A 144,179-nucleotide genomic window follows, 5' to 3' on the forward strand; every position below is an offset into this window, starting at 1 on the left:
CCTGTGACAAAAAAAATAATGCCCCCACACAAAGATGTCAGATTGCTGCACACTCAGCATGCACGTCTCCAACCGATTTGACAATGGTTACAGGTAGGGTCTAATTAGACACCTCGTCTTTCCACAAGGGAAAATAATTTACCCTACTGTCCTATTAAAATTAAAAACTCTGAGCCTACTCATGGGTATTGTACTCTGGTGTCCCACCACGGGTGTTATTAGTTTATACACCCCTTACAAAAGCCTGTACTACAAGTTAGTGTGGTAATGAAGTGGTACTTAAGTTTTACCACTAGATGTCGCTATTATCTGTATATGCACTTGTATATTGCACAGCTGAAGTGAACAAGGGGTTATTGTTTTTCTATGATCTGCACACCAATAAGAGCTCTCTTCTCCACCTATCTCTATTCTCCTTTTTCTCTTTACACTTTCTTCACCACTCACAGGAGACATTACTCCTCCTGTAGGAAGTTGTCACATTGGGAGAGGAAGTGCACGCCCACACTTAGTGAGTCGTACCCAAGTCTTGGTGGAGAGAGGACGCAAGACAAGACGGTCCCTGCTGTGGTCCAACTGGGCCCTGGCTTTACCAGGTCCCCTCTCCAGTCAGTGTCCAGTGTAGTCTAGTCAGGAGTGTGGTAGTGGACGGCCGCACATGGGAGAAGGAGAGACTTTTCTTTTAGACGCTATCTTTGGTCCAACTATGCAGTACTAAAGTACTTGAGAGATGACAAACAGCAGAGGTGTAACCAGGTAATTTGGCCACCTTGCTCAACTCAGGTGACAAGGTCTGGGGCTCAACAAAGGCCGAAACAAGGGCACAAGTATACTTCTATTTTCAACTTTTCTTCAGTATTCTACTTCTAAAGTTCCGTCAGAGCACACTTCTACCCTGGGTTGGGACTCCCCTGGGTAGAGAATCCTCTCCACTACTCTGAACTTGCAGCACAAACTCCTCTCTACTGTTCTCAGCTCACTCTATTTCTCAGCACACAACCAAGTCAGCTCAGCTCTTCTACTCCAAAGGCTCTTAGGGCAGATTCTGTTCTGTTACGTCTGCAGTCTATGATCAACTACGCTACAAAGTATTCTCACAGTAAAGATTTTATTTATAACAGGAGTTATTATTGTTCCGGCACCTACACAGTCACTACTCTATCCTTGGGTCATCCCCCCTTTCTATGGGTGGTGGTACTGATAGTCCGTGTGGGTCACAGCTCCACTCTGGACCACCGTAATAAGTATCCAAGGGACCTCCTCGCAGGTGCCCAGCAGGTCACTGACCACAGGGGTAAGGATATAGCCAGCCACCTTAAAATAAAAGTATGTGTGCCTCCCTACCTGTGTGCCCCACTGGTGTCACAACAATCTACCACCTGGCTCCGTTATATCTCAACCAACCACCACCATAGTGGCGTGACTCAGCACATCTGGCAAGTGACCGGTTGTCCACACGTGGGTACCACAGTACCTTTTGGTGAAATATTGATGACTGCTAGATCTGCATTGACAGGCTTTGAGAGGTGACGGAGGCAAGCAGACTTGTACACTATATAGGCCGTTCTGAGCTATAAAGAAGTGTTGGGAGCGGGGGTTACGTGAGGGCTTGTAGACATGGTGAACAGGCTGCAGATAGCCCAGACAGCCACCTATAGAGAGGATTTGCTGACAAGCACAAGCAGCTTACACAGTTTGCTTGTCCACTATCAAGACACAGAGGTAGCAGCTCTGTCCTTATGCAGACCAATTCCAGACACTTAACAGAAGCTTTGGTGTCATGGAGTCCATTACCTACCCTTATTACATAACCCATTTTGCATTGGTGTCGTGAATGAGAAAACTGCGACTGTAATGAGCAGACAAGCACGAAGAGGGTGATCCTGCAGATCACCGAGGAGTGCTGGCGTCCCTTCTCCAAGGAGCAGAGTCTAAGGAGTTCCCGGTTTTCACCAGTGCTCACCGCAAGGTCAGTTGGACTTCGCTGTGGAAGACTCCCAGGTCGCTACCCTCAGAGAAGGACCACAGGGACCGCTGAGAAGAACTGGAATGCTGGAGTCGGTAATAGATGCTCTTCCTCTGGTATAAGTGCAGGATGCACATTAGGTGATCGTTCAGACAGAACTGGGTTGCAGCTGGAAAGGAATAGAGATCCACATAACTGAAGATAGCTTGGAAGTTGCTGGAAGCCAGGGAGCACTGCCGTAGAGGGATGGATGTGGAGACTATATATACCCTCAGGAGAACTTGCCAGAAGTCTCCAGAACCTGTGGGATGGGCCATAAATACTGGAGAAGAGGCGCATGACTGCCACTAGAGGGAGCCCAAACCAGCAGATGATCAGCTCAAGGCAAGAAGGGCAAATGATCACAGCCGCATGCCGTTACCGCTATAGACTGAACCCTATTGCCTTTAGCAAGGAATCCAGGTCTATTTGGCATCTGACAAGCGTTGGGTGGAGGTATGGAGGCCTTGTGGTGAGCACTGCAATCCTGCCTTTGCTGTGCACCAATACGGAGAGCCCTTGCATATGACTGTTGGTCACCCCTAGCAGTGATATTAGAGGCACTAACAGCTCAGGACATCCTGCGGCCACATGTTAACTCTCATGGCTTCCGACTGGTATTTTTCGCAGGATAATGCTCACCAACACACAGCAAGGGGTTCCGAGGAATGTTAGACCCAGACTGCAATGCTTCCTTGATCTACCCGGGTGCCAGATTTGTGAGAGCCGGTAAGGCAACCTAGCAATTTGGAGGATCTACAGACCCAGCTGCAATATCTGTGGGCAATGTGCTACAAGATGCCATACGGAACCAGTCCAGACATCTTGCTGTCTTATTTTCGTCAATGAGTCCAGTGAAATTATTTGATCCCTTACTGGTTTTGTACATTTGCCCACTGACAAATACAGGAACAGGAATTGGAGGTTCATTTTAACAGTGGGAGGTAGAATATCACCAATAAAATCCAGAAAATCACAATTTATAAATTATATAAATTTATTTGCATTTTGAAGATAGAAATTGATCCCCTCCCAACCATTACAGACCTGTCAGACTCTCCGAATCCACTTGTTTCCTGTATTATAGCTGCCTTACATTGTCACCTGTATAAAAGACTCCTGTCCACAGACTCAGTCAGTTAGACTGTAACCTCTACAACATGGGCAAGACTAAAGAGCTTATCTGACAGATTATTGAAGCCAAAGCCAGAAATGGATCTGAAAAGATGAGAGATCTCCATCTTTCCTATATGACCTGTTCTCTGTTTATAGTCTGTTCCTGTCTTTGGCTTCAATAATCTGTCAGATAAATCTGTCTGTGTAAACGCAGCCTAAGTAAGTTTACTTACTTACCTTGTTTTTTTAGGTAAGTTAGACTTTGGAGGAGTAATACTTGGCTTGCACAGAAGGATTTCTCTTCTGAGGTTTTAGGTAGATGGCTGGATAGTAGGCGATTGGGCTACTAGGAGGGCCGGTGTAATTGGTTCAGTACTCTGTCTGGGCAATTCTTACAAACGTGGCTGCAGTTGTGTGACTTGAATAATAGAGAAAACCCTACTCATGGCTATTATGTGTCACCTAAGGGCCCTATTCCACCGGACGATTATCGTTCGCATAATCGTTAACGATTAACAATCTCAAAACGACCTGAAAACGTTCACTCATTTCCATGGAAAAGGCTTCCTCTTGAACGTTTGCTCTGTGATTTAGGTCTGCTCAGGAACAAGACTAACTCAGAACCCTTCCATATGACCATCTCCACCCCGCTTACAGTATAGGACTGGGACCTATCTCCTACCTGGAAAGCTTATAGTTTAGAACCTTCTAAAAACAACCTCTGGCTAATGGTCGTACGTGTAAACGCAGCAAATGATCAAGCGACGAGCGAGAAACCGTTCAATTTGATCTCTCAACAAGTTCTCAAGTCGCCGTTGATCATTCGCAAAAAATTCACAGATCGTTCCGTGTAAACATTCTTTCAACGATTTCACCTATGTGTCAGATAGGCTTAAGCGATCACAAAATGATCGCATAACGATTTTTCCGTACGATGTATCGTTCCGTCTAAACGCTGATCGTTATAAAAAAAAAAACATTGTTCATTCAAAATCGTTAATCATGCGATCGGGCGAATTATCGCTCCGTGTAAAACCACCATAAGGAAGAGAAAGAGGGAGTCAGCTGGCAATCATCCCCTCATGCAGTACAGAGAAAATAACAGCTAATGCCATCTTGTGGCCAAAAAGCAGTACTACACCTTCCATTAAGAAACATAGGAGAACCCAGAAGAACGCAGTAGCATTCACTGCTACTTGCAACAAGAGCTTTTTCTCCCATGAGGCAAAATGAGTTTATTGCTCAGGCAGCAGATTTTTAGGGGCGGCAGATTTTATGGAGTGGCCATAAATGACACTGTCTGCTACATATCACTTCATTAGCCCCATGACCTGCAGATGATAGCTGGATACAGACATAAAATGCAAAGAAGTCAGGACTGGTAACACTCTGCAGGTATTGTTATTTGTGTCACACATCACTGCACTACAAGTGACAACTGCCCCTGTATATGGAGCACAAGGTGTAACGGTAGTATAATGGTGGTATAATGGTAGTATGGTAGTATAATGGTGGTGGTGGTATAATGGTAGTATAATGGTGGTGGTGGTATAATGGTAGTGTGATAGTAGTATAATGGTAGTATGGTGGTATAATGGTAGTATTTTTGTATAATGGTAGTATAATGGTGGTGGTGGTATAATGGTAGTATAATGGTGGTGGTGGTATAATGGTAGTGTGATAGTAGTATAATGGTAGTATGGTGGTATAATGGTAGTATTTTTGTATAATGGTAGTATGGTAGTATAATGATGGTATGACCATGAATAAGATCACCAGAAGTAGTCACAATGAACTGACTATATGTCAGGGGCTTTTATTCTTGGAGAAGCAATAAAGATGGAAGAATTACTTACACCCTGGTGAAAATGTAAACTAAACTTTTCTGTCTTGTCCTTCACAAGGATGGAAGGTTGTGCTGGGACAGGGTGCATACACAATCCAGCTCCATCATGCTATTATAGGCTGCAGGTTTTCTGCACACGCTTATGGAGCGGTGTGCGCATGGGGGGCACAATTTCAGGTTTCGCGTCAGGCAGCAGAAAACCTAGAATCGTCCCTTCTTGCCACTAAACAGTGGCACGTGGGTTCTGACGCTGTTATCGCATTGCCTACCTGTCTGCCTCAGTTGTGAAACCACCAAAAATCTATTTGTTTTGGGGTCTTAGCTCTGTGTTTCGTGGTTGTGATTGCTGGTTCAGCAGTTTCTCAGTACTACAAGTCCCAGAATGCAATGCTTTCCCCCAGTTCTATATTACAACTCTCCGACCTTTCCTACTCCCATCCCACAGTATTCTTGCCAGTTCCCCACCTAAGGCTGTTGCAGAACATCTCATTTTATTGTAGACTATTGCACAGTTGCAGCACCTGCTCCTTTCACTCCCTGTCTGTTCTTCTGCTTGGCAATGCTCTGCACAAGGCATCATGCTTTATAGAATACCACAATGCAGCACTACAAATGGGCAAGGCTTTTTTTACTTGTATATATACTCATAATACTTTCCATTCAAACCTCAGCATCTATGAGTGAACTGATCCAGAAAATGCTGTTATAAATGGGAAATATCTGCAGTGTGCGGACACCAGACACCAAGCTGATCAGCGATCTTGCAGAGCTGCTGCTGTATGTCCTGCAGGAAGTGGTGTATTCTCTCCAGTCTGACACAGTGCTCTCTGCTGCCACCTCTGTCCATGTCAGGAACTGTCCAGAGCAGCAGCAAATCCCCATAGGAAACCTCTCCTGCTCTGGACAGTTCCTGACATGGACAGAGGTGGCAGCAGAGAGCACCGTGTCAGATTGGAGAGAATACACCACTTCCTGCAGGACATACACCAGCTGAGAGTACCGTAAGACTTGAGATTTTTTAAATAGAAGAAATTTTACAAGTTATCTATATTATTTTCTGGTACCAGATAATTTTTTGTCGGAGTACCCCTTTTAAAGATTCCCCCTGCAGTAAATGAAACTTTATTATGAGATCTCCGTTTCTTCTGAGACTGATCCCTAAGAACACCCGTATGCAGAGTGATTATATTAGCGCACAGTCCTATAATAGTTTGGGAGATTTTAAAGGTCAGTAAATGTACAGAATGTTTCTGCGCCCGCGGATGATCCGGAGACAAAGTAATTAAAATCTTCTAATCAGCCGGCGTGTCTTGGTCCTCGGTGGTTTGTGGATCGGATTGGTCGGGGAAGAGCGGAATTCCACCTCTTATCTAGATCTAGATTATTTTCTTTTCATTTCCAAAACTTGAAAAAAAACCCACATTTAATGGACGTAACAATTGTAAAGTCCCAGGAAGGAGGGTGAAAGTGCCGATTTTATTAAAGATGAAATCCCTTTTCACTTTGTTTTGTCCATAATATCGTCCATTGTTTGCTGCTTGGCCTCCAGATCCTGTAAATGGCTCACCAAGTAGCGTGAGATGATGTGACGGCATCGGCGAGAGATGATGATGTGACGGCACCGGCGTGAGATGGTGTGCTGACGGCACTGGGGTGAGATGGTTTGACTGCATAAGTGTGAGATAATGATGTGACGGCATCGGCATGAAATGGTGTGACTGCTCTGGCGTGAAGTGGTGCAACGGCATTGGGGTGAGATGGAGTGGTGACAGCACCGGGGTGAGATGTTGTGATGGCATAGGTGTGAGATGATGATTAGAGATGATCGAACATCATGATTTTGCAAGTTCGAGCGAACTCTAACCTTCTTGAACCTGCAGCATTTGATTCCCGATGCCTTCCCAGTCCGTGGGGAATGAGAAGCAGGCCCGGGTACCGTCTAGAATTCCAGGATACAACCTATTACCTACACTGCATCTCGGAATTCCAGGCGGTACCCGGGCTGTCTACTCCTTCTCCATGGACCGGAAAGGCATCGGGAATCAAATTCGGAAGGTTTGACAAGGTTCGAGTTTGATTGAACCGAAGATTTTCCGATCATCTCTAATGATGATGTGACAGCACCGGGGTGAGGGTGAGATGATGATGATGTGACGGCACTGGGGTGAGATGATGATGATGTGACGGCACCGGGGTGAGATGATTATGATGTGACGGCACCGGGGTGAGATGATTATGATGTGACGGCACCGGGGTGAGATGCTGATGATGTGACGGCACCGGGGTGAGATGATGACGATGTGACGGCACCGGGGTGACGATGTGACAGCACTGGGGTGAAATGATGATGTGACGGCACCAGGGTGAGGTGACGATGTGACGGCACCGGTGTGAGATGACGATGTGACGGCACCGGGGTGAGATGACGATGTGACGGCACCGGGGTGAGATGATGACGATGTGACGGCACCGGGGTGAGATGATGATGTGACGGCACCAGGGTGAGGTGACGATGTGACGGCACCGGGGTGAGATGACGATGTGACGGCACCGGGGTGAGATGGCTTCTACCTCTAGCCTCGCATCTAGGAGACATTGCAGAAGATCGGTGTCATCCCCGCATGGACGCAGCATTGCATCTTCCATCTCCATAGGGAATGCTAATGAATTCACATTTACACTAAGCTAATTAGCTGCTTAATTACTTGGCATAACATAATTAGCAGGGCGCTTAACACTAATTAGTGACATGAAATCTGGAGCTGCTCTCAAATCAGTGAAAGCCGTATTGATGTTACATGCGGAGCCAGGAGGAGCGACAGCAGCAGCAATGGATGGAACAATGTGGGACAATGGGTGGGTATTGTCATCGGCATAAATAGTCATGTAACAAATGCAATCACAGGGGGTGGCAACATTGTTTCTGCCATATACTACAAAGCAGATGGCCCTATTAGTCAGGCACTATAAGTCCTATAAGAACCTGCTGGTACACCCAGAAGAAGAGGAGGCAGAAGAAGGGTGGTGAAGGCACCAGGGCCACCCACTGTATGCGGGGGGGGGGGGGGGGGTTCATGCTGTACATATAACTGCCCCTCCCATCATTTGTTTCCCAAGGACAGGGATATAGTTGAATACTATAGGAAAAGGGAAGTCCTACCCCTTTACTTGCTGATGTGGGCACAGTGCGCTCAGCACAGGCAGATGGCGCGTAGTATGGACCCTGGCCCATAGAGGTGATAGCCAGCCCCGGGACAACGAATACTTGGCCCATAAGAAATATCCAGATGACTAGATGAGAAGAGTTCACAAAAGGCATGGGACCTGATGGAACACAGTGTGTGGGAGGTGTGTTAGGGGCTGTAATCGCACACATTGATAGCTGTATAGCAAATTTTCATCTGGTTGAATACCTTTAAAGGATACCTGTCACAGGAGAGTCCGATGCCCATAGAGAATGACGGAGCATCGGACTCCCCATTCATTCTCTATGAGCGTCGGACTCTGCTGTGTGCGTGCGCCGGGCTTCGGGAGCTGAAATCTCTGTGACCCGACTGGAACAGGAAGCGGGACCTGGCGCGATTAGGTGAGTATAGGGGGAACTAGCAGGGGGTCAGGAGCCTGTCACCCCGGCACGGGGGGGGGGGGGGGGGTGACAGGTCCTCTTTAAGGCAATTATGCAACTTTCCCCAGTACTTCACCTGGCATTTAAGCCCAAATTATATTATAAATATAAGCGTTTTTCTGTGTAATCTTTCTATATTTCATTAGAACGGCACCAAAATGGCAGCTACATGTCCCAGACCTTGACAATAACAGCAAACAACGTTCCTGACCGTCTGTGGCTGTTTTGGGGTAACTGGCCATAAATGCCTAACCACAAGGTCTGTCCCCATGCCTCCTTTATGGACTTCCTTCACCCCCTTATAAGGAACATGTGTGGTGCAATGCTGTGAGGCTCGACCGGTCACTTGCCAGATGGTATTGAGTGACGCCACTGCTGTGGTGGGTGGTCGAGATATGGCTCAGCCAGATGTTGTATTGTCATGACGCCAGTGCCAGGTGGGCACACAGGTATGGAGGCAGACCTGCTTTTATTTTAGAGTGGCGAGCTACACCCTTTCCCCTGCCGGGCTGTGAAGGGGCCCTTGGGTGCTTATCACACTGGTCCGGAGTGGAGTTGCGACCCCCCCGGAGTATCAGTACCGCCACCTACAGAAAGGGGAGATGATCAAAAGATGTGGTATCTACTGTGTAGGTGTCTGAGTAATAATCACTAAGTCCAGTTAGCATAAATAGATCTTCTTTACTGAGAGAAAACCTTATACAATAGCTCATAGCAGACTTTAGAATTGACAAGATAGAAGCTGTACTTTAGAGTAGTAGAGCTGAGAATAATTGAGAGGAGTTTGTTCTGAGAGTCCAGAGTAGTAGAGAGGAGTAGGTTCTGAGAGTCCCAAGTTGTAAAGGGAAGTTTATACTGCAGGTTCAGAGTAGTAGAGAGGAGTAGATCGTGGGAGTCCCAACCCAAGTAGTAATGTGCTCTGCCGGAACATTAGGAGAAGAAGAAATAGTAGAATACTGAAGACTTGAAAATAGAAGTTTATTTGTGCCCGTGTTTCGACCTATGTCGCTATGCCACCTTTTGCCTACCAGTGTCGGGTGACTTTGTTACCTGGGTTGAGCAGAGTGGCCAAGATTTCCTGGTTACACCCGTGCTACGAGAGTTACATAGTTACATAGTTAATACGGTTGAAAAAAGACACATGTCCATCAAGTTCAACCAAGGAGGGGATGGATACAGGGAAGGGGGAGGGGTGATAGGTTCTATACATATGCAATTATATTAATTTGCTCTAAGAACTTGTCTAGGCCGGTTTTGAAGCCCTCTACTGTTGTTGCTGTGACCAGATCCTGTGGTGACTGTTCCACAGATTCACAGTTCTCATGGTAAAGAAGACTTGTCGCCTCCGGAGATTGATCCTTTTTTTCTCTAGGCGGAGGCAGTGCCCTCTTGTCCTTTGAGGGGCTTGAGAGTACATAGGCTTCTAGCAACTTTGTTCTATCTGGATCAGTTCCCCTTGTTATCAGCATACTGTTGTGTTCTCGGCGTGGGTTGGGTTTTTTCTGACTTGTCCTCTCCTTGGAGTAGCTTAACACTGCATAGTGTGCAGAAGTGCTACTTTTAAGAAACTGGTGCCTGCGTCTCCCATGTGTATCTGTTCTGCACAGGAACCTGACTAAGACTGCAGACTAGTTCTTGAGTGGGGACCTGGCAAAGCCAGGGCCCAGCTGAACCACAGCAAGGACCAACTTGTTTTGCATCTTCTATGCTCAACAACCAGACTAAGACTGACTAAGAGTGGGTGTATACTTTCTCTCCCCATGTGGCAACTTCCTACATGAGATGTAATATCCCCTGTGAGTGGTGGAGAAGAAAGCATAGAAAGAAAGGAGCTCAAGGATAGGTAGAGAAGAAGAGAAGGTCCTCATTGGTGTACAGATCACAATAAACAATAACCCTTCAGTTACCTGCAGCTGTGCAAAATACAAGTACAGTTACATACAATAGGAACATTTTGTGGCAAAACTTAGGTACTAATTCATTACCACAGTTACTTGAAGTACAGGCTTTTGCAAGGGGTGAAACATACTAATAACACCCGTGGTGGGACACCATACAGTCTTACCCAGTTTAGAGGTCTGCTGCTTCCTTGGGGCCGGCCGTGTAGATCTTGCATCTTGGAGAAAATCCTCTGTATTTAGGTGCCACTCGACAAGTGCGACCACGTGATCTGCATCACTGGACTCCGCTTGTCCCTCACAGCGCTGAACCGGCTTGCACAAATTGGTGCAGGACCAGTCTTTCAACCACCTGGGCTGCTGTGGAGACCTCGGGTTGCAGCCACTTTTTAGCCTTGTTGGTTTGCATTAGCTTTCTGCAGCTGAATGTTACCATGGACCAGCTGCTTCACCGCCTCATCCTTGTTGAGCACAGCCGACAAAGAGATCAGCTCACGGGATCACCGTCGCCTGGGTTAGCCGGGCGCTGTTTGGCACAGAACACAATCCACCCCAGCAGGTAAGGTGCAGCCGGCCGCAACCAGGTTTATTTTCTTTAAAGCAGGAAAAATAAACAATAACAAAAAATAATACGAATAAAGAAACCCTGGTCTGCCCAGCCACTAACTACACTCCACAGAGCCTGGTGCACGGCTCTCCTACAGGATGGAGTCCAGCAGAGCAGAGAGAACCTTGTGAGCCATCATCTTCTATAGCACACCTCAGCCGTGCACCTAAGTAGCCGGAGTCACTCCTAATACCTGGAGTAGGAGCCCACCCATCCCCCACCCTATTCCAAGCAGCCAGGCCCTGTGTTATTTGGTCTTTGCTAAAACCTATAGCAAGGAAACAGATTCTCCTTACTTTCTATGGGTGCCTTTACACAGATTTATCGGACAGATTTTTGAAGCCAAAGCCAGGAACAGACTATAAACAGTGACAGGTCATAAAGAAAAGACTAAGATTTCTCCTCTTCTGACATCCATTGGCTTCAGTAATCTGTCAGTGTAAAGGCCCCTAACTCCCTTTTTAGCACACATGCCAGGCACCTTGGTGACACGTCCTGTATATTCCATCCGCCACTTTACCCTCGCCCTGTCACACCCTTTAACAATGGCAGAGTTTTGTATTGATGGTAACATGGCTGCTCCCGGGCAGTATTCCTATAGGTTGTACAGCAGTGTGCAAAGTCGCAGACAGATCAGTGAGAAGGTGCAGAGAGTGATCCGATTATAGTGCAGCTTATATGCAGGATCTTCCGAATGGCTCAGACAACCTACACGGCTCAGGTTTGTGGCATTTTTCTTTTATATTATGTCCTTTTTATGTTTTATACATTAGATACGTCGTCTTCCCTCCCTGGCACTAGGTTCACATTGTAAGCGCTCCTGTCTGGTTCTCATCAGCTCAAGAAGAGAAGCACAGACCGCAACATTCCATGCAAATCTCCAGACAGTCAGCGGATTCACAGCAGGCGTCCACAATGCCGCAGTCAGTGCTGCAGGAGTCGGCGCAGTCCGGGCACCCGGCCATGGAGCAACACGAGCAGCAGAACCCAGCAGAGTCGGCTGAACACGAACCACATGTCACCACATCCAGTAGCAGGTTACACAGGGAAAGAAACTGACAGAATAACAGGGCCAGGGTGCAATGCACACAGCAATCTGGGGGAACAAAAGAATTATGGAAAAAGCAAGACATTGCACGTCAATACAAACATCAAAAATGGGCACCGTTATATAGTTCCTAATGTTTGGACGCATCTGTATAAGGCAGCACACTGTACTGGTAAACTACGCTTCAAATAGGTCACACATACGAATGGGAAACAGAAGGTCACTAAGTCTATAATGGCAGAAATACAGAAAGTTAAAATAGCTAAGAAACTATGTTCTAAATACAGTCACGAGAAAAAGAAAGATACATGGCTACATGTAATAGTGATGGCTACGTGTAATAGTGACACATGGCTACGTGTAATAGTGACACATGGCTACGTGTAATAGTGATACATGGCTACGTGTAATAGTGATACATGGCTACGTGTAATAGTGACACATGGCTACGTGTAATAGTGACACATGGCTACGTGTAATAGTGATACATGGCTACGTGTAATAGTGACACATGGCTACGTGTAATAGTGACACATGGCTACGTGTAATAGTGACACATGGCTACGTGTAATAGTGATACATGGCTACGTGTAATAGTGACACATGGCTACGTGTAATAGTGATACACGGCTACGTGTAATAGCGACACATGGCTACGTGTAATAGTGACACATGTACTTAAAGGCTTTGCGAGTTGTGAAGATGTCATGACTGTGCTGTGCTGACTGTCCTGGCTGATGGACTGGCTGCTTAACCAATCAGTAACTGGGGTGGGACATGGCTCCTGTCACTGTCCATCAGCCGGGACAGACATTTTCTTAATGCCAAAATGCCTTCCGGTGGGGGTCCCGAGGCCGTTCCCACTGCTCACCGCAGGCATGGGGGGAGGTAAGTTCCTACTCGTTATCAAATTCCCTCCTGCCCCTGCTGGCTGCAGGACTTCTCCTTTAATTCTCATTATGCTAGTGATATGCTCTCTGCCCGTATTCTACAACTGCAGTCCATTCCACTGTCATTCCAAAATTCCAAACAACTTTGCAGAAATCCATAGAACAAGTGATTTTAAGAAACTCTGTAATAGGTTTTATAAGTCAAAAGTAGAGATGAGCGAACCTGGAGCAGCTGGAGTCAATCCCAACCCGAACGTTCGGCATGTGATTAGCGGTGGCTGCTGAAGTTGGATAAAGCCCTAAGGCGATGTGGAAATCATGGATATAGTCATTGGCTGTATCCATGTTTTCCAGACAACCTTAGAGCTTTATCCAACTTCAGCAGCGCCCGCTAATTAAATGCCGAACGTTCGGATTCGGATGGACTCGAACCAGGTTCGCTCATCTCTAGTCAAAAGCGTTTCCTTCTGTAGTCACAAGGCTGCCCCCCCCCCCCCCCCCCCACACACACACACCTCTTATCTGTTGCAGAGAATCCGTGTTAACCTATGTAGGGGGGAGGGGCTGAGGGGGATGAGTGATGAGGGAGAGGAGAAAACCAGCCTGTGCAGTTTGCAGTATAGGAGCCAGCACAGCACAACTTCCTACAATCTTACCGCACCAAGTTCCCAGACCAGTTTCATGTTATATTAATTCTGTCCATATCCTGCCCTAGAGGGTTTTCTGATACAGTCTGTTCTTACGCTGGTTATATAGAATCCAATTTTTTAATTGCCGCATTACATGGCCCATGGTGATCTGGTAGGTTGGTTGGTAGCTCGCTTAATAAGCCCATATACAGCTCGGTAAACGTGCAGCAAGAGTGGTATATATATTGTGGGAATAAGCTGTGGTATACGCAGGATTGACTCATTTGGCAGACAGAGACAGGGACACTCAGGCATAAAGTCCAATAATAAAAGTCCAGTTTATTGTGGTGCCGGCAAAATAAACAGCCTTTACACATCAGGCAGGTTCAATGGCAAAACACAAAACAAAACCTGCTCGTCTGAGCACTGGCTAACCATATCACCTCTAACTAACTCCAGCAGCTCACTACCAGGCACTGGTACAGCTCCTCACATAGTAACTTGGCACCTTCAGGCACTGGTACAGCTACTCACATAGCGGTTTGGCACCTTAAGGCATAGCTCCCAACTGTCCTGGATTCCGCGGGACAGTCCCGTTTTCGGGGGTTCTGTCCCGTGGTCCCGGAACAGCACCCAGTGTCCCGCATTATATGTGGCCCCACCGAAAAAAAACAATAAACCAGTAACTCACCTGTCCGCCAGTCCCAGCAGCTCCTCTCCCGGCAGAGCGCGCACTCCTGTCATCCTCCGGGGCGGGCAGCGGGGTATACAGACACTGACTGTGCCGGAAGTGACCTGCAGCCTCTATTATGAATTACTTCCGGCACAGTCAGTGTCTGTATACCCCGCTGCCCGCCCCGGAGGATGACGGGAGTGTGCGCTCTGCCGGGAGAGGAGCTGCTGGGACCAGCAGACAGGTGAGTTACTGGCTTATTGTTTTTCTGGTCGGGCCACACAAATGGGGGTACTATGTGGGGCACTATATGGGGTATTGGATACTATGTGGGGCACTATATGGGGTATTGGATACTATGTGGCGCACTATATGGGGGATTGGCTACTATATGGGGGATTGGATATTATGTGGGGCACTATATGGGGGATTGGCTACTATGTGGGCACTATATGAGGGCATTGGCTACTATGTGGGGTACTATATGGGGGGATTGGCTACTATGTGGGCACTATGAGGGCATTGGCTACTATGTGGGGTACTATATGGGGGGATTGGCTACTATGTGGGGCACTATATGGGGATTGCATACTATGTGGGGCACTATATGGGGGGATTGGCTACTATGTGGGGTACTATATGGAGGGATTGGCTACTATGTGGGGCACATTATGGGGATTAGCTACTATGTGGGGCACTATATGGGGGCATTGGCTACTATGTGGGGCATATATGGGGATTGGCTACTATGTGGGGCACTATATGGGGGCATTGGCTACTATGTGGGGCACTATATGGGAGCATTGGCTACTATGTGAAGCACCATATGGGGGCATAGGCTACTATGTGGGCCACTATATGGGAGCATTGGCTACTATGTGGGGCACCATATGGGGGCATAGGCTACTATGTGGGGCATTGGCTACTATGTGGGGCACTATATGGGGGCATTGGATACTATGTGGGGCATTTTGGTGGGGTTTGGATACTGTATAGGGCACTATAATTGGGTTTGGATACTGTATAGGGCACTATTCAGTCAGCAGCATGTGGTGACTGTAGGGGAGTGGCTTTGGAGGGTTGCTATGGGGGCGTGGCTATGGATGGTCACTATGGGGGCGTGGCTATGGAGGGCCGCGGCGCACATGTCCTTCTTTGGGCTTTGCAAAAGTTGGGAGGTATGCTTAAGGCACTGGTACAGCTCCTCACATAGTAACTTGGCACCTCCAGCCATGACACAGGACTGAGGAGGAGGCTGAACACTCTGCCTGGCTTCTCTATATGCAGCTGATTAGGCCTCAGCCTTGTCCACTACCACTGGACTATGGATTGGGGAACCCGCCCAACTCTTCCCCAATCCAGAAAACTCCAGGCCCTATTTTGGCTTCCTTACAAAGCCAGATAAGGTTTTATCCAAACACGCTGGGCACTCCCTGGAGCTATAACACGTATGACAGAAATCTGGGAGAAACCTACCTGCCATCTATTATTTCCCCAGTCACTGTCTCACATACCCGCCTCCTCTGTTTGAACCTGTGGGGTCGGACAACTTACGCTACAAGACAGTGAGATCTGGACAGAGCGTCTGCATTTCCTTGTAGCTTCCCTGCTCTATGTTCCACCGAAAAATTAAAATTTTGTAAAGTGAGGAACCACCTTGTGACCCGGGCATTTCTTTCTTTTGCTTGGCACATCCACATAAGAGGAGAGTGGTCTGTGATAAGTTTGAAGTGACGACCCAATAAGCAGTATCTAAGTGATTCTAGGGCCCAACATACTCTTTAGAGTTTTATTAAAACGTTCAACCAGACCATCCGTTTGCGGGGGATACACAGAAGTGCGCAGATGTTTTATTTTCAACAGTTTACACAGTTCCTTCAAGATTTTGGACATGAAGGGGGTACCCTGGTCAGTGAGTATTTCTTTGGGTATGCCAGTACGGGAAAACACGTTGAACAGTTCTCGGGCAATGGTCTTGGAAGAGGTGTTTCTCAACGGGAATGCCTCAGGATAACGGGTGGCGTAATCCAACACCACCAGGATATACTGATGCCCCCTAACAGATTTAAAGGGCCAACTAGGTCCATGCCAATCCTCTCAAAAGGGACCTACGGGCAGAGGAACCAGAGGACTCCGGAAATGTGGCATAGGAGCAGTCAGCGGACACTCAGGGCACGACTCACTGTACCTCTGCACTTCAGTATATACACCTGGCCAGAAAAAACGCTGTAGAATGAGTTCTCTGGTTCTGTTGCAACCAAGGTGTCCTCCGAGCACATGCTTATGAGCTAGGTCTAACACCATTTTACGATATGGCTGTGGAACTACAAGCTGGTACTTGGTACAACAGCTCATGGTTAAGAGCCATGTGGGGGAATGTTTTATCAGCCCCTGGAAATTGTGGCACCCCATTTAGGACTTTCACATTTTCCCTGGCTTTTATTAACGTGGGATCTCTGAGTTGTATAGTACCAGAATTATCACGGGAGACCTCTAACTCAGGCATCTCCCCACTATCCTCTGTATCACCAGCAAGAACCTCTAGGGGAACATTATCAGGATCAGAGGTCACCCCTAGTGCTGGCACTTCTACATCTGTGGTAAAGGGTTCAGGGCTTATCACAGGGCACACGTTGTCATCACAAGCACTTAGGGCCCTATTCCACCGGACGATTATCGTTCAGATTATTGTTAAATCGTTCGAATCTAAACGATAATCGTTAGTTTGAATAGCAGTTAACGATTAACGACCGAACGAGAAATCGTTGATCGCTTTATAAGACCTGGACCTATTTTTATCATTGCTCTTTTGCAAAACGTTCGCAAATCGTTCGCATTGAATAAGACGTCGTTCGGTCGTTTGCAGTAGATACGAACGCAATAGCGAAGAAAAAACTATCGCAAATATGATCATAAGTAACGATTATCGTTCCATGGAAATGAGTGAACGTTTTCAGGTCTTTCTCAATAGTGGTCCTTTGAGATCGTTAATCGTTAACGATTATGCAAACGATAATTGTCCGGTGGAATAGGGCCCTTAGTCTCTAGGGTGATCAAGGCTGCAGGATATTCTTTAGTATCCCCATGTATGCACAAACCCCCTATGCAATGTCCTCTGATAGTGTCAGGGTCTAACAGGCTGGCATGCACCAGAGTCCAGTAGTGCACGTACCGTACACCCATTCACTTTTACTAAGGCTGGGTTCACACTACGTATATTTCAGTCAGTATTGTGGTCCTCATATTGCAACCAAAACCAGGAGTGGATTGAAAACACAGAAAGGATCTGTTCACACAATGTTGAAATTGAGTGGATGGCCGTCATTTAATGGCAAATATTTGCTGTTATTTTAAAACAACGGTTGTTGTATTGAAATAATGGCCGTTATTTACTGTTATATGGCGGCCATCCACTCAATTTCAACATTGTGTGAACAGATTCTTTCTGTGTTTTCAATCCACTCCTGGTTTTGGTTGCAATATGAGGACCACAATACTGACTGAAATATACGTAGTGTGAACCCAGTGACTGTGCACAGATGCTGTTCAGTCTCAGCAGTACAGACAGGTCGAGCAAACAACGATAGTCGTCTTGCTGAATCACCGTCCATAGGCTCAGTATCCAGGGGACAGTTTACAGCAATATGACCATATCCACGACACCGCCAACACTGTATGCGGCCCTGGTCCCCAACCTGAGAACCTGGTCTGGACATCTGAGCCCCTCTGGACCCTCCACGCTGCTGCTCCCCCTCTGAGCCACCTCCCTTATCAGCGTTTTCACCCCTTTAGTAAAAGGAACAGTCTTACCGGGTGATCCGGACATTTTGCTATTCCTGGGGTTACCACGTCCAGGAGGCACTTCTTGGAGTAGATCTTCAGTCGCTCTGTACCTCTCAATCAGGTTGACCAGCTGATCAGCATCTTTTGGATCTCCTTGACCGACCCAGCGTTAGATCTTAGGGGGTAAGGAACGGATGTACTTGTCCACCACCACTCTCTCCATCATCTGTGCAGGAGTTGGCTCCTCCGGCTGTAGCCATTTTCTCACCAGATGGATGAGGTCATACATCTGTGACCTAGCAGGTAGGTGCTCAGCAAAAGTCCTATGTGCACCAGTCGTGCACGAACATTTAAGTGGACACCCAGACGGGCCAGAATCTCTGCTTTAAGCTTGGTGTAGTCCTTGGCATCCTGCTCACTCAGGTCAAAATAGGCTTTTTGCGACTCTCCAGTCAGGAAAGGGGCCACAACGTCAGCCCACTGATCTGCAGGTAACTTCTCCCGCTCCGCCACCTGCTCAAAGACCATGAGGTAGGCCTCGACATCATCTGTGAGGGTCATCTTTTGCAGCGATGTCTGAACTGCAGCACGGACTGTAGGAAGCCCTGGTTGGGGCCTCTGAACTCTCTCAGCTACAGTCTGCATTTGTTCCTGCAATTGCTGATTAATCTGCTGCTGTTCCTTACAGGCCAGTTTATTGGACTCCAGCAGCAAGGAATTGGTTTCTGCCTGGGCACGCATGGCTTCCTCATGTACCCGCCGCTGGGTAGCGTTGGCTTCTCGTAAGGTTGCACTGACCTACATCTGGTTGGCAGCAGCCTGTTGGAGACTTGCATTAGCCATTGCTTCAGTATATCCTCCATTTTTAGCATACTGCAGCAAAAGTCTCTTAGTGCTGTGTATGTCTCTTTAAGAGTCTGCCCGCATCCGAAGCACCATATGTGGGAATTAGCTGTGGTATATGCAGGATTGACTCACTTGGCAGACAGAGACAGGGACACTCAGGCATAAAGTCCAATAATAAAAGTCCAGTTTATTGTGGTGCCGGCAACAGAAAATAAACAGCCTTTACACATCAGGCAGATTCAATGGCAAAACACAAAACAAAACCTGCTCGTCTGAGCACTGACTAACCATATCACCTGTAACTAACTCCAGCAGCTCACTACCAGGCACTGGTACAGCTCCTCACATAGTAACTTGGCACCTCCAGCCATGACACAGGACTGAGGAGGAGGCTGAACACTCTGCCTGGCTTCTCTATATGCAGCTGATTAGGCCTCAGCCTTGTCCACTACCACTGGACTATGGATTGGGGAACCCGCCCAACTCTTCCCCAATCCAGAAAACTCCAGGTCCTATTTTGGCTTCATTACAAAGCCAGATAAGGTTTTATCCAAACAGCGCTCCCTGCCATCTATTACTTCCCCAGTCACTATCTCACATAACATATATATATTGTTATCTATGTTTGACATATATTGATTGTTATGACAATTTCACGTTATTTTATGTACTGGGACTGTGTTAGTGTAAAAGAACAGGGATACTGAGGTGTTCTAAAATGTATGAGCAGTAGTGTATATATATATATATATATATATATATATATATATATATATATATATATATATATATATATATAATGAGTAACCTTGTACAGAGTCTCCACTTACCCTCTTGGGCTCCCGGTGGGAGGTACGGGGCCTCGCTTCCTTCATTACTTGTTTGACTGGTCTGTTTCTTAAGCGATGGCTGGGAAGAGACCTTCTTCTTAGAACTGGTCTTGGGGTTGGGAGGGAACATGGCGTCTGGGTGAGGATGATATTGTGTTCCATTGGTGATTTTTGGTGCTTGGGTCACCGGAGTTGGCAAAGAAGAATGACCTGCAAGAAGAAGCCAAGAGTATTCGCTGCAAATTCCCATAGATCAGCTCTTTTTATCTATTGATGTTTTGGACACATAATTTTCCTTTGTTTAAAAACATATATTAAATAGGTCTACAAATATTTTTTTTGTGGTGCCAAGGTTTTTTCAATGGACTCAGGGTACTAGGGGACACGAAATTCACAGATTCTATTACTTTTGCTGAACATTAGAGATGAGCGAAGCAGGTTCGAGTCCATCCGAACCTGAACATTCAGTATTTGATTAGCGGCGGCTGCTGAACTTGGATAAAGCTCTAAGGTTGTCTGGAAAACATGGATACAGCCAATGACTATATCCATGATTTCCACATAGCCTTAGGGCTTTATCCAACTTCAGCAGCCACCGCTAATCACATGCCGAACGATCGGGTTCGGATGGACTCCAGCATGCTCCAGGTTCGCTCATCTCTACTGACATCATTTACACAGTTTTTTTTTCTGTGACTTTTTCCGATACCTTTTTCAGGCATTTCAGCTACTTTGTGCAACTCTTCCACATAGTCATCATTTTTCTTTTTGGCCTAGCGTTCCAGTTATACAAGGAGGGCCGGGATATGTCCTTTGGGCTTCTTCAGGCCTGTATGTGTTGGCATATATTGTAGTGTTCTGTTTATATTGCAGTGTCCAAAAAAGCCAGAGCAAATGCAGATATGATGACTTCTATTCCGGTGCGCTGACTATTCACATCCCCGCTATCTAGGCGTAAGGGCTGAGACCAGGCCACAACTAGTCGCGGCTCTCTGTGCCGTTCCGGGACATAAAAGTCTCTTTGCCTGTCAGCCATCCCTGCAGAGTGCGCTCACCCGCAGAGAGATGCGACTAGTTACCACCCGCTAACTGCCCCAAAGCCTAGATAACGGGGATCACATACCCCACTGAACGGAATCAAAGACATGTAACGTTACTGAATAACAGAATGAAGATATGGTAGGAAAGGGTAGGAAGGAGGTTTACTGGCCTGTGGCCGTTTTGGCATTATGCAGTCATAGGCTGCCCCTGCCCCTAATACAGGTTTCTTATCAATAAAACTAAGAATCTTCCGGAAGGGAGGCAGAGTTTAGTAATAGCACAGTTAGTGATTGGTGCTTAGACAGAGGTAATGGCAAACAGTGATGAGCCTGGGAGGAGACATGTAGGCCAAAGGAGCTCACCGCCTTCACTAGGAACCCAAGGCTCTCAGCCTAGCCTAACAACATGGCAGTTTAAAGGGGTCCAAGCATTATACATTAATAGCATAACCTGCCACCGACACTTGGCACCCCCATCGGTCAGCTGTTAGGGCGTCTCATCTGTCTGGCCGTGTTGCCGGCCGTGTATTGCACAGAGGGCTATGGCTAATTGGATTACAGGCAGACCCAAAGGTGCAATCCAAATAGAAATAAAATACAATAAAAAAAGATGAAAGAAGATCGCACAACCTGGCTCCCCACTCACAGGTCCCAGACGGTCGTGTTCACCAGACACTCTATGGTGCTCAGTCCCAGAAACGACAATATAGTAATAAATCCAAAAAGAAGTGTAGGACGGCACTCACCGATGTGAATAAACAATCCGGCTTTATTATGGCAACATGAAGCAACATGGGGGAGAGAGGTCGGGTGACCTCGGTTTTGCTAGAGCGCCGCTTTGTACAGGACCGAAAAAGCGGCGGTAGCCGCAAAACCGAGGTCACTCGACTTCTCTCCCCCATGTTGCCTGAATAAAGCCGGATTGTTTATTCACATCAGTGAGTGCCGTCCTACACTTCTTTTTGGATATAGAAATAAAATAATGTTCCTGTGGCCGATATGGCGGTATCGGCCACAGAAATATGTTCAACAGCGTCCATTGTTTTACATAGTGTGAACATAGCCTCATACTATATTTATAATACATCTGCATCATAGCTAGTGTATATATACACCAGCCAGACCAATGCTTTACAGCAGAGAGGTGGTCGGTAACTTAGACACCGAGCTGTCAACAATGGGAGGAAAAACTTGACAAGCCCTACAAGCTTAACTATATTAGCCGGGATGAGAATACCTCTTTAAGAGTAAATGAAGGTGGAGGACCCTAGATGGTAGAGACCCTAGATGATAGAGGACCCTAGATGGTAGAGACCCTAGATGGTGGAGGACCCTAGATGGTAGAGTCCCTAGATGGTAGAGGATCCTAGATGGTGGAGGACCCTAGATGGTAGAGGACCCTAGATGGTGGAGGACCCTAGATGGTAGAGACCCTAGATGATGGAGGATCCTAGATGGTGGAGGACCCTAGATGGTGGAGAACCCCTGGGCATGGATGTCTTTTGCTCTCTGATTTTGTAAATAAATTGTTTATCTATAAATTATCCTACATGAGAGTTGGAGGGGCTCTGCAGGTTCTGTTGAATCAGATGTCCCACTTATCGATTCCTTTGGTTTCATTTCTTCCATTTTTACCCCATGAGATGTTCGGAAAGTCTCTGAGAAAACAAAAAACAAACCATTAGTACAATCAGATTAAAATGACGGAACTAACATAATTCAATTTAAAGTGATATTGTCCCCTCCCCCACACTTTTCATGGATGGCGTCCTCAGCAACAAGCTGGACCTTAACTCCTGCACATCTCATATCAACCCATATAACACACGTCTTTGTTTTCTCTCCAGTCATAAATGCATTTGATCATTGTTGGACAATGTCATCTGGGCGGGGCGTCACAGCTGTCGTGCCCCATCTCCCCACCTACATAGGCGTCATAGTCCCCGCCCCCTCTGTAATTGGCCACTCTGCCAGTGCGTTTGCACGGGGTGCTGGTGCAGGTGTTGTGCCTGCTGGTGGGCTGTGGTGTTTTGGGGTGACTTGTCACGGTGGCCAGGAGTGGTAACACTCACCCCCGGACAGATGGGCTCTGGACCTTTGGTCAGACTAGTGTGAGGTGCAGGTGCGGTGACAGAGATGACAGAGTCCCACATAAACAATGCTGTAACTTTACTTGAAAAACATCTTCAGTACAATATAGCAGTGTTTGATACTCAGAGCAATACAAGTATATATCTCAGTAGGTAACGTGAGGTGAAGGTAAAATAGGAATAAACTGAAGTAGTAGATAGGGGCCGGATAGGAGCCATCGCCTGATTAGTGCAGTACTCTTCTGGGATGTGTGTGAAGTGTGTATCTTGAAGAATCTACTTGTACTCAGATTTAGATAAGTCTGTGTTATCTGACCGCCTTCTGCCGCTCAGTATCAGTGACCACCGTGGCAGGTAGTACGAGTCCCAGGCCTTTGTCTCTGGGTGAAGCTAACTAGTGAAAGTTTTCCCACATAGTCGAGCGTAGTCAGTAGAGAGTGGCTAACTTGCATCTGTGCCCTACTGCGGATCAGTCCCTCTGCCTTTTCTCTCTAGGGGGTGACTGTTCTGAAGTGAAGAATCTATGGCGTAGGCAAGGGGGTTGGTTCCAGCAGTGCACTCTGGAACTAGACTACTCAGAGGATAGCCCTGGACTAGAACTTCTGCCTCTGGCTGGAGCTTCTCTGCTCCCCAACTGAACTAACCAGCAATCCCCGTAGCTTATATAGGGACGTGTGACAGGAACGGTGTGTAAGACAATGTGAACAGGCTCAACCTTCTTACATGAACTGCAGCTGTGCACAGGCAGAGTGAGACACCTAGTGGCTGGATTAGGGCACAGCCACTACATAACCTAGCTGTGGCACCTGAGTGAACTAGTTTAACCTGGGTGTGTATAAGACAAGGAGAACCCCCGTAGTGGGACACTATATAACTACACAGTAAAACTTTTCACCTGAATCTAGGTTGGACGTAGACAGGTCTTCAGGTGGCAGCTGTGTCTTCATGAATGTTTAAACGTCTAAAATAAAAACAAAGTTATAATCAGATCAAAAATAGGGTAAGGGTTCAGTACTGTATATCTAGTAATTCCACAAAGCATAGACAGATAGAAGATCATCAGTGGGAAGAGCACTCGTTCATCTTGTTCATTTTTTTTCAATCAAGTTATACAGACTATTATTACTGCTGTTTAAAAATCTCCAGTCTTCTAGTACTTATCAGCTGCTGTATGTCCTGCAGGAAGTAGTGTATTGTCTCCAGTCTGACACCGTGCTCTATGCTGCCACCTCTGTCCATGTCAGGAACTGTCCAGAGCAGGAGAGGTTTTCTCTGGGGATTTGCTGCTGCTCTGGACAGTTCCTGACATTGACATTGGTGCCAATTCTTTGAGTGGAGAGCGGAGGCGTGTGAGAAATCACAATCAGTTAAAGGTACATTGCAGTGTGGGCTTCACTTGTAATTCCACCTCTTTTGCTCAGTGTGATCAGGCCCTAAAAGGGGAAGCGATCAGACAATGAATGAGCAAACGCCCTTTTGTGCGACCCATCCAATGCACCACACACGGCCTGATGTAACAGGTGCAGCCAACAATAATGCACTGAATGGGCCAAGGGAACGACGCAGCAATCAGTCTGGCCGCACAACTAGTCCTGCCTTGTAAAAATACAGCAAATGTCTGCTTACTTACAATAATACAGCTGTAAACACACGGCAGTATTTGTGCCAAAACCAGAAGTGGATTCCAATGGGATGGAGAAAATACAGGGAGGAGGTGGCTTCTCTTTTCTGTTGGATCCACTTCTGGTTTTGTCACAAAAACTGCCGTGTTTTTCCAGCCTAAATGCAATACTGCTGTCTTTAGATTTATCATTCATTGTGATACAATCAGGCAAAACCAAATACAAAGACCCCAAGTAAGCCCCCAAACTGCAGATTTTTAGTCACATCTGGAAAAATTTTAACTAAAATTGATCAAAAGTTGCACACACGCAAGCAATATGTGTACATGCAACATAACAGAGAAGTTTTACACACATTTCTTTGTTTTAAAAGGATTAAATTTTAAAAAAAACAGTAAAATAAGAAAAAAAGTTATATGTTTCCTATCGCTGTAATCGTACTGACTTGAGGAACATAGATGAGCAATGACGAAACCCTCATCCTTCCCCAATTTCAAATCATTTTTTCTCGGTTTTGCAGCATATTTTATGGAAAAGGTAAAAAACGAGTTCTGTCATTGCAAACTCCAGCTCACGTGGGTGTACCGGTGAAACAATGAAAGCGCTATGGCCTTTACACACAAAGAGGAAAAACGAAAGTGAAGAGAAACTAAAATTGCCTCGGTCCTTTATGGGTTTATAGACCTGGGTCCACGTGTCACACAAGTCAAAAATTGCATCCAAATAGTGCATCAATTTTCTGTAAAGTGCAGGAGGTTTTGCTGCGTAGTTACGGTCACTAGATACTAGTGTGAACTCTAATCACGACCGTCTCAATGACGCCAAAAACCTTCCATCTGAAGACTCTGACAATAACTTAGATGAAGCAATCGGAGGATTATAACGTAGACATCTTATTTGGACGTTAACGAGAATTCAGTGGCGCAATATAATAATAATAATAATAATAATATAATTAATCAGAATTAAATGGAGTAGAGTCTCGCGATTTTTCTTTCAAGCGTCTCTGTTTTTTTTTATTAAGGGTGTGTTCACACGTACAGGATCTGCAGCAGATTTGAAGCTGGAGATTTAAAGCAAATCAAATCTGGGCCATCAAATCTGGAGCGGATCCTGTATGTGTGAACACACCCTTAAAAGGATTTTTTTTTTATGTTTTGCAAATAAAAAACTAACCAGTGATCAGCACCCAGTACAGTGGTCCCCATACAGTGTCCTAAGAGGAAGACTGGTCGGGAGGCAGATGGCTGGACAGTCCTAGGATTCTCACCGGTAACAAGAACCCTGGTGCTTTTGGTTTCCACAAGCCGTACTCCTCAGAGCCGTGTACACATCTGACAATCATTCTAAAGGCAGCGATTGTTTTCTATTTACCTTTAGTGATACTTCTATGGTATTTTGGCCTCTTCTTACTAGTTTCTTACTCATCTTTCTACAATCTTCTTGCACATTTCCTTAGTTCAGCAGTCGTTTTGTTAGTATCATTACTATTGCTTCTGCATCACGGTGGCTCTTCCCTTTCCCCCTATTAGTTCCTCTCTTGCCGACTACAGTGATAGACTCCCCACTCACCTCTACTTCTCTGCGTTCTTCATTCAGATGTCAGGTTTTCTCCTTCCTGGCTGTAAGTTCTCCTCCTCGGCCGCGGACCTCTGGACTCTGGAGACGTCTACTTACTTTTCCTGTTCCTTCTCTCGCTCGCTCGCACTGGAGTCTGTGAGTTTCCTCTCTGGGGACAATGTGGGAGTCTGTGTGACCTTAATAAGCAGGTTCGGCACTCCAGCTCCATAAATATACACTTGTATTTACAGATGTAAGGGGCTATTTTAATTCCCTTGCACATCGCCTGAAGTTTTCACAAATGTTACAGAACCTGCTCATTTTTTACCTAAAAAGTCAGAATGTTCCCAAGTTTGTAAATGTAAATGTGATGTTCATTTCGGATGTGATTTTAATGACTGAAGATGTATAGGATCAGTTGTCTACAGATTAAGGCTATGTTCAATAGTAAAAGCGATTTTAATAAACTCTATAATAGGTTTCATCAGCCAAAAAAGCCTCCTTCTGTACTCAAGAAGCAATCTCCCAGCCTCCCCCCCCCCCTGACTTCTTATCTGTGCATTATCAGGCAAACACGTCTTCATTACAGAGAAGCCAGTGAAGACGGGTTCTGCTCTCTCCATTATATCCTATGGAGGGGGGAGGGGCTGAGGGGGATGAGTGAGCAGGAAGGAGACACATGAAGGTCAGATGTTTGTAGACTGTCTGGGCACATAAAACGCTGTTTTCAGAGGTCAGAAAGGTCAGAGCTTATCTACGAACGTGCTGAGAGAAGATTGTAGGGTGCTGTGCAGGACTGTTCCGTGCTCACTCACTCCTCTCAGTCCCTCCCCTCTCAGTAGAGCATAATGGACACAGAAATCCTGCTTCTTCTGAAGTCAGGGGGGAGCTAAGAAAACAGCTTTTTCAGTACAGAAGGAAACTCTTTTGCTAAATAAAACATATTACAAAGTTTCTTATAATCACTTGTACTATTGATATTTATTGTTTTCTGAAAAAAAGACCCTGAAATGACAGTTACACTTTAAACTGTTAAGGACGCATGACGTGTCGGTATCTCATGTGTCCGCAAGAGGTGTTCAGAGCGGGGCCGCGCGGCAACCCCGATCTGGTCCCGGGTGCCGCGTGTAGCCCGGGGCCGCGGCTATTAGCGGACACGGCCCGAATACAGTAATCAGATGCAGCTGTCAAAGATGACAGCTGCATCCGATTACCGGACGCAGCACTTCCCTGGTGTCTAGTGGGGTGGATTGCTCCATGCAGCGATCCACAGCGATCCACACATCTGTACCGGACAGGTGCCAGCTCCAAAATGGCGCTGATTGCGGCTCGGCACTCAGAGGCTTTCGGCTGCAGCAGCTGAAAGCATCCGAGTTCCGATCTCATTGATCTTTGCTGTATTACTATACAGCAAAGATCTCAATGAGAGATCTGTGTACTTATACTAGAAGTCCCCCAGGGGGAATAACCCTAACCCCAGGGGGGCAATAACCCTAACCCCAGGGGGAATAACCCTAACCCTAGGGGGGCTTCTAGTATATGTGTAAAAAAAAAAAAAAAAAGAATTATTAGTAATAAGCCCCCTCCCCTAATAAAAGTTTGAATCACCCCCCTTTTCCCAGGTTTTAAATAAAAATAAATAAATAAACATGTTTGGTATCGCCGCGTGCGTAATCGCCCGAACTATTAATCACATTCCTGATCTCGCACGATAAACGGCGTCAGCGCGAAAAAATCCCAAAGTGCAAAATTGCGCATTTTTGGTCGCATCAAATCCAGAAAAAATTTTATAAAAAGCGATCAAAAAGTCGTATATGCGCAATCAAGGTACCGATAGAAAGTAAACATCATTGCACAAAAATTGAAACCTCAGACAGCCCCATAGACCAAAGGATAAAAGCGCTATAAGCCTGGGAATGGAGCGATTTTAAGGAACGTATATTTGTTAACAATGCTTTGAATTTTTTACAGGCCATCAGATACAATATAAGTTATACATGTTATATATCATTGTAATCGTTACGACTTGAGGAACATATATAACAAGTCAGTTTTACCTCAGGGCGAATGGAGTAATAACAAATACCCCCCAAATAAAAGAAATGCGTTTTTTTGTTTAATTTTACCACACTTAGAATTTTTTTCTGGTTTCGCAGTGTACTTTATGCAAAAATTCAGCCTGTCATTGCAAAGTACAATTAGTGACGCAAAAAATAAGGGCTCATGTGGGTCTCTAGGTGAAAAAATGCAAGTGCTATGGCCTTTTAAACACAAGGAGGAAAAAACGAAAACGCAAAAACAAAAAGTGGCTCCGTCCTTAAGGGGTTAAGTCTGTGTTTCCACTTTGGGAACATGGCGGGCAGAGGCGGCCATCTTGTTAAAATCACAGCCACAAAAAATGATCATGAACATTATTCATGGCCGCCTTTTTCTGCTATATTCCCAAAGTGGAAACATAGCCTAAACAGCTCCAATTAGTTTTATAGTAAAGGGCTGTCAGTATTAAAGGGAAGGTGGCCCCGAGATTTTCTGTTACTGATTAAAGTCAGATACTAAAACTTGATCTTTTATTCTATTCTGTTTCTATTTTGTGACTGTAATTTTTTTATTTCGCTTTTTGTACATTGTTATGGGGTGGCCATATTGCCTGAAACAGCATTTAGTGACATGCTTTACAGCAAACCTCATGGACATAGTCGACAATAGACAGACACTGTCCCCTTGAGATGAATGTGAGACATTACTGAGCGCGCGCTGTGACCTGTGAAGAGGTCATTCCACAGGGAGCTGCTATTGTGTCCTGTATCTACTGGTGTCACATGACGCTGCAATGCTGTACAGATCACTTTACAGCAGCCTCCTCTTATCACCACAGACAGAACAGGAAGTCTCAGCTTAGTTTTAGTCCCAGTGGTGAGAATGAGAACTGCAAGATATCACGATTATTATATAATATAGATAGAAAAATGGAAAATTAGAAATTCTTTCAAAATCTGTTCACCATAAAAACTTTATTTATACAATAAGTCATTTTCTGGTGACACTGTCCTTTTAAAGAAACCCCGCTGAGGCTGTAGCCACACATTGTATGTGTTATTTTTCCTGGCATTTTTACCTGTATTTCTTTGTTTGAAAAACACTGCGTTTAGAAGTTTGGTAGACAAAATGTACAAAACTACAGGAAACTATAGAAAGTACTATACAGCTCCTTTAGGGCCCCCAGCTTTTTGGTGGCCTTTTTCTGTCCTCCAAAATAACGCCAGAAGAAAACTTTCAAAGATTATCCACCAGTTTTTTCTGGTATTTTTGATTTTTTCATTTTATTGAACTCTATGGGAGAGAAGTGCCACAATTTGCAGAAAAAAAACGCCAAACCGTCAGCGTGCTGCGGCTTGTAAAAACGGCCAAAGCCAAAAAAAATCACAAAAAGGAAAAATAAGTATAAACGGCATTTCATAAATGTCCATTGACTCTTAGCTAACATCTGGCTGTAAAGTCAGGAAGCAGCAACTCTCCGTAGAAAATCTCTCCTGCTCTGGACAGTTTCTGACATGGACAGAGGTGGCAGCAGAGAGCACTGTGTCAGACTGGAGAGAATACACCACTTCCTGCAGGACATACAGCAGCTGATAAGTACTGGAAGACTGGAGATTTTTTAGAAATAGAAGTAAACTACAAATCTTTATAAATCTTTAATACCAGTTGATCTTAAAGAATTTTTTTCACTGAAGTACAACTTTAAAGGGGCATTGCCATTTCAACTTACATAGTTAAAGGGGTTATCCATGATTAGAAAAAACACAGCTACTTTCTTTCAAAAACAGCGCCTCCCCTGTCCCCAGGTTGTGAGTTGTATTACAATTCAGCTCCATTGATGGAACCGAGCTGCAAACCACCTACACTGGAAGACACATGGACAAGCCCTTTAAGTTAAATATTTTTGCAGATACAACCATTTAGCAGTCTTGCCTCCTCCTCCGCCTGATATGTGGCTCTTTCCCAGTATCATGCCGCACCAGTGCTCCCCTTGCATTCTGAATTCCACGGCTCCAGGTTACTGGTGTCATCGTAGATTCTGGCGCCTCCTTTTTCGCCTGCGGAGTTGAATTTTAGACTGAATCCTGGCCGTGTATTTTGAGACGCGCACAGACCCCTCTTTGTTCTCCGTCCTGCTCGCAGTCACATGACTTAATTGCTACCAACTCTCTATTTGTTTTTGCAAGTTTTCGGAAATTATTATTTTTATAAATGCATTTCTCTGTGAGATTCTGTATGAGACATGAGTGGGGGGAGGGGTGGATTTCAGGAAGTATGAAGTCTATGTGTGTCTTTATGAATGTACTATTCAGTGTAGGTAGTGCCGCACAGGGTGGAGCATTAACCCTAAATCTTTATGGTATAGTACCACTCCATTTATTTTTCTGAATGATTCCTTATGTCAAATAGAATGACATTGTTTCCCGCCTCAGGGCCCGATCAGGACGATTATCGCTCTGTGTAAGGGTCCATTTACACAGAAAGATTATCTGACAGATTATCTGCTAAAGATTTGAAGCCAAAACTAGGAATGGATTTGAAAAGAGGAGAAATCTCAGTCTTTCCTTTATGACCTGATCTCAGTTTATAGTCTGTTTCTGGCTTTGGCTTTAAATCTTTGGCAGATAATCTTTCTGTGTAAATGGACCCTTATTAAGACAATGATCAACCGAAAAGCCGATCATCAGCTGAACGTTGTCCTTTAAACCTGCTTAAAAATCATTGGCTGCCAGCTACACGTAGCGATGCACGGCCGACGAAAGAGTTAAAATAATAAAGCTTATGTAGTGTCCCAGCACAGGTGTGCCACTAAGTTTCTTATGCACCTGGGCAAAGTAACTCACTCAGGTTCTCACAGTGGGATGAAGGAGAAGGGTATTATGTGTTTTTTTCCTAACTAGGTGTCACTACTGTACAGCTGAAGGAAGCAATGGGTTAACTTGTTTTATGTCACATGTGTGTTTTCAGCCTATTAGAGGTGCAGATGTTTTCCCTCCTTTCTTCTATCCTAGCTCTCCTTTCTCTATACCACACAGCCTCACGAATCACAAGTAAGTTTAGTTTGCCTCTATAAAAGGGAAGCTAGTTTCTGGTAAGGGAAGTTCTCTAATCAGTTCACAGATAGAGAGAGCAAGACACCGAGACAGAGTGCTGTTTACCACCACTACCAAGCAGTGCTAGACCCCTCAGGAAGGACGTTCTCTGAGCATCACCTTGTCCACACCAAGGATATTCTCTTCAACAGTGCTTCTCAATTCCAGTCCTCACCAACAGCTCATGTTTTGAAGAAATCCCATACAAATATCACCTGTGATAACACCTAATGCTTTGAGTATAATTATATCACCTTTGAAATACTAAGGAAATCCTCAAAACATGACCTGTTGGTGAGGCATGAGGACTAGAATTGAGAAGCACTGCTCTACAAGATACAGGGCAGTATACCTGAGTATGGTACTGACCCCAGTAGGACAAAGCTGCAGTTAATGCCTACGTATCCTACTGCAACACATGGCTATTCTGGGAAACCCTGGGAAAACCCAGTGCAGGGACCTCCTACTACCCTAGCAGGAAGGGTATTGCGACACTATAGGGCATAAGGCAGTCAGACCAACAAGGGATCTATACGTGAGTGCGAGTATCTTCTTGTCTCTTCTACTGCACTATCCTGGCAGAGTACACCGCTACATTGGACAGGGCCTTTAAGACGCTCCTCTACTCCACTCTACTCTTACTTACAAAGTCTATGCAACTACCTCCTGCAGTTACCAAAGTGTTATTATTGTATTGCACTGAAGACTTTAATTAAATGGACATTATCCTGTTTAAGCTACTGGTCTCTGGTATATTATGGAGAAGTAGGAATAAGATATTTATTATATTTTATATTAGGGCAGCTCTATATATAAAGTTTTTAAGCATTGGTGTGCTCGTTTAAGATGCAAATACATTTGACAGTGTTGTTGTCCCTGTACAGTACAGGGTTAGGTTAACCTGCCCTGCTCCCGGATGCACACTGCATGGTATACTAGATTATCAGCGGAGCACACCACGGAAAGAGGCCCAACAATCCCAACAAGTGGCAATGGCTTGTCTCTTCCCTTACAACGGGGTTGGGCGTGATTTTCTAGTGGTAGTCAGTGGCGGTCCAGAACGGCCCTATACCTGCTGGACTGACGACTGAATCTACCGGGAGTGGCGGGTTCGGCTGATACTAGTATAAAGTGTATGGGGGGGGCATTAGATTTCACACACATATTTCCTACCTGACAGGCAGACCAGGAACTTAAACTCCAACTTTTTGAGAAATAGAATGATGGCTCCTCCACTGTGGACGTGACCAGCCCCTTTCTTCTTGATACTATTGATGGTCCCATTGGGAGGATTAACCTTTGTGTATTTATTTATTCGAGAACAATAAGAAAAAGTTTTCGTCACTTTGATATAAAAAAAACACAACAAAGTACAAAAAAAAGAATTGTTGGTGCAGCGTGGTTCTTGGCTTACACAAGTAGCAGACGTGTGACAGAATCATATTTATTGCATTTTATATGCCAATGTCCATACATATTTGTTTCATGCACCTAGAACCTATTGTACACGAGGATTCTGTACCAGGCGGAAACGGGATGCCGGCCCAGCGTCGGATCCTTTATACACAGACCCCTGCACGGATGAGGTAACAATTCTTGCCTTTCCTCTCCTCTTCCTCCTCCCACCAACCAGCAGCATAGTGAGACAACATATGGGCACTTCCATGGGACGTGGGGTACAGCCGGCAATGTGCACGTTCTCACGCTCGCGGCCGTACACGCACAATACTAATTACATTTCTAAACACTGAGCATTTATACCTCTAAAATGTGTAAAAAATAAAATAAAAAAAATCATACATTCATCTACCGCTTTCACACTTCGTGTATCTGGGCACAACATTATCAGTGTGTAACACACTTTCAAACTAGGATATGACTTCTATATGATTAAAATGAATATTTTTCTAGCCGTGCTGTCTACAAACATACACGATTAACAAATGTTACCACAATCGACAATGGCAGCGACTGATGAGGCATCAAACCTCACAACGTAGATCGAAGATGTAAAATGTGAGGCGGCTCCAGCACGGGGGGATTAGTGGTGGTGCCATGTAGTGTGGATGATACGCGAGCACCTTTGGCCTGGGAGGGGGGTGCCATGTAGTGTGGATGATACGCGAGCACCTTTGGCCTGGGGGAGGGGGGTGCCATGTAGTGTGGATGATACGCGAGCACCTTTGGCCTGGGAGGGGGGTGCCATGTAGTGTGGATGATACGCGAGCACCTTTGGCCTGGGAGGGGGGTGCCATGTAGTGTGGATGATACGCGAGCACCTTTGGCTTGGGGGGGGGGGGGGTGCCATGTAGTGTGGATGATACGCAAGCACCTTTGGCCTGGGAGGGGGGTGCCATGTAGTGTGGATGATACGCGAGCACCTTTGGCCTGGGAGGGGGGTGCCACGTAGTGTGGATGATACGCGAGCACCTTTGGCCTGGGAGGGGGGTGCCACGTAGTGTGGATGATACGCGAGCGCCTTTGGCCTGGGGGGGTAACCTCCATACTTGTACCAGGAAGAGAAAGTCGAAGTAAGAGGTGATTTTGGTTTGTTTGGCATGGAGAGGTATCTTTGGTCAGGGAGGCATAGGAGACACTGTGGGGCATTCGGTGACGGCCACGTGCACATTAAACAAGGGAACAAGTCTTTAAATTTTCAACAGAGATAGAAAAATAAAGTAGTGCGCACCGGCTGTAAATGTACAAAAAGAAATAATAGAAACTGAAGGTTTCGGTTTTGTCCACCATGCACATCATAATTGGTCCCAAATCCAGTAACCGTCTCAGTATGTCCCCTTCTGAATGCCTAATGTCACCAGTAAATTTAGTATTGAACACTAGTGCACTGTGTAAGGCCGGGTTCACACTGTGTTTTTTGCAGTCCGTTTTATGCAAAAACAGACTGCAAAACACGCAGTGTGAACGCAGCCTAATCCCGAGGCAAGTGTATGAGGCCGGATACAATCACAGCACACATCTTAGCACTCTCATTTGTCTAGGGAGCCAACAAGGAAACCATTTTATACAAAAACTATCTAGTAAGGTTCTACAGACGGCTCTGCAAACCTTTAAGTGCTGAGTGTGCAGCTAATGAATGGACACTACAGGTTGTCGGTGTGTAATCACTTAATTTGCACTGTTCCTGGAGCAATATATCTAAACTAGTATAAAAAAAAAAATACACGGAAAGATTTTGAAGTGACGATAAATCTTGGTGGGTTGCGTGTTTATGGTCTGGGTGGTCGTGTTTATGGGTCAAGGGGATCTTGTGTCTATGGTCCGGGTGGTTGCGCATCTACGGTCTGTGCGGTTGTGCGTCTATGGGTCCAGGTGATCTTGTGTCTATGGGTCTGAGTGGTCGCATGTCTATGGCCTGGATGGCCGCGTGCTTATGTTTTTTTTGTAGATAGAGGAAGCAGCATTTGTCCTGTTTTATGGTGCACACATCCCTCCTGGTGCACAGGACCCTCCGCCGCTCTCGATGATCCTCCGCGTGCATTGGTCTACCAGGGACGTGTGAGTTGGCTGTGCGTTAGGCCGGGATGCATCTCTTAGTGTACGTACCATATGCTCACATGTCGGGAATGCCAGCAGTAACATTGATCCAAAACAAGAATAGAAAATAAATAACAAAGTCTGTTTTTGTTTAGTTTTTTTTGGTACCTTCGGAAGTGATCAGAGAAAAGAGCTAGAAAAGGTGATTTGATGGGGGAGGCCCGATCCTGCATGCTTAGTGGGACAGAGAGAAGAGTCCAGGCATGCTCCTCTGAGCCATCTATAAAAGTAGTCCATATTTCCCATTGTGTGCAGAGGGGGGGAAGACACCGCGACCCCCTCTGCTATTATTATCTGGCCGGATAGCATCAGTGCCCATTCCATATCTACTCGGTTAGATCGGGGGAATATCCCTCCTAGGTCCATAAGTCACTGAAGTGCTGCCCGACTGAGGAAGACCCAAGGGCTAGTGAAGAGTCACGGTCAAGTCTCATTCAGTTTTAACTGAAACACTTTAGGGGTAAAAGGGCCGACCTGGTCTCTGATGGAAGTGCTGGACTTTGGGGCAAGGGAGGTAACACGAGGGCACTAAAGCTATTAGGGCATGTCTTCCATAGCTGTTTCTGGTTCCAGGTCATGGTCTTCTGGTGGCACTGTGTTCTGGCTTGTAACTGAGAGAGAGGCTGGTCGGACGTCCTCTTCAGCCGGCTCTTCTTTTACATGAACAGACTGACTACAAAGAAAAGGGAGACATTTTAGTAAAAGTTTAAAGGGGAACTCCAGTGAATTTTTTTTTTCAAATTAAAGGGAACCTGTCACCCCCCGTGCCGGGGTGACAGGCTCCCGACCCCCTGCTACAGCCCCCTATACTCACCTGATCCCGCTTCTGGATACCGTTGGGTCATGGAGATCTCAGCCGCTGCAGCCTGGCGTGCGCTGAGAGATGAGTCCAACGCTCATAGAGAATGACAGACAGTCCAGCGCTCAGTCATTCTCTATGAGCGTTGGGCTCATCTCTCAGCGCGCGCGCCAGGCTGCAGCGGCTGAGATCTCCGGGACCCGCCTGGATCAGGTGAGTATAGGGGGCTGTAGCAGGGGGTCGGGAGCCTGTCACCCCAAAACGGGGGGTGACAGGTTCCCTTTAAGTGGTTTCAGAAAGTTATATAGATTTGAAATTTACTTCTATTTAAAATCTCTAGTCTTCCAGTATTTGTCAGCTGCTTTATGTCCTGAAGGAAGTGGTGTATTTTTTCCAGTGTGGAGAGCAGGAGAGGTTTTTTTTATGGGGGATTTGCTGCTCTGGACAGTTCCTGACATGGACAGAGGTGGCAGCAGAGAGCACGGTGGCAGACTGGAGAGAATACACCACTTCCTGAAGGACATACAGCAGCTGATAAGTACTAGAAAACTTGAGAATTCTTCCAGAGAAAGCACCACTCCAGTTTGACTGCAGGTTGTGCAACTTGGTTCCATTGAAGTGAATGAAGTGCATTAATTGTAAACAGCACCTGAAGTGGAGACAAGAGCGGTGCTGTATCTGGAAGGAAGCAGCCATGTTTTAGTAGTGCTGGAGAACCCCTTAAAATAGAAGTAAATTATAAATCTTTATAAATTTCTGAAACCAGCTGATTAGAGGGAAAAAAAAGAGTTCCCCTTTAAATTGTTTTGATTTACTAGCACAATTCTCTAAAATTCCAACATGGAAGCTGAACTGCAGGTTAATGTGAGTTGTTCCCATAATTGTTACCTGTATTGTGGAGAAAGGCGTGGACTGCTCCCATTGCTGTTTCCAGGTTCCCCGGTGCTGGTGACATCATCATGGCCGCCATGGATTCCGCTGCCTGAACTGTTGTGCAGCGGGGGGCTGTTTAGCAGAGGGAAACTACTTTCTGCAAGTGCAGCCTGGGTTGGAGCAAAGACACATAGGTAAACATTTTTTAGGTAATTTTTTTTTTTTTTTTTTGTAATTTGTGTTAAAATAATCCAGAAATCTTGAAGTTTTTTTTATCCTGACCACTAAGCCTAACAATAGGCTGACACTTTTTTTTTTTTTTTAGAGAAAATGCCTCTTTATTATCATTGCAGGTAGGATTACAATAAGATGTGGCACCAATATATGGGTAAGATGGAATCAGGCGACTCACAAGAGGTGAGACCCCCCTATAAAGTGACCTCTGCACGGGTCACAGAGAAGGCCTAGAAAATTCTCCTACGTAAGTTAAAGTGACTCTGTACCCACAATCTGACCCCCCAAACCACTTGTACCCTCGGATAGCTGCTTTTAATCCAAGATCTGTCCTGCGGTCCGCCCGGCAGGTGATGCCGGTATTGTCCTAAAAAACAACTTTTAAACTTGCCGACTGTGCCAAACGGGAGCATCTGTGCCCTAACTTTGCTCCACCCCTCTGTCCCTCCTCCCCACCCTCCTCATCATTAGGAATGCTCCAGGCAGATTGTCTCCTATTCCTCACCTGTGTCAGCCCGGCACATGGGCTGGATCGTTAAGGTACCTGTGCAATGTTCAGCATGGAGAAAATGTTCCAGTGGCATTCCTAATGATGAAGAGGGTGGGAGGAGGGATGGAGGGGAAGTGCAAAGTTAGGGCACAGATACTCCCGTTTGATACAGGGGTTCAAAGTCTAAAAGTTGCTTTTTAGGACAATAACTGCATTCCCTGCCGAATGGACAGATCTTGGATTAAAAGCGGCTATCCGAAGGTACAAGTGGTTTGGGGGCTGATTGTGGGTACAGAGTCACTTTAATTAGTCTCCTACAATTTATTGCTTCCTGTGTCCATGTAGCTGCTGTTGGCTGAGGAGAGTAGAAGCCCCTGCAATATGGCCGCACCACAATGATTACCTGGTAGCTTGCATTTAGGGCTCCATACCCAAGGCCCGAAATCATATTCTTAACAAGGGTTGGACTCCTGTAGTCAAAATAACAAAAAAGTCAATGTAAAAGCTTACAAAATAAAAATAGATAATTTATCAAGAAGCAAATATGGAAAAGTGGCAACCAGGCAGCGATGGTTTACACCGCAATCTACACAGAGGTTTTCCATATACCATGCGGTCAGCGTTACACTTCTGTATATGCTTCTATGTGTATGTGCAATGGATCTCTGCTGCCATCTGCTGGAGACGCCTGGTATTACACTGTCATTCAGCTTCCCGCTGAGGCATCTGTATCAGTAACTTATGGAAGGAGTATCTCAAATCTATGCAGAAAATCATCATTTGTGCAGGAAGTAAAAGCAAATCATTATCAGTGAATAATGTGCCAGCTCCTCCTGGTTTTAGTTGATGTTGATAAGTTTTCAGGTTGGGTGCAGGTTCAGAAAGATTATCTGCCAAAGATTTGAAGCCAAAGCCAGAAACAGACTATAAACAGAGATCAGGTCATAAAGGAAAGACTGAGATTTCTCCTCTTTTCAAATCCATTCCTGGCTTTGGCTTCAAATCTTTGGCAGATAATCTTTCTGTGTAAATGGAGCCTTATTGTGCGTTTACACAGAGAGATTTATCTGACAGATTTTGGAAGCCAAAGCCAGGAACAGACTATAAACAGGGAACAGGTCATAAAGAAAAGATTGAGTTTTCTCCTCTTTCCAAATCCATTCCTGGCTTTGGCTTCCAAAATCTGTCAGATAATCTTTCTGTGTAAACGCACCATTAGTCAGTTCAATTGAAGTGAATGAAGCTTAACCGCACCTGACCTGGGGACAAGAGCTGGATAATGCTGGATAACCCCTTGAGGCCTAATTCACACGTTCCATGCACGGACCATATTTACGGACTATGTGCTATGATGCTGTGAGAAATAGTTAAATCTTCGCGATACTGTACTGACACAGCCACGCATGGAAGGTGTGAATCAGGAACGGGTGGTCAGGAAGGATTAACCTTCTGGATGATTCCAATGAGCCGGTTACCTGGAATGTGCAGTGACCCACTAGAGCGGGGGGAGGGGGGTCACACTCAGCTCTCCAGCTGCTGCAAAACTACAACTCCCATCATGTCTGGGCAGACAAAGCTTTAGCTCTCCAGGCATGATGGACATTGTAGTTCTGTAACAGCTGAGTGTGACACCTGTGCATTAGTGGGAGGCCGCCATTACCCTCTGTACCTAGACACAAAGGAACGGCCAAACAGCTTGCTGCCAGGTACTTTAAGGTAATGAAACGTATCCTTTTGCAGGTGCCATTGTGAGGTATTTTATGCAGTTTGAAGCCCCTCCAAAACGAGGATAAGAAGAGAGAGGAGCAGAACCGTACCAATATAATATCCCCCACCGCTTACAGTCCACGCCCGGCCCACTGTAACAACTGTTAATGGGGGAGTTCAGCAAAAAAAAAAAAAAAAAACTCAACTGGTGCCAGAAATATGTAATCCCTTCTACTAAAACTATAAAATCTCCAGTCTTCCTGTACTTATCACCTGCTGTATGTCCTGCAGGAAAAGGTGTATTCTCCCCAGTCTGGAGAACAGGAGAAGTTCTCTTATGGGGATTTGCTGCTGCTTTGGACAGTTCCTGACATGGACAGAGGTGGCAGCAGAGAGCACTGTGTCAGACTGAAGAGAATACACCACTTCCTGCAGGACATACAGCAGCTGATAAGTACTGGAGGACTGGGGATTTTTACACAGAAATACCCCCCGGCTGATATGAAAGAAAACATGTTTTGGTGAACTTCCCCTTTAATAAGCTCCAGTTTGCAGCAAAACCCTCTAAGTTATGTGAGAGTGCTTAAGTCTCCAGAACTTACCCGGTCATCTTTGGTGGTCTCCTCTTTTGGTATTCCAGCTCATCTACCGTCCACACGGCCCCTTTCACATTCTCCACGCGCACAAAGCACTTGTGTAAGCTCAGGTTGTGCCGCACTGCGTTCTGCAATAGAAGGTGACATAGTAACATAGTCCAGAGCTCCGCGCGGGCAGTGCGCCGACTCCATGTCCCATCAGGGTTCACTATCTCATTTCTATATTACAGCCAAGTGTAAGGCCGGGGTCACACTGCGTTTTTGCAGTCCGTGGAATATATCTGTTTTATGGGGAAAAAACAGGTGCAATTGTGCGCCATCAATTTGGATCCGTTTTCCATTGACTTCCAAAAATGATCAAAACCGATGTACACAAAAATGGGGTTGACTTTAAAAGTAACCATGTAAAAACGGATACATTAAACGGACTGCAGAAGTGCAGTGTGACCCCGGCCTCAGCGTCAGCCTCCCGTGTACAGTGTGACCCCGGCCTCAGCGTCAGCCTCCCGTGTACAGTGTGACCCCGGCCTCAGCGTCAGCCTCCCGTGTACAGTGTGACCCCGGCCTCAGCGTCAGCCTCCCGTGTACAGTGTGACCCCGGCCTCAGCGTCAGCCTCCCGTGTACAGTGTGACCCCGGCCTCAGCGTCAGCCTCCAGTGTACAGTGTGACCCCGGCCTCAGCGTCAGCCTCCCGTGTACAGTGTGACCCCGGCCTCAGCGTCAGCCTCCCGTGTACAGTGTGACTCCAGCCTCAGCGTCAGCCTCCAGTGTACAGTGTGACCCCGGCCTCAGCGTCAGCCTCCAGTGTACAGTGTGACCCCGGCCTCAGCGTCAGCCTCCCGGTCCAAAGAGACACCATCTTAGACCGGGTGACTGTAAAGCTTGGCAGCTATGGGCTCGTCTGGGAAAATGTGCATCACATCTAAAGCTCCAATCTATCCGAAGAGATAGAACCTGTCCGGAACAGAGGCCTATGGGGCAGCCGGAATCATGGAGCCCTCCAGACCCACAGCTGGGAATTGTCTGGAATTCTGCTATCCAGCCAGTGCCAGCAGCTGGGCAGGTGCCGCCGGGTGGAGGCTGGCCCTTTAACTGTACCCGCTCCTAATACGGAACACATGCAGCGCTGTGTATACCTCTGGCCAGAAAAGTGACTGACAAGACCAGGGTAATAGTGTTATTCCAGAAGAGGGCGCCCTTCTCACCCCCCAGCATTGCAGAAAGAAGAGACGCAGACGAACAGCCAGAGGGGACGGGAGTCTCCGGCAGGTGAGTATAGATTTGGGTTTTTTCCTCCACCATTTTTATGGCGAGTAAAGACTGACGGTTTCAGAAGTCTCCGAAAAGGTTTCCTTTTCATAAAAATGGCCCTATATATATATATATATATATATATATATATATATATATATATATATATATACACATATATATACACACACACACACACAGTGGTGCCTTGGATTAGGATGGCGCTTGTAATCCAAATCCACTCTTACACCAAGGCAAATTTTCCCATAAGAAATGACTAATCTGCAGACATTTGGTTCCACACCCCAAATATAATAATTATTCTGAATAACATGTAAAACAGATGAAACAAACATTCAGAAACAGCAGAATCTGTGATATTATAAGTTACTGTACAGTAATGGAGAGGATGGGAAACACAAGGGCAGACAGACTGCAGGGAGCATGAAGGAATGAGCAGGACAGATGTGGGCACATACATGCAGCACTCTCTGTCCGGGGAGAGAGGGGTTACAGCTATGGAGAGATTACCCCCCCCCCACAGTCCTGTCCTCTGATGTAAGCCCCAGCCTGAAGTGGATCTGCTATGATTTGGAAGGTGAGGGAGACTTCCTGGTCAGAGTACAGGGCTGTAGACCCCACTATGCAGACCATGCCCCTCCCCCACTCCCCCTCCCCCTCAGTACAGGGAGCTCTTACACCAAAGCAATGCTCTTACACCAAGTCACAATTTAGAAAAACTGTGAGCTCTTAAACCAAAACGCTATTAATCCAAGTTACTCTTAAACCAAGGTACCACTGTATGTATATATATATGTGTGTGTGTGTGTGATGGAGCAAGCCAAAAACCCTGCGAGCTGCGTATCCTGCTGTTTTTGTGGTCTCACTGCAGTTTTCTGGCGTTTTCCTCATTTTAGTGCCAATTACTATAGGAGTTTTCTGCTCTTACATTTTGTCCTGTGTTTTTTTTTGTGTTTCTATATCATGTGATTTCAGGATTTCTATTAAAAGAGGAAAACAAAAACAATAAACAAAACCGCTAATCTGCATATAGACAAGAGGGGTCTTTCTCTGGCATCTTTCCCTCCTACAGAAATCAATGGGAAAAAAACACCAACGTCTTGTGAGAAAAACGCCAAATGCCGACCCTGCAGTGATTCACAAAAACTGCAAATGCACTGAATAAAAAAAAAAAAAATCAGATTTTTTTTTTTTTTTTTTACTTATTGCCCATTGACTTTCAGCTAACATCTGGCTGCAGCTTTTTTGACCCCCAAATATCCCCCCCCCCTCCCCTATACACAAAATCTTTTTTACCCTTTGAGGTAAGTGGTGCTGCTGGTGTGAACAATTCTGCTCCCTGTAACTGTAATGGACTCCCCCGACCCCCCCCCCCCCGGTAGATTGGTCCACCGCCGCCGCCTTTTCTGATTGGCGAGGAGTTAATAGCGGGCGAGGACGGCCACACGTGTGGATCACCACCCCGTCCTGACGCTCCCACGCTCAAATGATATGACCCCAATTTCAAAGCAGAGCCCCTTCCCTCATTGTGAGCTCCGGCTGGAGATGAGAGACTAATTCGTTAGGCTAAAACATTAACAGCAATTTGAGAGGTCAGAAGGGGGTCAGGCAGCCGGAGCCGAGAGCCGGGAGGGGCGGGGGGCTACACCGAGGAGAAGGAGACAAGAACACCACAAGAAATCACCATAGTAGCCGAAATACTGCGACATATCATGTATACACCTATAGTCTATATACACGCATACCCCTATAGGCTATACACAGAGCCATGTATCACTATTACACATAGCCATGTATCACTATTACACGTAGCCATGTGTCACTATTACACGTAGCCATGTATCACTACTACACATAGCCATGTATCACTATTACACGTAGCCATGTGTCACTATTACACATAGCCATGTATCACTATTACACGTAGCCATGTATCACTATTACACGTAGTTATATATCACTATTACACGTAGCCATGTATCACTATTACACGTAGCCATGTATCACTATTACACATAGCCATGTATCACTATTACACGTAGCCATGTATCACTATTACACGGAGCCATGTATCACTATTACACGTAGCCATGTATCACTATTACACGTAGCCATGTATCACTATTACACGGAGCCATGTATCACTATTACACGTAGCCATGTATCACTATTACACGTAGCCATGTATCACTATTACACGTAGCCATGTGTCACTATTACACGTAGCCGTGTGTCACTATTACACGTAGCCATGTGTCACTATTACACGTAGCCATGTGTCACTATTACACGGAGCCACGTATCACTATTACACGTAGCCACGTATCACTATTACACGTAGTCATGTATCACTATTACACGTAGCCATGTATCACTATTACACGTAGTTATATATCACTATTACACGTAGCCATGTATCACTATTACACGTAGCCATGTATCACTATTACACGGAGCCATGTATCACTATTACACGTAGCCATGTATCACTATTACACGTAGCCATGTATCACTATTACACGGAGCCATGTATCACTATTACACGTAGCCATGTATCACTATTACACGTAGCCATGTAACACTATTACACGTAGCCATGTGTCACTATTACACGTAGCCATGTATCACTATTACACGTAGCCATGTGTCACTATTACACGTAGCCATGTATCACTATTACACGTAGCCATGTGTCACTATTACACGTAGCCGTGTGTCACTATTACACGTAGCCATGTGTCACTATTACACGTAGCCATGTGTCACTATTACACGTATCACTATTACACGTAGCCACGTATCACTATTACACGTAGTCATGTATCACTATTACACGTAGCCATGTATCACTATTACACAGAGCCATGTATCACTATTACACATAGCCATGTACCACTATTACACATAGCCATGTATCACTATTACACGTAGCCATGTGTCACTATTACACGTAGCCATGTATCACTATTACACATAGCCATGTATCACTATTACACGTAGCCATGTATCACTATTACACGTAGCCATGTATCACTATTACACATAGCCATCTGTCACTATTACACGTAGCCATGTATCACTATTACACGTAGCCATGTATCACTATTACACGTAGCCATGTGTCACTATTACACGTAGCCATGTATCACTATTACACGTAGCCATGTGTCACTATTACACGTAGCCATGTATCACTATTACATGTAGCCATGTGTCACTATTACACGTAGCCATGTATCACTATTACACGTAGCCATGTATCACTATTACACGTAGCCATGTATCACTATTACACGTAGCCATGTGTCACTATTACACGTATCACTATTACACGTAGCCATGTATCACTATTACATGTAGCCATGTGTCACTATTACACGTAGCCATGTATCACTATTACACGTAGCCATGTGTCACTATTACACGTAGCCATGTATCACTATTACACATACTGATGTATCACTATTACACGTAGCCATGTGTCACTATTACACGTAGCCATGTATCACTATTACACGTAGCCATGTATCACTATTACACGTAGCCATGTGTCACTATTACACGTAGCCATGTATCACTATTACACGTAGCCATGTATCACTTTTACACGTAGCCATGTATCACTATTACACGTAGCCATGTATCCCTATTACACGTAGCCATGTATCACTATTACACGTAGTATCACTATTACACGTAGCCATGTATCACTATTACACGTAGCCATGTATCACTATTACACATAGCCATGTATCACTATTACACGTAGCCATGTATCACTATTACACAGAGCCATGTATCACTATTACACGTAGCCATGTGTCACTATTACACGTAGCCATGTGTCACTATTACACAGAGCCATGTATTGTTATTACACATAGCCATGTATCACTATTACACAGAGCCATGTATCACTATTACACGTAGTATCACTATTACACGTAGCCATGTATCACTATTACACGTAGCCATGTATCACTATTACACATAGCCATGTATCACTATTACACGTAGCCATGTATCACTATTACACAGAGCCATGTATCACTATTACACGTAGCCATGTGTCACTATTACACGTAGCCATGTGTCACTATTACACAGAGCCATGTATTGTTATTACACATAGCCATGTATCACTATTACACAGAGCCATGTATCACTATTACACCTAGCCATGTATCACTATTACACGTAGCCATGTGTCACTATTACACGTAGCCATGGGTCACTATTACACAGAGCCATGTGTCACTATTACACGTAGCCATGTGTCACTATTACACGTAGCCATGTATCACTATTACACACAGCCATGTATCACTATTACACGTAGTCATGTATCACTATTACACGTAGCCATGTGTCACTATTACATGTAGCCATGTATCACTATTACACGTAGCCATGTATCACTATTACACGTAGCCATGTATCACTATTACACGTAGCCATGTATCACTATTACACGTAGCCATGTATCACTATTACACGTAGTCATGTATCACTATTACACAGAGCCATGTATCACTATTACACATAGCCATGTATCACTATTACACGTAGCCATGTATCACTATTACACGGAGCCATGTATCACTATTACACGTAGCCATGTGTCACTATTACACGTAGCCATGTATCACTATTACACGTAGCCATGTGTCACTATTACACGTAGCCATGTATCACTATTACACGTAGCCATGTGTCACTATTACACATAGCCATGTATCACTATTACACGTAGCCATGTGTCACTATTACACGTAGCCATGTATCACTATTACACGTAGCCATGTATCACTATTACACGTAGTATCACTATTACACGTAGCCATGTATCACTATTACACGTAGCCATGTATCACTATTACAGGCAGTGATGAGTAATTGGCAGCCGATAATCTTGGTCTTTATTACACAGCGCGATAATCCTCTGAATCGGCTGGATAACTAGCAGATTATCACTTTGTGTAATGAAGCCCTTTATTAAACCCTGAGTTACAAAAAAGGGACAAAATACAGTTTTTATATACAAGACACTCTCATTACCTTCCATGTCGCCGTGTTTCTTCTGAAGTAAGCGAACATGCGAGTGAACCAATTGTAGATCTCATTCAGAGTCAGCTGTCTGTCCGGTGTATCTAGAATCGCCTGATGAAGAAGAGTGAAACACGTCGGTAGGTTGAACTTGCTAGATTCTTGTTTTCTTTCAACCTTCACACTGAGATTTTGCAATCAGTTTTCATCCTTTTTTTTTTTGCAAAAAACGGATGAAAAAATGTGTGCATCCGTTTTGATCAGTTTTTCCATTGACTTCCATTATAAAAAATTGATCAAATTGGATACACAAAGACATTGTTTTCATTTTTCTGTCCGTTAAAAAAAAAAAACGAATGCCTTTTTTTATAATGGAAGTCAGGGGAAAATGAATCAAATTGGAAAAAAACGCAGAGTGAATCCAGGCTTACGTAAAAAAAAAAAAAAAAAAAAGTGTAAAATCCCATGGCCCTTCTATACCAACATCCCGCTGTGTATATATAAAAAATAATAAGACATCAATAGATGCGACACGAGTCGCCAGTCCTGTAATCCTTTAGAAGTCCATAACAATGTAGGAGAAGGTTACAGCTTTATTCCATCATGGCAGAAATATAGCAGCAACGTTTCGACCTTGGCGCTCTTCCTCAAGCTGATGTGGACCAAGGTCGAAACGTTGCTGCTATATTTTTCCATGATGGAATAAAGCAGGTTATACCGCCTGGATGCTGTAACCTCGGCTTCATCTCCATCTCTTACCTGTCGGATGAGCGAGGCGTAGGTGAAGGGCGGACGGACCTCAGCGTTTTTATAGAACTCGTGGTTTTGGGCAAGTTCTAAAAATGAGAAAAGAAGAGGAGACATAAAGCCCCTGTGAGTGAGAGGGGACGGGACAGGGCTGGGGTGTGCGGGGAGGCATGGTAGGACCATCTTTAGGCTTCGGCTGTACGACTGTTGTTATTCTTAATATCCCGCGCCATATTACACTCACCGGGGTCCAGGATGCTGTGGAAAGTGGAGATGTATGCGGGGGTCCTCACACTGTACAGCTGCTTCTGGGCCTGCAGAACTGACATGGATGGAACAAGCTAGTCCCCGTGAATTGGTTTCCTGACTAACAACAGGACGACTCTGCGCTGCATGGGGGGCTCTAAGGAGGATGAACATGGTGTCTATCTAACTACGGAGCCTGCAGAGTCACTATGTTAGTCAGGGAAAACTAGTCACTGGTGACGTCTCTGTCCCTCCATGTAACAGGGGGGCTAACAGACAGATGAAGCAGCCCCTACATGCAAACACCCCGCATAGAGACCCTGCTCACGTCCAAGCTCCTCAGACAGGTGAGGAGCAGGAGATGGAGGGTTAAAGGGGTACTCCGGGAAGAGGTTTGTAATGTTCAAATCAGCTGGTGTGAGAAAGTTATACAGATTTGTAATTTACTTCTATTAAAAAATCTCCAGTCTTCTGGTACTTATCAGCTGCTGTATGTCCTGCAGGAAGTGATGTGAGCTCTCCAGTCTGACACAGTGCTCTCTGCTGCCACCTCTGTCCATGTCAGGAACTGTTCAGAACAGGAGAGGTTTTCTATGGGGATTTGCTGCTGCTCTGGGCAGTTCCTGACATGGACAGAGGTGGCAGCAGAGAGCACTGTGTCAGACTGGAGAGCTCACATCACTTCCTGCAGGACATACAGCAGCTGACAAGTACTGGAAGACTGGAGATTTTTTAAATAGAAGTAATGTACAAATCTATATGACTTTCTGGCACCAATTGATGCAATAAGAAAAAAAATCACTGGAGTTCCCCTTTAACTGCAGTTAACATTGAAGTCTTTGGTTAGAAGTGTGCTATACATGATACTGCCATCTTCTTGTAGGATGTGTGATCTGCAGATAGAGGGCAGTGTGCCATGGAGTGGGGGCTCATAAGGATCTGGTTACACTCAGGTTATACCAGGAGCCTTCTGGGCACATTGTTATAGGACGGCAGAGGACAGACATGTTAGAGCATGCAGAGCTGTGTGACAGCGGGGGGCAGTGGGCAGTGAGGGGCACTCACCTGAGGATATGGGGGTGCAGAACTTGTCCACTATCCTTCTGCGTACGGGACCCATGCTGGGCAGACTAGACGAGCTGATCACAGACGTGCCGGCTCTCATCGGGGTGATGGGGGCCGTCGCAGAGGTCGGAGGTTGAGGTAAGCCGTCTGGATAGGTGTCTGGAGACATTTTGGTGTGGGTTGCACTGGAGACCAAGTTGAGCTGGGAAAAAAGGACATGAGGGCTGAGCAAGGAGAAGGGGAGACATAATGGGGACTGGATGGAGCTATGGTGGGGACTGGATGGAGCTATGGTGGGGACTGGATGGAGCTATGGTGGGGACTGGATGGAGCTATGGTGGGGACTGGATGGAGCTATGGTGGGGACTGGATGGAGCTATGGTGGGGACTGGATGGGGCTATGGTGGGGACTGGATGGGGCTATGGTGGGGACTGGATGGGGCTATGGTGGGGACTGGATGGGGCTATGGTGGGGCCTGGATAGGGGTATGGTGGGGCCTGGATAGGGCTATGGTGGGGCCTGGATAGGGCTATGGTGGGGCCTGGATAGGGCTATGGTGGGGCCTGGATAGGGCTATGGTGGGGCCTGGATAGGGCTATGGTGGGGCCTGGATAGGGCTATGGTGGGGCCTGGATGGAGCTATGGTGGGGCCTGGATAGAGCTATGGTGGGGACTGGATGGAGCTATGGTGGGGACTGGATGGAGCTATGGTGGGGACTGGATGGGGCTATGGTTGGGGACTGGATGGGGCTATAGTGGGGCCTGGATAGGGCTATGGTGGGGCCTGGATAGGGCTATGGTGGGGCCTGGATGGAGCTGTGGTGGTGCCTGGATGGAGCTATGGTGGGGCCTGGATGGAGCTATGGTGGGGCCTGGATGGAGCTATGGTGGGGCCTGGATGGAGCTATGGTGGGGCCATGAGGACAACTTACTGGCTGACTGAATGGCTTTGGTTCTGTTGGTCTCATGTGCAGATGCGTCATCATTGCTTGGAGACGTTCACTCTCTTTCGCCAGCTAACGGAAAGAACAATGTCCTATAGTAAAGGCTGGTGACAACAGGCGGCAAAGTGACCATGGTTACCTGCTCGGCCACTATCGCTGCCTTACGAGAGCCGTAACACTTACTTTCTGTTGATATAACTACAGGATGAGGGTATTTTAATAGAACCAGTTAAAGGGCGTTTTCACGATTCTCCTATCCCCAGGAATCAGGATCCGCAGCTCTATTCATTCTCTATGGAGCTGCCGGAGGGAGCCGAGTACAGCGCGGAGAACGAAAGTGAATGGAGCTGCGGGTCACATGCCGATCCACGGCCGGATTCATAATAAAGGATAGGGGACAAGTAAATTTAAATCAGCCAACCCTTTACAAAGGGTACTCTGGCAATTTTTATTTCTTTCAAACCAACTGGTTGCAGAAAGTTATGTAGATTTTTTTTTTTTACTTTTACTTAAAACTCTCCAGTCTTCCAGTACTTATCAGCTGCTGTATATCCTGCAGGAAGTGGTGTATTCTCTCCAGTCTGACACAGTGCTCTCTGCTGCCACCTCTGTCCATGTCAGGAACTGTCCAGAGCAGGAGAGGTTTCCTATGGGGATTTGCTGCTGCTCTGGACAGTTCCTGACATGGACAGAGGTGGCAGCAGAGAGCACTGTGACAGACTGGAGAGAATACAACACTTCCTGCAGGACATACAGCAGCTGATAAGTACTGGAAGACTGGAGATTTTTAAATAGAAGTAAATTAGAAATCTATTTAACTTTCTGAAACTAGTTGATTTGAAAGAAAAAAGATCTTGCTGGTGTACCCCTTTAATCAGTGTGAATGGGCGCTTAGAAGGAATCTGTCATTACACTTTGCTTTGTGCTGCCGTATTCTGACACCGATTGTTTAATCTTTTTGAAAATGAACCTGAGACATTTTTTTACATAATGTTACCATTTAAAGTGATCCTGCCATCTTCTTTCTGCTCTAGAATCGCTTCATTTTCTCAGTGTACAGTGTCACCTGGGCGGGGCTTCATAGCAGTTGGGCCTCCTCTCCACAACTGCTGCAAAGCCCCGCCCAGGTGACACCGCACATAGAGTAAGGGGGTTGGGGCTTGAGGGTAACATGATCATTTTAAAGTGACTCTTTTCCCACAATCTGACCCCCCCCCCCAAACCACTTGTACCTTCAGATAGCTGCTTTTAATCCAAGATCTGTCCTGGGGTCCACTCGGCACGTGATGCAGTTATTGTCCTAAAAAACAACTTTTAAAGTGGCAGCCCTGTGCCCAACGGCCGGGGCTTAGATTGTGTATGCATTAGGCTCGCACAACCTCTCTGTCTCTCCTCCCCGCCCTCCTCATCATTAGGAATGCTCCAGGCAGATCGTCTCCTATTCCTCAGCTGTGTCAGCCTGGCACATGGGCTGGATCGTTAAGCACATGTTCTGCATGGAGAAAATGTTTCAGTGGCATTCCTAATGGTGAAAAGGGTGGGGAGGAGGGACGAGGGGTGGTGCAAAGTTAGGGCACAGATACTCCCATAGGGCACGGGGCTGCAAGTTTAAAAGTTGTTTTTTAGGACACCGAACAGACCCCAGGACAGATCTTGGATTAAAAGCAGCTATCCGAAGGTACAAGCAGTTTGGGGGGTCAGAGTGTGGGTACGGAGTCGCTTTAAGTAGGACCAAGAATTGTCCCCAGACACATTACAAGTTTAATTACACAGGATGGCACAGGAGGGTTTACAATTCCTCTAAGTTTACCTGTATCTCCAGCTGCTGCACCACCTGCATCTGGACCCGGCACTGCGCCGTGCTGCGGTCATCAAGTGCATGTTCTGTGTTTAGATGCCTTTATAGGAGACAAAAGGTGAACACTTCATAATACTGCCTGCACCGTCTGTATAATGTCAGGTAGGACAGGCGTTCTCTACAGCAGCTTAAAGGGACGGTGTCACCGAGGCTTGCTGTTACTGATAAGAGTCAGATACTAAAACTTGTTATTTTATTCTCATTGTTTTAATTTTCTGACTGTAATTTTATTTCACTATCTGTACATTGTTATGGAGGCGGCCATCTTGCCTGGGCTTTTTTTTAACAGCATTTAGTGACATACTTCACAGCAAGACTCATGGACATAGACGACAATAGACAGACAGAGGTCAGACCACCTTGATCTCTTACTTGTCCCCTATCCCATCTTTCTCATACACAGGAATGTTCCTGTGTTCTCTGTGGGGAGGAAAGGGTAAGTTCTAGTGGTGGCTTATCTATCTGAGAACAAAGGGTCGGGCACTGATTTTCAATCATGCCCGAGCCGTATCTGCACCTCCATCAGTGGAGTCTCGGGGGTCTCAGGAGATAAGTATAAACTATATGGGGACCTATAGTCCGGCATTCTGAGGTATCGCAATCTAGAGAACTGGTGCAGCTCGGGTACAGTCCTGTCACTGGGAAGGCTTAAAGGGAATCTGTCAGGTGTGTACCAGGTACAAAGCTGCAGGTACCAGCAGAACAGTTACAGGCAGATATAACACATGACACCTTTGTCTTTGGTGATAGCCATTTGCAGACGTATAAAATAGCATTTTCCCTGGATGCTGAAGTGGCACAGAAGTGATGCTGAGTCGCAGCATGCACGCCTCCTCCCTCCCCACCTCTGCCTGGCTTGGCTTATTGGTGTATAGGGCTGGAGGCTCCGCTCTGTATGTCAGTGCAGGGAGGGAGAAGGCTGTGTGCCCTGCATATACACAGTAATGGATTATACGAAGGTCTGCTCGCTACTTACTTGATAAATTGTCCCATATCCTCACATAAAGCCTCGCAGCCCGGCCACCGACATTCACCGTGTCCATAAAGTGGGTGCGAACCGGGAGGAACCTCATAATGGGACGAACTGTGGAAAGAAATAAGGTGTACACTAGTATCTAGAAACGCTGGACGAAGACAGAGAACAGTACTGGATAAAGGGGAACTTCAGCTAATCTTTTCTTTTCTTTCAAATTAGTCGGTTTCAAAAAGTTATAAAAATTTGTAAATTACTTCTATTAAAAAATTTCCAGTCTTCCTGTACTTATCAGCTGGTGTATGTCCTGCAGGAAGTGGTGTATTCTCTCCAGTCTGACACAGTGCTCTCTGCTGCCACCTCTGTCCATGTTAGCAGCAAATCCCCATAGAAAACCTCTCCTGCTCTGGACAGTTCCTGACATGGACAGAGGTGGCAGCAGAGAGCACTGTGAGAATGTGAATCCTTAGGAAAGAAGTGTGACCACAGGTAAAACACGGATGCTACGGTATAATCCCCGCCTCGCTGTTACCTGTCCCGCCGCGGGTTCTGTAGGGCACTTTGACCATTGGGTAAGGAGGGGTGGACTGTGGGGGGAGACACCTTGCTGCCTGAGAATGAGGTAGAGATTGTGCTGCTCAGCTCCGCGCTCTCCTGTTTGCCGGAATCCTCCTGATTGTTACTCATCTCCTTGAGGAGCTGCTGAAGATCTGACGGGGACACAGCTGGTGGGAGAGTCCAGAGACACCGGTCAGGAAGCATGGAAGCCAATGGATCCCGATCCCGTACACAGATCCCGATCCCGTACACAGATCCCTATCCCTGACATAGAAGCTGCAGATCCCTAACCCTTACACAGATCCCTATCCCTGACATAGGAGCTGCAGATCCGTACACAGATCCCGATCCCGTACACAGATCCCGAACACAGATCCCGATCCCTATCCCTTACACAGATCCCTATCCCTTACACAGATCCCTATCCCTGACATAGAGGCTGCAGATCCCTATCCCTTATACAGATCCCTATCCCTTGCACAGATCCCTATTCCTTATACAGATCCCTATCCCTTACACAGATCCCTATCCCTTACATAGAGGCAGCAGATCCCTATCCCTCACATAGAGGCTGTAGATCCCTATCCCTGACATAGAGGCTGCAGATCCCTATCCCTTACACAGATCCCTATCCCTGACATAGAGGCAGCAGATCCCTATCCCTCACATAGAGGCTGCAGATCCCTATCCCTCACACAGATCCCTATCCCTGACATAGAAGCTGCAGATCCCTATCCCTTGCACAGATCCCTATCCCTTGCACAGATCCCTATCCCTTGCACAGATCCCTATCCCTTGCACAGATCTCTATCCCTTGCACAGATCCCTATCCCTTGCACAGATCCCTATCCCTTGCACAGATCCCTATCCCTGACATAGAAGCTGCAGATCCCTATCCCTTATACAGATCCCTATCCCTTGCACAGATCCCTATCCCTTGCACAGATCCCTATCCCTGACATAGAAGCTGCAGATCCCTATTCCTTATACAGATCCCTATCCCTTACACAGATCCCTATCCCTTACACAGATCCCTATCCCTTACACAGATCCCTATCCCTTACACAGATCCCTATCCCTTACATAGAGGCTGCAGATCCCTATCCCTTACACAGAACCCTATCCCTGACATAGAAGCTGCAGATCCCTATCCCTTACACAGATCCCTATCCCTTGCACAGATCCCTATACCTTGCACAGATCCCTATCCCTTACATAGAGGCTGCAGATCCCTATCCCTTATACAGATCCCTATCCCTTGCACAGATCCTTATCCCTTACATAGATCCCTATCCCTTGCACAGATCCCTATCCCTTACATAGAGGCTGCAGATCCCTATCCATTATACAGATCCCTATCCCTTGCACAGATCCCTATCCCTTACATGGAGGCTGCAGATCCCTATCCCTTGCACAGATCCCTATCCCTTGCACAGATCCCTATCTCTTACATAGAGGCTGCAGATCCCTATCCCTTATACAGATCCCTATCCCTTGCACAGATCCCTATCCCTTGCACAGATCCCTATCCCTTACATAGTGGCTGCAGATCCCCATCTCTTATACAGATCCCTATCCCTTACACAGATCCCTATCCCTTGCACAGATCCCTATCCCTTACATGGAGGCTGCAGATCCCTATCCCTTGCACAGATCCCTATCCCTTGCACAGATCCCTATCCCTTGCACAGATCCCTATCTCTTACATAGAGGCTGCAGATCCCTATCCCTTATACAGATCCCTATCCCTTATACAGATCCCTATCCCTTGCACAGATCCCTATCCCTTGCACAGATCCCTATCCCTTGCACAGATCCCTATCCCTTGCACAGATCCCTATCCCTTGCACAGATCCCTATCCCTTGCACAGATCCCTATCCCTTGCACAGATCCCTATCTCTTATACAGATCCCTATCCCTTGCACAGATCCCTATCCCTTGCACAGATCCCTATCTCTTACACAGATCCCTATCTCTTACACAGATCCCTATCTCTTATACAGATCCCTATCCCTTGCACAGATCCCTATCCCTTACATAGAGGCTGCAGATCCCTATCCCTTACACTGCATGCTGGATGTCTGGACGCTGCAGGCTCCATCAGGATTAGCAGCAGGATTCCCCCTATGGATGCTCACCTTGTGGCAGGCCCGGCAGCGTGACTTGTCCTTGGCCCGGCTGCAGGCCCACCAGGCTTTGTCTCTGTAGATTTAACAAGTGCTGCTGCTGGAGCTGCTGCATCTGTAATAGCTGCTGCTGGAAGGCGAGCTGCTTACTGCCCAGCGCTGCCTGCAAATCACAGGGAGAAAACACAGGAGTTATACAACGCCAGGCCGAGAGCATACGGGAGACAGACAGACAGGAGACAGACAGGCAGGAGACAGACAGGCAGGAGACAGACAGGCAGGAGACAGACAGACAGGAGACAGACAGGTGCTTAGAGGGACGTGCACAGAACATACAGAGACTGTATGGTTTCCTGAGAGTAAAGCCTCATCATACTGAAGCCAGATGACAAGAAGGAGCTGTATAACAGAGGGGAGACTATTATATAACCGGCACTATATCCCCCCAGGTGTGGACGGGACGGATCATCTCCTATAGTGTATGCTGTATGCACTCTCCATACTGCCTACATTATGTCTTAGGCTATGTACCAAAATATGTCTGTATAGTGTGTCAATTAAAGGGATATTCCACTCAAACATAACTTTTGATATGTTGCAGCCCATGGTGAGACTAACAATTCCTTTCATACTAGTTATCTATTCAGTCTTCTTCCCCCAGTTCTGAGCCGCTGCTTTCTGCTGAAGGCACAGAAAACCATATGTGAGCTGTTCTCTCCATCTCCCCCCCCCCCCCCACACACACACCCCGATGGCTCATGTAAACAGTATTCCTGGCCGTCTGTCTCTGCACTCTGTGATGCCGGGAGGGATAATCAAAGGTCTATATTACTGCATGTTACTGGAAGGTTGGGGTTAATTCTGGAGGATTAGGAACAAGACGTGAAGAAGTCTTAAGCTTGGAAGCCACTCACCTCTTTCGGCTGCTGCTTTCCTGCCTGTTGCTGGGAAAGTAACTGGAGGTGAAGCTGTTCTTGTTGTTTCTTGTAATATTCCTGAAGCTGCCAAGATAACAAGAGAACACAATAACAACAAGGAAGCTGGGGCTGGAAACATACTAAGCTTCTAAGGACGGGTTTGCAACGCAGTTTTTTTAATCTGTTTTATGCAAAAAAAAAAAAAAAAAACAAGGAGAACATATGACAAATGCCATACAGTCCCATCTGTAACCTACAGACTATTATAGCATCTGTAAAAGAAGCCACAGAAGTAAAGGTGTTGGTCACATGACCCTCCTACAGGAAGCCTTAATGTGAGGTGTGCACTGAGAGAGGAGTCTCCCATGTCCACCCCTTTCTGGGTGAGAAGTCCAACACTCTCACCAAGAGGGCTTAAGTAAACTTAAGTGCTGGGCCTTACACCAAGCATAAGGCCTAATTAGTTTTCAGTAACTCGTTACCAAATCTACACTCCCTATGATAGAGTCATGTCACAGAAAGAGAAGCATTTACCTCCTCAAAGCCTCTAAAATCCAATCCACTTCAAATCAATCCTGAAGCACCTTCTGGAAGGTCAAACTAAAGAGAAGATTTTGCCTCTTAGTGCCTCTGAACCTGATCCAGTACAAGCCACCACCCTGCTACTAGCAAGCTGCTCAATATTCTGTTTCGGTTGCTACCTCTCCTGGTAGAGGATTAGCCCAGGAGTGCTCAGCCCCACTCAGAGTAAAATACAATTGCAATTAAATTTGTTTAAGATCTCGGTGGTAAAGAGTGTGGATTATACAAAGGACATTAGATTAGCAACACCACCGTGCAACATGTTATCACCAATAAATAACAATATCCAACTTGTATCTATGAGTCTTGCTGTAAAGCATGTCACTAAATGCTGTTAAGGACAGGCAAGATGGCCACCCCCATAACAATGTACACAAAATAAAATAAAAAAATTTTGATTACAATTAGAATAAAAGAACAAGTTTTAGTATCTGATTCTCGTCAGTAAAAGACAATTTAGGTGACATCTTCCCTTTAAACATAGAAAGACACTCTTCTTTATTATATGTAATCACATTACATAGTCATGTGACACGCTTTAGCTCCGCCTTTCTAACGTTTCTAACACTGTAATAGCCGACATCATTAAATATATGACACGGTACATGTTAGTGAAGTCACATTGCCATGGATACTAACATAGGACCTAGGAACTAGGACAAGAAACAAAAATAAGCGACTGCACAAAGCACAATTAGCAGGTTAGAGCTCATTCTTCATCTGAAAAAAAAAACAAAAACTCACGTAAAACAACATTAACCCCTTCCCGACTGCCCCACATCAATTAACAGGCTAGGCTGGGAGAGGGGTGTATGAAGGGGGCTCTAGAATCCACCCCATACACAGCAGGTGCCACCAGCTGCTAACGACTGACACCAGCGATCCTACAGGTGTCAGTCATAATTCTGCAACCAATAGGGATCACAACAACTGTGTAGTCGGAATCCTATACTGACATCCATGCTTGCTGAATGGTCTTGCTAATAGTGCTAGAAGAGCACCCATCTAACTGATCCATGCAATGCTGTAGCATTGCCTGGAACTGTATTAGAAACCTAATGATATCTAATGAAAGTTCCCTAGGTGTACAAAAGTTTTGTAAAAATTTAAAATCATCCCCCTTTTCCATATAAAAATCTTAACATAAAAAGTGCGTATTGCAGTATCAAAAAATAGTATTTAAATCTTATTAATTTCTATCTAGTATAGTGCAATCACTCATAGTTCCGGGTTTTGCACGATTGACAGGAAATGTAAAATAGAAGAATTACAAAGTGTGTATTGTCTCCAGTTACTCTCTCTACATAGCATCCAATGACGTCCCAGGAGGCGTGGCTGGATGTTGACTCTGAGCTCTAGCCCCGCCCCCTTAGTGACGTCACCATCTCTGACCAGCCTATATCACCATTACCCTGTCATATACACATATACATATATATCAGTGAGAGTGAGGAATGATTACAGCATGCTGCCTTGTGCTGAACAATGCCAAAGCAGAAGGGCGGGCAGAAAGTGAGAGCAGCAGGTGCTGCATCATCACTGTGCGCTGTGCTGGGGGAGTAGGCAGGATAGGAGGCCTGTGATGAACAGCTGAGAGAAAGCAGTGCATTCTGGGACTTGTAGTACTGAGCACCTGCTCATCCAAAAAGTACAACCATGAAATATAGTGCTAAGACCCCCCAAAACAAATGGGGGGCAGGCAGGTAAGTAATGCTATATGCTTCATATATAGAACACAACTTACTTGCTGTAACATAAGAGCTTGCTGCTGCTGCATGACTGCCTGGAGCTGCGCCGGAGACAAAATCTGTTGCATCTGCTGCTGTGTGATCATCTGCGGGGACATCATGGCCACCGACACCGGGACCTGGGGGAACCATACAGAATAGGTTGGATCTTTCTCCCTTAGGGTTTGTTCACACGTACAGATTCGCTGCGTATTTATCGCTGAGAGTTTCTCGCAAATCCACAGTGATACTGATTGCTATCAATTCAATGTATGTGTATTCTCGCTGCGTGTTTGGTGCGATTTTTACATGCGAGTTTTGATTTTTACATGATTTTCACAGGCAAGTTCAACACCACAAAAAAAGCAGCTACTTTCATGCGAGTTCTGTGCGAGTTTTACGCAGCGAGTCTGTACGTGTGAACAGACCCTTAAGCCGAGACCTTGATGAGGCACCTGTGCTCCGCTCTCACCTGGACTGAAGGCTGCTTGTTCTCAGTGCTGCTCGGAGTGCTCAGTCCTGTCGCCGCCTGCTGGAGCAGAAGCTGCCGCGCCATCTGTATCGCCTAGAGGAAGTACAATACAATATTACAATAATGGAAGCAGAAGAAAAATATACTGAGCCAATACAATTCACCAGCCGCAGCCAATAGTTATTTCCTACTTACCCCCCAAATGGGGAACACACCAGCCCCTGCCCCTTCTCCACCACCTGCACCAAGTAGGTGCATTGGGACTTCTGCCGCACCTTACACCAGAGGAGAGGCCATGTCGCCACATTAGAGGAGCGGTGGCTGCAGAAGTTGGATGATGACCTGAGGTAAATTTTGGCCACTATCCTTACAACTTTCTCATGAAAAACACCAACATTTAATGAATAAATGGCAAAATTTGTCTAGTTTTACAGTTCTCTGTATTCACCCTGCGGGTTCAGTCATGTGATTATTTTATTGCCGGCGTCATTACGGATGCGGTGATACCAAATATGTGTACTTTATTTCTTCTTCTTAATTGATCAATTGCAACGTGAGACACCTGGGGATCGTGTGTTTTTTTACTGCTGCACTAGGGGACTTAAAGGGGTGTTTCACTCACATATACCTTTTGATATGTTGCTGCCCATAGTGAGACTAACAATTCCTTTCATACATGTTATTATCTATTTAGTCTCCTTCCCCCAGTTCTCAGTTGCTGCTTTCTGCTGAACAGACAAAAATCTGTGTGTGAGCTTTTCTCTCTGTCTCCCCCTCCTCCCCCCTCTTCTGAGACGGCTGATGTAAACAAGTCCCTGGCAGGCTGTATCTGCAGCACTGTTTCTTCTTTGTAATGGTCGGAGGGTTAATCTGAGGTCAAGTTGCTAATGAACTCACTGTTATTAAACCTCACAGCATTGCAAAGAAGTTACAATGTTGCAGATAAAGCCAGCCAGGAACGTGTTTACATCCTCCGTCTCAGAAGGGAGGGGGAAGGAGGGGGAGACAGAGAGAAAAGCTCACATAAATTGCTGTGTCTTCAGCAGAAAGCAGCATCTGAGAACTGGAGGAAGGAGACTGAATACAGAGTACCCCCTTTCATTGTGCCATCAGCTATGTTCCTGCAATGTAAGACTACAGGCACTGACAGTGCTCTCTGCTGCCACCTCTGTCCATGTCAGGAACTGTCCAGAGCAGGAAAGATTTTCTGGTTCAATGTTTTTATTAGTTTTTTTAAGAACATATTACAAAAGCGAAAAATCTATAAGCACCGACCTTAGTGCCAACAGTAAAGTTAACATGTTTGTACAACAAGCTAACATATGGGTTAACAAAGAATATGGAAACAACAGTAATAACATTTAGTATATTATATAGATATACAATTGTGGTAACATACATTCAGCATGGTAGCATTACATTAGGTGTGGCACCTCCTGAGCAAATTAATGACCAGTTCACATATGGGCTTTGAGGACATTTACATTATAATATATTGTTTTTCTCTCTTCACCTTGTATATTATCTTTATTGACAAACCAGTATACTTTACACTAATTTGCCCAGGAGCAGGAGAGGTTTCCTATGGGGATTTGCTGCTGCTCTGGACAGTTCCTGACATGGACAGAGGTGGCAGCAGAGAGCACTGTGTCAGACTGGAGAGGATACACCACTTCCTGCAGGACATACAGTCATTGCCAAAAGTTTTGAGAATTATGCAAATATAAATTTTTACAAAGTCTACTGCTTCAGTTTTTAAAATGGCAATTTGCATATACTCCAGAATGTTATAAAGAGCGATCAGCTTAACAGCAATTACTTGCAAAGTCAATATTTGCCTAGAAAATGAACTTTATCCCCCAAAACACATTTCACCATCATTGCAGCCCTGCCTTACAAGGACCAGCTAACATTGTTTCAGTGATTGCTCCATTAACACAGGTGTGGGTGTTGATGAGGACAGGGCTGGAGATCAATCTGTCATGATTAAGTAAGAATGACACCACTGGACACTTTAAAAAGGAGGCTGGTGCTTGGCATCATTGTTTCTCTTCTGTTAACCATGGTTATCTCTAAAGAAACACGTGCAGTCCTCATTGCACTGCACAAAAATGGCCTAACAGGGAAGATTATCGCAGCTAGAAAGATTGCACCTCAGTCAACAATCTATCGCATCATCCAGAACTTCAAGGAGAGGGGTTCCATTGTTGCCAAAAAGGCTCCAGGGCGCCCAAGAAAGACCAGCAAGCGCCAGGACCGTCTCTTAAAAGTGTTTCTGCTGGGGGATGGGGCTACCAGCAGTGCAGAGCTTGCTCAGGAATGGCAGCAGGCAGGTGTGAGGGCATCTGCATGCACTGTGAGACTGCGGAGACTCTTGGAGCAAGGCCTGGTCTCAAGGAGGGCAGCAAAGAAGCCACTTCTCTCCAGAAAAGGTACAGTGAGTCGACTGCTGAGGACTGGGGAAAGTCATTTTCTCTGATGAATCCCCTTTCCGATTGTTTGGGACATCTGGAAAACAGCTTATTCGGAGAAGATGAGGTGAGCGCTACCACCAGTCTTGTCTCATGCCAACTGTAACCGGCATCCTGAAACCATTCATGTGTGGGGTTGCTTCTCAGCCAAGGGAATCTGCTCTCTCACAGTCTTGCCTAAAAACACGGCCATGAATAAAGAATGGGACCAGAATGTCCCCCAAGAGCAACTTCTCCCAACCGTCCAAGAGCAGTTCGGCCATCAGCAATGCCTTTTCCAGCATGATGGAGCACCTTGCCATAAAGCAAAGGTGATAACTAAATGGCTTAGGGAACAAAACAGAGAGATTTTGGGTCCATGGCCTGGAAACTCCACAGATCTTAATCCCATTGAGAACTTGTGGTCAATCATCAAGAGACGGGTGGACAAACAAAAACCAACAAATTCTGACAAAATGCAAGCATTGATTGTGCAAGAATGGACTGCTATCAGTCAGGATTTGGTCCAGAAGTTGATTGAGAGCAGCCGGGGAGAATTGCAGAGGTCCTGAAGAAGAAGGCGCAACACTGCAAATATTAGTACGGAGAAGGATCAGAGCGGCACTCCGTGCAAGCTGGTGGTGCACGAGGAAAGGAGCGTAGTCCCAAAGTAGTATATCAAATGGAAATCCCGGCACTCACCATATTCATCTCATAATTTTATTTGGTTCAAAAACCGTAACAGTGTGAAACAGTAGAACGCGTTTCGGCTATATTCCTTTGTCAACTGCCTCAGGCAGGTAGATTTGAAAGAGTTTGAAAGAGTTGAACTCCCCCTTTAAATTACAGCAGGCTATGCATGTGAGAAGTGTCCCCCACAGACTTCTACAAGGGGTAAAAATGCCAGAAAAACGTTATGGGCATATTCATGATTTTCTTGTATTTTTGCCCAAAATTCCTTAATAGAAATCCTGGAATCACATGCTAGATCATTACACACAGCCATGTGTCACTATTACACGGAGCCATGTGTCACTATTACACGTAGCCATGTATCACTCTTACACGTAGCCATGTATCACTATTACACGTAGCCATGTATCACTATTACACGTAGCCATGTGTCACTATTACACGGAGCCATGTGTCACTATTACACGTAGCCATGTATCACTATTACACGTAGCCATGTGTCACTATTACACGTAGCCATGTATCACTATTACACGTAGCCATGTATCACTATTACACGTAGCCATGTATCAATATTACACGTAGCCATGTATCACTATTACACGTAGCCATGTGTCACTATTACACGTAGCCATGTGTCACTATTACACGGAGCCATGTGTCACTATTACACGTAGCCATGTATCACTATTACACGTAGCCATGTATCACTATTACACGTAGCCATGTATCACTATTACACGTAGCCATGTATCACTATTACACGTAGCCATGTATCACTATTACACGTAGCCATGTGTCACTATTACACGTAGCCATGTGTCACTATTACACGTAGCCACGTATCACTATTACACGTAGCCATGTATCACTATTACACGTAGCCATGTATCACTATTACACAGAGCCATGTATCACTATTACACGTAGCCATGTATCACTATTACACGTAGCCATGTATCACTATTACACAGAGCCATGTATCACTATTACACGTAGCCATGTATCACTATTACACGGAGCCATGTGTCACTATTACACAGGGCCATGTATCACTATTACACGTAGCCATGTATCACTATTACACGTAGCCATGTGTCACTATTACACGTAGCCATGTATCACTATTACACGTAGCCATGTGTCACTATTACACGTAGCCATGTATCACTATTACACGTAGCCATCTATCACTATTACACGTAGCAATGTTTCACTATTACACGTAGCCATGTATCACTATTACACGTAGCCATGTATCACTATTACAGGTAGCCATGTATCACTATTACACGTAGCCATGTATCACTATTACACGTAGCCATGTGTCACTATTACACGTAGCCATGTGTCACTATTACACGTAGCCATGTGTCACTATTACACGTAGCCGTGTGTCACTATTACACATAGCCTTGTATCACTATTACACGTAGCCATGTATCACTATTACACATAGTTATATATCACTATTACACGGAGCCATGTATCACTATTACACGTAGCCATGTATCACTATTACACGTAGCCATGTATCACTATTACACGTAGCTATTACACGTAGGGATGTGCACTCTGCAGCCGATGATGATCATTGTCTTTATTACACGTAGTGATGATCTGATAAGCAGCAGATTATCGCTCCATGTAATAGGGCCCTTAGTAACAGACTGCCTGTAAAGCATACACAAATGGACCAATCACAGGCCTCCTTTATGTCCCTTCTGTATCCTTGTTTTTCTTGGAGTGTATGCCGTTGTGTATCATGGACGCCATTACCTTGATGTACACTCTTGTCGTGTTCTTCATTTAACATGTGCTTAGAATCACGTGATGTTTATGGTGACGTGTGATTGGTTCTAATGTTTGGTGTGTATGGTTTATGAGTAAGGTCAGACTGTGGTGGAAATGTGTTGGGAGATATTTGTGTATTTTGTTGCCTTGTCCATATAACGCCGCTCATCTCATTAACGCGACTTGTTTCTCCTACGGATGCAAATAATATCCGACCAGCGGGATCAGCCCTCACATGCCCAATTATTTGTGCCACCATTATAATGCGCTGTCCGATGATATCACCGGTCGCACAATCTATAAAGCATACGTTGGGGGTTTTCACGACCTCCTTGTGTTTCCATTACCTGTTGCTGCTGGAAGTGCAGGAGCTCTGCCGTGCTTAACTCCCCATTAGTGTCACCGCTGGCGCTGCCTTCCCGCGCTCCAACCCCATCTGATTGGTTGGGAATACTGCTAACCCCATTTTGATTTGTTGGAGTCGATCGAATCGATTCAGACGCAGATTCAACCATCATGACGTGTTTCACAACCTGTGTAAGAGAGGGAGAAGTTATAACACTTATAGCACATATACACACATGACACATATAACAAATATATCATATATCACACATATAGCATATATATCACACAGGCATTTGTGCTACTTCTGAGCGGTAATACGCAGGTAAACTCCGCAGCCAGTAGTCAGCAGGTCTCCCTCCATACACTCCGCAGCCAACCTTGTAGATGTGATGCTGAGCATTTCATTGCTGACCTCTGGCTGCAGGTTTAGGCAATGTTCACACTTCAGGAACATATCGGGGGAAGGTCAAGCTCCTGATGATTATTAGTGTCTGTCTATATTATGTGACGGCCGGCTTCCCCCCATATGTTCCTAAATGCCTTATACAGGGTTTAAAAAGATTTCCCTGCCTGGAACATATATGTTATTTGTGAACGTCCCGCAATCAGAGAAGCAATGGCCGTGTGCAGACACCTGTGGAGCTCCTTGGACCCTTTGGCCAGGTGCACACTATGTAAAAATGACGGCCGCCTTTCACAATAACAGCCGCCATGTGCAAATAACGTCCATTACTTCAAAAATTACAGAGGTTATTTGCACAGTGACGGCCGTTATAATAAAAAGTTATTATAACGGCCATTATTTATACATAGTGTGCACCTGGCCTCTCACCGACATCACCTTATACAGAAACACAAACATTTTTTACAACTGAATCTTCTAATGCAGGAACATTGGTGAGTGCCAGGAACCCCGGGGCGTCGGTCCTTCCCTGGCACCACGTGTGAGCTGGGCCTAATGCTATTGCAATAAGGTAATAATGTAATGTTACAGTACTCACACGTGGACTACACAACCTGGAAGTATAAGTGACGGCCGCGCTCTGTGTAACACGGAATCCATGTCAGCTCTGTGAACACTCGGCTGGATACTAGTGGACCTGGCGGGGGCGGCTCCACGTATCCCTGTGCCCCTCTAAGCAGGTAAACACTGCAGGGTGTTGGTTTACAGCCGACACGCAAAAGTGGCCAATCCACATTCTGCTGCACAGGTCACACTCACAGGGAGGGGATGAGTGTGATAAGACAAGGACAAGGAGGAGACACACTCATTGTGTTACCTGCACACCTGACCCAGGGAGCCGGAGGAAGGGTCCTGGACTCTGCCCTCCCGCACCCAAACCTGCTCAGCCCAAGTCTTACAACGGCCAAGGAAAACTTTTATAAACCTTATAAAGAGCACAAAATCCCTTACTAAATAATCTATCCATATATATATATATATATATATATATATATATATATATATATATATATATATATATATATCCCCACACGTGTATACAGCATAGTTATTACCTATGGCTCCAAACTGGAGGAACTATTAGGCATTGCTGTCATTGCTAAAAAAAAAAACAAGAAAACAACAAGCTGCCGAGTTAACGATCACTAAACAATTTTTTTTAGCGAACGATAACACATAACATATCTTTCAAAGACCAACGATTTTTTTTGGACATGCTAAAGCGGGGGCCGGGCTTTGGGCGGGCGGACTTTCGCGACGACCGTTTACACAAAGCGATCAGCGAAATTTTAGCAAATGACCAACGGTGATTTGAGAACTTGTTCAAAGATCAAAATGAATGATTTCTCACTCGTCGTTTGATCGTTCGCTGCGTTTACACGTACGATTATTGTTTGAATTCGACAGTTATTGCGCACATTCCCACGATAATCGTTACGTGTAAATGCAGCATAAGGGTATGAACACACACATCGTATACGGAGCGTATTTACTGCTGCGATACGCAGCAGATTAGATCTAAATAACTGAACAAAGCATCAAATCTGCTGCGTATCTGGTGTGTGGGTTTGTACCCCACACTGCCTGATCGTTTTGTCCAAAAAGCAACTGCCAAAGGAGACTGATGGTGGATCACTCTCATTCAGAACACCTGGTTCACACGCATGGAAGGAAGCTGTTTGGCCACACTAATGGTGCGTTTACACAGACAGATTTATCTAAAAGATCTTTGAAGCCAAAGCCAGGAACAGACTATAAGCAGGGAACAGGTCATAAGGAAAGACTGGGATCTATCCTCTTTTCAAATCCATTCCTGGCTTTGGCTTCCAAAATCTGTCAGATAAATCTCTCTGTGTAAACGCACCCTTACATCCAGCTGACTGTACGGGTATGTACAGGGTGTTTCTGCACGAGGTGCCCCCCCCCCTCAAAAAAAGAACAACAAAAAAATTGCAACAAGTCATCCATGCAATCAGGCTTTATTCTTGAAGAGCCGCGTTTTGTCTAATATTTTCTTGGATTATGGTCGGCAATGGCCTCAATCCAGGAATAGACATTGTATCTGCTTTAGTTCACTAAAAAAAAAATCTTTCAGATCAACAGGTGCCAGAAAGTTACATATATTTGTAATTTACTTCTATTTAAAAATCTCCAGTCTTTCAGTACTTATCAGCTGCTGTATGTCCTGCAGGATGTGGTGTATTCTTCCCAGTCTGACACAGTGCTCTCTGCTGCCACCTCTGTCCATGTCAGGAACTGTCCAGAGCAGGAGAGGTTTTCTATAGGGATTTGCTGCTGCTCTGGACAGTTCCTGACATGGACAGAGGTGGCAGCAGAGAGCACTGTGTCAGACTGGAGAGAATACACCACTTCCTGCAGGACATACAGCAACTGATAAGTAGTGGAAGACTGGAGATTTTTAAATAGAGGTAAATTACAAATCTATATAACTTTCTGGTACCAGTTCATTTGAAGGATTTTTTTTGTGTGTGAACTACCCCTTTAATTAAAAACAAACAAAACACCCCTCCAAGAATCTGCCAATGAGTCTTGCTGCTGTATGTGTGTGGTTGGCATCTTCCTTCTCTTTATCTATGCTATGTTGTGCAAGTGAAGCCCCTTGGTTGTGGTGACGCTCTTGTTTTGCCTGTAATGAGTGGCAGCCATGGCCTTCTGCTGGCAGATCTTGGCCGTGAAGTGGTGCTGTAGTTGCCGCTGTACTCGCCGAGGAGGCTCCTCTTCTCCATCTCATTAAGAAGGTAAACATGAGAGCCGGCTAAGTGTCTAATTAAGCTTCTAATTAGTCCCTGCTTGTTACTAATGCAAATTAGATTACGGCGCTTAACTACAGCATGTCCACAACACCCTTGTTAATTGTGGCCTTTGAAATTAAATTACTCCCTAATTAGCATATCAAAGCCATTGATTCCGAGCCAGAGAAGACAAGGGCAGGAGAGAGGCGAGTGCCAAGTATTGTTAATTAGGGTCGCCTAATTAAATAGTGACGTGTGGCAGCATGGTGAGGCTTCACTAATATGGCGGCACGTGTGTGCAGAGTGCCAGCTCCTGGGCCTAACAAGCGGCTGCCATTACACCCACTCACCTACCACTAAGAGGGTGATACCGCACTGTACCCTTCCCGCCAGGCTGCAGCACCTCCACACAGAAATGCTGCAGATCTGGGGACAAGTATACAAATAGAAACTGCCGCAGGCTATGCTGACATACTTTTCTGTTAGCGTTAAAAAAAAAAAAAACTTTGTTGTAAAAAGCAACAAGAAATCTTTCAAATCAGCTGATTTCAGTAACTGCCAGAGATATGTCATTTACTGTTATTTAAAAAAATATATATTAATATTCTCCAGTCTTCCAATACTTACCAGCTGCTGTATGTCCTGCAGGAAGTGGTGTATTCTTTCCAGTCTGACCCACTGCTCTCTGCTGCCACCTCTGTTCATGTCAGGAACTGTCAAGAACAGCAGCAAATCCCCATAGAAAACCTCTCCTGCTCTGGACAGTTCCTGACATGGACAGAGGTGGCAGCAGAGAGCACTGTGTCAGACTGGAGAGAATACACCACTTCCTGCAGGACATACAGCAGCTGATAAGTACTAGAAGACTGGAGAATATTAAACAGAAATAAATACAAATTTCTGGCACCAGTTGATTTGAAAGATTTTTATTTGGGGTAAACTTCCCCTTTAAAGCAGATACAATGACTTGTTCTATGTCTATTCCTAGTATGAGGTCAATGCCGCCCATAATACAGGAGAATAATAGACAGAACACGGCTTCTCAGGAATGAAGCCTGATGTGTAGTCACTCCCCCTATGCGTACAGCGCTAGTATTAGCCTCCATCTAACATCCTCCTCTCTGGCCTCCATCTAACATCCTCCTCTCTGGCCTCCATCTAACATCCTCCTTTCTGGCCTCCATCTAACATCCTCCTCTCTGGCCTGCATCTAACATCCTCCTCTCTGGCCTCCATCTAACACCCTCCTCTCTGGCCTGCATCTAACACCCTCCTCTCTGGCCTGCATCTAACATCCTCCTCTCTGGCCTCCATCTAACACCCTCCTCTCTGGCCTCCATCTAACACCCTCCTCTCTGGCCTCCATCTAACATCCTCTCTGCCCTACATCTAACACCCTCCTCTCTGGCCTACATCTAACATCCTCTCTGGCCTCCATCTAACATCCTCCTCTCTGGCCTCCATCTAACACCCTCCTCTCTGCCCTCCATCTAACATCCTCCTCTCTGGCCTCCATCTAACACCCTCCTCTCTGGCCTCCATCTAACACCCTCCTCTCTGGCCTCCATCTAACACCCTCCTCTCTGGCCTCCATCTAACATCCTCCTCTCTGGCCTCTATCTAACATCCTCCTTTCTGGACTCCATCTAACATCCTCCTTTCTGGACTCCATCTAACATCCTCCTCTCTGGCCTCCATCTAACACCCTCCTCTCTGGCCTCCATCTAACACCCTCCTCTCTGGCCTCCATCTAACATCCTCCTCTCTGGCCTCCATCTAACATCCTCCTTTCTGGACTCCATCTAACATCCTCCTTTCTGGACTCCATCTAACATCCTCTTCTCTGGCCTCCATCTAACATCCTCCTCTCTGGCCCCCATCTAAAATCCTCCTCTTTGGCCTCCATCCAACATCCTCCTTTCTGGCCTCCATCTAACACCCTCCTCTCTGGCCTCTATCTAACATCCTCCTCTCTGGCCTCCATCTAACATCCTCCTCTCTGGCCTCCATCTAACATCCTCCTCTCTGGCCTCCATCCAACATCCTCCTCTCTGGCCTCCATCTAACATCCTCTTCTCTGGCCTCCATCTAACACCCTCCTCTCTGGCCTCCATCTAACACCCACCTCTCTGGCCTCCATCTAACATCCTCTTCTCTGGCCTCTATCTAACATCCTCCTCTCTGGCCTCCATCTAACATCCTCCTCTCTGGCCTCCATCTAACATCCTCCTCTCTGGCCTCCATCCAACATCCTCCTCTCTGGCCTCCATCTAACATCCTCTTCTCTGGCCTCCATCTAACACCCTCCTCTCTGGCCTCCATCTAACACCCACCTCTCTGGCCTCCATCTAACATCCTCTTCTCTGGCCTCCATCTAACACCCTCCACTCTGGCCTCCATCTAACATCCTCCTCTCTGGCCTCCATCTAACATCCTCCTCTCTGGCCTCCATCTAACATCCTCCTCTCTGGCCTCCATCTAACATCCTCCTCTCTGGCCTCCATCTAACACCCTCCTCTCTGGCCTCCATCTAACACCCTCCACTCTGGCCCCCATCTAACACCCTCCAGTCTGGCCTCCATCTAACATCCTCTCTGGCCTCCATCTAACATCCTCTTCTCTGGCCTCCATCTAACACCCTCCTCTCTGGCCTCCATCTAACATCCTCCTCTCTGGCCTCATCTAACATCCTCCTCTCTGGCCTCCATCTAACATCCTCGTCTCTCCCCTCCAGTCTATCATTAACTGTGCTGCCCGACTAATGCACCTATCCCCTCACTCTGCCAATATCTTCACTGGCTTCCACTTCCCAACAAATCAACTTTAAATTGTTGACGATGACATACACGGCCGTCCACACCCTGTCCCCTCCATATGTTTCTGACCTGATATCCCGCTACCATCCCTCACGCAACCTTTGATCCTCCAACGACCACCTTTTGTCCTCCCCTTGTTGGTACCTCACACAACAGCCTCCAAGACTTTGCCCGAGTCTCCCCATACTCTGGAATGGAACTCTCTACCTCGACACATCCGGCTCTCACTACCTCGACACATCCGGCTCTCATTATCCCGACACATCCGGCTCTCATTATCCCGACACATCCGGCTCTCACTATTCCGACACATCCGGCTCTCAATATTCCGACACATCCGGCTCTCACTATCCCGACACATCCAGGTCTCACTACCCCGACACATCCGGCTCTCACTATCCCGACACATCCGGCTCTCACTACCCCGACACATCCGGCTCTCACTACCCCGACACATCCGGCTCTCACTGCCCCGCCACATCCGGCTCTCACTATCCTAAAACATCCGTCTCTCACTATCCTGACACATCCGGCACTCACTATCCCGACACATCCAGCTCTCACTAACCCGACACATCCGGCTCTCACTTTTCCAACACATCCGACTCTCACTATCCCGACACATCCGGCTCTCACTATGCCGACACATCTGGCTCTGATCCACCATCAAGACTTTCAAAAGTAACCTGAGAACCCATCTCTTTATACAAGGCTATAACCTATAATAACCCGGCACCACACAGTGACCGGCTGCCCCACTATCTGTCTCCCGCCTCTTCAGCGCAGTCCTCTCCCAGCTTGTTTTCCCGATGTAAACACTCAGATCCGGACCAATCAAAACTTCTGACATGTTTCTATGAAATGGGAAAAGTTTTTACAAATGATCAGATTAAACTTGCTTTATATCACTTGCTTTATCTCCTGCCTATCTAGATTCCCCGCTCCTGTACAAAGCTGAGATATGATGTAATAGATCTTGTTGATTTACCAATCACCTCTACTGGAAGTTGTTTCAAACATTCACTACTCTTTCAGTTACAAAAATGTTCATCCTGTTTTTACTGGACCCCTGAGAGCCCCTCCATAGTGCACAGCTATTTCTCATTCTCTCCATTACAGGAGGCCAATGACATTACACCACTGCATTTACTTCTCCTTGTCTGGCCAATCACATTACACCACTGCATCTACTTCTACTTGCCTGGCCAATCACATTACATCACTGCATCTACTTCTCCTTGCCTGGCCAATCACATTACACCACTGCATCTACTTCTCCTTGCCTGGCCAATGACATTACACCACTGCATCTACTTCTCCTTGCCTGGCCAATCACATTACACCACTGCATCTACTTCTACTTGCCTGGCCAATCACATTACACTACTGCATCTACTTCTCCTTGCCTGGCCAATCACATTACACCACTGCATCTACTTCTCCTTGCCTGGCTAATCACATTACACCACTGCACCTACTTCTCTTTGTCTGGCCAATCACATTACACCACTGCTTCTACTTCTCCTTGCCTGGCCAATCACATTACACCACTGCATCTACTTCTACTTGCCTGGCTAATCACATTACACCACTGCATCTACTTCTACTTGTCTGGCCAATCACATTACACCACTGCACCTACTTCTCCTTGTCTGGCCAATCACATTACACCACTGCATCTACTTCTCACTAATGTGCAATGACGCAGTACCAGTGAAAATGCAGTGGACTGAACAGGCTGGCACTTGGCTGTGGGGTGATTTAAAGTCCTCTACTATAGGTGGCATGTGGAAGGCAAAGGGGTTACATTTGGCTGCAAATTTCTGGTAGTACAAAACCCCTCCAAAACCTTCTATTACCACTTACCTAAAATTCACAAAGATAATGCCAAACCACCCGGAAGACTTATCTCCGGCATCAATAGTTCCACTTGCAATACTTTAAATTACTTGGACTTTTTCTTTTTACGGGAATATGTGGTAAATCTAATCCTATATAAAAATTCTGATGCTTTGTTTCTATGTTTCTATGATGAAATCTCTGAAACAGTGTAGATGGTCCCCAGTATGGTTCTACTATCTATGGATAGGTCAGCACTGTACACGGATATCAAGCATTTCTCCCAAAAAGAAACAGAGATTCTAGATCTACTCATCCACCACGATAAACAGCAATTTCTGACGGCAACTTATATGAATCCCGTAGACTCTAAAAGTTCCTATCAGTCAATAGTAGCCACAGCAAAAAATAGAAAACGAATATTCCATTCGGACAGTTTAGGCGTGTCCATAAAAATTCTACAAATATTGAGATGTATCTAACACAGGTAAAAACAAAAAACATTTTTTGGGATAAAGGATATCCCAAGGACCTGATGGAAGAAGCATCAACCATAGCTGCCCCCCTGACACGAGAGGACTGTCTACGGAAGAAAATCTTACAATTACCACAAGATTCCAAAACAAACAATAAAAATTTTACAACCATGTAAACAAATAAGAGATTCTAAATAAATGTTGGCCTATCATTTAGATGGATCCTTTTCTAAATTTCCTTGTCAGTCAAACCAAAAAACCATAGAGGAGCGCGGCAAACCTTACAGGGCTTCTAGCTCCAGGTAGACGACGATAGCACACAGTCGTGCCCCTGCAAGGTTGTCTGGAAGAGAATGGCGTTTTCCAATGTACAAGAAGCGCTGCCTTTGCCGCAAATCAATCACAACCCGGACCACGGCTGTCACTAACATTATAAGCAGTCAAAGCCTCAAGATGTAAGAGCATTTACCCTGCACATCCAGCTATGTGATCTATGGAACTGAATGCATCTGCAAGCTTAACCATTTGGCCATTACATCTTCATTTGAACAGACAGGATGAATATAAAGAGTTTTTGAAACATGGTCTCTGGCAACACAACACTTCCTAGAAAAACATGACTGTAACTTGTCTTACTCCTCCTCGGTGCTGTTCTGGTGCAGTTTGTTGTTTGCTCCATTAGGGGTACAGCCTGCCCCCATAGCACTAATCTGGCCCATCCTGGCCAGCTCGCTCCATTGATTATAATTAGAGAGAAGCAGGATGGCCGGGGGTGGATTGGCACTATGGAGACGGGCAGTGCTCCAAACGGTTTCATCGGACCGTGGAGCAAACGACTAAAGCCCCTATTCCCCAATCACTGTCGCCGCTATTCCAGGTGTCGGCAGCAAGCCGGTGAGTGCGGGAGGGGCCGCGGGGAGGCTGCCCGGGTGATCGCTAGATCGTCCGGGCAGCCCATGGACGATAGCCGTGGTCTGCTACCGCCACTCCTATTCCATGGAGCGACAGCAGCAGATCGCTGCTATATCAGTCGCTTGTTTTTCAACGTTTGAAAAACAAGCGACGCAACGATCAGCCGACATCTATTGCCTTCTATTCCACGAGACGATTATTGTCCGTAACGGCTGATATCGACCGAATATGACCGATAATCGTTCCATGGAATAGGGCCCAGACCCGGGCAGAGGAGGAAGGTAATAGACATACTATAAGACGCATACCCTCCTCCTCGGCATATCACCAGGTTAGGTTCGTCTAGCCTGCTGAAAAGTTTTTCCTATAGACCATGTCCCATATACTGCTAACAATCGTTACAGTAACCTTGTGCGGAAAGAGATCTCGGTACATTACACCAGTTGGCCTGAATGAGGTGACCGAGATTATCCAATGATTCTGATCCCAACCACAAGCAGGACCTTGGTCACTTTAGCCAGTCAGAACCTGGACTGATGCCCCGTACAAAGGACCCCCTCTATGCTACAGCCTCATCTGTTCCATAGGGGTGTCCTGACTTAGCGTTAAAGACAGAACTAACGATCAAAGTGCAATTAGTATAATGCAATAGTATATAATCTGCCTGTATTCTGCCTGAATTAGCTGATTTAAGATGATCAGTTTTACCATATGTCTCTATGTCAGCCAGCAAGGTGCTTTCCCGGATACTTTTAAATCCCTACTGAAACTCCCGCGGTTCCCATCTCCTCTACCGTATATGTATAGTAATTACTGTGCAATGTGACCAGAAATGAAAGAAACAGCAGCACAGCAAAGAAGCCTTAAACTAGACTAAGCCTTAAACCGCTGTTGCTGAGATGAGGGAAGCCTTGATTTACCTTTCAGGCAAAGCATAAATCATGTGAAGGATGGAGACAGGCACGCAGATTGCAGGTACACAGCCCAGGCTATCTCTACAGCACAAAAAAGTAGCTAAGTCCAGTCCCTACCTCGTTTGTTCTATGTTGGTGTGATTGTTACTAAAGACAGACTGAGCCTGACAACAGATGCTGACTGATCCTGACAAAAGAGACTTACTGAGCCTGACAACCGAGCCAGACAACATAGGCTGACTGATTCTGACAACAGAGGCTGACTGATCCTGACAACAGATGCTGACTGATCCTGACAATCGAGACTGACTTATCCTGACAAAAGAGACTTACTGAGCCTGACAACAGAGGCTGACCGATCCTGACAACAGAGGCTGACTGAGCCGGCTGTGGACAGCAGCTAGCAGCGAAGTGAGACATCTAGTTGCCAAGACTTTATATTTTGTTTGGTAATTTCTAGTAAAGAGTCCTTTTTGCTAAATGAAGTGATTCGCATACATTCCTATTCACATGAGCAATCCAATGGATGGAGGTTGTGACTGTGTGAGGCCGGAGTCGTACAGAACGCCTCTGCTGCATATATGGATAATATGAAAACACAGCCAAAGAGTAACTCTTAAAGCGTGTTTTTTTTCTTACCTGGCAGCATAACCTGAGTGGGGGAGAGTGCCACCTTATTAAAGGGTAAGGTTTCTTACAGTCACTCATCTCCCCTGCTCAGTGATGGTCCACGATAACGTGTGCATCTCAGATACATCAGCAATTCACAGCAACCCCCCTCCATATATAGAATGTAATGTATGTATAATGTGTATCATATCCTCTGCAGGTGTCATTGCTGTCTCCCTCCATATAATGTGCCATATCATATCGTCTGGCCCAGCCTGATCCTGGTGGGTGCAGGGCGTATGGAGGTATGCCCAGCCTGATCCTGGTGGGTGCAGGCCGTATATAGCTGTGCCCAGCCTGATCCTGGGGGTGCAGGCCGTATGGAGCTGTGCCCAACCTGATCCTGGTGGGTGCAGGCCGCATGGAGCTGTGCCCAGCCTGATCCTGGTGGGTGCAGGGCGTATGGAGGTATGCCCAGCCTGATCCTGGTGGGTGCAGGCCGTATGGAGCTGTGCCCAGCCTGATCCTGGTGGGTGCAGGCCGTATATAGCTGTGCCCAGCCTGATCCTGGGGGTGCAGGCCGTATGGAGCTGTGCCCAACCTGATCCTGGTGGGTGCAGGCCGCATGGAGCTGTGCCCAGCCTGATCCTGGTGGGTGCAGGGCGTATGGAGGTATGCCCAGCCTGATCCTGGTGGGTGCAGGCCGTATGGAGCTGTGCCCAGCCTGATCCTGGTGGGTGCAGGCAGTATGGAGCTGTGCCCAGCCTGATCCTGGTGGGTGCAGGCCGTATGGAGCTGTGCCCAGACTGATCCTGGGGGTGCAGGCCGTATGGAGCTGTGCCCAGCCTGATCCTGGGGGGTGCAGGCCGTATGGAGCTGTGCTCAGCCTGATCCTGGTGGGTGCAGGCCGTATGGAGCTGTGCTCAGCCTGATCCTGGTGGGTGCAGGCCGTATGGAGCTGTGCCCAGCCTGATCCTGGGGGGTGCAGGCCGTATGGAGCTGTGCCCAGCCTGATCCTGGGGGGAGCAGGCCGTATGGAGCTGTGCCCAGCCTGATCCTGGGGGGAGCAGGCCGTATGGAGCTGTGCCCAGCCTGATCCTGGGGGTGCAGGCCGTATGGAGCTGTGCCCAGCCTGATCCTGGGGGTGCAGGCCGTATGGAGCTGTGCCCAGCCTGATCCTGGGGGGTGCAGGCCGTATGGAGCTGTGCCCAGCCTGATCCTGGTGGGTGCAGGCCGTATGGAGCTGTGCCCAGCCTGATCCTGGTGGGTGCAGGCCTTATGGAGCTGTGCCCAGCCTGATGGGTGCAGGCCGTCGCTCCGTTGAATAGGAGCGTCGGCAGCAGACGCTGCTATATCCTATGGGCTGCCCGGACGATCAGCGGTCACCCGGGCAGCCCCCCTGCAGCTCCCAGCAGAGAGCGCTCGTTTGCTCCTCTAAACGACCCGTGAAATAGGGGCTTTAGGCTGAGACAGATGGACGGTATGAAGCTATGAAGATTATTTCCTTTTATTACTGTCCAGAGAGAGGCAGCCCCATGCACCTCACTCACTAGGTGCGGCTTTACACTGAGGGGTAATTCCTTGGCACCTTTAGGACTTCTGGGACCCAGATACCCTGTAAGACCCTCATCCCACTGGGTTAGTGGTTCATTGACAATATTAAAAAGGGCCACTCTATTTCTACACACCAATCTCCTGACCAGCGCAGTGATCCATTTCTGGCTGACGGCCATCTTGGAAGGTACCACACAGATAGAGACTGTATGTGATAGGTACCTCAGAGAGAGAGACAGGCTGTATATGATAGGTACCTGAGAGAGAGAGAGAGAGAGAGAGAGAGAGACAGGCTGAGAGAGAGAGAGAGAGAGAGAGAGAGAGAGAGAGAGAGAGAGAGAGACAGGCTGTATATGATAGGTACCTCAGAGAGAGAGAGAGAGACAGGCTGTATATGATAGGTACCTCAGAGAGAGAGAGAGACAGGCTGTATATGATAGGTACCTCAGAGAGAGAGAGAGAGAGAGAGAGAGAGAGACAGGCTGCATATGATAGGTACCTCAGAGAGAGAGAGAGAGAGAGAGAGAGACAGGCTGTATATGATAGGTACCTCAGAGAGAGAGAGAGAGAGAGAGAGAGAGATACAGGCTGTATATGATAGGTACCTGAGAGAGAGAGAGGGAGAGAGAGAGAGAGAGAGACAGGCTGCATATGATAGGTACCTGAGAGAGAGAGAGGGAGAGAGAGAGAGAGAGAGAGAGAGAGACAGGCTGCATATGATAGGTACCTCAGAGAGAGAGAGAGAGAGAGAGAGAGACATACTGCATATGATAGGTACCTCAGAGAGAGAGAGAGACAGGCTGCATATGATAGGTACCTGAGAGAGAGAGAGGGAGAGAGAGAGAGAGAGAGAGAGAGACATACTGCATATGATAGGTACCTCAGAGAGAGAGAGAGAGAGAGAGAGAGAGACAGGCTGCATATGATAGGTACCTCAGAGAGAGAGAGACAGGCTGCATATGATAGGTACCTCAGAGAGAGAGAGACAGGCTGCATATGATAGGTACCTCAGAGAGAGAGAGACAGGCTGCATATGATAGGTACCTCAGAGAGAGAGAGACAAGCTGCATATGATAGGTACCTCAGAGAGAGAGAGACAGGCTGCATATGATAGGTACCTCAGAGAGAGAGAGAGAGACAGGCTGCATATGATAGGTACCTCACAGATAGAGACTGTATATGATAGTTACCTCACAAAGAGAGTGAGAGACTGTATATAATATGTACCACAGAGAGACGGTATATGATATGTACCTCACACAGAGACTGTATAGACTGTAAAGTGACTGTACCAGGAGAAGACTTTTTCACTTTTCAGAGCACAGGGGGGAACATATCATCAAACTATAGTAACTCTCCTCTCTCTGTGCTTCTCCAGCGCTGGATCACCTCTCCGGGACCCCACTGGGCCCTGGGACATCCAGCACAGCAGGCTTTATGGACTGGCCGCTTAGCTAGTCAGTCACTGGGGCGGGACGCTGCTGCAGTCACTGATTGGCTGAGCGGGCTGTCACATTTTGTGATGTGATAACATCACCACAACTTGGGGGAAAATGCCTTCCGACGAGGGTCCCAGAGCCGGTCACACGGGGCATCGCGGGGTCGGGGAGAGGTGAGCAATACTTGATTGTTACTTCTCCTATAAGGCTACGTTCACACAGAGCAAAAAGAGCGGATTACGCAAGGAAATATTTCCGCTTGAAATCAACTGACGCTGAATTCCGAGCAGAATATAAGCAGAATGTAAGCAGAATCACTGCGTATTCTGCTAGGAAAGTGTTCAGCTCGTAATCAGCTCTTGACAAATTCAGCGCGGAATGCTCGAGGAATCCGCGCTGAATCCGCATGCATTCAGCGCTGAAATTCAGCGAGTATTTGGTGAGTAAACTAGACTATACCAGAACATATACTAGAATCCTCCTCCCCCCCCCTTTTCCCCATTTCCGCGCTGATTCAGCGAGTAATTTCCGCTTGTATTCCGCGCTGAAACAGAAAATCAGAGCCCCATTGATTTGTATAGGCTTCCGCTAGCGGAAGAATGAACATGTTCATTCTTCTGGCGGAAAGCGGATTAGTTCAGTGCGGAAATTCCACTGTGTGAACTGCAGAGCAGAATTTCCATTCAACACAATGGAAATTAGCTCTGCACCTATTTTAACGGCTGAAATTTCAGCGCTGATTCAGCGCAGAAATTCAGCTGCTTTTGCTCAGTGGGAACGAGCCCTAAGACCTGGACTCCCTCGTCTCGTTTACTCTCCACCAACATCAAGAGCATCTATAACACCTCAGGGAACTACAAGTATCAGCGTCACCATCTATAACACCTCAGGGAACTACAAGTATCAGCGTCACCATCTATAACACCTCAGGGAACTACAAGTACCATCATCACCATTTATAACACCTCAGGGAGAACTACAAGTACCATCATCACCATCTATAACACCTCAGGGAACTACAAGTATCAGCGTCACCATCTATAACACCTCAGGGAACTACAAGTACCATCATCACCATTTATAACACCTCAGGGAGAACTACAAGTATCAGCATCACCATCTATAACACCTCAGGGAGAACTACAAGTACCATCATCACCATTTATAACACCTCAGGGAACTACAAGTACCATCATCACCATCTATAACACCTCAGGGAACTACAAGTACCATCATCACCATCTATAACACCTCAGGGAACTACAAGTACCATCATCACCATCTATAACACCTCAGGGAACTACAAGTACCATCATCACCATCTATAACACCTCAGGGAACTACAAGTACCATCATCACCATTTATAACACCTCAGGGAGAACTACAAGTATCAGCATCACCATCTATAACACCTCAGGGGGAACTACAAGTACCATCATCACCATTTATAACCCCTCAGGGAGAACTACAAGTACCATCATCACCATTTATAACACCTCAGGGAGAACTACAAGTATCAGCATCACCATCTATAACACCTCAGGGAGAACTACAAATACCATCATCACCATTTATAACACCTCAGGGAGAACTACAAGTATCAGCATCACCATCTATAACCCCTCAGGGAGAACTACAAGTATCATCATCACCTTCTATAACACCTCAGGGAGAACTACAAGTATCATCATCACCTTCTATAACACCTCAGGGGGAACTACAAGTACCATCATCAGCATTTATAACCCCTCAGGGGGGACTACAAGTATCAGCATCACCAACCACCTAGGTGCAGTCCCCTCTATAACCTCTGTGGTAATTTTTACCTCAGGGGTTATCTGTTATTTTTCAGCCCAGTAGGATTATTGTTATATAGTTTTTATTATGCCGTTCTACTACTAAATGCTGAAAAATACTTCAGTGTCGCCATACTAAGAGTCTCGTGACGTTTCTGCGTATCGATGGACCCGTGTAAGAGCTTGCTTCTTGGGAGCTGAGCTGGTTTTATAGATATCAGGATACATCAGTTTTGTTACTATTTTTTTTCCATGTTTTTTCCAAGATGAACACAAATCAACCATTCTGGCAGTGGGTATTTTTTTGCCGTTTGGGATTAATAATTTGATATTTTACTAGCTCAGGACCTGGCAAAGCCAATTACGTTCTCTTTTTTTTCGCAGTTTTTTTAGAATATTAAAAGGGATCCCGTTTCCTCCCATTCACCAAAACATACTGAAAGGTGAATCTGGAATTTTGATTGTGAGCTGACATGATGACAAGCTTTGTGCAGAGCGAGGGAATATATTGGTGCTATAGAAATGAAGAAAGTAAGGACCCTGTCGTCATGTTCATGCTGCCCAAACCATGGGCTCCTTATTACAATAGTGTCTCCTTCACTCAGCAGCTCCAACAACAATGATGTCTATACTTACTTACATACTTATATTTTTAATATGACTAATGTATTGTAATGTATGTTGGAGGAGGGAGACGATCAGGTGATTATAAAGACCCCTTCCCTATATCTAACAGCTTTGTCGTCACTATTGCCTGCATTATGGAAGAGGTTAAATGGGCGTCAGCTGATATCCACCATGTATAACATGGCTCTGCTACTCCTAAGCCCACTCCATACACCCCACAAAACATTATAATGTACTAGCAGATGGGGATAAAGTGTGTGTATGTAGGTGAGTATGTGTATATGTGTGTGTGTGTATGTGCATCTATGTGTGTAACTGCATGTGTGTACATGTACAAAGGAGGCCATAAGCCAAGAAGCCTTGATGCACAGAATTGGCAGCTTTTTGCCCCTCTATAATTTTCCCTGTAAGGCTGGGTTCACACTGCGTTTTTGCAATCCTTTTTTTGCAAAAAAATGGATGCATTTGTGTGCATCTGTTTTGATCCATTTTTCTATTGACTTCCATTATAAAAAAAAAAAAAAAAAAAGGATCAAAATGGATCCGTTTTTTTTGACAGACACAAAAACGTTGCTGACACTATTTTTTTTTGTCCATTAAAAAAACGGATTCGTTAAACATATGCTGAAAATGCAGTGTGAACCCAGCCTTACTCTATCGAGATGTTAGGCCTATGTGTTACCGTTACCTTTCTTCCATATTTCTAACCAAAGGCCTCGATATCTATGAGCATCCTCATATAGATTTGTTTTCTGCTGTCAGGTCCGAGTGGATACAGATATTCCACAACACAGATCATCCTAAAATTCAGTGGCCTCGTGGATACCCCAGAAACTGCTGGACTTTTCTAAGCCTAAAGCTTGGAAGACAAGAGAAACAATCCATATTCATCCTGATTCTAGTGAAAATGTATAAAAATGGGAAAATAAAAGGAGGGATTCATAATGTTGCAGCGTTTGAAATAAAAAAAAAAAGGGAAAAGAAAGCCCAGAGAGAGGCGGCTTTTAATCACCCTCCACACAAACCTCGTCCCCGAGCTGATTCAATTAACTGATAACACAAGCATCAAATTAATTTTTCAAGGATGTTAGATTCTGATGAAGAAAATCTTTCTGATTTTAATCTGCATGGTGTTTAAAAGGCATAAATGAATATCCTTTTTGAATCATCAGGGGTACGAAAGGACACTGGCGCCTCGCCTAACGTGTACATTCCAACCATTTAATTGGGGAGGGGGTGAGATAAGTAGCAAGCCTCTAGGAAGAAATTAGGAAGAAAAAAAATCCCCCACGCCCATTTAATTATTAAACACTGGATGGAAAAACTTCTCGCAATAAGATTTCCCAAAGTAAAAAAAAAAAAAAAAGGGTCCAATAAAATATGAAAAACATCCTGGAAAATAAAACTAGATACTATACTATCTAAATAAAATAGAACTCTCTCATTTATGGTGCGTTCACACCTACAGGATCTGCAGCAGATTTCATTTAAATAACTGAACACAGCATCAAATCTGCTGCAGATCCTGTAGGTGTGAACGCACCCTTAGTGAGATCTACTACTCAGCCTTCAACATTGATACATTTAGGGGGAGATTTATCAAACATGGTGTAAAGTGAGACTGGCTCAGTTGTCCCTGGCAACCAATCAGATTCCACCTTTCATTTTCCAAAGAGTCTGTGAGGAATGAAAAGTGGAATCTGATTGGTTGCCGGGGGCGACTGAGCCAGTTTGACTTTACACCATAATTTATAAATCTCCCCCTTAGTCTTTTTAAGCCCCAGTCCACACGGTGCAGTAATGTCAAAACAACGAGTGGATATAAAAAATATTAAAATATAATATGAAGGATCCGCTCCCCCTTCAGCAAAAATGTAAAGTAAATCAGAAGCTACACTAAACAAAGTCTTGCAGGGACATAGCTATAACAGATGCAGCAGTACCCCCCGACCCTGGTGCCACCCTGGAACCATTTGCCACATTCTAATTGGAGGCCCTGTTCCAGGTTTTTCATTGGGATCCAGGAGCTTTAAAGTGGACGAGACAGCAGTAAAGCAGGGAGGTAAATAAGCACACAGCTAGATCTCCATGGTTGTCTTCAGTTGTAAGATAGAAGCCTTTTTGTTAATATATAAAAGACCCAGGAAGTGTTCTCCAGTACAGTAACAGCCCAGCTAAGTCCAGCACATGTCCTTTTTATCTAGTGGCTTTCAGTCACAATTCAGAAAGCCTGTGCCAAACGGCCGTGGCCTAGATTGTGTATGCATTAGGCTGGCACACCCTCTCTGTCCCTCCTCCCCAACCTCCTCATCATTAGGAATGCTCCAGGCAGATTGTCTCCTATTCCTCACCTGTGTCAGCCCGGCACATGGGCTGGATCGTTAAGGCACCTGTGCAATGTTCAGACAGGAGAAAATGTTCTAGGGGCATTTCTTATGATGAAGAGGGTGGGGAGGAGGGACGGAGGGGTGGTGCAAACCTGGGGCACACACACTATAGGCCACGGTCGTTTGACTCAGGGCTGCAAGTTTAAAAGTAGTTTTTTAGGACAATAACTGCATCACCTGCCGACCGGACCCCAGGACAGATCTCGGATTAAAAGCAGCTATCCGAAGGTACAAGTGATTTGGGGGGGGGACAGATTGTGGGTACAGAGTCGCTTTAAGACCTGTTCCATAGCTATAACCGTAAGCTTGTTTGTCTCACCACCAAAGAAATCAGATTTTTTCGGTACTTATCATCTGCTGTATGTCCTGCGGGAAGTGGAGAATTCTTTCTAGTCTGACACAGTTCTCTCTGCTGCCCCCTCTGTCCATGTCAGGAACTGTCCAGAGTAGTAGAGGATTTCTATAGGGATTTGACATGGACAGAGATGGCAGGAGAGAGCACACCACTTCCTGCAGGACATAAAGCTGCTAATAAGTACTGGAGAATTGGAGATTTTTAAGAGAAGTACAAATCTTTGGCACTTTCTGGTACCAGTTCATCTGAAAGAAAAATGTTGGTGAAGAACCCTATTAACAGTAGAATCCTATATATGTTGTATTATGAATTTCCAAGTTGCTAGGTTGTACGGCCAACATACTGCACTTTGCACGATTCACAAGTAATACAACACACTACATGATCACTATCGCACTTTGAGGCTAACTTCACACAACGTCTTTACTGCTGCTATTTTGCCTAAAAAGACATTGTGGGATATCATGGAAAAGGTTTATCCGCTAGCACAGGATGTGCATGAAGTTGTGCGCACCGGATACTGGTGTGCAATGCGTGCAGCCACATTCAGCGATGCCTAAAAAAGAAATCCAGAACATCTGACTCCTATATAAACCAGGAGCACTGCCTGGAGAAGGTGCATGCAGCCCGAGCACTGCCTGGAGAAGATGCATGCAGCCTGAGCTGTGCTGAGCGTATGACAAACAGAATTTATGTTACATTAACCCCTTAAGGACAGAGTCTAAAATGGCCTTCATGATCAGGCGCCAACTTTTAATTTAGCATTTTTGTTTTTTCCTCCTCGCCTTCTAAGAGCTGTAGCGCTGTTATTTCCCCATCTACAGGGCCAGGTGGGGGCTTGGTGTGTTTTTCAGAAATAAGTGTACTGTGTAATGGTGTCTTTCAATCGGCCATAAAATGTATGACAGAACCCCAAAATATTATTTATGGGGTAAAATGCAATTCCGCTAATTTTGTGCAGTTTCCATGTTTATATAATGCACTTTACAGTATAAAGGACCTGATCTCCTTATTCTATACGTCAGTCTGAATACAGCGAGATCCTTGGTTACAGCTTCTCTAATGTTTTATTTTTTGGAAAATAATTAGTGCTTGAAAAATCTCTATATTGTAATCTGTATTCTTCTTCTTCCAGCCATTCTTCTGCGAACTAGCCCGAACCACTTTGTGTACAGACTCCATTCAAACTGTGTTTCGAAGCCCTCAGCGGTGACAGGTGTGCTATCTATTTTTGGTTTCGATGAGATTTGCCGTTTTCAAGATATTTATGTTTAAAGACCCCTAATTTCCCACAGGAAATAATGGCCACACTGTAAATGCTAACAGCCAATCACAGCGCATATGCAAATAGCTAAAATATAGCAGCCAATAAAAATTCTAAGGTCTTGTCAGTCAATGCCTCACAACATCCACACAGTCACATGTCCACTAACGGCCAATAGAAGATGGAAGGTCCTTAATAATTTTCTCTCACTGACATGAGAAAGATTGGCATGGTGAGCCGGTGATGTAGCATAGCCGAAACCCACATGATACAGCACGGCTGAGTCAGTGAAGTAGCAGAGGTAAAGGTATCAAATGTACCAAAGTCGCTCTTAAAGGGACATTACATAAGTGGCTCTTAAAAGGACAGTACCAAAGTCACTCTTTAAGGGATGATACATAAGTCATTCTTATAGGGATGGTACATTAGTCACCCTTAAAGGAACAGTACTAAAGTCACTTTTAAAGGCACAGTATTAAAGTTGTTCCTAAAGGGCCACGGCCAAAGTCACTCTTAAAAGGGACAGCACTAAAGTTGCTCTTCAAAGGGTGACACCTAAGTCGCTTTTAAAGGGCCAGTACTTTAGCTGGTCCAAAAAGGGACAGTATACAGGTCACTCTTAAAGGGATGGCGCCAAAGTCGCTCCATAAGGGACGGTACCAAAGTTGCTCCTAAAGGGAGGATAACAAGGGCTAATTTTTTTTTTAAAGGGAAGTCACTGTTAAAGGGGCGCTCTTTTCAAGCACTATGTATTTCCCTGGAAATGCAAATCTAGTTATGATTAAAATGTCCATATTGTGCCTCTACTGTCACTTATCACTTACAGGGGAGGTTGTGGTGTCATTTTTTGCACCATGATCTAGTTTTTATTAGTATCATATTACGTATTGATCACTTTTTATTATTGTTTCTATTTTCTTATTTCTTTACAGATCAAACAACTATGCACACTTTGCTATATAATATACCGTACACATGTAGAAAAACAAGAGCGCACTCACCCCATAAAATGTCTTCATCTTTATTAATTTATCATTGGTTAAAAGCCATCCACGTATAGTCGGGTGGTAGAAAACGCCAATACACTTAGATCACAGAAGACGTCTTCTGTGATCTAAGTGTTTGGCGTTTTCTACCACCCGACTATACATGGATGGCTTTTAACCAATGATAAATTAATAAAGATGAAGACATTTTATGGGGTGAGTGCGCTCTTGTTTTTCTACATGTGTACGGTATATCACGAACCTTTGCTATAGAGAGCAGCACCACGATCCCCAGATCCACAACGCAATACCCACTGTGTACTCCACAACTCCACTTCTTTTCTTAGTGTTTTTTAGTGCAGGCACTGTGACTTTCTACTTTAGTATATAATATGTTTACTTGTTTTATTATTCATGATATTATTTAAGTACCCAGTGTGGTCTTATAAAATCCCGACTGAATGAGTAGGGGTGCCGTTCAGGGTCAATCTCTAGAGCCTGTAAAGAGGACTGTTTGAATACAATGAAGTGTTTTCTCAACTACTTGTACTAGTGATATACGGAGAACAATGGTTATTCTCTAATGGTACTTTTACACGGAGCGATAATTCGCCCGATCGCACGATTAACGATTTTGAATGAACGATGTTTTTTTTACAACGATCATCGTTTAGACGGAACGATACATCGTACGGAAAAATCGTAATGCGATTGTTTTGCGATCGCTTAAGCGCATCTCACACATAGGTGAAATCGTTGAAGGAATGTTTACACGGAACGATCTGTGAATTTTTTGCGAACAACCAACGATAATTTGAGAACATGTTGAAAGATCAAAATAAACGATTTCTCGCTCGTCGTTTGATCGTTCGCTGCGTTTACACATACGATTATCGTTCGAATTCGATAGTTATCACGGAAATTCGAACGATAAATCGTTCCGTGTAAAAGGACCATAAGGGTCCTTTTACATGGACGCAAGTGCCGATCAGCTGAGATCTGAACTCGTTTGCAGTACCTCAGAAGGCACAATCAATCATGGGACACATAAATGACCATTGTATCGTTCGTGCAGCCATTGTAATCGTATTGCTATCAGCTGAACACCCCCTATTTAGACAGAGAGACTTATGCTGCGTTTACACGGAACGATTATCGCTCGAATTTTCGCAATAACAATCGCATTTGAGTGATAATCGTTCCGTGTAAACACAGCAAACAATCAAGCGATGAGCGAAAAATCATTCATTTTGATCTTTCAACATGTTCTCAAATCGTCATTCGCAAAAAATTCGCAGATCGCTTCGTGTAAACAGACTTTCAAAGATTTACCCTATGTAAAAGATGGGCTTAAGCGATCTTAAAAAAGATCGCAATAACGATTTTTCTTACGAATCTTCTAACAATTTTTCTCCATTTAAACGCTGATCGTTATAAAAACCAAATCGTTGCTTCAAAATCATTAAACGTTCGATTGGGCGAATTATCGCTCCGTGTAAACCCAGCATCAGGGCTGATAGCAATAAATTTTTGCCCCTGCACCAAAGATGCAATTAACCAACGATTGGGCGTTTCCCCCGTCCTCGGCTGATCGCTTACATTAATGCTGCGTTTACACGGAACGATAATTCGCCCGATCGTACGATTAACGATTTCAAAGTAACGATTTTTTTTTATAACGATCAGCGTGTAGACGGAACAATATATTGTACGGAAAATTCGTTTTGCGATCGCTTAAGCCTATCTCGCACATAGGAAAAATCGCTGAACGACTGTTTACACTGAACGATTTGTGAATTTTTTGTGGTAAGATCAAAATGAATGATTTCTCGCTGCGTTTTTTTTTTTTGCGAACGACGAACGACAATTTTAGAACATGTTGTAAAATCAAAACGAACGATCTTTCGCTGCGTTTACACGTACGATTATCGTTCGAATTCGATTGTTATCGTGCAAATTCGCACAATAATCGTTCCGTGTAAACGCAGCATGACTTTAAAACAGGCTGATTATTAGGCAAAGCAGCGTTTCTGGCAAGGGGCCTTAAAGGGGTATTCAGCCCAAACATAATCTTTGATATGCCCATGGTGAGACTAACATACTTTCATACTTGTTATCTATTCAGTCTCCTTCCCCCAGTTCTCAGCTCCTGCTTTCTGCTGAAGGCACAAAAATCTGTGTGTGAGCTTTTCTCTCTGTCTCCCCCGCCTCACCCTCCCTTCTGAGACGGCTGATGTAAACAAGTCCCTATCTGCATTCTGTAATGCTCGGAGGGATAATCACGGTGAGTTCATCAGCACCTTGACCTAAGAATAACCCTCCAAGCATTACAAAGAAGCTCCAATGTTGCAGATACAGCCTGCCAGGGATTTGTTTACATTAACTGTCTCATAAGGGAGTGGGAAGGAGGTGGGGGAGACAGAGAGAAAGACTCATACACAGATTTTTATGTCTTCAGCAGAAAGCAGCAGTTGAGAGCTAGGGGAAGGAGACTATTCATTAATCCCTTAACGACGGAAGACGTACATTTACGCCATCTTGTCGCTAGGGGAGTTCAGAGGGTGGCTGCTCCGTTACCCCGTTCTGAACTGCCGCAATTCCGACTGCTAACGGCAGCCGGGGACCACGGCTATTAGCGATCGCCACTCCCGCTAATTAAGACCGTTAAATGCAGCTGTCAAACATGACAGCTGCATTTAAAAGTCTTCTGTGCGGCTTTTCCTGGTGTCTAGAGGGGCAATCACAGAGGGGGGATCCCTTTATCTTAACAGCTCGGGCCTCAGCGTCAGAATGATGCTGATTCTGGCTCAGTATGCTATTGATCTGGTCTGCAGCAGACCAGACCAATAGAGCACCGATCTCATTGATCAGTGCTGTATAAAGCATCCAGGGGGATCAGTGCTGTGTATATAGGAGGCCCCCAGGGGATCAGCGCAGTATATATGTATCTCTATGAGAGATCAGTACTGTGTATATAGAAGGCCCCCAGGGGGACTTTTAATTAATGTATAAGTTGAAAAAAAAAAGTTTTTTATTAATAAAAAAAAAACCCTTCCCCTAATAAAAGTCTGAATCACCCCCCTTTTCCCATTTTATAAATAAACAAACATGTTCGGTATCCCTGAGTGCATAATCGGCTGAACTATTAAATTATCCCATTCCTGATCTCGCACGGTAAATGGCGTAAGCACAAAACCCGCCAAAGTGCAAAATTACGCATTTTTGGTTGCATCAAATCCTAAAAAAATTGTAATAAAAAGCGATCAAAAAGCAATCATTACAGATCATGGCGCAAAAAATGACACCTCACACCGCCCCATAGACCAAAGGATAAAAGCGTCATAAGCAATTGAGGGATTTTAAGGAACGTTTATTTTCTGTAAAAGGTTTTATTTTTTTTAAAGCCGTCAAATAATATAAACGTTAAGCAAGCTGCATATCATTTTTATCAGACCGACTTGAGGAACATAGATAACATATCAGTTGTACCATAGGACAAACGGCGTAAAAACAATTTCACTTTCGCAGCAAATTTTATGAAAAAAGTCTGCCATTGCAAAGTAAAAATAGTGGCGCAAAAAATAAGGGTTCATATGCGTCTGTAGGGGAAAAAAATACAAGTGTTATGGCCTTTTAAACATGAGGAGGAACAAATTTAAATGCAAAAATGAAAATTGCCTCTGTCATTAAAGGGTTAAGGGTGATTTCCACCAATAAATTAACAAATACCCAATGCATCCGACCAGCGCAGGCAATGTAATCTGCTACCAACTGAATAACAGCTTCAGGCTATGTTCCCACACTGTCTATTTTGCCAGTTAGATGGCCGTCATTCTGTGGTCAAATAACGTCTGTGATTATACAAATAACAGCAGTCATTATAAAATAACGGCCAATATCGGCCTCAAAACGACAGCTGTTGTGAAAGATGGTGGTGAACATAGCCTCAGACTGCCATACTGAAGGGAAACATTCATACATGCGCACAGTACAGTACCATACTTCACAATTCTGTTATGATTTTTTTCAAGCAAAAACAGGGACTAAGGCTGCTTTCACACTGCCTTAAAATTTCAGAAAAAAAAAAGGTATGGAAAAAACTCCATGGTCAGCATTGGTGTTTTTTTTCTGGTGTTTTTGTGAAGGTCAAAAAATGCCACAAAAAAGTTGTGTCTGGGGGCGCCCATAATCAAGTACAACCTGTGTGTGTGGTGTTTATAATGTTTGGGGGGGGGTGCTCTTTTTTCTTTTGAAATTGCAGGAAAATATTTTTGTCCTAAGCAATGCAGCAAAACATAACCTAGATTCCTAGGAGTTGGAGGTGATGCATATTTCGGTGCATCACCAAAGCCAATGACGACCCACCATCCATGCATGTGACAATTTTGTTTACGTGCAGTGAGAATTTTCTGCAGTATATTCCTGAAGTTGTCACAGAGCATAATTGCAAAATGTGTGAATGCCCACTCAGTATTCAGTGGCCGGAGCACCCCTTTAACAGAGAGAACTTCAGTAAAAATGGAGTTTTCTAGAGGGCTTATCCATGGTCCATTGTTCCCCTCAGCATTTAACAACAGATGTCGCTAGGAGTGGCTGCGGCTCAGAGCAGATCAGATTCTTGCACTATGTCAGACTTATGTTTGGATAAAAAAAAAGAAAAGTCATAGGTCTGACATGTGCCAAGAGCGTGTCCTATGACGTACGCCTGGCAGCCAACTTCTGGACGTTTTCCCGGCAGATCTCCTAGATCAGCCCTTGTTTAGAGTCTATCACAGGGCTTGTCTACCAGGACGGAAGGGTCACCCAATCACCCCATTCCCACAGCCATTTCCTATCATCATTCACTGGTCATGTGTCCCCTTACAACTGAGCTGAGGAAGCCGCATTTTCTTGTTCATATCATCGGCTGTTTACTGACGCTTGCCCCATGTAGTGGGGGCCTAGGCCTCGCAGACCTCTCTCCCCTCTGCCCTATGTACATTGCCTTGGGACTAAAATAAATAATAATAAAAAAATAAATAGATAAAAAGTACCTGCTACATAGTCTGACAGACAACTGAACCTAAAATGCTGAGTTGAGTTGAGTGGAGATAACCAGGTTAGATGCAGAAATTCTTGGAATGAGCGTCCTAAGAGGGAAAACAAACAGAGCGGCGAGCACATTCTCCATCCACTCTTGTCTCCCCTCCCCCCCCCCCACTTAACAATCTCCCCTACGTGAGCACAGAGTGGGGGGAAAATAGGCCCGTTTGCATATGAAGGCTTTGTAAGAAGTTGGAATTTAGCCAGTAAAATTATCTAATTTGAACGGCCATCCATAAAGTTTACTGAAAAACGTTGGGGAAGTCTCCAACCACTACCAGATACTGCAGGATACAACACAACGCCAATGAACCCCAACTGGGCCTAGCTTCTGTATGCAGCCACTAACCAACACTGTCACCGTGTTCTCAGAATACTGCAAGCAACGTTCTATTTCTTCCATGTACTGCAACACTAGGAATAGGTTTTCTATTGTAAGGCTATGGTCACAGAAAAGACGTCTGCTTTCGCTGCGATTTAACTGACCTTAATAAAATGACGGACGCCCAATGCACACAGTGTATAAAATAATGGGTGCTGTCTGCGTGGATGTCAGAATAACAATCATGACAATTAATTTTGGACGTCTTTTGCAAACACCGTCCTTTCACCGTTTTTACTATTAAATTCAATGGAGTTCACAATTAACGACAAAGGGCGATCAGTCCACCTGACCTAGAATAATGCACCAACAGCCGTCACTGCACTGACGGGCGGCCAGACAGCTAAATTAAGGATATCAAAAGGAGGAGAGGAAAAAGACGTACTGGAAACATATAACATTTCTAGTATAGCACCAGTGTTATCCAGTCTAACCAGTGGGAAGATAGCCAAAGGGTATAATCTGCCCCCAGAGGTGGCGGTCTGAGGCTCCTGATCTTACACACCTGGGTACGGTGAGTGAATGGCGGCTGTGTAAGTTGTACGGCCACCTTACAGTGTATTATGGCCACAAAGACAAATATACAGTTTTTCCTTTACTTTAGTTTTTTTTTTAATTGTGAAAAAACAACATTATTTATTTATTTTTGGTATTTGAAAACTGAACCAATATTTTTGGCAGCAGCAACATCTGCCGTGGCTTTACCCACTTACTGAGGTGTACACAAGCAGTCCTGACACATTGTGAAGTCATTGTAACTCTCTCTGCTCCACCACAATGGAAGGTGTAACCATTGCCGGTATATCACGCTACCGCATTACATATGATGCTTTCGCTATAGTAAATACTTTGCGTCGTTGCTTTGGATGAATCCCTAAACAGGCGGTATTTTTGAGTGTTACTTATTAAGATGCTTGCTTAAAAAAACCCAAAACCAAGATCGCCGACCATAAGTAGCAGTACAGCCGTGTTATAGCTAGAAGAGATCCGCCAGCCCTGCCAAATGGTGGAATCACGCCTGGCCGGTAGATCCAACTCTTGTGCAAGCTCCATTTAAAAGAATGGGACAGTGACAAGAGAATCATCTACCGTCTGTCAGTCCAACCTTAGGTACTCTGGCGACTCCCACTACAGCTACGTTCCCACTATGTAAAAATAAAAGCAAATATCGGCCGTTGTCAAAGATCACGATCAGTCCAACTTGACGTAAGACGACGCCTAGAACTACATGGATCCAGATGCCTGGTCTTCCTAAGGACGTTGGGCAGTTGTGGCTCTGTAGCTGCCATGTCAAGTCTTTGCACAAACTTCACCTACTGACTCTGGCCCAGCTTTTAATAAAATAATCTTCAACGTAATAAACAGTATTCTATAAATATCAAAACAACTGGAATGTTTCAGCTCATCGCTGCCCATCCTTTTTTTTATTTTGTTAATTCTTTTCGGATTGGCCAGGAACAAGTAAAAGACAACGCTTCACTTTTAGTCATTGGGGGAAATTTATCCAGGGCTTTGCACCTATTTTTAGGTGAATAATTTGTCGCTCATTTTTGGTCTCAGTTCTATTTATGAATCAGTATTCGATGGGTGAATATTTTATTATTTTTTTTGTTCACCCAAAAATTTGAATAATCCAGGATTTGCGCCCATTTTTGACTTTTCAAAAACCTTAAAAAAAAACAGCGCAGGCCTACGTCTGATCAGTACCGGTGCAGGGCCTACGTCTGGTCAGTACCGGTGCAGGGCCTACGTCTGGTCAGTACCGGTGCAGGGCCTACGTCTGGTCAGTACCGGTGCAGGGCCTACGTCTGGTCAGTACCGGTGCAGGGCCTACGTCTGGTCAGTACCGGTGCAGGGCCTACGTCTGGTCAGTACCGGTGCAGGGCCTACGTCTGGTCAGTACCGGTGCAGGGCCTACGTCTGGTCAGTACCGGTGCAGGGCCTACGTCTGGTCAGTACCGGTGCAGGGCCTACGTCTGGTCAGTACCGGTGCAGGGCCTACGTCTGGTCAGTACCGGTGCAGGGCCTACGTCTGGTCAGTACGGCTGCAGGGCCTACGTCTGGTCAGTACGGCTGCAGGGCCTACGTCTGGTCAGTACGGCTGCAGGGCCTACGTCTGGTCAGTACGGCTGCAGGGCCTACGTCTGGTCAGTACGGCTGCAGGGCCTACGTCTGGTCAGTACGGCTGCAGGGCCTACGTCTGGTCAGTACGGCTGCAGGGCCTACGTCTGGTCAGTACGGCTGCAGGGCCTACGTCTGGTCATTACGGCTGCAGGGCCTACGTCTGGTCAGTACCGGTGCAGGTCCTACGTCTGGTCAGTACCGGTGCAGGGCCTACGTCTGGTCAGTACCGGTGCAGGGCCTACGTCTGGTCAGTACCGGTGCAGGGCCTACGTCTGGTCAGTACGGCTGCAGGGCCTACGTCTGGTCAGTACGGCTGCAGGTCCTACGTCTGGTCAGTACGGCTGCAGGTCCTACGCCTGGTCAGTACCGGTGCAGGGCCTACGTCTGGTCAGTACCGGTGCAGGGCCTACGTCTGGTCAGTACCGGTGCAGGGCCTACGTCTGGTCAGTACCGGTGCAGGGCCTACGTCTGGTCAGTACCGGTGCAGGGCCTACGTCTGGTCAGTACGGGTGCAGGGCCTACGTCTGGTCAGTACGGCTGCAGGGCCTACGTCTGGTCAGTACGGCTGCAGGTCCTACGTCTGGTCAGTACGGCTGCAGGTCCTACGCCTGGTCAGTACCGATGCAGGGCCTACGTCTGGTCAGTACCGGTGCAGGGCCTACGTCTGGTCAGTACCGGTGCAGGGCCTACGTCTGGTCAGTACCGGTGCAGGGCCTACGTCTGGTCAGTACCGGTGCAGGGCCTACGTCTGGTCAGTACCGGTGCAGGGCCTACGTCTGGTCAGTACGGGTGCAGGGCCTACGTCTGGTCAGTACCGGTGCAGGGCCTACGTCTGGTCAGTACCGGTGCAGGGCCTACGTCTGGTCAGTACCGGTGCAGGGCCTACGTCTGGTCAGTACGGCTGCAGGGCCTACGTCTGGTCAGTACGGCTGCAGGGCCTACGTCTGGTCAGTACGGCTGCAGGGCCTACGTCTGGTCAGTACGGCTGCAGGGCCTACGTCTGGTCAGTACCGGTGCAGGGCCTACGTCTGGTCAGTACGGCTGCAGGGCCTACGTCTGGTCAGTACGGCTGCAGGGCCTACGTCTGGTCAGTACGGCTGCAGGGCCTACGTCTGGTCAGTACCGGTGCAGGGCCTACGTCTGGTCAGTACCGGTGCAGGGCCTACGTCTGGTCAGTACGGCTGCAGGGCCTACGTCTGGTCAGTACGGCTGCAGGGCCTACATCTGGTCAGTACGGCTGCAGGGCCTACGTCTGGTCAGTACGGCTGCAGGGCCTACGTCTGGTCAGTACCGGTGCAGGGCCTACGTCTGGTCAGTACCAGGGGAATTTGTTTGCCACTTTTTTAGGACTTTTTACTTAAATCACAACAATTTACCATAAATCACAAATAATATATTGTAACATAATAAACACCGACCCACACTAGAATAGTCGCCCACATTAGAATAGTCGCCCACATCAGACTGCTTAGCAAATGCACCCCATTGAGTTTAATTTTATATTAAATCAGTATTATTCGTTTAATGCATTTTTAAATGGTCACTTTTAGGCTACGATCATACAATGTACTATTTTTTAAAAGAACGGCCAAACACATCTGTTTTGATCCTTTTTTTATTATAATGGAGGTTAATGGAAAAACAAATCCAAACCGACTGCACAGAATTGGGTCCCTTTCTGCTTCCGTTTTTTCCTCCGTATACCTCAAACGACCTCTGTGAAGCCGGCCTTCCTGATATCACTGAGATTACTTTTTCCCCTATGACTTTAGTCAAGTTATATAGTTTTAGGCTATGTTCAGATAACGCCCGTTTTCATTGGCCAACAAATAACTCTGTAACTCATATATTAATGGACGTCATTTGTTGTTAAATGACGGCTGTCCAATAAAAACGGACATTATTTTGGCGGTGTGTGAACATAGTTCTATGCTCCAGGGGATTTATTTTAATTCTAGCCAGAACGGGGGGAATACAGAAAGGAGCAGAAATCCTTCGGTTCTCCTTCCCCTCCTCTCCTGTGACCTGGGCCGGACAGGAGGCCAGGCTGGAGCTCTTTGACCAGTCGTCCTCCTCATCCTCAGTATTGATCCGGGAAGTAAGAGAGGACATATTTTCTAGATGAATTGCTGCTGCATCATATAAAGGCTCCATTGATCCCATTACTTTATAGATACAAAGTATGAATGATATAACCTGATCCCCGGCACAGAGCTGGCGGGTGCACAGAGACAGTATATGAAGTGCGGAGTGATGGAGATTATAGGAGGTATGTGAGGTATCTGCTCCAGAGCCGCCCTATGTATCACTGAGGCACAAGACAAGTTATAAAAGTAGACAAGACAGCGACGCACAGACACAACATACAGATAGAATAGACACAAGTATAATACACAGAGGGCCGCTGTACAAGGACGAGGCAGAAGGAAGAGACGAGAACCAGATGTGCAGCTGCTACACAGACACAACAGAGATATGAGATGTATAGATACTATATGGAAGGAAACGAGACACATATAGAGCCGTATATGTTATATACCGGTGCTATGTAATGTAGCTAGATGTAAGGGTCTTATATGTTATATACCGGTGCTATGTAATGTATCTAGATAAAAGAGCCCTATATGTTATATACTGGTGCTATGTAATGTATCTAGATAAAAGAGCCCTATATGTTATATACTGGTGCTATGTAATGTAGCTAGATGTAAGGGTCTTATATGTAATGTATCTAGATGTACGGGTCCTATATGTTATGTAATGTATCTAGATGTAAGGGTCCTATATGTTATGTAATGTATCTAGATGTAAGGGTCCTATATGTTATGTAATGTAGCTAGATGTAAGGGTCCTATATGTTATATACCGGTGCTATGTAATGTATCTAGATGTACGGGTCTTATATGTAACGTATCTAGATGTACGGGTCTTATATGTAATGTATCTAGATGTACGGGTCCTATATGTTATGTAATATATCTAGATGTAAGGGTCTTATATGTAATGTATCTAGATGTAAGGGTCCTATATGTTATGTAATGTATCTAGATGTAAGGGTCCTATATGTTATGTATCTAGATGTAAGGGTCCTATATGTTATGTAATGTATCTAGATGTAAGGGTCCTATATGTTATGTAATATATCTAGATCTACGGGTCCTATATGTTATGTAATATATCTAGATGTAAGGGTCCTATATGTTATGTAATATATCTAGATGTACGGGTCCTATATGTTATGTAATATATCTAGATGTACGGGTCCTATATGTTATGTAATGTATCTAGATGTACGGGTCCTATATGTTATGTAATGTATCTAGATGTACGGGTCCTATATGTTATGTAATGTATCTAGATGTAAGGGTCCTATATGTTATGTAATGTATCTAGATGTAAGGGTCCTATATGTTATGTAATGTATCTAGATGTAAGGGTCCTATATGTTATGTAATATATCTAGATCTACGGGTCCTATATGTTATGTAATATATCTAGATGTAAGGGTCCTATATGTTATGTAATATATCTAGATCTACGGGTCCTATATGTTATGTAATATATCTAGATGTAAGGGTCCTATATGTTATGTAATATATCTAGATGTAAGGGTCCTATATGTTATGTAATATATCTAGATGTACGGGTCCTATATGTTATGTAATGCATCTAGATGTAAGGGTCCTGTATATTATGTATCTAGATGTAAGGGTCCTATATGTTAAGTATCTAGATGTAAGGGTCCTATATGTTATGTAATATATCTAGATGTAAGGGTCCTATATGTTATGTAATATATCTAGATGTACGGGTCCTATATGTTATGTAATGCATCTAGATGTAAGGGTCCTGTATATTATGTATCTAGATGTAAGGGTCCTATATGTTAAGTATCTAGATGTAAGGGTCCTATATGTTATGTAATATATCTAGATGTAAGGGTCCTATATGTTATGTAATATATCTAGATGTAAGGGTCCTATATGTTATGTAATATATCTAGATGTACGGGTCCTATATGTTATGTAATGCATCTAGATGTAAGGGTCCTATATATTATGTATCTAGATGTAAGGGTCCTATATGTTATGTATCTAGATGTAAGGGTCCTATATGTTATGTATCTAGATGTACGGGTCCTATATGTTATGTATCTAGATGTACGGGTCCTATATGTAATGTAATGTATCTAGATGTACGGGTCCTATATAATATGTATCTAGATGTAAGGGTCCTATATGTTATGTATCTAGATGTACGGGTCCTATATGTAATGTAATGTATCTAGATGTACGGGTCCTATATAATATGTATCTAGATGTACGGGTCCTATATGTTATGTATCTAGATGTACGGGTCCTATATGTTATGTATCTAGATGTAAGGGTCCTATATGTTATGTAATGTATCTAGATGTAAGGGTCCTATATGTTATGTATCTAGATGTACGGTCCTATATGTTATGTATCTAGATGTAAGGGTCCTATATGTTATGTATCTAGATGTACGGGTCCTATATGTTATGTATCTAGATGTACGGGTCCTATATGTTATGTATCTAGATGTACGGGTCCTATATGTAATGTAATGTATCTAGATGTAAGGGTCCTATATGTTATGTATCTAGATGTACGGGTCCTATATGTTATGTATCTAGATGTACGGGTCCTATATGTAATGTAATGTATCTAGATGTAAGGGTCCTATATGTTATGTATCTAGATGTACGGGTCCTATATGTTATGTATCTAGATGTACGGGTCCTATATGTTATGTATCTAGATGTACGGGTCCTATATGTAATGTAATGTATCTAGATGTAAGGGTCCTATATGTTATGTATCTAGATGTACGGGTCCTATATGTAATGTAATGTATCTAGAAGCAGACATAAGGGCCACTTCAGTCGAATAAAGAAAATCAAAGTTTTTCCCTTTTTTTGAAGTATTTGATAATCTTTAAAGAGAGACTTAAGGTGCCGCATTGTATAATAACGTCTGCTCTTCTGATGTTCGGCTTATGATATTGGTTATCAGCCGCTTTACGTAAGAACGTTCGCCCGTCTGTCGTCTCTGATAAACAGAATTTTTTTTTAAACATTTTAATATTTTTTTTAACTTTCATGTATTCTGTTTCTTTTATCTAAGGACGTCGTCTGCTTCTGTTATTACGAGGTTTCCAGGTGCGAGACGAGATGATGGCGGCCTGCACTAAGGTGAGATCAGCAGCTCCCTCCATATCAGGGATAGGGAACTGGCCGTCCTCCAGCCATCATGCCTGGACCGCCAAATGCTCTACAGGCATGATGGGAATTGTAGTTGTGTAACAGCTGGAGGGCGGAAGGTTCCCCACCCCTGCTCTATATAGTACTTGCCTGGGACTGCCTATGCCAGTGTCCCTTACTCTGTAGGCTATGCTCACACACAGTATTTTTGCTCAGTATTTTGCACCCAAAACTAGGAGTGGATTGAAAGCACAGGAAGACTATGTTCACACACTGCTGAAATTGAGAGGATGGCCGTCATTTAACGGCAAATATTGGCCGTTATCTTAAAATATAGCAAAATACTGAGCAAAACTACTGTGTGTGAACATAGCCTTATAGGGATATAATATACTGATACTACAAACACAAGGCACTTTGTTTTCTGGCCAGTTCTGATAATGTAACAATGTTCTTTGCAGTTTTAGGCTATGTTTACACACAGTATTTTGGTCAGTTTTTCTGTCAGTCTTTTGGGCTATGTTTACACACAGTATTTTGGTCAGTTTTTCTGTCAGTCTTTTGGGCTATGTTTACACACAGTATTTTGGTCAGTTTTTCTGTCAGTCTTTTGGGCTATGTTTACACACAGTATCTTTGCTTAGTATTTTTTAACCAAAACCAGGAGTGGATTGAAAACACACTTTTGAAATTTAGTGAATGGCCGCCATTTAATGGCAAATAATTACTGTTATTTTAAAACAACGGCCTCCACTAAATTTTTAACAATGTGTGAACAAAGCATTTCTGTGTTTTCTATCCACTCCTGGTTTTGGTTGAAAAATACTGAGCAAAAATACTGTGTGGAAACATAGCCTTAGTCAGTTTTCCCATCATTCTTTTGGCTGTCATTTCCGTCAGTCATTCGGCCGGTATTTCCATCAGTCATTTAGTCAGTATTTCCGACAGCCTTTCGGTCAGTATTTCCGACAGCCTTTCGGTCAGTATTTCCGACAGCCTTTCGGTCAGTATTTCCGACAGCCTTTCGGTCAGTATTTTCGACAGTCTTTTGGTCAGTATTTGTAGCCAAAATCAGGAGTGTAACAGACAGACCAAAATTATAATGGAAAGATTTAAACAGGTTAGGTTCACACTTCACATAAAAAAAAATGACAGCTGTGTTTCATAACAACGGCCATCACTGCAGAAATAACCTCTGTATTTTTTAAATAACGGATGTTATTTGCACAATGATGCCTGTTATTGTGAAAGTCAGGCGTCACTTTTACATATGATGTTTTTAACCTACTCCTGGTTTTGGTAGAAAAAAAAAAACACTGAGCAAAATACTCTGTGTGAATGTAGCCTTAGGCCATGTTCACACATAGTATTTCCGTCACTATTTTGGTCAGTATTTTTTTTAGCCAAGATCAGGAGTGGAGCTAAAAATTAGACCACGTTCACACGGTGTATGAGACCGGCCGTTCCGTGACCTGGCTGGGTCACGGAACGGCTGGTCTCAGAAAAGATCATCCCGATGATCTTTATTGCCGCTGAGTTCTGATGCGGACACATCCGTGCACGCCCGCATCAGAACTCCCCACTGCACACTATGAACCTTACATTGTGTGAACACAGCCCTATAGTGGAAAGATTTGCACAATTTTCTGGTTGAAAAATTACTGAATAAAGACTGATGGAAATGATGACCAAAACACTGATGGTAATACTGACCAAAAAACTGTGTGAACAAAGCCTAAGAATGTAGTGACATCAATGTGTATAGTAGTTACACCATATATTCAGCATTTTGGTCAGTGTTTTTTTTAACCAAAACCAGGAGTGGGTAGAAAATAATAATCTTTCCATTATAATTGTTCTCTGTTGACTCTACTCCTGATTTTGGCTACAAAAACTGACCAAAATACTGACAGAAATACTGACCCAAATACAATGTGTGAACATAGCCATAAAACACAGATATGGGAAGGAGAAGGCGAGGTGATAATCTGCCTGATAAGATAGAGCGGCTTCCGCAGTAATAACACAGGGGATGGTCCTTTGGGTCTTTTTATATCAGAGGTGTAATGTCCCAAATAAGTAAAATACCTCAACAATAAAAGAAAATAACCACATAATAAATAATAGTATAATAAATAGTAATAATAAAAAAATTCCCTTCAAGTGTATTTTCTTATTGCTGCAATACGGAATAACCGATTGCAGCACTAATAGAATGGTAAGAATAGGGAAACGTGCTCTGACGCTGCGTCATGTCAGGGAGGCCAAGTGCACAGAGCCAGGATATGGTTTTATATCACCCGCTACAATGGCAGTCTAGATGTCCCTGACTGAGGGGCTTATCCTCTTATGAATGTATGTTACTTATTGTCCCCAGAAGGAAAATAATTAAAGGTGATTTCCACAGAATAGGGGACACTTGTATAATGGTGGGATCCTGTGATGTGAAGACCAGGGACCTGAGACTGGTGACCCTCACACCTGCACACCGCTGCTCCATTCATCTTCTATGGGATCTGCCGGTGATAGATGCCGGACCTCCCACCATCATACACGTATAGGGCTGGACCTTCCTGTTCAACTATCATAAAGTGTCAGCTCTTCTCCCCTCTCTTACTCTTACACTCATATTACACCTATATACCGAATACAGATACAATACACTCATATCACACCTATATACCAAATACAGATACACCTATATACCGAATACAGATACAATACACTCATATCACACCTATATACCAAATACAGATACACCTATATACCGAATACAGATACAATACACTCATATCACACCTATATACCAAATACAGATACACCTATATACCGAATACAGATACAATACACTCATATCACACCTATATACCAAATACAGATACACCTATATACCGAATACAGATACAATACACTCATATCACACCTATATACCAAATACAGATACACCTATATACCGAATACAGATACAATACATTCATATCACACCTATATACCAAATACAGATACACCTATATACCGAATACAGATACAATACACTCATATCACACCTATATACCAAATACAGATACACCTATATACCGGATACAGATACACCTATATACCGAATACAGATACCATACACTCATATCACACCTATATACCGAGTACAGATACACCTATATACCGGATACAGATACACCTATATACCGAATACAGATACCATACACTCATATCACACCTATATACCAAATACAGATACACCTATATACCAAATATAGATACAATACACTCATATCACACCTATATACCGAATACAGGTACAATACACTCATATCACACCTATATACCAAATACAGATACACTCATATCACACCTATATACCAAATACAGATACACCTATATACCAAATACAGATACACTCATATCACACCTATATACCAAATACAGATACACCTATATACCCAATACAGATACAATACACTCATATCACACCTATATACCAAATACAGATACACCTATATACAGATACAGATACAATACACTCATATTACACCTATATAGGAAATATATGGTATCTGCTGCTTCACAACACATCTGATGCTGCTGTATCACCCTATGGCTGTGATCACACAACAGGACGGCTACCTTGTAATAAATAACGGATGTAAATAACGTCCATGAACATTACTGATTATTAAATAACGTCCGTTATAGCTGCAATATTCCTACAATATTCCATCAGTGCATTTGGGGAATTTCCAGGGACGTTCCCTCTAAATAGCACAAAGTTCTATAATGTGCAGTAATAGGGGGGTCCAATAACTTTATGTTTTCAGAAGACGCCACATCTGCACTACCATTACTATATGGCTGGACGCTGGATAGGATATATGTCGTCATAGCCAGGGACACACAGGGTTAATATCCGCATACAATGTGCCACACAGTAGTACAAAACAACCAGTGTGACAAAGTCTTACAGGAAACAGAATATGAAGAAGAGACAAGATGACCCCCAGAACTCCAGAGAGTGCAGCGTGGTAAGACACGGCGACGGCGGTGGCCTCCCCGCTCCCTGGGATTTTAATGGCACATTTCCTGCTTCATTACACTCCAAAGTTATGGGGTCTGCGAGAGCGGCTGTAGGGTGACCGTGCGATATCATGGCCCCCTCCCTGCTGTCCTACTGGCTTCAGCTGTGTAAACATCCCATCCGTACCCCCTAAAATTCCCCCAGGTTCCGAAAGGGATATGGAGCCGGTGACTCTGGTCTAGTAAAGCTCCATCCAGCACACATACTGTACAAAGACAGCTGTAATATAGACGGACATATGTGCGGAAGGTAAATCATGTGTGACTGAGGACAATGGAAGCAACAAGCACGTGTGCTGCCTTCTCTGATCTGGAACAAATAGCCAAAATGATTCCTCAAATTCCTCGAAGAACCGTCTCAGGATTCACTCCGCTGCTGCCGCTGTACAAGACTTCCAGGCAAACTTTCAGACAAAGCTCCCGCCCGGCTACAGAAAGCCGACGTCCCGGTCAACAGGTGGTATTTATTTTCCCCACATAAAAATATTTATCCCTCCAAGTAAGCAGGTGTCTCGGCTATACGTGCTGTGCGCAATCCAAGATACAAACTACACAAAGCAAACAACGAGAAGTCTGCGCTGTACGGTACACACACCATGGGCTAACCCCTAACTCCTTCAATAGCAACCAAACCAATACGTATTCTATCGATTAGATATCAGTGCTGGGAGCCTCCTGTAGGTGTGCGGAATATTCACGCCTCAATAGAAAATATTCATTATAAAGCCCAACGTGTATATATATAAAAAAGTCACCATTTATAAAATATTAGAAAAATTCTTAAGCATTCATTGTCAGTAAAACATAGAAAAATAACAAAGACGAGAAGAAAGGATCGACATGGAGTTATATCTACATATCTTACAGGATACCAGAAGTGTTAATAAAGTATGGTATAAATAATATATACTCGTGTATACAGCAAGATCAGCAGAACAACCGTTTCCACTGGGAATTTACAAAAAGAAAAAGAAATGCAAGAAAGACACCTGTGCCGTCCACAGCCGGGGACAGTCCAGTCCTGCATGGGGTTTACTAACAAAAAGGAGCACCCTGTAATGGAGCCCAATCTCAGAGTACTGGTTAATATACGAGCAGCATAAATATACGACTGTATACATGAGACATGTGATGGTGTAATATAAATATAGCTATATACCCCCATCTCTATGTATACAGTTACTACACAAGGTAGATGCTCTCAGCGTCAGATGAGAAGATAAAGGGAAGAGCAGGCGGAGAACCAGAAACATGGCACACGACTTCCGGAGACAATGAAGACGGAAAAAATACCGCTCCACGGACGTGATTTCTGGACGTTCTGTGTCCAGCATTTACATCACACTATATTATTCTTACAGCAGAACAAGGGCCAATAAATAATAAAAAGTTACAGATATAACAAGGATATAATTTACATCCAAAAACAGAACAGCTAATAAATCGGATTACACCGAAAAATAGCGAGACTCAAGAAGAAACCATAAAAAGGGAGATTTCTAGTGTCCAGTGTGAAGAACATAAAGGCTCAACAAGTTCCGGAGTTTTCCAAGTGGCAGATATGATGGCGGGATAAGCCGTCCGAGATCAGAGCACAAAGCTCCGTGCTGGTATATAGAGAACAAGTGCACGAATCCCGGGCAGGGAAATAGTGAGACCCCCACCTGCACGCTGCCCCCTCACTTCTGTGGGCATTCGGAGGACCCTCACACCTCTGGTCACCCCAGCACTCACCTCACTCTATATTGGTGTTTGCACACTTGCATGGTCTCTACAAATATTTATAAATCTTGGCACACGTATCTACTCGTCACGAATACCAAACGTAAAAAGTGTTCTGCACGTCGTAGTCTTCGTTTTAGGGCCGGACAGTTTTTGATATTTTTATATATATTAAAAAAACAAACTAAAAGTCCTTCCGGATGCTGGTGTCTCTGGCCGTTCCTCTGTTACTTATGCGTGTAATCATTAACCTATATACAAACAGAGGTGCGTATAGCAGCCATCCTGACGACACAAGAGGCTTTCGAGGAAGGAACAGTCACTTTAGTAGCAGGATCATAAATGCAGCCGAGTATTTAGAGGTCACGCAGAGGTGGCCAGGAAAAATGTCCCACTACAGATGAAAGAGCGACTGCTCCCCATCTCTGTGACACACAATGAAGCTGGGCCGGCGCTCCCCGCACTCCCAGAGCTGGAGAGAGGAACACTAGTGTAACACACTCAGGACAGCACTCACTATTACACAACTTCTGTCTGATGAGGACAACACAAAAGGGCCATGTGGGAGAGAAGATCCTCCAGAGCAGCGCTCACTCAGGCTGATAATAGGGGCCCCAACCACAGCAATAATAACCTGCCCCACTAGATGACTTCTCTCTACTTCTCTCTACTCTGTTACTGGATATTATGTCGGCGATTGGACTAATAACTAAGCAGATTTTGGCATCTATATTCCCAATATATCTCCATATATTTCCATACCAAGCACCCACTCAGATCCACCCACACAGATAATGGAGGCAATCATTTCCTGATTACTGTCACCTCCTTAGCATGGGGGGAATCTGACAGGCCTGGGCCACAGCCGCCATGGTCGGGGGGACACAGCCGCCATAGTCAGCGGGGGGGGGGGGGGGGGGGGGGGGGACACAGCCGCCATAGTCAGGGGGGACACAGCCGCCATAGTCAGGGGGGGACACAGCCGCCATAGTCAGGGGGGGACACAGCCGCCATAGTCAGGGGGGGACACAGCCGCCATAGTCAGGGGGGGACACAGCCGCCATAGTCAGGGGGGACACAGCCGCCATAGTCAGGGGGGACACAGCCGCCATAGTCGGGGGGGACACAGCCGCCATAGTCGGGGGGGGACACAGCCGCCAAAGTCAGGGGGGGACACAGCCGCCATAGTCAGGGGGGGACACAGCTGCCATAGTCAGGGGGGGACACAGCCGCCATAGTCGGGGGGGGGGACACAGCCGCCATAGTCGGGGGGGGGGACACAGCCGCCATAGTCGGGGGGGGGGGGGGGGGGAACAGCCGCCATAGTCAGCGGGGGGGGGGGGGGGACACAGCCGCCATAGTCAGGGGACACACAGCCGCCATAGTCAGGGGACACACAGCCGCCATAGTCGGGGGGGACACACAGCCGCCATAGTCGGGGGGGACACACAGCCGCCATAGTCGGGGGGGACACAGCCGCCACAGTCGGGGGGGAAACAGCCGCCATAGTCGGGGGGTACACAGCCGCCATAGTCGGGGGGGGGGGGGACACAGCCGCCATAGTCAGGGGGGACACAGCCGCCATAGTCAGGGGGAACACAGCCGCCATAGTCGGGGGGAACACAGCCGCCATAGTCAGGGGGGGGGACACAGCCGCCATAGTCCCACTATACATTTCCCTATAGGTCACACTATAGATGCCACTATACACCGACTATATATGTTACTGTATACCCCACTATACACCCACTATATATGTTACTGTATACCCCACTATACACCCACTATATATGTTACTGTATACCCTACTATACAGGTTACTGTATACCCCACTATATATGTTACTATACACCCACTATATATGTTACTGTATACCCCACTATATATTTTACTGTATACTCCACTATATATGTTACTGTATACCCCACTATATATTTTACTGTATACCCCACTATATATTACTGTATACCCCACTATATATTTTACTGTATACCCCACTATATATTTTACTGTATACCCCACTATATATGTTACTGTATACCCCACTATATATGTTACTGTATACCCCACTATATATGTTACTGTATACCCCACTATACTTCCGCCCGTATATCAGTGTTTATAAACAAGTAACTTCACAACTTTCCAACAATAGTTCAGATAATGACACATGCAATGTGTGCGCAGAAGTATATACCCTGTATACACCCAGTATATATACCCGGCATACATACCCTGTATACACCCAGTATATATACCCGGCATACATACCCTGTATACACCCAGTATATATACCCGGCATACATACCCTGTATACACCCAGTATATATACCCGGCATACATACCCTGTATACACCCAGTATATATACCCGGCATACATACCCTGTATACACCCAGTATATATACCCGGCATACATACCCTGTATACACCCAGTAAATACACCCAGTATATATACCCTGTATACACCCCTCACATACCCTGCATATGCTCTATTTATGGGGAAAACAAACTTCTTCCGTCCCCAGATCCTGCCGGTAACGGGATCCCCGGGATAGATAACGCGGGCACGGCGCCGCCGGGTGCGGATCCGCAGTACAAACGCTTCCTGGAATCCGGTGCGGAGAGAACGCGTGTCCGGAGTGTGCGGAGTATGAGCTCAGGAAGCCGAGTGTGAACTCACCTCTAGATGGGTCCGGGGCGGCTTCCCACCACTGATCCGCCACAATCCATGCAGATCAGGGAAGGATCGGCAGAACTTGGGGCAGAAGTTTCGTAGTTGTCCCAGTCCGGGCAGCCGGGGGTCTCTGAGCCCCTGTACAGGAGCAGGTGGAGGAACACAACGCGATCTCCCAGATGGGGAGGAAGAAGAAGAAGAAAACTTGAGAGGAAAGAGATCTTGTCCCTTCTTCTCCCGAGGCGCACACTGACTGGACTGAGGAACAGCTTAAAAAAAAAAAAAAAATCCACAAAAAAAACCCACCCTCCTTCCTCGCCCCCCCACTGTGACACTACAAAGACAAGAGCGGAGCTGCACCTCTGTGTATCTGCTCCCAGCCCCCTCCCCAAAGCTGAGACAATCCAGTGCCGGCCCCCTCCCCTCCTCCTCCCTGCAAGACACCAGCGGCGGCGGCGGCAGCTCGGAGGGAAGAGGGCAAAGAAAGCAAAGAAAGGCTCCAGGCCCGGAACCGCAGCGGCTCTTCACAAGTCACTGCACACAGGCACTCACTCACTGCACACAGGCACTCACTCACTGCACACAGGCACTCACTGCACACAGGCACTCACTCACTGCACACAGGCACTCACTCACTGCACACAGGCACTCACTCACTGCACACAGGCACTCACTCACTGCACACAGGCACTCACTGCACACAGGCACTCACTCACTGCACACAGGAACTCACTGCACACAGGCACTCACTCACTGCACACAGGCACTCACTGCACACAGGCACTCACTCACTGCACACAGGCACTCACTGCACACAGGCACTCACTCACTGCACACAGGCACTCACTGCACACAGGCACTCACTGCACACAGGCACTCACTCACTGCACACAGGCACTCACACAGTGCACACAGGAACTCATTCACTGCACACAGGCACTCACTCACTGCACACAGGCACTCACTCACTGCACACAGGCACTCACTGCACACAGGCACTCACTCACTGCACACAGGAACTCACTGCACACAGGCACTCACTCACTGCACACAGGCACTCACTGCACACAGGCACTCACTCACTGCACACAGGCACTCACTGCACACAGGCACTCACTCACTGCACACAGGCACTCACTGCACACAGGCACTCACTGCACACAGGCACTCACTCACTGCACACAGGCACTCACACAGTGCACACAGGAACTCATTCACTGCACACAGGCACTCACTCACTGCACACAGGCACTCACTCACTGCACACAGGCACTCAGTGCGCACAGGCACTCACTCACTGCACACAGGCACTCACTACACACAGGCACTCACTGCACACAGGCACTCACTGCACACAGGCACTCACTCACTGCACACAGGCACTCACTCACTGCACACAGGCACTCACTCACTGCACATAGGCACTCACTCACTGCACATAGGCACTCACTCACTGCACACAGGCACTCACTTACTGCACACAGGCACTCACTCAGTGCACACAGGCACTCACTCACTGCACACAGGCACTCACTGCACACAGGCACTCACTCACTGCACACAGGCACTCACTGCACACAGGAACTCACTGCACACAGGAACTCACTGCACACAGGCACTCACTCACTCACTCACTGCACACAGGCACTCACTGCACACAGGAACTCACTGCACACAGGCACTCACTGCACACAGGAACTCACTGCACACAGGCACTCAATCACTGCACACAGGCACTCACTCACTGCACACAGGCACTCACTGCACACAGGCACTCACTCACTACACACAGGCACTCACTGCACACAGGAACTCACTGCACACAGGCACTCACTCACTGCACACAGGCACTCACTGCACACAGGCACTGACTGCACACAGGCACTCACTCACTGCACACAGGAACTCACTGCACACAGGAACTCACTGCACACAGGAACTCACTGCACACAGGCACTCACTGCACACAGGCACTCACTCACTGCACACAGGCACTCACTCACTGCACACAGGAACTCACTGCACACAGGCACTCACTCACTGCACACAGGCACTCACTACACACAGGCACTGACTGCACACAGGCACTCACTCACTGCACACAGGCACTCACTCACTGCACACAGGCACTCACTCACTGCACACAGGCACTCACTGCACACAGGCACTCACTCAGTGCACACAGGCACTCACTGCACACAGGCACTCACTGCACACAGGAACTCACTGCACACAGGCACTCACTACACACAGACACTGACTGCACACAGGCACTGACTGCACACAGGAACTCACTCACTGCACACAGGCACTTACTCAGTGCACACAGGCACTCAGTGCACACAGGCACTCACTCACTGCACACAGGCACTCACTCACTGCACACAGGCACTCACTCACTGCACACAGGCACTCACTCACTGCACACAGGAACTCACTGCACACAGGCACTCACTGCACACAGGAACTCACTGCACACAGGCACTCACTCACTGCACACAGGAACTCACTGCACACAGGAACTCACTGCACACAGGCACGCACACAGGCACTCACTCACTGCACACAGGCACTCACTGCACACAGGCACTCACTGCACACAGGCACTCACTACACACAGGCACTCACTACACACAGGCACTCACTGCACACAGGCACTGACTGCACACAGGCACTCACTCACTGCACACAGGCACTCACTCAGTGCACACAGGCACTCACTCAGTGCACACAGGCACTCACTCACTGCACACAGGCACTCACTCACTGCACACAGGCACTCACTACACACAGACACTGACTGCACACAGGCACTGACTGCACACAGGAACTCACTCACTGCAAACAGGCACTCACTGCACACAGGCACTCACTCAGTGCACACAGGCACGCACTCACTGCACACAGGCACTCACTCACTGCACACAGGCATTCACTGCACACAGGAACTCACTGCACACAGGCACTCACTCACTGCACACAGGCACTCACTGCACACAGGAACTCACTGCAAACAGGCACTCACTCACTGCACACAGGCAATCACTACACACAGGCACTCACTGCACACAGGCACTGACTGCACACAGGCACTCACTCACTGCACACAGGCACTCACTCACTACACACAGGCACTCACTCACTACACACAGGCACTCACTCACTGCACACAGGCACTCACTACACACAGACACTGACTGCACACAGGCACTGACTGCACACAGGAACTCACTCACTGCACACAGGCACTCACTGCACACAGGCACTCACTGCACACAGGCACTCACTCAGTGCACACAGGCACTCACTCACTGCACACAGGCACTCATTCACTGCACACAGGCACTCACTCAGTGCACACAGGCACTCACTGCACACAGGAACTCACTGCACACAGGCACGCACACAGGCACTCACTCACTGCACACAGGCACTCACTGCACACAGGCACTCACTGCACACAGGCACTCACTACACACAGGCACTGACTGCACACAGGCACTCACTCACTGCACACAGGCACTCACTCAGTGCACACAGGCACTCACTCAGTGCACACAGGCACTCACTCACTGCACACAGGCACTCACTCACTGCACACAGGCACTCACTGCACACAGGCACTCACTACACACAGACACTGACTGCACACAGGCACTGACTGCACACAGGAACTCACTCACTGCAAACAGGCACTCACTGCACACAGGCACTCACTCAGTGCACACAGGCACTCACTCAGTGCACACAGGCACTCACTCACTGCACACAGGCACTCACTGCACACAGGCACTCACTCACTGCACACAGGCACTCACTGCACACAGGAACTCACTGCACACAGGCACTCACTCACTGCACACAGGCACTCACTGCACACAGGAACTCACTGCAAACAGGCACTCACTCACTGCACACAGGCAATCACTACACACAGGCACTCACTGCACACAGGCACTGACTGCACACAGGCACTCACTCACTGCACACAGGCACTCACTCACTGCACACAGGCACTCACTCACTGCACACAGGCACTCACTACACACAGACACTGACTGCACACAGGCACTGACTGCACACAGGAACTCACTCACTGCACACAGGCACTCACTGCACACAGGCACTCACTGCACACAGGCACTCACTCAGTGCACACAGGCACTCACTCACTGCACACAGGCACTCACTCACTGCACACAGGCACTCACTCAGTGCACACAGGCACTCACTGCACACAGGAACTCACTGCACACAGGCACTCACTACACACAGGCACTCACTGCACACAGGCACTGACTGCACACAGGCACTCACTCACTGCACACAGGCACTCACTCAGTGCACACAGGCACTCACTCACTGCACACAGGCACTCACTGCACACAGGCACTCACTGCACACAGGAACTCACTGCACACAGGCACTCACTCACTGCACACAGGCACTCACTACACACAGACACTGACTGCACACAGGCACTGACTGCACACAGGAACTCACTCAGTGCACACAGGCACTCACTCAGTGCACACAGGCACTCACTGCACACAGGCACTCACTCAGTGCACACAGGCACTCAGTGCACACAGGCACTCACTCACTGCACACAGGCACTCACTGCACACAGGCACTCACTGCACACAGGAACTCACTGCACACAGGCACTCACTGCACACAGGAACTCACTGCAAACAGGCACTCACTCACTGCACACAGGCAATCACTACACACAGGCACTCACTGCACACAGGCACTGACTGCACACAGGCACTCACTCACTGCACACAGGCACTCACTCACTGCACACAGGCACTCACTCACTGCACACAGGCACTCACTGCACACAGGCACTGACTGCACACAGGCACTGACTGCACACAGGAACTCACTCACTGCACACAGGCACTCACTGCACACAGGCACTCACTGCACACAGGCACTCACTCAGTGCACACAGGCACTCACTCAGTGCACACAGGCACTCACTCAGTGCACACAGGCACTCACTGCACACAGGCACTGACTGCACACAGGCACTCACTCACTGCACACAGGCACTCACTCACTGCACACAGGCACTCACTCACTGCACACAGGCACTCACTACACACAGACACTGACTGCACACAGGCACTGACTGCACACAGGAACTCACTCACTGCACACAGGCACTCACTGCACACAGGCACTCACTGCACACAGGCACTCACTCAGTGCACACAGGCACTCACTCAGTGCACACAGGCACTCACTCAGTGCACACAGGCACTCACTGCACACAGGAACTCACTGCACACAGGCACTCACTACACACAGGCACTCACTGCACACAGGCACTCACTGCACACAGGCACTCACTCACTGCACACAGGCACTCACTGCACACAGGCACTCACTGCACACAGGAACTCACTGCACACAGGCACTCACTCACTGCACACAGGCACTCACTCACTGCACACAGGCACTCACTCCATGCACATAGGCACTCAGTGCACACAGGCACTCACTCAGTGCACACAGGCACTCACTCAGTGCACACAGGCACTCACTCAGTGCACACAGGCACTCACTCACTGCACACAGGCACTCAGTGCACACAGGCACTCACTCAGTGCACACAGGCACTCACTACACACAGGCACTCACTCAGTGCACACAGGCACTCACTCACTGCACACAGGCACTCACTCACTGCACACAGGCACTCACTCACTGCACTCAGTGCACACAGGCACTCAGTGCACACAGGCACTCACTCACTGCACACAGGCACTCAGTGCACACAGGCACTCACTGAGTGCACACAGGCAGTCACTCACTGCACACAGGCACTCACTCAGTGCACACAGGCACTCACTCAGTGCACACAGGCACTCACTCAGTGCACACAGGCACTCACTCAGTGCACACAGGCACTCACTCAGTGCACACAGGCACTCACTCACTGCACACAGGCACTCAGTGCACACAGGCACTCACTCAGTGCACACAGGCACTCACTACACACAGGCACTCACTCAGTGCACACAGGCACTCACTCACTGCACACAGGCACTCACTCACTGAACACAGGCACTCACTCACTGCACTCAGTGCACACAGGCACTCAGTGCACACAGGCACTCACTCACTGCACACAGGCACTCAGTGCACACAGGCACTCACTGAGTGCACACAGGCAGTCACTCACTGCACACAGGCACTCAGTGCACACAGGCACTCACTCAGTGCACACAGGCACTCACACAGTGCACACAGGCACTCACACAGTGCACACAGGCACTCACACAGTGCACACAGCTCCGGCACTCAGTCAGTGTACACAGGCACTCAGTGTACACAGCTGCGGCACTCACTCAGGGTACACAGGCTTTCCTTTATGACCTGTTTCTGTTTATAGTCTGTTCCGGGCTTTGGCTTCAAAGATCTGTCAGATAAATCTGTCTGTGTAAACGCACCATAAGTCTTCTATTAAAGTAGTGTTAAAGATTTGTAATTTAATTCTATTGAAAAATCTCCAGTCTTCCAGTACTTATCAGCTGCTGTATGTCCTGCTGGAAGTGGTGTATTCTCTCCAGTCTGAGAAAGTGCTCTCTGCTGCCACCTCTGTCCATGTCAGGAACTGTCCAGAGCAACAGCAAATCCCCATAGAAAACCTCTCCAGCCTCCAGACTGGAGAGTATACTCCACTTCCTGCAGGACATACAGCAGCTGATAAATACTGAAAGACTAGATTTTTTTTTTTATCTGGCACGAGTTAATTAGAATTTTTTTTTTGCTTCACTAACCCTTTAAGCTGGGGGACTAGGGATGGGACTACCACACCCAGTGCACTGACCCGCCGCTGGGCAGATGGCTCCATTGATGGTCATTATATTCATCCTCGGCGCCGTTTGTGTACAGTTAGTAGTTATAGGCTTATAGAGGGGTCAGGAGCACTAGGGAGCGGGACTACCCACCAACCCCCACCCCACAATGAGCACTTATCCACCCCCAGTGCCCCAAACCCCTGTATAAGACTAAAGATATAACTACTAACTACATGGAAATGGCGCAGAGGATGAAGGTAAAAACTTAGATGCAGCTATAAGGAATGGTACTATGGAATATGCGCTCTGATGTTATATACATAGGCCAGTACCACTGCTATATATATAGGCCAGTACCACTGTTATATACATAGGCCAGTACCACTGTTATATACATAGGCCAGTACCACTGTTATATACATAGGCCAGTACCACTGTTATATACATAGGCCAGTACCACTGTTATATACATAGGCCAGTACCACTGTTATATACATAGGCCAGTACCACTGTTATATATATAGGCCAGTACCACTGTTATACACATAGGCCAGTACCACTGTTATATACATAGGCCAGTACCACTGCTATACACATAGGCCAGTACCACTGTTATACACATAGGCCAGTACCACTGTTATATACATAGGCCAGTACCACTGTTATACACATAGGCCAGTACCACTGTTATATACATAGGCCAGTACCACTGTTATATACATAGGCCAGTACCACTGTTATATATATAGGCCAGTACCACTGTTATATACATAGGCCAGTACCACTGTTATATACATAGGCCAGTACCACTGTTATATATATAGGCCAGTACCATTGTTATATACATAGGCCAGTACCACTGTTATATACATAGGCCAGTACCACTGCTATATATATAGGCCAGTACCATTGTTATATACATAGGCCAGTACCACTGTTATATACATAGGCCAGTACCACTGTTATATACATAGGCCAGTACCACTGTTATATACATAGGCCAGTACCACTGTTATATATATAGGCCAGTACCACTGCTATATATATAGGCCAGTACCACTGTTATATACATAGGCCAGTACCACTGTTATATACATAGGCCAGTACCACTGTTATATATATAGGCCAGTACCATTGTTATATACATAGGCCAGTACCACTGTTATATACATAGGCCAGTACCACTGCTATATATATAGGCCAGTACCACTGTTATACACATAGGCCAGTACCACTGCTATACACATAGGCCAGTACCACTGTTATATACATAGGCCAGTACCACTGCTATATATATAGGCCAGTACCACTGTTATATACATAGGCCAGTACCACTGTTATATACATAGGCCAGTACCACTGTTATATATATAGGCCAGTACCACTGTTATATATATATAGGCCAGTACCACTGTTATATATATAAGCCAGTACCACTGTTATATATATAGGCCAGTACCACTGTTATATACACTCACCAACCACTTTATTAGGTACACCTGTCCAACTGCACGTTACCACTTAATTTCTAATCAGCCAATCACATGGCGGCAACTCAGTGCATTTAGGCATGTAGACATGGTCAAGACAATCTCCTGCAGTTCAAACCGAGCATCAGTATGGGGAAGAAAGGTGATTTGAGGGCCTTTAAATGTGGCATGGTTGTTGGTGTCAGAAGGGCTGGTCTGAGTATTTCAGAAACTGCTGATCTACTGGGATTTTCACGCACAACCATCTCTAGGGTTTACAGAGAATGCTCCGAAAAAGAAAAAACATCCAGTGAGCGGCCGTTCTGTGGGCGGAAATGCCTTGTTGATGCCAGAGGTCAGAGGAGAATGGGCAGACTGGTTCCAGCTGATAGAAAGGCAACAGTGACTCAAATAGCCAACCGTTACATCCAAGGTAGGCAGAAGAGCATCTCTGAACGCACAGTACGGCCAACTTTGAGGCAGATGGGCTACAGCAGCAGAAGACCACACCGGGGGCCACTCCGCTCAGCTAAGAACAGGAAACTGAGGCTACAATTTGCACAAGCTCATCGAAATTGGACAGTAGAAGATTGGAAGAACGTTGCCTGGTCTGATGGTAGGGTCAGAATTTGGCGTCAACAACATGAAAGCATGGAACCATCCTGCCTTGTATCAACGGTTCAGGCTGGTGGTGGTGGTGTCATGGTGTGGGGAATATTTTCTTGGCACTCTTTGGGCCCCTTGGTACCAATTGAGCATTGTTGCAACGCCACAGCCTACCTGAGTATTGTTGCTGACCATGTCCATCCCTTTATGACCACAATGGACCCGACATCTGATGGCTACTTTCAGCAGGATAATGCGCCATGTCATAAAGCTAGAATCATCTCAGACTGGTTTCTTGAACATGACAATGAGGTCACTGTACTCCAATGGCCTCCACAGTCACCAGATCTCAATCCAATAGAGCATCTTTGGGATGTGGTGGAACGGGAGATTGGCATCATGGATGTGCAGCCGACAAATCTGCGGCAACTGTGTGATGTCATCATGTCAATATGGACCAAAATCTCTGAGGAAGCTTCCAGCACCTAGTTGTATCTATGCCACCAAGAATTGAGGCAGTTCTGAAGGCAAAAGGGGGTCCAACCCGTTACTAGCATGGTGTACCTAATAAAGTGGCCGCTGAGTGTATATAGGCCAGTACCACTGTTATACACATAGGCCAGTAATTCTGTTATATATATAGGCCAGTACCACTGTTATATACATAGGCCAGTACCACTGTTATATATATAGGCCAGTACCATTGTTATATACATAGGCCAGTACCACTGTTATATACATAGGCCAGTACCACTGTTATATACATAGGCCAGTACCACTGTTATACACATAGGCCAGTACCACTGTTATATACATAGGCCAGTACCACTGTTATATACATAGGCCAGTACCACTGTTATATACATAGGCCAGTACCACTGTTATATATATAGGCCAGTACCACTGTTATATACATATAGGCCAGTACCACTGTTATATATATATATAGGCCAGTACCACTGTTATATATATATAGGCCAGTACCACTGTTATATATATATATAGGCCAGTACCACTGTTATATATATATAGGCCAGTACCACTGTTATATATATATAGGCCAGTACCACTGTTATATATATAGGCCAGTACCACTGTTATATACATAGGCCAGTACCACTGTTATATATATATATATAGGCCAGTACCACTGTTATATACATAGGCCAGTACCACTGTTATATATATAGGCCAGTAATTCTGTTATATAGTACCACTGTTTTATACATAGGCCAGTACCACTGTTATATATATAATGCTCTTACCGGACCATGGAGCACACGGCTAACTGCACCGAAACGGCGCAGAGGAGGAAGGTAAGAGACATGCTATAAGAGACATACTATAAGAGACACACTATAAGGGTGGGTTAATACTGAGGAATTCTTGCGGATAATGTCCACGGATTTCCGCTGTCTGTCCGCGCGCCTTTCCGCTGGCTCTATAGACACTATTCTATGGGCCGGTGTATTCGCCGAAAGATGTCACTTCTTTCGGCAGATAGTAGAATACGACGGCCCACAGAATGGTGTCTATGGAGCCGGCGGAAAGGCGCACGTGCGCGTGGACAGCCAACGGAATTCCATAGTGTGAACCCACCCTAAGAGACATACCCTTCTCCTCGGCATCTCCTGTGCAGTAGGGACATATCACCAGGTGATATTCCTCTAACCTGCCGAGAGTTCCCCTTTAAACATGGCAGAAAATGCCTTTATACGGATTAGATATTATTATATATGAATATAAAGGAAGTCGGCTGTAATACACCATACAGGGATCTGACCCTTTAAGAACACCCTTTAGGCCGGGTTAGTAGTGTCGTCATCGTTTACTGAACCGCAGGAAATGAAGAGTTTATTTTTTGTGAATAAAAAAAGAATCGGTCTCGATAAGAAGCGACTTCAGGCAATTCCCAGGCAGCTCATGTGGAAGGTGCTGCTCCCGCTTCTCTTCTTGTGTTCTTTTCTTCTGGCTCGGCCTCCTACTGCTCCACATCTAAAAGAGAAGGGAAGGGGGAGAGGGAGAGAAACTTTCTGTTTTCTTTTCACTGAGGTTTTGTGCACGTAAAGTATCAGAGCGACCAGAACCCCAATATAATGGGGAACAGCAGCCGGCATGGGTTAGAGCGTATACACTATATACACTATGTGCTGCCTCCGGGTAAAATAATGGCAGCAAACAACATAGTGTCCACCTTACAATATGGCTGATCTGATCGAAAACTGCTGTAACTGTTTATAAATCTATTGTGACAAGTCGCCTTATATATATATATATATATATATATATATATATATATACACATATATATATATATATATATATATATTCCAGTAATTGAAGCTGCACGTCCGTGAATAAAGTGATCAAAATTTTATTTGCTCAAAACAGGATGATAGCGTCGTTTCTGTCCAAATAATATGGACTTTTTTCAAGCCAGAATCATGTATATTGTGTGTATGTTGTGTGTGTATATATATATGTATAGTGACACATGGCTACGTGTAATAGTGACACATGGCTACGTGTAATAGTGACACATGGCTACGTGTAATAGTGATACATGGCTACGTGTAATAGAGACACATATCTACGTGTAATAGTGACACATGGCTACGTGTAATAGTGATACATGGCTCCGTGTAATAGTGATACATGGCTACGTGTAATAGAGACACATATCTACATGTAATAGTGACACATGGCTACGTGTAATAGTGATACATGGCTCCGTGTAATAGTGATACATGGCTACGTGTAATAGTGATACATGGCTACGTGTAATAGTGACACATGGCTACGTGTAATAGTGATACATGGCTACGTGTAATAGTGACACATGGCTACGTGTAATAGTGATACATGGCTACGTGTAATAGTGATACATGGCTATGTGTAATAGTGACACATGGCTACGTGTAATAGCGATACATGGCTACGTGTAATAGCGATACATGGCTACGTGTAATAGCGATACATGGCTACGTGTAATAGCGATACATGGCTACGTGTAATAGTGATACATGGCTACGTGTAATAGTGATACATGGCTACGTGTAATAGTGATACATGGCTACGTGTAATAGTGATATATAACTACGTGTAATAGTGATACATGGCTCAGTGTAATAGTGATACATGGCTACGTGTAATAGTGATACATTGCTACGTGTAATAGTGATACATGGCTACGTGTAATAGTGATACATGGCTACGTGTAATAGTGATACACGGCTACGTGTAATAGTGACACATGGCTACGTGTAATAGTGATACATGGCTCCGTGTAATAGTGATACATGGCTACGTGTAATAGTGATACATGGCTACGTGTAATAGTGATACATGGCTACGTGTAATAGTGATACATGACTACGTGTAATAGTGACACATGGCTACGTGTAATAGTGATACATGGCTACGTGTAATAGTGATATATAACTACGTGTAATAGTGATACATGGCTCCGTGTAATAGTGATACATGGATACGTGTAATAGTGGTACATGGCTACGTGTAATAGTGATACATGGCTACGTGTAATAGTGACACATGGCTCCGTGTAATAGTGACACATGGCTCCGTGTAATAGTGATACATGGCTCCGTGTAATAGTGACACATGGCTCCGTGTAATAGTGATACATGGCTACGTGTAATAGTGATACATGGCTACGTGTAATAGTGATACATGGCTACGTGTAATAGTGATACATGGCTACGTGTAATAGTGATACATGGCTACGTGTAATAGTGATACATGGCTCTGTGTAATAGTGACACACGGCTACGTGTAATAGTGACACATGGCTACGTGTAATAGTGACACATGGCTACGTGTAATAGTGATACATGGCTACGTGTAATAGTGATATATAACTACGTGTAATAGTGATACATGGCTACGTGTAATAGTGATACATGGCTACGTGTAATAGTGATACATGGCTACGTGTAATAGTGATATATAACTACGTGTAATAGTGACACATGGCTACGTGTAATAGTGATACATGGCTCCGTGTAATAGTGACACATGGCTACGTGTAATAGTGATACATGGCTACGTGTAATAGTGATACATGGCTACGTGTAATAGTGATACATGGCTCTGTGTAATAGTGACACATGGCTACATGTAATAGTGATACATGGCTACGTGTAATAGTGATATATGGCTACGTGTAATAGTGACACATGGCTACGTGTAATAGTGATACATGGCTATGTGTAATAGTGATACATGGCTACGTGTAATAGTGATACATGGCTACGTGTAATAGTGATACATGGCTACGTGTAATAGTGATACATGGCTACGTGTAATAGTGATACATGGCTACGTGTAATAGTGACACATGGCTACGTGTAATAGTGACACATGGCTCTGTGTAATAGTGATACATGGCTACGTGTAATAGTGATAAATGGCTACGTGTAATAGTGATACATGGCTCCGTGTAATAGTGATACATGGCTCCGTGTAATAGTGACACATGACTACGTGTAATAGTGACACATGGCTACGTGTAATAGTGATACATGGCTCCGTGTAATAGTGACACATGACTACGTGTAATAGTGACACATGGCTCCGTGTAATAGTGATACATGGCTACGTGTAATAGTGATACATGGCTACGTGTAATAGGTACTCATGGCTACGTGTAATAGTGATACATGGCTCCGTGTAATAGTGACACATGACTACGTGTAATAGTGATACATGGCTACGTGTAATAGTGACACATGGCTACGTGTAATAGTGACACATGGCTCCGTGTAATAGTGATACATGGCTACGTGTAATAGTGATACATGGCTACGTGTAATAGTGATACATGGCTACGTGTAATAGTGACGTATGGCTACGTGTAATAGTGATACATGGCTACGTGTAATAGTGATATATAACTCCGTGTAATAGTGATACATGGCTACGTGTAATAGTGATACATGACTACGTGTAATAGTGACACATGGCTACGTGTAAAAGTGATAACTTGTACCCAGTGTGATATGATACACATAATATTACACATAAATACATATATGGGATTTACAGTAAAGAAGGGATCATTTGCTTTTCTGTCATTTCAACAGACAAGTGTAATGATGGAGGTGGAGGTGATTCCGGAGGGTCGGTACCACAGAGAGTCCAGAGCGGCTACAGACGAGTGTAATGATGGAGCGGAGGTGACCCTGGAGTTGGTACCACAAAGAGTCCAGAGAGGCCACAGAGAGGTGTAATGATGGAGCGGAGTGATCACAGAGTTGGTACACAGAGAGTCCAGAGCGGCTACAGAGAGGTGTAATGATGGAGCGGAGTGATCACAGAGTTGGTACACAGAGAGTCCAGAGAGGCCACAGAGAGGTGTAATGATGGAGCGGAGTGATCACAGAGTTGGTACACAGAGAGTCCAGAGAGGCCACAGAGAGGTGTAATGATGGAGCGGAGGTGGAGGTGACCCCGGAGTTGGTACACAGAGAGTCCAGAGCGGCTATAGAGATGTGTAATGATGGAGCGGAGGTGGAGGTGACCCTGGAGTTGGTACCACAGAGAGTCCAGAGCGGCTATAGAGATAAGCTGCGGTTGGGGATCAGACCGATAACACAGGCTTCCTGCATAGAGAGGGGAACTGCAAGAAGTGGCCATCCTAATCTTACACAGACATGAATAGATCTGTAGGCCTCTAGAATCCTGGAGAAACCCGTTCTCCTGTGTCTTTTGTTGTGCCGGGGGCTTCCATGCCTCACACTTACTTTAATTAGCAAGTCATTTAAATTGCCCCTGAGCCGCGTTCAGCGGAAACAGATCCCACCGTTCCGTCCCTCCCAGGGCTCGGCTCTCCTTCTAGATTTACTTCAGATGATAAGAAAAAGGAAAAATAACAATAGTTCTTATAAGACAGTGATAGATCAGTAAGCAGAATATATACAATATATACATATACACACAAGACATCCCCTCTGTATGTAATGTATTCCAGGAAAATCATCATATATAGATGGAGCAGAATAGTCTCAGTAGCTGATGGTATATAGTATATCTGACATACAGGAGCCAGGCTGTACTCTATACACTGCCTATAGCACAGGTGTCACACTGTGCTAAAGCTATGCATGATGGGATTTGTAGTTTAGCTGGAGGGCTGCAAGTTTGACATCCTGATCTATAGAATTCCAAAGAAGGCATCTAGAGGAAAGAAGGTTTCATCACTAGCACAAACACAGATTCTTTACTGTAAGAGCAGTGAGACTAAGGAACTTTCTATATTCTTTATTGTTAGGGCCCGTTCACACTCGTAATTGGCATTGAGTCCGCATGTGGGAGTCTACACTCTTTTTTGAGCAGAGAGCAGAGGCGCGTGAGCCCTCCCATTCAAACAGATAGCAGGCAGGATTCGATCTGATTCCTTAGTGTGAATGGGCCCTAACAGCAGTGAAACTATGGAACTCTCTATATTCTTTAATGTAAGGGCAGTGAGACTAAGGAACTCTCTATATTGTTTATTGTAAGAGCAGTGAGACTATGGAACTTTCTATATTCTTTAATGTAAGCGCAGTGAGACTAAGGAACTCTGTATATTGTTTATTGTAAGAGCAGTGAGACTAAGGAACTCTATATTCTTTAATGTAAGGGCAGTGAGACCATGGAACTCTCTATATTCTTTAATGTAAGGGCAGTGAGACTATGACACTCTATATTCTTTACTGTAAGAGCAGTGACACTATGGAACTCTATATTCTTTACTGTAAGAGCAGTGAGACTATGACACTCTCTATATTCTTTACTGTAAGAGCAGTGAGACTATGGATCTCTCTATATTCTTTAATGTAAGAGCAGTGACACTATGGAACTCTATATTCTTTACTGTAAGAGCAGTGAGACAATGGAGCTCTCTGCCACATTATGTTGTCATGGCTTACTTATTAACCCTTTAAGGACACTGTGGATTTGGCATTAACTCCTTCCCCTTCTCAGCCACTTCTTCATTTTGCACATTTGTTTTTTCCTCCACGTGTATAATAGGCCATAGCACTTGCATTTTTTACCCCCAGACCCAAATGAGCCCTTATTTTTGCTCCCCTAATTGTACTTTGCAATGACAGGCTTCGTTTTCCATAAAATATACTGAAAAAAATATATATATTTGTGCAGTGAAATAATAAAAAAATTAATATATATATATTGTTTACACCGTTTGCTCTGTGGTAAAACTGTCATTTTATCTATGTTCCTCAAGTCAGTACGATTACAGCTATAGAAAACTTATAGAACTTTTATTTTATTTGATGGCTTTTAAAAACTTAAAATAGTTAAAAAGAAACCTAAATGTGTTTAATATTGCTCTATTCCCTCCTTATAACGCTGTTATTTTGATGCGACCAACAATCAGCAATTTTTCACGTTGGCGTTTTTTGCGCTTACATCGTTTACCGTACGAGATCATGAATGTGATAATTTTATAGTTCAGGCGATTACGCAAGCGGCGATAGCAAATATGTATGTTTATTTATAAAATGGGAAAAGGGGGAGAATTAGACTTTTATTAGGGTATGGGACTTTTTATCAATGAAAAAACTTTTTTTTTTTTTTTTTTTTTTACTATAACTTGAAGTCCCCTTGGGGAACTTCTAAGTTAACTACACTGATCTCTCATAGAGATCAGTGCAGTACATATGTACTGCATTGATCAATGAGATCAGTGCTTGATTACTATGTGCTGCTGGAGCCAATGGTAATCAAGTGCTGAGCCGTCATTACTGACTGCCGGACTAGTCACAAGCACAGATCACCCCTCCGCAGGGGCGGATTAACTTTACCATAGGCCCCGGGCTGTTCACCAAGCCTGGGCTCCCCCCACCCCACTGTAACTATAGTGGCACTAGCCTGGCGTTCATAGTACAGGATAGATAATGTCATGATGTCCTGATTTGTGCAAAATTGTCCAAAACTGCAAAAAACTGTGATTTTTTGCAAATCATGGCGGAAGTGTAGCCAGGAGACAGTACACCACTGAAAGTATAAGTCTTTTTGGGTGGTTATGGGCCCCCCAGGAGCTCAGAGCCAGGGGGGGGGGGGGGTGAACTGTCCACTAGACCACCAAGTGAGGGGTTCTTTCCGCATTTAACTGCAGCTGTTAGTTTTGACAGTTGCATTCAGGTGGTTAATTAGTCGGGTCCCCTCCCCTTACAGAGTGACCCCACTTTGAACCTCTCTACCTGCCACAGTGATATGGTGGGAAGTGGTTAAGGACCAGGCATCAATTTAAATTTTTGTGTTTTTGTTTTCTCCTCTCACCTTCTCAGAGCCATAGCGCTTTTATTTTTCAACCTACAGAGCTGTTGGGGTCTTCGTTTTTGTGCTACAATCTCTAATTTTAATTGGTGACATATTCTTATTTGTAGATGGGAAATTTTTCTGTGATATATAACGCTATTCAGCGCACAGGAACGCTACTGTTATATTTTATTAAAACAGACAATTATGCACGCTTCCATATATTTAATTATTTATTTTTATGCGTTTTATATAAAATAAGAAAGGGGGTAATTTTAACTTTTAATGGGGGAGGAGCTGTGTCATTTAAAAAAAAAAAAACCTTTTTAACATTTTTCATTTGACACTTTTTAAGTGCCCCCCAGGAGACTATTACATGGAGTCATTAAATTGCTTACACTGGTCAGTGCTGTGGCATAGCATAGCATTGATCCGTGTTATCTGCAATCTTCACATAAAGACTGATAGTAGTAGACTCTATTAGAGGATCGCAGAGCTGACTGCATGGAGGGGAAACAATCGGGACCCCTGCAGGCACACTGCTGGGGGTCCAGATTGGACAGTGACAGGAGCGCAGCACTAGATTACATGTGATAGGACGCTGATCCAGGGATTATTCTGATCGCCATTAGAGTCGGGAAGGAATTTTCTCCCTGTGATGTGGCAATTGTCATCTGTCTCATAAGGGTTTTTGCCTTCCTCTGGATCAACACAGTAGGGAACCGAATGCAGACTGGGAAAAAGTAGAAAATTTTTGTGCAAACTGCCTGGTGGCAAAAAAAAAAAAAATGTTTGACTTTTCCCTGGTCTGCACGGTGCTTGTCAAGAGTATCGGGAGGAGGCACGGAATAGTGCGAAGGGGGTGGTCTACTTGTGCATTTAAGGGGTTTCTGGGCAAGACATCCTGCCTGCAACAGTAGCTTTTCATCGCACATACCACACAGTGAACAGGGCCGGAGCAGTTGGCTCCACTCACTGTGTAGTGGCCGGTGGATGGTGCTCAGCTGATATTCATGGGAGCTGCGCTGCAGTTACACATCCCCCCCAAGGAAACTGAGCCAACTGCAGCCTGTGGGTAGCTCATCAGTATGTTTTGCCCAGAAATTGCCTTTAATTTATTACAATGTATGTCAGTACCCAGGTGTAAATTATATCTTATATGTATGCCAGCTCAGAGGCATACAGTGCACCAGACATAAGAGGACTTTCAGATAAAAGCTGTATATGCAACGCTGCTCTTGATAAAAACAATTCCCCCCCAGAAGGTCAAAAATAGCTGTGTCAGTACACTATCGTGAACTTTTAAGCAGTTTAGTAGCTCCTGATATCATAATTGATCATGCTGGGAGCTCCAAGGTCTGGAAAACAGAGCCCCCTCCATGCATGGACAGAATTTTGCGGATGTGTGAATGCCCCTTAGAGTTGGTGCCTCACTTGGTTGAAGCAGTACTGGGCACACCAGGTTAAAAAAAAAAAAAGTTGTTAACTGAGAGCTCATCAGGATTCACTTGGAGGGTCAGAGATCACACGTCCCAATTAAAGGTTATGAGTAGAGATGAGCGAACTGAATCTGGGGAACCTAGATTAGTTTAGAAAAATTCGGTTCACTAACAAACCAAACCCTCTTCACAGTTAGAGGTGTTCTCACTTGTCCGCGGTCCCCAGGTGTCTCCTAGTGGCTCTCTGGTCCCGTCCCAGTTTCTTCTGTGGTGAACACCCGCTCAGCCAATCACAGGCTGACTAGGATGGGACAGCACCGTGACCTGTCATTGGCTAAGTGGGCCTTCACTGTAGAAGACGCTGGGACGTCATATACGTTTTAATGCAGTTCGTTATAGTTTGGTTCGGCTCAAACCCCATCTTTATATTAAAGTTTGCTCATCTCTAGTTATGAGCCCTTTCAAAATGACAATTCTCCTATTTGTTCTATAGGTGGTTCTACCAGAACTGCTGGAGGACTGTGTAGACGTGACTTTTTGGTAGGTTTACAGGTCTGAAGAAAGCAGCACCGCTACAAATGACAAATTCATGGAAGACCACAAGATCATTGGGCACTGCACATACATAGAAGAGCAATGCTGAGCAGTGTAAGCTGTAAATAAAGCATAGAGGGAAGACAGAAGACCTTACCAAAGCTTTCAGTAGCATACGGTATGCCGCTCTCTGTGGCTCTTCCTATTCCTCCCATAGAATTCTATAGGCCGCAAGAAACTAGATATTTTAATCACTTGATCATTTTAAAATAGAGTTTAGCAGAGTGAATGTTGAGGGAGAAAGAGGAGGAAATGAGTCTGATAAGTGGAGAAAGAGATGTTTTCTCTAATAAGATATCTTACAGTGTCTTATACAGTGAACCTTTTTTTGAGAAGGCTATCAGGATTGCATTGAAAAGTCAAAAAGAAAATGGCCAACATGCTCATAAGAGGGGCAAAGTCAGGGGCAAATTTTTTCTAACTGCAGGGCCAGTAACCAACTCACCTCTCTTTGTGCCTCTCTAGCGCTGGATCGCCGCTCCTGGACTACAGGATCTTCACCAAAGCTGGTGTCACAAGTCAGCTGATGGGCAGGCCCCTCAGCTAGTCAATGACTGGGGCAGGATGCGGCTCCAGTCACTGATTGGCTGAGCAGGCTGTCCATCAGCAACCACTCAGGATAACCTGCCTTCCAGGAGGGGTGCAGCTGCCAATCACGGGCACGAGGTAAGCAAAGGTTGCTTGTATTTTCTTCCCTTCCCCTGCCGCCTGTCAGATTTTTGACAGGGCCAGACTTCTCCTTTAAAGTGAATCTTTCCCCCCCTGGCTGCCTACTGAGATTGATAGATGGTCCAATGTGAATATAGGATGTTTGCCATGGATTTTTAAAAAGAAGTTACCAATAAAAGTGCAGTTAAAGATACGGGTGAGTGCCTACTCATTTCTTTTGCAATGAGATTGATAGATGGATACCAATAAAAAGCATTCAGAACATACCATTGTTACCTGGGTTTGTGTTTTTATTTCTATTAAAAAAATACCTCTACGTAAGCCGATCAGCCTCACTGTGCTGTATGCATACTACTGTGCGTCACTGATTATACAAAGGGGTGGGCATACAGCATCATGAGGCCCCGCCTCCTTGACATTCATGGGCTGAATAAAGCTATTTTTGCTTTCGTCAAAGAATCCACCTTTTGCAGCAATTCCAGCATTGCACACCTTTGGCATTCTAGCTATTAATCTGTTGGGGTAAGCTGGAGAAATTGCCTTCCACGCTTCTAGAAGCAGCTCCCACAAGTTGGATTGGTTGGATGGGCACTTCTGGCGTACCATACGGTCCAGCTGCTCCCACAATGGGGTGGTGATCTGGTGACTGCGCTGGCCACTCCATTACCTATGATAGAATACCAGCTGCTGCTTCTGCTGGAAATAGTTTTTGCACAATTTGGAGGTGTTTAGGGTCATTGTCCTGTTGTAGGATGAAATTGGCTCCAACCAAGCGCTGCCCACTGGGTATGGCATGGCGGTGCAGAATGATAGCCTTCCTTATTCACAATCCCTTTTACCCTGTACAAATCTCCCACCTTACCAGCACCAACCCCAGACCATCACAGACATGAGTAGTGAGCTGCAGCAGAAGCATGGACACCTGTAGGTAGATAGGCACCCTTTGTAGGTAGATGTCCCTGTAGGAAGATAGCTGCGGATGGATATATAAGAAACTCGCCTCCTCATTCCTGAGCTGACACGGTTTTCTTCCTCCTCCACTTTGGTGCAGGCTGTCACTCATTGCGCATTGCTTTTGGCCTTTTCTAGGTTGTAGACATAAAGCAGAATGCTGTCTACAGGAGAAAACAACAGGACTGGGAGCCATGGGCTCTCTGATCCATCACAGCTTTCAACTACATGTGCATCCCAAGGATACTGTTGCAGTTCTTTGTACAGGATCCCAGTCAAGCCCCCTGCATTGGTCAAAAAAGTAACTCCATGCAATGGCTCACCCAAGCACCCCAAGCACCCCATGCAACCCTCCACATGACTTATCCTCAGGCCGTACATCTCACCTTCTAGCTTTCAGCCCATTGGACAAGCTACTGAAGCCTCCAGTCCATCACTGCACAGTACAATTCTACTGGAGATGCACAGGGACCTTCTAGAGTGGTTTTTCTGGTTATAATTGCTCCTCACACGTGTGTCGTCATTAGACTCTTCCCGTCCGTACTTTGCCCTGTAGCTGACAGAAAAGAAGATGGGACATTGTCATTCCCATGGCCAGCTTCAGCAAAATAATTGAGTATTGCAAGATGTTTTTCAGATGACCTGTAAGAAAGGCAACTTATTCACACTTTATTATGTATTTTTAACAATAAATTTACCCGGAACAAAAGGTCACCTTGAAATTTACTTCTCTTCTTTCATCAGATTTTGATCACTTACAATCTGGCTTGGGATCAACAAAACTGCCTGACAAAAGTCACCAGTGATAATTTCAAAAACTTAAAACTCCTTTTCCTCCTGAATTTGGCCTTCAACACTGTTAACCATTTTTTCAGTCACTAATTCTATTGTTTATTGGCCTTACAGACTCGGTTCAATTCATACCTAACCAACTTTCCATCCAGCGTCACCCACGTGGACACCCCTTCCTCAGCACACCTTTTCTACTGTTACCCCCAGGCTCTCTCCTGGGACTTCTCTTCTTCTTCGGCTTAAGTCATAAATCACATAGCGTTCAATAGCAGATTAAATGTACCCTGGGCCCAGGCTGTCCACCCAATCTAGACCTCCCCAAGTGCACAGGCACACTAATGTGAGACCCTAGAGTGATGAGCTCACTCGAATCGGCACACCCTCTGTGTATTTACCCTTTAGTAGATGGTCCCCTGTGTAGTCCTCCTTTGGTAGATGGCCCCCTGTGTAGTTCTTCTTAAGGGTGCCCTCTCACCTACCGGATCCGCAGCGGATTTTCATGTTGCGAGTTTGCAGCGAAATCAGCTGCGGATCCTGTACTGTGAAGCTCAATGGGTCCCATACACGCAGCGGATCCGCTGCCTGCATGGGACCCGGCCCCTTTAACCCCTGCGCCACCGCCGGCCACCCGCAGCTTACAGCCCCAGCCCCCTTAAACACCCGCACGCCCGATCGCTGCCCCGACCCCCCCCACACGACAGATCGCCGCCCCGCCCCCCCCCCAATCGCATCCCGTGCCCAGAGCATACATCACCTGCTCGGCCCGTGGCTGTGTGATGCTCCCGGCTCCCCTGCACGGCAGCACTGATGCTGATGGGCAGCGAGGGGACCTGGGAGCATCACACAGCCACGGCTGTGATCGGGCATGCGGGGGAGGCTCTGTGATTGGGAGTGCGGGGGGGGGGGGCGTCGAACGGGATTTCGGGGGGGGGGGGGGGGCGTCGATCAGGCGTGCGGGGTTTTAAGGGGGCTGGGGCTGTAACTTGCGTGTATGGGACCCATTGAGCTTCATAGTACAGGATCCACAGCTGATTACGCTGCAAACTCGCAGCATGAAAATCCGCTGCAGATCCTGTAGGTGTGAACGCACCCAAAAGGACAAGTGCCATGAAAAACTTTTCCCCAGTAATTGAAGCACATTAATAAGTTATATAACTGTGTAATATGCTTCAATCACCTATCTGCCTCCCTTCCCTGTCTTTTCCCCCCTCCACCCCCCACCAGGAAGTGTCCTAACTCACACAGACCTGATTACTGTCATCACCGTCACCAGGCAGCTCATCAGCAGGAGGGCTGCTCTAGGTCCTGTTACACCAGCCCCCCTCCCCCCTCCCCAGTGATGGCTTGCAGTTGTTCAGCCAATGGGAGCTGAGCAAGCCGAGTCACCTGACAAGACAGGGGAGGGGGAGGCTGGTGTAACAGGAGAAGGAGCTGAGAGAAGAGCTTGGTGACGGTGACGACAGTAATTAGGTCTGTGTGAGTTAGGACACTTCCTGGTGGGGGCCGGAGGGGGGAAAAGACAGGGAAGGAGGACAGACAGGTGATTGAAGCACATTACAGAGTTATATAACTTTGTAATGTGCTTCAATTACTGGGAAAAAGTTTTTCATGGCTCCAAACCGTCCCGGAACGGCACCCAGTATCCAGCATTATATGTGGCCCCACCAAAAAAACAATAAACCAGTAACTCACCTGTCCGCCGGTCCCAGCAGCTCCTCTCCCGGCAGAGCGTGCACTCCCGTCATCCTCCGGGGCGGGCAGTGGGGTACAGAGACACTGACTGTGCCAGAAGTGACCTGCAGCCTCCATCATGAATTACTGCCGGCACAGTCAGTGTCTGTATACCCCGCTGCCCGCCCCGGAGGATGACGGGAGTGCGCGCTCTGTCGGCAGAGGAGCTGCTGGGACTGGCGGACAGGTGAGTTACTGGTTTATTGTTTTTCTTGCCGGGCCACACAAATGGGGGGATTGGCTACTATGCGGGGCGCTATATGGGGGATTTGCTACTATGTGGGGCACTATATGGGGGGATTGGCTACTATGTGGGGCGCTATATGGGGGATTGGCTACTATGTGGGGCACTATATGGGGGGATTGGCTACTATGTGGGGCGCTATATGGGGGATTGGCTACTATGTGGGGCGCTATATGGGGAATTGGCTACTATGTGAGGCGCTATATGGGGAATTGGCTACTATGTGGGGCACTATATGGGGGGGATTGGCTACTATATGGGGGGATTGGCTGCTATGTGGGGCACTATATGGGGGGATTGGCTACTATGTGGGGCACTATATGGGGGGATTGGCCACTATGTGGGGCACTCTATGGGGGCATTGGCTACTATGTGGGGTACTATTGGGGGGATTGGCTACTGTGGGGAACTATATGGGGGGATTGGCTACTATGTGGGGAACTATATGGGGGCATTGGCTACTATGTGGGGCACTATATGGGGGCATTGGCTACTATGTGGGGCACTTATAGGGGGCATTGGATACTATGTGGGGCACTATGTGGGGGATTGGATACTATGTGTGGCACTATTTGGGGGGATTGGATACTATGTGGGGCACTATATGGGGGGATTGGATACAATGTGGGGCACTATAATGGGGGATTGGATACTATATAGGGCATTTTTGGGGGGATTGGATATTGGGCAGTATTCAGTCAGCAGCATGTGGTGACTGTAGGGGCGTGGCTATGGATAGTTGCTATGGGGGCGTGGCTATGGTGGGTCGCTGTGGGGGCGTGGCTATGGAGGGTCGCTGTGGGGGCATGGCTATGGGGACCGCGGCGCACATGTCCCTCTTTGCTCTTTGCAAAAGTTGGGAGGTATGGTATAAGGCCCCTAGTGTAGTCCTTCCATCAGTATATGGCCCCCAGTCTCCCCTTAGTAGTCCCCATTAGTAGAGGACTCCAGTAAAGTCCCCCCTTTAGTAGATGGCCCTGAGTCAGTTCTCTCCCCTGTTCCCTTCTGGCACAGACAGTGTGTGTTACAGATGCTGCCTACACTGAAGCCCTGCCCGCCTGTTACCGCTGTGAAATTGATGGAGCACTGACAGGTAGGCATGACTTCTGGCACAGGCCTGTGCTGGAAGACCAAAAAGGACAATGCACACAGAGAGAGCTGCAGCAATGGGGGAGCTTGTTGATGGTGATTTTTTTTAAAATTCTTTGATGTATGCGGTTTGGATGACTGTGGGCCCATCTGAAGCCTTGGGCCCCGGGTGGCCCGGTTACAGGACTGTCAAGGATCACCTTAAAACTGATGAAGACATGAAGAGAGCACAGATTCCATACATGTCCCAGTTTGACCGCAGCTTGTAAGGGGTAACTCTACAAGCAGCGGTTTCCTTCACTCCCAGTAGTTGCAGATTTGCAGCCCATGTTGTGGATTTGCCATTGATTTCCCTAGTTTCTGTGTGTGGAGGTGAGGTCCGTGGTGAATCTGCAAGAGATCCACATGGAACTCATTTGGTTTTCACTTCCGATTTCTGACATCTGCATGAAAAATTTGAAACTCTTAGCTGCACCAAGACTTTACTGTTTGTCCGTAATTGTGTCAACTAGTAAAATACAACATTATTGATCGCTTGGGATGAACCATGTGGCAAGAAAAAAAAAATATTTGAAATTTTTGCTATTTTTTTTTTTAATTAAAAGCTTTAAAAAAGTTTGATCCAGACTGAACTGGTACTGATGTAAAGTACAGACTATGGGGGAAAAAATGAGCCCTCTACTAGCTCCATAGGTAGAAAAATAAAAGGGCTCTGAATGGGGCATTTTCAAGCCTGTTTTTGGAAAATGTTTTTTACATTTTTTTAGGTTACTAAGTAAAACCTTTATAACTTGGCTCTTGTTGTAATGGTAAAAATCCAGAGAATAAGGATAATGTGTAAAAATGAAAGCCCCCAAAATGACCAAAAATTAATATTTTTTAATTTTACCTCACCAAGAATTTTTTTCCTGTCTCTCCATGTATCACTATTACACGTAGCCATGTATCACTATTACACGTAGCCATGTATCACTATTACACGTAGCCATGTGTCACTATTACACGTAGTATCACTATTACACAGAGCCATGTATCACTATTACACGTAGCCATGTATCACTATTACACGTAGCCATGTATCACTATTACACAGAGCCATGTGTCACTATTACACAGAGCCATGTATCACTATTACACGTAGCCATGTATCACTATTACACGTAGCCATGTATCACTATTACACGTAGCCATGTATCACTATTACACGTAGCCATGTATCACTATTACACAGAGCCATGTGTCACTATTACACGTAGCCATGTATCACTATTACACGTAGCCATGTATCACTATTACACAGAGCCATGTATCACTATTACACGTAGCCATGTATCACTATTATACGTAGCCATGTGTCACTATTACACAGAGCCATGTGTCACTATTACACAGAGCCATGTATCACTATTACACGTAGCCATGTATCACTATTACACGTAGCCATGTATCACTATTACACGTAGCCATGTATCACTATTACACGTAGCCATGTATCACTATTACACAGAGCCATGTGTCACTATTACACAGAGCCATGTATCACTATTACACGTAGCCATGTATCACTATTACACGTAGCCATGTATCACTATTACACGTAGCCATGTATCACTATTACACGTAGCCATGTATCACTATTACACAGAGCCATGTGTCACTATTACACAGAGCCATGTATCACTATTACACGTAGCCATGTGTCACTATTACACGTAGCCATGTATCACTATTACACGTAGCCATGTGTCACTATTACACGTAGCCATGTATCACTATTACACAGAGCCATGTATCACTATTACACGTAGCCATGTGTCACTATTACACGTAGCCATGTATCACTATTACACAGAGCCATGTGTCACTATTACACGTAGCCATGTATCACTATTACACAGAGCCATGTGTCACTATTACACAGAGCCATGTGTCACTATTACACGTAGCCATGTGTCACTATTACACGTAGCCATGTATCGCTATTACACGTAGCCATGTGTCACTATTACACGTAGCCATGTATCACTATTACACGTAGTCATGTATCACTATTACACGTAGCCATGTGTCACTATTACACGTAGCCATGTATCACTATTACACGTAGCCATGTATCACTATTACACGTAGCCATGTATCACTATTACACGTAGCCATGTATCACTATTACACGTAGCCATGTATCACTATTACACGTAGCCATGTATCACTATTACACGGAGCCATGTATCACTATTACACGTAGCCATGTATCACTATTACACGTAGTCATGTATCACTATTACACGTAGCCATGTATCACTATTACACGGAGCCATGTATCACTATTACACGTAGCCATGTGTCACTATTACACGTAGCCATGTGTCACTATTACACGTAGCCATGTATCACTATTACACGTAGCCATGTGTCACTATTACACGTAGCCATGTCTCACTATTACACATCCCCATGTATCACTATTACACGTAGCCATGTATCACTATTACACGTAGCCATGTGTCACTATTACACGTAGCCATGTATCACTATTACACGTAGTCATGTATCACTATTACACGTAGCCATGTGTCTATATTACATGTAGCCATGTATCACTATTACACGTAGCCATGTATCACTATTACACGTAGCCATGTGTCACTATTACACGTAGCCATGTATCACTATTACACGTAGCCATGTATCACTATTACACGTAGCCATGTATCACTATTACACGTAGCCATGTGTCACTATTACACGTAGCCATGTATCACTATTACACGTAGCCATGTGTCACTATTACACGTAGCCATGTATCACTATTACACAGAGCCATGTATCACTATTACACGTAGCCATGTATCACTATTACACGTAGCCATGTATCACTATTACACGTAGCCATGTGTCACTATTACACGTAGCCATGTATCACTATTACACGTAGCCATGTGTCACTATTACACGTAGCCATGTATCACTATTACACGTAGCCATGTGTAACTATTACACGTAGCCATGTATCACTATTACAGGTAGCCATGTATCACTATTACACGTAGCCATGTATCACTATTACACGTAGCCATGTGTCACTATTACACGTAGCCATGTGTCACTATTACACGTAGCCATCTATCACTATTACACGTAGCCATGTGTCACTATTACACGTAGCCATGTATCACTATTACACGTAGCCATGTATCACTATTACACATAGCCATGTGTCACTATTACACGTAGCCATGTATCACTATTACATATGTAATAGGGCCCTCAGTCTTTACAGAGAGCTTGTAGTGGAGCGTCATTGATAAAGTGGTGGGCACTGCCATCCTAATGATTGTATGTATATTAGTTCCCATCCAGGTAAGCGTGTGTGCACTTTTCCGTTTCCTCCGCCGCTCCTCACCTCTCTCCTGTGGCAGAGCATCTCTCCTGTCTCACAGTATTAGAAGCTGTGCTCTCAATCTAGAGATGACAGAAATGGGGACGGGAATGAGAGCAGGAGGGGTGTCTCTCTTTCTTCTCCCTGAAGGTCACCTGCAAAGGTCCAATGCCTTAATTACCCTCTTCTGAATGCGGGGGCACACAATGCTCTGTTTTAAGAGCGTGCTTGCAATGGCTCGCTCTCAAAGCTTTAGGGACAGCGCTGCGCCTTCCTCACTCGCTTCTCCCTGCACAGAATAGCTGCAGATCAATGAATATTTTAACAAAGAAATATTTCATTAAAAGAGCTGATTGCTTAATGAAGTGTCCCTAGGAGCCATCAGGCCGCCTGCCTCCTTCTCCTAATGCAGGCAAGATTCATATCACGGCTAGCTGATTTATCAAATTACCGTAATCACCTGTATAGACGTCCGCTCTTACTGAGGAAACGTCAGCGTTAACCCTTTAAAAATGGAGATCTGCCGCGCAAAAGTCTTTTTATAAATAATGGAGAATAATAATAGTGATAATAATAGTGATGATGATAATAATAATAATAAAAATAATAGTGATGATAATAATAGTGATAATAATAGTAATAATAATAGTGATGATAATAATAATAATGATTATAATAATAATAGTGATAATAATAGTAATAATAATAATAGTGATAATAATAATAATAAAAATAATAGTGATGATAATAATAGTGATAATAATAGTAATAATAATAATAATAGTGATAGTAATAATAGTAATAATAATAGTGATGATAATAATAATAATAATGATTATAATAATAATAGTGATAATAATAGTAATAATAATAGTGATAATAATAATAATAGTGATAATAATAGTGATGATAATAATAATAATAATAGTGATGATAATAACAATGATAATAATAATAGTAATAATAATAATAATAATAATAGTAATAATAATAGTAATAATGATAGTTATCATAATCATAGTGATGATGATGATGATAATAATAAGAATAATAATAACAATATTATTAATCATATTCATAATAGTAATGAAAATAATAGTCCTATTGTATCGCACATTTCTTGGACCAAGTTCTGTAGCTCTACTACTCTGCGCTTGTGCGTAAGGATACATTTCACCCATAGCTTTTTTTATTTATAGATTTTCTGATAGTTTTGCCTATCTTACCTCCTGATTTTTCTTTTTTCAGGGGGGGGGGGGGGGTGATTTATCAAGGCTGGTGTTTTACACACTTTTCTTAGGCTCACACATAGTATTTCCGTCTTTTTTTTTTAACCAAAACCGGGAGTGGGTTGAAAACACGGATATTGTGCAAATCTTTCTATTACAATTTTGCCGTCAGCTTCACTCCTGATTTTGGGCGATAAAAGACTGACGGAAGTCCTATGTGTGAGCATGGCCTATTGGGGCACACCTATGCTTTCTGATGCCTGATCCTAAATGCCCGCTCTTCCTGAAGTGCTAGTAATAACAATAAGGATATTCACTGATTCCGCAGCACTTTTTTTTTTCTTTACACTATACAGGGGTTACATTTATATTCACACATTACAGTATAATAATTAAAAGAAATAAAAATACAAAAGAAGTGAGGGGGCTACAGTAACACACTAGGAGGACTGGGGGGGGGGACACAAGGTCTTACACACTAGGAGGACTGGGGGGACACAAGAGATTATACACTAGGAGGACTGGGGGGGGGGGACACAAGGTCTTACACACTAGGAGGACACAAGAGATTATACACTAGGAGGACTGGGGGGGGACACAAGGTCTTAAACACTAGGAGGACTGGGGGACGACGACACAAGAGCTTACACACTAGGAGGACTGGGGGGGCACAAGAGATTACACACTAGGAGGACTGGGGGGGACACAAGGTCTTACACACTAGGAGGACTGGGGGGACACAAGAGATTATACACTAGGAGGACACAAGAGATTATACACTAGGAGGACTGGGGGGGACACAAGGTCTTACACACTAGGAGGACTGGGGAGGCACAAGAGATTATACACTAGGAGGACTGGGGGGGACACAAGGTCTTACACACTAGGAGGACTGGGGGTGACACAAGAGATTATACACTAGGAGGACTGGGGGGACACAAGAGCTTACACACTAGGAGGACACAAGAGATTATACACTAGGAGGACTGGGGGGGAACACAAGGTCTTACACACTAGGAGGACTGGGGGGGGGGACACAAGAGCTTACACACTAGGAGGACTGGGGGGACACAAGAGCTGACAGACTAGGAGGACTGGGGGGACACAGGAGCTTACACACTAGGAGGACTGGGGGGGACACAAGAGCTTACACACAAGGAGGACTGGGGGGGACACAAGAGCTGACAGACTAGGAGGACTGGGGGACACAAGGCCTTACACACTAGGAGGACTGGGGGTGACACAAGAGCTTACACACTAGGAGGACACAAGAGCTTACACACTAGGAGGACTGGGGGGGACACAAGCGCTTACACACTAGGAGGACTGGGGGTGACACAAGGTCTTACACACTAGGAGGACTGGGGGGACACAAGAGCTTACACACTAGGAGGACTGGGGTGATACAAGAGCTTACACACTAGAAGGACTGGGGGGGGACACAAGAGCTGACAGACTAGGAGGACTGGGGGACACAAGGCCTTACACACTAGGAGGACACAAGAGCTTACACACTAGGAGGACTGGGGGGACACAAGCGCTTACACACTAGGAGGACTGGGGGTGACACAAGGTCTTACACACTAGGAGGACACAAGAGCTTACACACTAGGAGGACTGGGGGGGACACAAGCGCTTACACACTAGGAGGACACAAGAGCTTACACACTAGAAGGACTGGGGGGGGGACACAAGGTCTTACACACTAGGAGGACACAAGAGCTTACACACTAGAAGGACTGGGGGGGACACAAGCGCTTACACACTAGGAGGATTGGGGGTTGCGTAGACAGCAGAAAGGGAGACAAATTTAGGGAATGTTACAAGCCGGGAGAGATTAGTATTTTGGACACGCTTGAAGCTATGAGTATTGGAAATGAGTTTGGGTAAAGCGTCCAGAGAATGGGTGAAGCAGTGGGAATCCACAGCCCTATGTCAGTTATTTTCAGCCGTTGTGCATTAATTTCAATGCAATTTTTAGTGCAACAACTGCTGTTAGTCGTACATTGTGTGAACATAGCCTTAAAGTGTACCTTTTGTTTGTAAAAAATTTTGACATAACAGAGACATGTCAAAAGTTTTGATTGCTCGGGGTCTGAGTGTTCACACCTGTACTGATTGGGAGAACAAGCCGGAAGAGGAGAGCGCTGCAGCATGACCTCTCTCCGCTCTGTGTAAGGAAAAAAAGAGTCTGGCTTATAATGTAAGTCTATGGAGCAGACTTCCGTTCTCCCGGTCGGTACAAGTCTGTATGAGTCGGACCGATCAAAACTTTTGACATGTCTCTATGATGTGTCTCTATGATGTATCTCTATGATATGTCTCCATAATGTCTCTATGACAGGTCTCTATGATGTGTCTCTATGTTATGTCTTTATGGCAGGTCTCTATGATGGGTCCCTATGATGTGTCTCTATGATATGTCTCTATGATGGGTCTCTATAGCGGGTCCCTATGATGTGTCTCTATGTTATGTCTTTATGGCAGGTCTCTATGATGGGTCCCTATGATGTGTCTCTATGATGGGTCTCTATAGCGGGTCCCTATGATGGGTCTCTATGATATGTCTCTATGGCGGGTCTCTATTATGTGTGTCTCTATGATGTGTCTTTATGGCGGGTCTCTATGATATGTCAAATGTTTTTACAAACAATAGTGACACTTTAAAACTGTGTTCACCCAATGTACAAACAATGGCCACTCTGCCGCGAGCGGCCGTTCTTTAACGTTAGCGATCATTAATTCCGGCCGTAGGTAGCGTTAAACAGCGGCTGTTCACAGCAGAATGGACATTGTACAGTGTGTGAATATAGCATAACACTTCCTGTGTACTCGGCATACACGGCGGCAATAAACTGATAGCGGGACCAAGCAACGTCCTTACACAGCTCGGACATCATTAACACTTTTCTTTTCCGATTGGCTTGTGACATTTAATAGTTGCTCCATTTTGTACAATAATCTCTTTTTAATATTCATGAAAGACTCCAGAGGGGGAAGTGACAGAAACAGGAACAAGTGCAGAGGACACCTCCACCCATTTACATGGAAGCTATAAAAAGCTCACCGACAAGAAAACCCTTCCAGCTACACTCCCTCATTTAGCGGCGGCTTCATCCAACATATTGAGCTTCTATACAACAGGGAATTCCAGAGTCAGAAGATTTCAGTCTGATAGCCGGAACCTATTCGGTTCGTTCCGCTGATCTACCAATTAGCACTGATGTTACTGCCCGGAAAAATCCCACTTGCCGTAGTTTTTGCCTATTGGTGGTGACACGGAATCCGATATTATGAAGTGGTCAGTATCTATGGGATTTAACCTTGTCCCGGATGCATAATATGTAAGATGAACATAACGGCTGGGAACACACACTGTGACGCCACTGCAGCTTTTGAAGCAGGTTTTTGAGCATAATCCAAAAGTTGATCCAGCAGGTAAGAGTAAGGGCAACCATCGTGCAAATTATCGTCTTATTGTTCGAATGTAAACGAAAACCGTTTTGTGTAAATGCAGACAACGATTAAAGGACAAACAAGAAATCGTTCATCGTTCTTTTGATGCTGACCAAAATCATCACTAATCGTTCACTGCAATTCCACATTTGTTCACTTATCGTTCACAAATTTTTGGGAGAAGGGAGCTGGGAGAAGGTGAGTATGTTGAGAAGAGTACTGGAAAAGTGCAGAGCCATCTTAGGTTTGTCTGGCAGGTACTGCAGGACTAGTGATGGCTGAAGAAATCATCATGGCAGTGTACAGCAGATGGACACGTCAAAGGGAAAGAAGAAGCCCCCTGTGAGTCACTGGATGTAGCTGTGTACTGATTACACTCCCGGTGTCATGTATGGTTACACGTGTCTGTAAATGTACAAAGAGCTCTGTAGACAAATATCCAGCACTTTCTACTCTGTAATAATATTCACAGCTTTTTTGTAGATCCATTATACAAGACGTCATCACAATCAAATACCACAGTTGTTAAAGGGTTGTTCCACTCAGTCATAACTTCTGATATGTTGCTGCCCATGGTGAGGCTAACCATTCCTTCCATACTTCTACTATCAAATACATTTATCCTGAACTACATCTCGTATCATCCATTGGGGGGTAGCAAACGGACAGCCGGTCAGCGCCTGATATTCCTGGTCACTCTGCTTGTCGGGACCTCCCGCAGCGATCTCCTATCTACATCTCAAGTCCAGGGAGGCAAGTAGTTGTTATATTTTGTACCCACCCCCTTCCCAGGCGTTGCCAAAAATAAGGCATCCCAGTTGGAGTACCCCTTTAAGTCCATCCTGCAACTTTTTGTAGGGCTGCAAGATTGATCTTAACTATTGAGTGACATCTGCGGTCTGTAATATTGCATAGAGCTCATTGTGGATCCTGAACTGCCGCTGTAGTTCCATAGTTAACATCTCATAGTGCCACATAAAGTCCTGGCGTAGCCCGAGCCGTAGTTGTTGTAGTGTATATTGCCCAACCACTGTGTTGGAATGAATCAATCTATTACTGCACAGCAAGTCTGCAGCCCCGGCTCCCACTGTGGGTTAGATTAATTAGAAGCATAATCTCATTACATAGCGAGCAGGCACGAGGGCACGTATACATAGGGAGGGTATCCTCACATATGGCAGACGTCTTACACAAATCTCTCTGACAAAAAACACTGCTCACAAATGAAATGAAAACATTTCTGGAACAAATCACCTGGTTCCAGCACCTGGAGCCATTCTTTTCCCCATGAACCGTCCTGGCTCTATACCCTGGAGTTCTTTTCCCATGCACCGGCCCGGCTCTATGCCCTGGAGTTCTTTTCCCATGCACCGGCCTGGCTCTATACCCTGGAGTTCTTTTCCCATGCACCGGCCTGGCTCTATACCCTGGAGTTCTTTTCCTGTGCTCTGGCCCAGCTCTATACCCTGGATCTCTTTTCCCATGTACCGGCCTGGCTCTATACCCTGGAGTTCTTTTCCCATGCACCGGCCTGGCTCTATACCCTGGAGTTCTTTTCCCATGCACCGGCCCGGCTTTATGCCCTGGATCTCTTTTCCCCATGCACCGCCATTGGCTCTATACCCTGGATCTCTTTTCCCATGTACCGGCCTGGCTCTATACCTTGGAGTTTTTTTCCCATGTACTGGCCCGGCTCTATACCCTGGAGTTCTTTTCTCCTGTTCCAGCCCGGTTCTATCCCCTGGAGTTCTTTTCCCATGCACTGGCATTGGCTTTATACCCTGGAGTTCTTTTCCCATGCACTGGCATTGGCTTTATACCCTGGAGTTCTTTTCCCATGCACCGGCCCGGCTCTATCTCCTGGAGTTCTTTTCCCATGCACCAGCCCGGCTCTATACCCTGGAGTTCTTTTCCCATGCACCGGCCCGGCTCTATCTCCTGGAGTTCTTTTCCCATGCACCAGCCCGGCTCTATCCCCTGGAGTTCTTTTCCCATGCACCGGCCTGGCTCTATACCCTGGAGTTCTTTTCCCATGCACCGCCATTGGCTCTATACCCTGGAGTTTTTTTCCCATGTACTGGCCCGGTTCTATCCCCTGGAGTTCTTTTCCCATGCACCGGCATTGGCTCTATACCCTGGAGTTCTTTTCCCATGCACCGGCCCGGCTCTATACCCTGGAGTTCTTTTCCCATGCACCGGCCTGGCTCTATACCCTGGAGTTCTTTTCCCATACACCGGCCTGGCTCTATACCCTGGAGTTCTTTTCCCATGCACCGGCATTGGCTCTATACCCTGGAGTTCTTTTCCCATGCACCGCCATTGGCTCTATACCCTGGAGTTCTTTTCCCATGCACCGGCATTGGCTCTATACCCTGGAGTTCTTTTCCCATGCACCGCCATTGGCTCTATACCCTGGAGTTCTTTTCCCATGCACCGGCCTGGCTCTATACCCTGGAGTTCTTTTCCCATGCACCGGCATTGGCTCTATACCCTGGAGTTCTTTTCCCATGCACCGGCCTGGCTCTATCCCCTGGAGTTCTTTTCCCATGTACTGGCCCGCTCTATGCCCAGGAGTTCTTTTCCCATGCACCGGCCCGGCTCTATACCTTGGAGTTCTTTTCCCATGCACCGGCCCGGCTCTATACCTTGGAGTTCTTTTCCCATGCACCGGCCCGGCTCTATACCTTGGAGTTCTTTTCCCATGCACTGGCCCGGCTCTATGCCTTGGAGTTCTTTTCCCATGCACCGGCCCGGCTCTATACCTTGGAGTTCTTTTCCCATGCACCGGCCCGGCTCTATACCTTGGAGTTCTTTTCCCATGCACCGGCCCGGCTCTATACCTTGGAGTTCTTTTCCCATGCACCGGCCCGGCTCTATGCCCTGGAGTTCTTTTCCCATGCACTGGTACTGGCTCTATACCCTGGAGTTCTTTTTCCATGCACCGGCCTGGCTCTATCCCCTGGAGTTCTTTTCCCATGCACCGGCCCGGCTCTATGCCCTGGAGTTCTTTTCCCATGCACTGGTACTGGCTCTATACCCTGGAGTTCTTTTCCCATGCACTGGCCCGGCTCTATCCCCTGGAGTTCTTTTCCCATGCACCGGCCCGGCTCTATGCCCAGGAGTTCTTTTCCCATGCACCGGCCCGGCTCTATCCCCTGGAGTTCTTTTCCCATGCACCGGCCCGGCTCTATGCCCAGGAGTTCTTTTCCCCTTCCCCCGCCCGGCTCTATACCCTGGAGTTCTTTTCCCATGCACCGGCCCGGCTCTATACCCTGGAGTTCTTTTCCCATGTACTGGCCCGGCTCTATACCCTGGAGTTCTTTACCCATGCACTGGCCCTGCTCTATGCCCAGGAGTTCTTTTCCCATGCACCGGCCCGGCTCTAAGCCCTGGAGTTCTTTTCTCATGCACCGGCCTGGCTCTATACCCTGGAGTTCTTCTCCCCATGCTCTGGCCTGGCTCTATGTGCCGGCCCCCCAGTGTGACAGTATCCCCTCCTCCCTGTGATATGGCTCCATTAGAATCCCCCAGTGCACAGGAAAAGAACGGTGCCAATCGCTGGAACCAGATGGCATTTAAAAAAATCCCTGTGCTGACGCCGATTAGATGATGTAAAAAAGAAAAAAAAAAAAAAAAAGTGATGTACCTGATGGTAGATGGCAGCAGAGAGCACTGTCTCACACTGGAGAGGATACACCACTTCCTGCAGGACATACAGCAGCTGATAAGTACTGGATATTTTTTTAAATAGAAGAAAATAACAAATTTACATAACTTTCTATAACAAGTTGATTTGGGAAAAAAATGCTGGAGTTCCCCTTTAAGGCATGCCATCTTCTCAGCCTTCTCCATGTAAAGATTGTGCGGCTTGATTATTTATGCAGTGGAGTTGATGCATGTGCGGTGCCTGATATCCCCAGCGTCCGGTGACCCCCCTGGGTTTATCCTCTGGTTTACAGATCCGTGTTCCACATACCGATTCCGGACATGGACACTGCGCACGCACGGATGTGTGATTCGGGGAGCGTTCTGCGCGGTGAATGGCGTGAGTGGCAGCAGAGAGTAAAAGGAGCCACTGTACGAAAGAGAAATAAACCGCTTCTCCAGGAACAAATTACCGACCAAACCAGCGGCACTCAGCTGTGACATCTGGTTACACAAACCGCAGAGGGGAGAACACACTTTCTGTTTCACTATTTATCGCCCTGTAACCAGCCCCAGATGGGCAAGTAAACAGCCTTATTGCCCTGTAATGGGAACAGGCTGTGGGTGTGCTCTGCAGCTCGTCCCGCTGCTTACTGTGCAGCACATGTGCTCTGCAGCTCGTCCCGCTGCTTACTGTGCAGCACATGTGCTCTGCAGCTCGTCCCGCTGCTTACTGTGCAGCACATGTGCTCTGCAGCTCGTCCCGCTGCTTACTGTGCAGCACATGTGCTCTGCAGCTCGTCCCGCTGCTTACTGTGCAGCACATGTGCTCTGCAGCTCGTCCCGCTGCTTACTGTGCAGCACATGTGCTCTGCAGCTCGTCCCGCTGCTTACTGTGCAGCACATGTGCTCTGCAGCTCGTCCCGCTGCTTACTGTGCAGCACATGTGCTCTGCAGCTCGTCCCGCTGCTTACTGTGCAGCACATGTGCTCTGCAGCTCGTCCAGCTGCTTACTGTGCAGCACATGTGCTCTGCAGCTCGTCCCGCTGCTTACTGTGCAGCACATGTGCTCTGCAGCTCGTCCCGCTGCTTACTGTGCAGCACATGTGCTCTGCAGCTCGTCCCGCTGCTTACTGTGCAGCACATGTGCTCTGCAGCTCGTCCCGCTGCTTACTGTGCAGCACATGTGCTCTGCAGCTCGTCCCGCTGCTTACTGTGCAGCACATGTGCTCTGCAGCTCGTCCCGCTGCTTACTGTGCAGCACATGTGCTCTGCAGCTCGTCCCGCTTCTTACTGTGCAGCACATGTGCTCTGCAGCTCGTCCCGCTGCTTACTGTGCAGCACATGTGCTCTGCAGCTCGTCCCGCTTCTTACTGTGCAGCACATGTGCTCTGCAGCTCGTCCCGCTGCTTACTGTGCAGCACATGTGCTCTGCAGCTCGTCCCGCTGCTTACTGTGCAGCACATGTGCTCTGCAGCTCGTCCTGCTGCTTACTGTGCAGCACATGTGCTCTGCAGCTCGTCCCGCTGCTTACTGTGCAGCACATGTGCTCTGCAGCTCGTCCCGCTGCTTACTGTGCAGCACATGTGCTCTGCAGCTCGTCCCGCTTCTTACTGTGCAGCACATGTGCTCTGCAGCTCGTCCCGCTGCTTACTGTGCAGCACATGTGCTCTGCAGCTCGTCCCGCTTCTTACTGTGCAGCACATGTGCTCTGCAGCTCGTCCCGCTGCTTACTGTGCAGCACATGTGCTCTGCAGCTCGTCCCGCTTCTTACTGTGCAGCACATGTGCTCTGCAGCTTGTCCCGCTTCTTACTGTGCAGCACATGTGCTCTGCAGCTCGTCCTACTGCTTACTGTGCAGCACATGTGCTCTGCAGCTCGTCCTGCTTCTTACTGTGCAGCACATGTGCTCTGCAGCTCGTCCCGCTACTTACTGTGCAGCACATGTGCTCTGCAGCTCGTCCCGCTGCTTACTGTGCAGCACATGTGCTCTGCAGCTCGTCCCG

General features: G+C 45.8%; 2 protein-coding genes across 7 annotated transcripts; one reads left to right on the forward strand and one right to left on the reverse strand.

Moving 5' to 3' along the window:
* Positions 1-32,529: 32,529 nt before the first annotated feature.
* Positions 32,530-106,041, reverse strand: FOXP4 (forkhead box P4). 6 transcript variants are annotated; one of them, XM_069946272.1, is made up of 18 exons: positions 105,789-106,041; positions 63,311-63,496; positions 58,027-58,119; positions 57,572-57,694; positions 55,243-55,329; positions 54,341-54,491; positions 52,176-52,368; positions 51,647-51,754; positions 50,623-50,710; positions 48,801-48,884; positions 47,868-48,069; positions 46,801-46,878; positions 46,569-46,645; positions 45,822-45,923; positions 39,498-39,619; positions 37,592-37,658; positions 36,480-36,634; positions 32,530-35,465 (listed from the first exon to the last, which is right to left on the reverse strand). In XM_069946272.1, the coding sequence occupies exons 2-18, from the start codon at positions 63,479-63,481 to the stop codon at positions 35,330-35,332; spliced, it is 2,037 nt and encodes a 678-aa protein (XP_069802373.1). In that variant the 5' UTR covers positions 63,482-63,496; positions 105,789-106,041; the 3' UTR covers positions 32,530-35,329. The 6 variants fall into 6 exon arrangements, with proteins under 6 accessions (XP_069802373.1, XP_069802377.1, XP_069802375.1 ...); XM_069946276.1 differs by lacking the exon at positions 105,789-106,041 and adding an exon at positions 105,586-105,605; XM_069946274.1 differs by lacking the exon at positions 105,789-106,041 and adding an exon at positions 103,120-103,248.
* Positions 69,537-70,028, forward strand: LOC138768060 (proteoglycan 4-like). The gene has a single exon (XM_069946075.1). The coding sequence runs from the start codon at positions 69,537-69,539 to the stop codon at positions 70,026-70,028; it is 492 nt and encodes a 163-aa protein (XP_069802176.1).
* Positions 106,042-144,179: the final 38,138 nt, after the last annotated feature.

This window comes from Dendropsophus ebraccatus, chromosome 11, assembly GCF_027789765.1.
Source record: "Dendropsophus ebraccatus isolate aDenEbr1 chromosome 11, aDenEbr1.pat, whole genome shotgun sequence".
Classification (NCBI taxonomy): domain Eukaryota; kingdom Metazoa; phylum Chordata; class Amphibia; order Anura; family Hylidae; genus Dendropsophus; species Dendropsophus ebraccatus.

What these genes read in the sequence shown, in the direction of transcription:
- FOXP4 (XM_069946272.1), bottom strand. Translation starts at nt 63,481, where the DNA reads ATGATGGTTGAATCTGCGTCTGAATCGATTCGATCGACTCCAACAAAT. An exon ending in ACAAGCAGCCTTCAGTCCAG is followed by an intron (nt 57,695 to 58,026) that starts GTGAGAGCGGAG and finishes TGGTTCCCCCAG; the next exon opens with GTCCCGGTGTCGGTGGCCAT. An exon ending in CTGCACCCCCATATCCTCAG is followed by an intron (nt 46,879 to 47,867) that starts GTGAGTGCCCCT and finishes CATCCATGTCAG; the next exon opens with TTCTGCAGGCCCAGAAGCAG.
- LOC138768060 (XM_069946075.1), top strand. Translation starts at nt 69,537, where the DNA reads ATGGAACTCTCTACCTCGACACATCCGGCTCTCACTACCTCGACACAT.